The sequence below is a fragment of the Saimiri boliviensis genome, chromosome 4 (assembly GCF_048565385.1).
Source record: "Saimiri boliviensis isolate mSaiBol1 chromosome 4, mSaiBol1.pri, whole genome shotgun sequence".
Lineage (NCBI taxonomy): Eukaryota > Metazoa > Chordata > Mammalia > Primates > Cebidae > Saimiri > Saimiri boliviensis.
In genome coordinates this window covers 64,612,389-64,756,567 of record NC_133452.1, presented here as the reverse complement: position 1 = coordinate 64,756,567, position 144,179 = coordinate 64,612,389, and the positions used below count along the sequence as shown (strand labels likewise).

The window sequence follows — 144,179 nt, the reverse complement described above, 5'->3', positions numbered from 1 at the left end:
AGATATTCTACTAGCACATGGAAGCTGAGCATTAGCATTGTACATTAGTGGGGTTAGCATCTCTACAGCAGTGTACGTGAGTATGAATAAAGGGTTAACATCAGGCCTCAGCTGAGGCAGGCCTGCCTGAGAATGACCTCAGCTCCCAGGGCCCTGTTTCCTTGGAAACAGTAGAGTTGAGATAAATGAGGGTCTCTCCCTTTTTATTGTGTTAACAAAAAGAAAAAAGAAAATGGGTTGGGGGATCTGCGAGCTGGCATGCAGACCTCGGGCTTGATGAAAACCATACGCAACATTGGTGGGGCAAGGGAACTGGCCTCACTGTGACAGGGTTACCCCACACACCTTGGCTGTCACACCTTGGCCATGTGAGGGAGAAAAGGCAGAAAAAAAAACTGTCGCTGGTGGAGCTGGCGGGCCTCCCCACGATGACGATCCTGAATCTCTTTGCTGTGTCTCCTGCCTTGTTTCCTTCCAGAAAGCTGAATAAAAGTGGTGTTAGATTAAAGCCTATGTGTCTCCTGGGCCTGATTTGCCATCTCAAACTCATAACCACTGCTGAGCTGTCACAGTTGGTAATCTTCGTACCTGGTTCTCTTGCTCCCAAGTGTCACTCAGCACAGAGAAGAGGGAGTTAAAAAAGAAAAGTAAAAGAGAAAGTAAAAATCTTCAATACTGCATTCCCAAGGATGGAAAACGAAATGTTTGTAAATATTTTGTGTTACTGTGAACCTCAGGCAAAACCCAGACTGGTTCCCAAGAGGGTGGTGCCCTTGATGGTCAGGTCCCAGCCAAGTCAGAATGGGGGATTAAGTTAATCCAGGCATCCATGTCTGAAGTAGGCACCGCACAGTTCAAACCGCACCGCCAAAGAAAAGCCATTTGGGAAAGGAAGTGCAAAAGAGAAAAAGCAGGATGAGGGTAATTGCATGACTAGGAAAAGGTCAAAGGGGCATATTCGCCGAGGGTCCCTCTGGATCAGTGAAACAAGAGGAAAGGAAAGCACATGCAGGTTCGTTGAAATTAAAAACGTTTTTACGTCGTCCTCTGCTAAATTCTAAGGCTTAGAAATGGTTTCAAATTCCTGGAAGCAACTCCTTCCCCTCTGAGTGAATGTTTAGCCACTTTAATGTGCTTTACCTGGGAATTTGTTATGTGCTTGCAAGCCAGGAAAATCGTTTTAACAGGGCCTAATGTTCCCTGCAGGCTTAAGTGTTGTTTCAAGCACCAAAGTGGACAAGCTAATGAAGCCTAAAGAGGCCACACAGCTGACATTAGACAGATCAGCACCCTAAGAATCTGGCCGGGAGTCCTTAGAACTCATGTCCCTCAGGCTCGTCATTTTCACTATTATTCAGTCATACCATTCCTGTTTTCCATGGATTGAGAGCTCACAATGAGCAAATCAAATGGACCCTCCATTTCGCTTAGTTCAGTTATTCCACATGTTTGCTTCTAAGGAGAAATTCACTACAGCTTAGTTATCATTCTCCATATATTAAAAAGAATGTAAACAGCCTTCAATGGATCCATTCCGATAACTGCTAATGGTCTCAGTCACATCAACATAAAATTAAAGTAGATGTCTGTGAAATTATGCATCTTCCCCTAAGAAATTCCTAAATGCAATATATTTAAAGTAGTTTATACATACTAATAATATTTTAGGTCACACTGTTTATATTCCTATAGCCTAATGTCTAAATATTTTGCAGAAATCATTTCATTTGATATTCTCAATAACGGTGTGATGTGGTAAGACAGGTATTATTATTACCCTTCAACTCTCCTGGAAATAGAAAGTGGTTTAAAAATAACAACACAGAAAGTCATTAAGTGACCTAGTACTACAATTCAGATATTCTGACTTCTGGCAAAATACTCCATTACAGAACTTAACAAAATTAATGAAAAATATTCTCGGTTCATTTCTACACAATTTCAGAGTCAGTAAAAACAAGCAGAAGTTGTTAAACATGTCGTTTTCCTTCAGTAATAAGGTAACTAAGCTATTAGTTTAAAATTTCAAGCTTTTGAAGAAAGCATGGCCATTATCGTGAAGCCCCTGGGTGAGGACTCATTCTATTTCTTTTTTATTTTCCAGACAAATATAAAGTTAAAAATTCACATAGCTCAAGAGCAAGTTTACAAATTTAATTCCAGCAATATAAATGCTTTAATTTCCCAGGAATCAAGCTCAAAATTTGGACCCACTTCCTTTAGCACTTATTTCTAACAGTTCACTAAGCTCCAAATTTTGTTTCAGAACATATAGAGTGAGCGTTTCAATCTATTAAGGTAATCTTCAGATTTACTTGAGGTTCTTCTGGAAGATTCATACTTTTACAGTTGGGAAAGGAAATTAATGAGTTCTGTCAAGGACAGAAAAAAAATATTTATAATGGGACTTAGGGGCCGGAGCTTTGCAATTAAAAATACCATTTAAACATTTTACCTAAATCCAACCAAACTGGAGTGTCAGCGCAATTTCTATTCGTTAATTTTGACGTGATTTACTGAGTGTAATCCCCTTAAGTCCGCGGCTGACCTCCACAGCATTCAAGCTTCCTGTGGGATCAAAAGGAATAATAAGAAACATGTTACTACTGTAAAATAAGCAAGGCTGGTGTTGTGTGCAGGTTTGTTCCGATGTTGTCAAATAGACAAGCGTGCAGCAAATACTCAGCAATAACAAAATAGATGTCCAGAGACCTTTTTCCAACCGACAAGCAGACAACTCAGCAACTTCAAACAGATTTTTTTTTCTTTGGGAGCCAATTTACTTGCAGTGTAGGCTGATAAAGCAGTATTAATCTCCTGCTTTAAATCAAGTTTCTGTCACTGGGCTCCATTAATCTCCCCCCTGTTATCAAGTGTCTCCATGGCAGGAAATTATATTTCTAAATTGAATTTTGTTCTGTTTCGACGTAGTAAGAAATATTTTCCAGACTACTAATAGGACGCATAAAGATTGTGACTCTGACAATACCGTTAGATAAATAAAAGCTATAAATTAAAACCACCTTCATTCACTAGCTAGCATAATAGCAAAATAGAAAGCATTGATTACCTAGAAAGAGTAATCAAATAAAAGATTTTAAATGAAAAGTGAGGTAGCAGATGGTTAACTTTTTAATTTACCTTTTTATAGCAATTGCCCATAAAGGCAAAAAGAAAAAAAAAAAATCAATCCAATGAGTCTCTTGGTGCTATTAAAACACATATTGATTCTTAGTGTATATGCTTACTCTACAAAATGCTCAAACTTGGTTCTACCATACCACAGGTTACGGAAGCAGATTCTGTTTACGAGCACCTCAGTGGAGGCAAATTTACAGTAAAGAAATGTCTTTGGGCTAGATTTATTATGAAAGAACAAAAACGTATAACCACAAGCAAGGAAAAGATTTCATTTTAGGGGCAGAGATTCACTCACAGCGAGGCCAGAGCAATTCAGCCAAATGGCAGCTCAGTCTCTAGAAGAAGACTTCAAAATGACAGTCTACTTTTTTGTTGGTGCATAATACAGTGATTTCAATAAAGTTCAGATTCCTTTTTCGTTGATATAAATTGCTTTGTCTTCTCTTTTTTCACATAGGATTCTCTTTGACAATAGCCATTTGGGGAAAGTCTCTTCAAAGTGTAATTGAAGGCATGGTCCCCAGTGTCCATTTGAAACTTCCTACATTTAAAGAAACATTGCATGAAAGAGGCTTTTCATTGTGCACCAACGTAAGGAGTTGTAGAACACACGATGAATGCTTCCAGTGCACCAACATGCTTGAAGGACAAGTAGGATTTGACAAATGTACAAAGGAATAGGATCAGAAGTTTTCCAGACAGAAGACAGGTGAACAAAACACCTCTCCCCTTTTCCCACTCTAACCTCTAAGTTACAGACCTTGGTCTGAAGAGGTGAGCTGTATGGATCAAATCATCACATTCTACTTCACTTCACATTCAGAACATCTCGAAGTTAGAATTCATGGTAAACAAGCCGTGCTAACTTCATCAATTTAAGTATTTTGATGCTCCAGTAAATTAAACACTTACAATTGATATTTATAATGGGCCGGGGGCAGTGGCTCATGCCTGTAGTCCCAGCAATTTGGGAGGCCGACTCGGGTAGATTCCTTGTTGCCAGGAGTTCAAGATCAGCCTGGCCAACATGGTGAAACTCCAACTCTACTAAAAATACAAAATTAGTTGGGCATGGTGGTAGGCACCTGTAATCCCAGCTACTCGGGAGGCTGAGGCACAACAATCATTTGAACCAGGGAGGCAGAGATTGCAGTGAGACGAGATTGTGCCACTGCATTCCAGGCTGGGCGACAGAGCAAGACTGTCTCAAAAAAAAAAACAAAAGAAAAAAAATTTTTATAATGGGTAAGTGAATAATAATTTGAAGTCACAGATCTTAACGTTCACAAAAAATAAACTAAGACTTCGAAATAATAAATATTAACCAGAACTGGAAAGCAAAATCAAGTGGAGTTAGTGACTTTCAGAAAAGGAGGAAATACAATGTGCTCTTTGATGTAAATACAAACAGATAGTAAAAGAAAGTCAGCATTTGAAAAACACACATCCTCCTCCTTTACCCTTTGAGCAGATCTTACCTATATGCGTGAGAAAGAAGAAAGCTGCCGCATCCCAAAGCAGAGGTCATAAGTCACATTCCTTAAGAGCAACCCACTGAGAAAGATAAGTTTGGAAAACTGTAAAGCGTAGTTTTTATTTTTACTGTTTAACATAATTTCAACAAGAGAGCAGACAAAAACACACTCCTGGGAGGAATGTCAGCAAAAGAGAATGACAATTATTATTTTTCTATATGCTACAATGTGACAATGTATTTTGCATAAACAACCACACCAGATGTCTAGCCTCTGGACTTGCTTTTTATTAGGATGGCCAGCCATCTCATCAAGTGCAATGTACACATCGAGGATTTACACCATGCTCTGTTTAATGCCTAAAGGTTTGGTGGGGTTCCACATGGAATTAACTTGATTCTGAAATTGGGACTGTTCACGGCAGCCCCGATTTTAAGCTGAGTCCATCTGCCAAAATGTTGCTTCAGACATGAAATGTACTTGCTAGTGGCTAATTTTCAAAAGCATCTGATAGATCTGATAGTCACTTACTGGTATGTAAAATGTACAGCCTAATTGCTATTCATTAAGAGGGGAAAAAATCAACATTGCCTAAACGGATTAAAAACAGAAGTCACAAACAAGGGTGTAAAAGCACTTTGATTTTTCAATAAAGAGATTCTTATACTACATTTATTGGAGTTCTCCAGCATCAGTTAAGATTTTCATTTTCACCGTGAAATGGTCCCTGTTTAAATGGATTTCCTTACTTGGCAAAACATATTTACACATCCAGTTGTGCTGGCTCAAAGGCTTCTAGTTCTAAACGTCTATAGGAAAAAAAAGAGAAGTATTAAGAGGTGACTTCACCTTGCCTTTCCCTGAGATCTGAAAAAAGCTTCTCAACCACACATAAGAACAGCAGGATGTGGTCAGAAGCTTCATTCCTCCCCTGTGAGACAGCTTCCTCAGGAAGGAAATCTTAAGAAAGGTATCAGGAAACTATGGACTATGCCATTCAGCTGTAAAGAGCTCAAAACTCTTAAAAGAGCAAAATGTGGAACCATGCTCTTTTTCCGAATAGAGAAATCAAATCCCAAGATCAGCCAGTGAGAAAAAGAAAAAGATCAAAAGAGAGATTCTATCTCTATCTCCAAAACAAATAACACTCATTTTCAATTTTTAAAATGTGAGTGTCTTTAGTCACTTTCCAGGATGACTTTTAGACATGTTGACAGCTTTGCTTTGAAAAATGGTGCTGGACTCAAAGCCATTTTCTTTGAATGTCAGATTGCCCAGGATGCTACTTTATGGGCACCTCATTTCCAGAAGACACCAATCCTTAAAACTTGAGCTGAATAGGAGAACATATGCTTGACTTTAAAGTATCACTTCAATTTCTAGCTGAGCTGAAGGGACAACTCCCAGGGCTAATAAAAAGTGTCTTTGAAGATCCAACTGTGTAAATGACTGGTTAATCAAGTATAAAAGTTTAAGGAGGGAAGAAAGTTCACTCACATAGCTTCTTAATACCCATCTGCTCCCAAATAGCCTATATTTATATTAGAAGGCTAAAGCTAATAACTGTTTCCTGTTTATGCCAGTCTTAAGACATAGCAAAACATATAATCTCCTAGAATCCCTTCAACTAAACTCTTCAGAAATATCACCAATCCACTGCATGCTGAGGACAAAGCAGGATACAAATAAACTAAAAGAACAGGGTCCTTGATGTTAACAGAGTTTTAAAAGTTTTCAATTCACTGCTTTCATTTAAAAATTTGAAGCTTTCCCATGAATATCCAGATTTATGTTTGTTTGTTTATTTTAGTGGGAAGATCCAGCCACAGTTCTCATTCCCATCTGGTAACAACTGATTGGTACTGAGTGGCTATTACCTAATCCTGGATAATCTCCAAAATTCTTCCAGAAACAAGATCCTGAGTGTCTAAATACGATTGCAGCAAGTTTGTTGTTGAACTATGAATTCAAATGGCATTAACAAAATAGACTTCCCAAGAATGAAACTTAGAATACTTCTATGAAGTAAAGTGAATTTCTAAATTGTGGTAATTTAAAAGAATAAGGCTGCAGTCAGTAGTGTTACACAAGATTGGGCAAAGACACTGAAGAAACACATACATACACTGAAATGTACTTCATTGGACCCCTTGATTTGATTCGATGTTGGAATGTGAGATCAAAATTGTGTACTGAAGGACAAAGAAGGGGATGGGCATAACTGAGGGATAAAAGGAAGGAGTAAGCAATCCTTATAAGCATGTAGAGAAAAAGGGGGAAGGTTACATCCTGGGAAGACCAATAAATGAGAAGAAATGCCTTCAGGAATTTCTGTTTGATTTCTGAATTAAAGCAAACTCTACACATAAAAGCCTTATAGGCCGGGCGCGGTGGCTCAAGCCTGTAATCCCAGCACTTTGGGAGGCCGAGGCGGGTGGATCATGAGGTCAAGAGATCGAGACCAGCCTGGTCAACATGGTGAAACCCCGTCTCTACTAAAAATACAAAAAATTAGCTGGGCATGGTGGCGTGTGCCTGTAATCCCAGCTACTCAGGAGGCTGAGGCAGGAGAATTGCCTGAACCCAGGAGGCGGAGGTTGCGGTGAGCCGAGATCGTGCCATTGCACTCCAGCCTGGGTTAACAAGAGCGAAACTCCGTCTAAAAAAAAAAAAAAAAAAAAAAAAAAAAAAAAAAAAAAGCCCTATAGATAAATTATTATTGTAACCTTTGTGTAGACTGATAAAGAAAACAAAGACTCAAACTACTAAAAACAGGGGGAAAAAGATCGCTATCAACCTTACAGAAATAAAAAGGATTACGAAGGAATACTATGAAAAGCCATATACCAATAAATTAGATGACTTAGATGAAATGAAAAAAGTCCTTAAAAATACAAACACAAAACAAGACTCAAGAAGAAATAGAAAATCTGAATAAACGTATGACAGGTAAAAAGCCTAAGTTACTAATTTTAAATTCTCCATGAAGAAAATCTCGGGACTAGATAGCTTCTCTGAGTGAATTCTATCATTAATTTAAACAATGCCAATTCTTTTCAGTTTTCTAAAAAGAACAAGAGGGAACACTTCCCAATTCATTCTGAGATCAGTATCATTATGATACCAGAATCAGGCAAAAGTGTCACAAAAAAGAAAACTATAACTAAGATTTCTTGTAAATATAAGTTAGAAAACCTACAAAATACTAGCATACTTATCCAGCAACATATAAGAAGGATTATATACGATAACCAAGTGGGATTTATCCAAGGAATGCAAGTTAACAGAGTTTGTTTGCAAACAAAAATCAGTGTAATAAACCGTTTGAACAGAATAAAGGACAAAGACCTCATGATCATTTCAATAAACACAGTAAAACTATTGCATCTAACACCACTTCTGGATAAAACCACTTACCAAACTGGGAATAGAAGGTGTCTTAGTCCATGTGTGCTGTTATAATAAAATACCACAGACTGGGTAATTTACAAACAATAAAAAATTATTTTTCACAGTTCTGGAGGTTGGGACGTCCAAGGAGTCTCAGAGTTCTGGAGGTTGGGAAGTCTGCATTCAGTGTCTGCTGAAGGCCTCCTTGCTGCATCCTAACATGGCAGAAGAGGTGAATACTGTATCCTCAAATAGTAGAAGGTAGAAGGGCAAAAAGACCTGAGCGAGATGCCCCCCAGCCCTTTTATAAGGCACTAATCCATTCATGAGGGCAAGGTCCTCATGAATCAACCACTTTCCAAAAGGTCTCATCTCTTAATACTATTACAATGGAAATTAAGTTTCAACATGAATTTGGGAGGACACATTCAACCTATGGCAGAAGGTATCTCCCTCAACTTGAAAAACAGCATCTATGAAAACCTAAAGTTAACGTCATATTTAATGATGAAAGACTGAATGTTTTCCCTGTAAGAGCAAGAAGGGATGAGGGTGTCCATCCAAGAAGAGGACATCCACTCTCACCACTTCTATTCAGCATCATAATGGAGGTTCTAGCCAGGGTAATTAGGCAAGAAAATAAATAAGACATTCACATTGGAAGGGAAAGAGTAAACTATCTCTCTTCACAGATAATATGATCTTGTATATATGAAATCCTAAGGAATTCACAAAAAGCTATTAGAAATGACAAATGAATTCAACAAATTTGCAAAGACTTGAGATCAATATACAAAAATTTGTTGTATTTATTTCTATATACTAGCAGTAAGCATTCTGAAAGTAAAATTAAGGGAAAATTCCATTTACAATAGCACCAAAAGACTAAAGTACTTAAGAATAAACTTAACAAATGAAATGTAACACTCGTATACTGAAAACTACAAAATATTGTTAAAGACGAAATGGAAAGACATCCCATATTTGTGGTCTCTAGAAGATTTGTTATTGTTAAGATGGCAATATTCCTCAAATTTATCTATAAATTCAGTGCAATTCCTGTCAAATCTCAATGAGATTTTTGGCAAAAATTGACACGATAATTCTAAAATTCATATGAAAATGCAAGGGACCTAGAATAGACAAAACAAACTTCACGAAGAAAAGCAAGTTTTGATGGACTAACACATGCTGATTTCAAAATTTTCCACAAAGCTACAGTAATTAAGACAAGACAAGACTGGAATAGGATAAGAATATAGATCAATAGAATCAAATCGAGAGTCCAGAAATAAAATCATACATCTATGGCCAATTGAATTTTCAACAAAGGTGTCAAGATGATTCTATGGGCAAAGAATAAATAGTCTGTTCAACAAATGGTCCTGGGATAAGTGAATTTCCACAAGGAAAGGGAAATAAGTTGTATTCCTTCCTTAAAACACACCCAAAAATTAATTCAAAGTTAATTAATGGCCCAAATGTAAGAGCTAAAACTATAAAATTCAGAAGAACACTTAGATATAAATCTCTGTCCTTGATTGACAATGGTTTCTTAGATATAATGGGTATAATGCCAAAAGCATAAGCAATAGAAGAAAATATAGGTAAATTGGACTACACCAAATTTTAAAATTTTTGTAATGAAACCAATATCTTCAAGATAGTGAAAAGATAATCACAGAATGATAGAAAATACTTGCAAATCATGTATCTGATAAGAGGGCTCATATTGAAGATATATAAAGAACTCTTTCAACTCAATAAAAACAACTCGGCTTTAAAATAAGCAAAGGATTTGAGTAACAATTTCTCCAAAAACAAAGATATAAAATGGCCACTGAGTACATGAAGCACTGTTCAAACAATGATACAGTTTGGATGTTTGCTCCTCCAAATCTCATGTTGAAATGTGACCCCCAGTGTTGGCAGTGGGGCCTGATGGGAGGTATTGGGTCATAATGGTGGATTTGTCATGAATGGCTTGGTACCCTCCCTGCAGTAATGAGTGGTGATGAGTTCACATGAGATCTGCTTGCTTCCCACCCACCCACAACCCCGTGCTTATTCCATTTCTTGCCATGTGACACACTGGCTCTCCTTTGCCTTCTGCCATGATTGTAAGCTTCCTGAGGCTCTCACCAGAAGTAGATGCTGCCGCTATGCTTCATGTACAGCCTGCAGAACCATGAGCCAAATAAACTGTCTTTTCTTTATAAATTATCCAGTCTCAGGTATCCCTTGATAGCAATACAAACAGACTAACACAACCAACCTCATCAGCAACAAAAAAAATACAAATCAAAACCACTATGAGATAACATTTCATTCCCACTAGGATGGCTATAATCAAAAAGACAAATACTAATAAGTGTTGACAAAAATGTGAACAAATTGGAATCCTCATGCATGTAAAATGCCCTACGCCTTTGGAAAACAGTTGGCCATTGCTCAAAAAAGTTAAATACAGAGTTACTATTAATATATGGCCAGCAGTTACATTCTCAGGTATATGCCCAAGAGAAATGAAAACGAACTTCTACACAAAAACATGTACAGGAGTGTTTGTTGCACCATTATTCATAATAGCCAAAAGTAAAACTAATATAAATTTATATTAGCTGATAAATAGGTAAATAAAATGTTCTCTCATACAATTAATATATAATTATTCAGCAACAGAAGTGAGGCACTGTTACATGCTAAACATGAGTGAGTTATAAGAATATTATGCTAAGTTAAAGAAAGTTGTATCAAAAGCACATCTTATATTATTCCACTCATGAAATGTACACAATAAGCAAATCTATGGAGGCAGAAAGCAGACTAGTGGTTGCCTAGGACTGGGGGACTGGGGATGGGGGTGACTACTAATGCATACCTGGGTTTCTTCTGGATGATGAAAATGTTCTAAACTTAGGTCACTGTGATGATTGCATAATTCCATGAATATACTAACAGACAGAAACAGTAACAATGCTCTTGGTTGTGAGGGTAATGGACACCAAATTCACTACAATAAAATTCTGTATAACTAATGTTTTCTGTAGCCTTGGTCCATGTAAGGATTACACTCTTGGGGGATCTTATACTCAGAGGAGAGGAAACCAACAAACTTGCTTATCTTCTCCACTTTGAACATCCCAGTTAGCCTCCAGACCCAAAGAGATAAAGAAACATAAACATAAACGAAGGCTGTGATGAAAGTGAGGCTATGTATGAAATCTTGCTCATACTAGTTTCAAAACTCTATTTATTTGATGATCCACTGCAGATAAGTTGGATGTCAGCTTAATGTCATCTCAGCTTCCATTTCATCTACAGCTCATGCAGGCCAGAAATGTAATTTCAGGAATTAGGCTTACATTTCACTGAAATCAGATGTTCCACTCAGCTTTTTAAAACAGGGATTGGATTTTAGCATACTGCTGTTTCATTCCCCTTGATGCTATTGTTTCTTCTATTAAATTTGTGAGTCCATTCAGAAAGAGGAAAGAGGGAGATGTTTAGATTCCAAAATATCTTTAATTGTTCATCCCAGAAGACAAATATTTTCTATCCAGATTCTACCGGTGGTCAATGTTACATGAACATAGAGCAGAGTGGTACCTCAAACACTGTTATTGACTTAGCAGTACGTTGGACACAGATCAAGTTGCTATTAAAAGCAATGTACTCCTGCCTCCTTCACATATGCCTGGGGTCACTTGTGTTTGGCATTTACGCTTCCTCATGTTATTATAAAACCATGCCCTGGAGTCTTGCTAACTCAGTTTTTTTCTTCACTACATTCGATGTAATTTTCACATCAAGGTGTTTCTATAGACTAGACAGAGTTAGAGATCAAATTCTTCCACCCAAAGTGTTTAAATTTGACTAGACAGCAGCAATTGCTTTTTAATCTAAGCAAACTGATCTGTCAAAGACAATCAACTCAGGGAAGTTATTCCAGGAGGATCCTAATAATCCCGATGAATCATGCTGCCCTATGTGAAACTCAGCCACTGAACTCTTGACATACCGTGTCACAAGTACTTAGTGGAATAAGTACATACAGCTGAACTCTGTGTTGACACACACACTCTAGCCTCCCATGCATAAGTTAATGATCACTGCATTTAGTCTGGTGGAGGGTAAAAGTCTTGTGTGGTAATGTCAATTCACGTTTAATGATGTTAAGGCAACTAGACTTCATGTTTCATAACCCACTGTCCTCACAAGCAATGATCAATAGTATGCTTGATTCCTCTAGATGAAAATAAACTGTGTAGTTGTTTTTAATGATCTCCTAGCTTTTATTTATTTATGTATTCATTTCGAGGCGGTGTCGCACTCTGTCACCCAGGCTGGTGTGCTGTGGTGCAAGCAGAGTTTACTGCAGCCTCGAACTCCTGGACTCAAGCAATCTGCCTCAGCTTCTTGCGTAGGTAAGATAACTGGCATGGGCCACCACCCCCACTAATTTACTTATTTTTTGTAGAGATTGGGGTCTTGCTATGTTGCTGGGGCTGGTCTCCAATTCCTGGCCTCAAGTGATCCTGCTGCCTCATCCTCCTGAAATGCTGAGATTACTGTTGAACTCATGCCCAGCTGAACTACCATGCCCAGCCTCACCTCCTATCTTTTAAACAGGGTCACCAACCTCTTAATAAAACCTGTATCGATGTAGGGCTTTATAATTACCAAGAACTTTAAGAACTTTACCTTGTTTAATTATCACAACATTGAGAGGTGTGTAGATGGTTACATCATTTACATCATTAGTAAATGACGGAACTAAGACTCAAACTTTGATCTGACAGTTTCAGGTTTTAAGGTCTTTCTGATGCCTTAAATCATATTATTAAAGTTTTTTGTTCTATTGTTAGGGTTACTGGGTACTATGGTTTGAAGCTTGTCCTCTTCAAAACACATGTTGGAAACTTAATCACCAATGCAACAGTGTTGGGGATTGGAGGTCTAATGGGTGGTGTTTAAGTCATGAGGGTGCCTCCGTAAGTGAATTAATGCTGCAATAAAAGGGCTTTTGAGGGTGATTTCATTCCCTTCTGGTCTTCTGCCATGTAACGAATAGCATTTTCCCACTTGTGGAGGACACAGCCTTCAAGGTGTCACCTTGGAAGCTGAGACCAAGACCTTACTGGACATCAAACCTGCCAGCACCTTGATTTTGGGTTCCCTGCCCCCATAACTGTGAGAAATAAATTTCTATTCTTTATAAATTATCCAGACTCAGGTATTCTGTTACAGCAGCACAAAACAGGATAGGACAAGGAGGTAGGAAACAGGTAAGGGGATAGGGTGGGCTAAGAGTGTCGAGAGTCCCGTCCCCAAGTGGGGACCCTCTGCTCCCACAGACAACCCAATCAAATGTTAGATTAGGTAATGAAGAGAGTGAATGGGGAGACAGCTTGCTGAGTGGGTTCTGGTTGGGGGCAGAGTTGAAAATTCTCCCTAAGAGTTGGGCTAGGTGTTGAGAATGACCTCTTCTTATTAACACTTGGAGGATTGTTTTAAGAGAAATGATGTATACTTAGTTCAGTCAAAGGGTGATGGAAGAGTAGACTGGTTCAAAGGTAACCTTGAAAGAATAATAATAATTATACTAGCTAATTCACATGGAGCACTTAAGATTTTCCATCAGTGTGGGTGCTTTATACATATTAATTTATTAAATGCTCATCACAAACCTATGAAGTAGGTACTATTTCTCTGCTGAGAAAACTAAGACAATGGGAGGTTGATTAACTTACCTGTGACCACACAACTAGTAATATTAGAGTCAAGTTTTCAACCTAGGCAAACCGATTAGCCAACTTGTGCTCTGCTGATGGTATGATGCTTATAACAAATTTGAGACGGCTTTCTGAATTATGAGAAATTTCATTAGTTTTCTGACAATACAATAATGAATATTTTCATTTCAGGCAGTATTACAACCTAGATAGTCTGATTAACCCTTCCACTAAAAGCACCCAAAATTAAGGCACAAAATTAAAAGAAAAAACTTTTTAAAATGTGCTGATAAGCTGGCAAGAAGGTAACGAACACTGAGATGCCTAAAATTACATGAAAATGCGGACCCGGAGAGGCATGCTGAACACTGAAGTCAGTTTTCACTCTAATGATGTGCACTGATCCATGAGAACCCTGGCTCTTGTTTCTCATGAGGTCATAGGATATGGGGACACAAGGCAAAGCCAGGAGTCTAATAAAAGACCTCAATGTAAATAATTCATAACAACAAAATAGACCTTCATTTGGGTTTCTAATGCAAATTCCCCCCAAAATTACAGATTAAGAATGTGGTTTAAAATGGTTCTTTGTTGGAAATGCACTCAGATATGTGAAAGTTGTCAACATCAAGATGGAATCACTTGTGTCAAACCCAAATAAAATAGGAGGTTAAGAAAAGAGAGCCTTGGGTGGGAGCGGTGGCTAACGCCTTAATCACAGCACTTTAGGAGGCCAAGGCAGGTGGATCACGAGATCAGGAGATCTAGACCATCCTGGCCAATATGGTGAAACCTCGTCTCTACTAAGAATACCAAAAAAAAAAAAAAAAAAAATTAGCCAGGTATGGTTGCATGCGCCTGTAGTCCCAGCTACTGAGGAGGCTGAGGCAGGAGAATTGCTCGAACCAGGGAGGCAGAGGTTGCAGTGAGCCGAGATTGCACCACTGCACTCCAGCCCAGGCAACAGAGTAAGAAAAAGAAAAAGAAAAGAGCACCTCATATACACAAGCCTATGGTAAGACTGAGGGCTCTCATGCACATATACCTGTAACAAAAATTTTTACCAAAGACTTTCAAAATTGCAGCTTGCTGCATGTGTCATAGGACAGATAGCAGGATGCAAAAGAACACTTACCTGACACACCATCTCCACTCATGAACTGACTTTGACTCCTAAAATACGCCCCAGTAACCCATGTTCTCTTTGTTTCAAAACAAAAACAAATTATGGGTACTCTCTCATTTACCTTTAAAACCTTCCCCTTGCCTTAACCACTTTGGATATAACTCTGGTCCCCACAGTCCACAGATCCCAAATTTGCAAATCCCCTGCATATTCCCAAACAAACTCATTGTCTTTGGAGAATCTCTTTCTATTATTAGGTTGACAGACACCTGGCAGAATCAAAAAGCAAATCCACTGTAAAGGAGTCATCAAACAATTCCCACAGATACACCACCAAAGAATAAAAGCTTAGAAAAGAATAAGCTCTAATAAAACACACAAATAAACAAAGCACCATGTGTAGAGCCTATAGAAATGATAATATAAGAATCAAACCCCAATTCAATTATATAATAGAGAATGAGAGGCATAACCTGACAGTGCTTTGCACTTATTTCTTGCTCTGACCCTGCACTTCTCTGACAGCAGTTAGAAGCCTTCAGAAATAATTAGGCATTCATATATGTATTATCTGGAAGTATGGGGACATCGTCATCCCTGGGGAACCTTTGACTGATGGGCTACGAAAGTTAATAGATAAGTTCCATCTTTCACTCTTGGTAGACAGTTCTGAGATGTCAGCTCTTGGAAAGGTCCTGATGAAATTAAGCCCCACCTGCCCATAGCGGACCATACCTAAGGCAGACTCATGTTGGCTTTCTCTTCTTGTTTCACTTTCTCCAGTTCCCTACTCCTGTTCCCTGGGATTACTTCAAGAAACCATCTGCTTGAGAATTTAAAATATGAATAAGGAACAGGAGACTATAAAACATGAACAGAAGTATCTGGAAAAAAGAACCAAATAGAACTTATAGAAATGAAAAATCATTTTCATTTAAAATTCAAAGGGTGGTTAAACAAAAGAATAGATACAGTATAAGAAAGAATTAATGAACTGGAAGGTAAATAAAAATACTTTGCATAATGCAGAACAGAGACATAGGCGTATGTGGAACATGAAAAAAGTGGTAGAGTGCAAATATCTACAAAAGGCAGTTTCTGTCCTTCAGGAATCCCATCACCCAGGTGCTAAGCCTAGTACCCAATAGTTATTTTTTTCTAATTCTCTCTAAAATAAGTCTATATTTTCATCCTTCTAATTTCAACCATTTGTTATTCTTATGTCACAGGCTTCTTTTTAAAATACTTCACTGGTGGATTTAAAATTTTTTGTTCAATCTGATAATTTTAACTTTTAAATAGGTTTATTTTCTCATTTGCATTTATTTATTAGGCATTTATATTTATTTCTACATCGTAATTTATTTCTACATCTTAATTTATGTTTTTTACTTGCTCAGCTTTTCTATGTTTTTTCTTTAGTAATTTAGGATTTGTCAATCTGATGATTTGAGTCATTCAATCTGGAAGATTCATCCATTACTTCTTTGAACATTGTTTCCTCAAAATTTCCCTATTCTGTCCTTCTGGAATTCCAGCTGATATTACTATATTAATATCAGACAAAATAGACTTTAAGGCAAAAGGCAATGAAACTAAATAATGAAAAAATAAATTCACCAGCCAGATATAAAAATTCCAAACTAAGTTTCAAATAATATAACTTTAAGCTATATAAGCAAAACTTAAAATAATTACAAGCAAAAATATGTACATACCAGTAATGCCGAAGATTTTAACACACCTCAATGGTAGATAGCTCACTCAATCAAGCAGAAAAATATCAAAAGGATATGGAAGATTTGAATAATACAGTTAAGAAGTTTTACCTGTTGACATATATAGAACATTTTTTTCAAAGAGTGGAGAAGCATTTTAAGCTGAAACAGTAATTTATAAAAATCGAATCCATTTGGCCGGGTGTGGTGGCTCACGCCTATAATCCCAGCACTTTGGGAGGCCGAGGCAGGTGGATCACGAGATCAGGAGTTTGAGGCCAGTCTGGCCAACATGGCGAAAACTGGTCTCTACTACAAATACAAAGTTAGCAAGTCATGGTGGCAGACATCTGTAATCCCAGCTACACAGGAGGTTGAGGCAGAAAAATTGCTTGAACCAGGAACCGGAGATTGCAGTGAGCTGAGATCATGCTACTGAATTCCAGCCTAGGTGACAGAGCAAGAATCCATCTAGAGGGAAAAAAAATATTGAACACATTCTGGGTCACAAAACAAAATTCAACTGATTTTAAAGGTTTGATATCATACAGATTATATTCTTTGGCACAAAGCACTTCATAGAATGAAGCACAAATGGCCAGTTAATTATAAAAATGCTGTTTAACTTTTTAGTAATTGGGAAAATTAAAATTAAAATATACAGAGATACCAACTGTATTGGCAAGATTTTGTAAATCTGAGAGCCTTAAGTGCTGACAAGAATTTAGCAAAACCACATCTCTTAGACACTGCTAGAGAGTATCACCACTTTGGAAAATAATTGGGATAATCTATTAAAGTTAGTTGGTGATGTACATTAACTACGACCCAGCAATTCCACCAGAAAAACTCTGGCACATATATAGATGTATAAGGATATGCACATCAATATTGTTTTTTTTTCTTTTTTCCTTTTTTTTTTTTTTTTTTAGATGGAGTCTCACTCTGTTGCCCAGGCTGGACTGAAGTGGCATGATCTCAGCTCACTGCAACCTCTACCTCCCAGGTTCAAGCGATTCTCCAGCCTCAGCCTCCCAAATAGCTGGGACTATAGGCGAGTGCCACCACACCTGCCTAATTTTTATATTTTTAGTAGAGACGGGGCTTCACCATATTGGCCAGGCTGGTCTCGAACTACTGACCTCGTGATCCACCCGCCTCAGACTCCCAAAGTGCTGGGATTAGAGGCATGAGCCACCCCACCTGGTCGCAATATTGTTTTAATAGTAAAAACAGGAGGCAATCTAAATGTCTACCATAAATAAGGCCTCAATATACAAATAATAGTGTCCCTATGAACATGTGTAAAATTTCTCTGGGAAATATAAAGCATGAGATGCTGGATCATAGGTACATACATATTTAATTTCACTAAACTTTTTCAGAATTATTTTTAGAATGTCCCTACCAGTAAACACTCTAAACAGCCTGGCTCAAGACTTCTCACTGTGCTATCTCCTCACTAAAATGTGGTATTTTCTATTTTCTAATACCGTATTTGCTATTCTGATATGGAATCTAATTTTTATTTTAAACCTCTTTTTTGATTTGCATTTTTTCATATACTTGTTGGCCAGTCAGATTTATCCTGCTATAAAATGCCTAGCCATATCCTTTGTCCATTTGCCCATTGAGTTTCCTTTCTTGTTGCTATGCAAGATTTGTTTATATATTCTGTATGTTAACCCCTCATTGGACTTAGACATTATAGATATCTTTCCCGATCTGCCATCTTCTGTTAACTTTGTGATATCCTTCAAGTGAGAAAAACAACTCATAATTTTGCAGTCAACAATTTTCACCCTAGGGTTTATGCTTTTAAAGTCTTATTTATGGTTTTCCCCATTCTCAGGCCATAATTTTTTTACGTAGTTTCAAGGTTTTATCTGCAGATTTTCTTCCCATTCTTTGAGAGGTTATTTCTTACTTTACAGCTTTAGCCCCTATTGTAGGTAGTATCTAATTTCCAATTACATTTTCTGCTTGGTTACTGCTGATAAAGATGAATGCTATCATTCTTATCTCCCAACAGTTCTAACAGTCTGCTCATTCCACATATTTCTTATATATATAAAATCATAACATCTCAAAGAATTTCAATTTCATCTCTTCGTTCCCAGTCCTGATAACGCTTAATTCTTCTTCTTACATCATAGCATTGGTCAAACCTTCAGTATTATGTAAATTAGTAACAATCTAAATGAGAAGGGCAGTTGCCCCATAAACACGATATTTGCTGAAGAATTTGTGATATACTGTCTTTATAAAATCAAGGAAATACCTTTACATTTTGAATCTTATTTGAATTTTATTATAGTTTTATTAAGAGGGGTTGAAGTTTTATCAAGTGTTTATTTCTACAGCAACTGATGTAATCTATATGATTTTTCTCCCATATTCCAAAAATGTATTAATAACAGACTATACTGATTTTCCAATGCTGAACCATTATATACTTCTGAAGTCAAACCTAATTTATCATTGTTGGATTCAATTAGCCAATATTTCACTAGAATTTTCATAAGCATATCCATAAGTATAATAAGCATGTAGTCTTTTAAAATTATCCTCATTGGAATTTGAATCAGAATTGGCCTAGCCTCATAAAATGAGTCAGCACTTTTCTACATCCCCTCTTTTATGGAATGACTTGAATTGGCTGTTGGTTAAATGTTTTGTAAGTCTCACTGCAAAACAGGATTGTTTGTGAAATTTTGCAAGCTGACTCTAAAATTTCTATGGAAACACAAAAAGTCAAGAAGATCCCAAGAAAAAGAAGACAAGAGTATTTGCACTACTAGATGTCTAGACTTACGTGGCTCTAGTAACTAAGACACTGTACAAGGCCAGTTAACCTATGCAGCACAATAGGAACAGACCCACGCACAGATGGACACTGAATAAGATGACAGATTGGTCAATCAATAGGCAGGAAACATGCTCCTACCTCACAAAAGATATAAATACCGATTCCAGGTGGATTATAGATCTAAATGAGAAAACCAAAACAATAAAGGTTTTAGGAGATAATATTAGAAAACATCTTCATGACTAAATGTTTTTTTAAAAAGATTTCTGACAGGACAAAAAAAGCACTAACCACAGGGTGAGGGGTACGTGGAAGTCATGGTCAAAAGGTACAAAGTTTCAGTTATGCAAGATAAAGAAGTTCTGGAGACCTACCAGACAGTGCAGTGTCTATAGCTAACAGTATCCCGCGTATACTTATATCTGGTAAGAGGGTAGAGCTTAGGATAAGTGTTCTTACAATAATAATAATAATATAATAATAATAATAATAATAATAATAAAGAGACTGCAGAAAACTTTGGGAGGTAACGAGCATGTTTAAAATCAATTGATTATATGTGGGTAGGTCTCATTTCTTAACAATTTTGTTAACAAGGTGTTAACATTTTATGCACAGAAATCCTGTCAGACAGATGTTACAAACTTCCTTTTCTAGCTTATGGCTCACATTTTCCCCCTGTATACCTCTGAAACTTGCAGGCTTTTTCTGTTAATTGAGTAGATAGAGTTTTCTATTTTTTTTTTTTTTTTTTTGCTTGAAGTATAATTTATAGAAATAAACTTTACCTTTTATAGTTTAGTTTGATGTCGTTTTACAAATGCACACAGCCATGTGACCAGTACTTCAATCAAGATATGGAACATTTTCATCATTCCAAAAAGTCCCGTGTCCTTTTGTAGTTAAAGTACTTACTCCCCTCATTTTGAGGCCCTGATGACAACTGATCTGGTTTTTGTTCCAGTGATTTTGCCTTTTCTATATATACCTGTTTTGTTTGTTTGTTTGTTTGTTTGTTTTCTTTTTTTTTTTTTTTTTTGAGACAAAGTTTCGCTCTTGTCACCCAGGCTGGAGTGCAATGGCGCGATCTCAGCTCACCGCAACCTCCGCCTCCTGGGTTCAGGCAATTCTCCTGCCTCAGCCTCCTGAGTAGCTGGGATTACAGGCACGCGCCAACATGCCCAGCTAAATTTTTGTGTTTTTAGTAGAGATCGGGGTTTCATCATGTTGACCAGGATGGTCTCGATCTCTCGACCTCATGATCCACCTGCCTCAGCCTCCCAAAGTGCTGGGATTACAGGCTTGAGCCACCGCGCCCGGCCTGCCTTTTCTAAAATGTCATCTTTTGTGCCTTGCTTTTGAGGTTCTTTTATGCTGTTGTCTGTATCTTTTTATTGCTGGATAGTATTCTACTACACTCAGTATCTGTGAGGAATTGGTTCCAGGACCCTCAAGGATACCAAAATCTGTGAATATTCAAGTTCTGCAGTGGGCCCTGTGGAACCTGCGGTTATAGACTTGGTGCACTGCAAATGCACTCCAGTCTTTGGAGGGAGCTGATGTCGAACTCAGAAATTCCTTCCATAAGAGGAGCCACGCTCTTATACACATATATTTGCATTCCTATCCCAGGCACCTTCATTCCTAAGTCTCTTTATCTGCGACCTTGGGCAAAGAGCTTCTTCAGGTGCTTCTGTAAAAGCCTCCTTATGGGGGATAAGAAGGGGAAACCTCGGGCCGGGCGCGGTGGCTCATGCCTGTAATCCCAGCACTTTGGGAGGCCGAGGTGGCAGATCACCTGAGGTCAGAAGTTTGAGACCAACCTGGCCAACATGGTGAAACCGCATCTTTACTAAAAATAAAAAAATTAGCTGGGTGTGGTGGCACGTGCCTGTAATCCCAGCTACTCAAGAGGCTCATGCAGGAGAAACACTTGCACCCAGGAGGCGGAGGTTGCAGTGAGCCGAGATGGCGCCACTGCACTCCAGCCTGGGCAACAGCGCAAGACTCCATCTCAAAAAAAATGGGAGGGGGGATCTGGAAAACATGTTTCCCACTTTGACTCAGTCCCCAGTAGTTTTCAACTCCCAGCTCTCCCCCTTCACCCTCCTGCCCAACTTCTCACTCACTATCCCCAACCCCAGAGTCCATAAAACTGCAGGGGCTCCTTCAGCAATGAGACGACCCTAAGTCTGTACTCATCTACCTAATCCTCAAGCAGTGCACAGTTCCTAGGGGGAAATGGAACAGGAAGTCGGTGTCTTCTCCAGTTTTAGCCTCTTGCTTATACCGTCACAGTGATTTAAGACTTTAACTCTTACATTTGTGGCCTAATTGGCGGCTCTAACACCTGACAGCTCCTCTCTCTTGCAGCTCAGCTAAGCCCTTGACTACAGCTAATAGAGTCAAAGCCAGAGTTCAAATCCAGGTAGCCTAGCCCCTCCATTCTGTGCTTTTAGCCATGGTGCTCTACTGCCCTCTTTTGTGTTAGACTGTTGCAGTCTGAGGAACTGAAGGTGGGTGGCTTGGACAAGGGCAATAAAGGTCGACTAATTTAAAATATATACTGGACAGGTAAGTTCAACAAGACTTGGTGATGGGTTGGGCATATTAGATGAGAGAAAGAGATGTCGTCTCAGTTTTGGGCCAGAGCAATTAAGTGGTACCCATTTGCTGAGACAGGAAAGATTGGGATGGGGTGACAGATGGCAGCCGATCACAGGGAAACAAAAGTTCCTCTCTGGACATATTTAAAGTCTAAGATTCCTAAAAACACATCCAAGTGAAGAAGTAAACTAGGTCACTGTATATATAACATTGGAATTTGAATACCAATTTATTTTTTTCTCTATTCCTAGATATTAGGAAAAGAGAAGTATTATATAAAGGAATACTGTACACACACCACTTTAAATACTCCTCCCCACTCCTGCAATAAGCTCCTTTCAAAAAATAAGATTTTACCAATTTTCTAAGAAAAACGTACAGCCAGCTCCAAATATGATTGCAATATGAACACAAAAGTCTCCAAATCATGAAAACTACCAGGATATTGAATTCTCGAGGAATGACCAGAATCTAGAACTCAGAAAGCTAATAATTCACCATTGAAAAATTTGAGAACAATTTAAAGAATGGCTGCCACACATATTAGCCTTATTTTACTATGGTTATCATTTTTTATCCTTTTCAGTTATTTGTTCCATCAACAGGCTGATCAACTTATTTGTCTTTAAATTTGAGAATAATGTGGTAATTCATTTATGCCAGATGTCTGAAGCTGCACTGGACAGTTTACATCAAGCCCCTCTTTCCCCGCACCAATGTTTCTGTAGCTGGTTTTTACATTTAAACATTTGCTATACTGTACAGTTTTAAAAACTGTTTCAAATATAGTTTTCATCTACCCAGGTGAATTTTATTTCCTTTAAGGGTAGAGACTGGGTCACAGTCCCTAAACTAGGGTTAAGTATGTGGGAGGCACTAAATGGAATTTGCTAATTTGAAAGTTTCCTGCACTAACTATGTATCCAGCACGCCACTCAGGACCACACTCCTCCATTTCAGTCAACTAGACCCAATTCACTCACACAAGTACTACATATAGTAATAGTCATTAGATTCTCTGTTTATAGTTTAATGGTTTTGCAACATCAGATGCACATTATATTTTGAAGCACCAACTATATTTGAAATTGAACATTTTTATAAAGATAATAAAAGTTAATGACTACCCATGATCTACGATCTGACAATACATCTGTTCTTTCTCATTTTGAGATGATAAAATACCCACCCTAGCTTCTTGTGGCACAATAAGAGAGAAGAAATACAGTCTATTAATCACTCTTAAGTATCAGCTTATTAAGTTATAGTTTCTCAGCAGGCTTGTCATACATGACTATTAATAGGCTGCAGGTGTTTCTCTAAAGTCTTTTTATAATGTAGTTATGTCATAAAAAGACAGCATGGAATAACAGAAAACCTAGTGGACTAAGAATCAGAAAATCTAAGTTTTAAATTCTGTTTGGATAACAAATATCCCAGAAACCTTGCACAAGTCACCACCTCTGAGTCTCCAGTTTTCTCATCTGTAAAATGAAAGGACTAATTATAAATTGAAGAAATATGTGCCAATTAACACCAGACCAGTAGGCAGGTTACAATAACTCAGTATCTAAGACTTTCACCAGAGACATTCTAACAGAAATCTGCTCACATTAAAATAGCTTAAACCAAACCGTAAAATGGGGATTTCTGTTGCTATTGTTAACCTTAAAAGTGAATTTTGTTGCCCAAGAACTGTGGAAGTGCAGGAGACCAGAGAAACATGTTTCACATGAAAAAACCTTGACTACTCACACACACTGATATACCTTAAATTGTGGAGAAAATAACCACATTTGTATTGTTTTTTAAAAATAGAGACAGGGGTCTCATTATGTTGCCCAGGCTGGTCTTGAACTCCTGGCCTTCAGTAATCCTCCTGCCTTGGTCTGCCAAAATGTCAGGATTACGGGCGTGAGCCCCACTGTGCCTGGCCTCAAAATTTCATTATTAGCTAAGCACCTATTGACAAAGACAGCTATTACTCTCCAATTGACAAAAGTGTTGTACCCCAAAAGCTTGTAAATCTGATTTTTGGAAAAATTATAAATGAAGGCTGAGTTCCTAGTTCAACTCACAAAAGCATAAATGATCCTTGACATAGCTAACTATACAATATATTATAACAGCAAATGCTCAAGTACTGAGTCTTGTGAATGGGGCTTGTGTCATACAGAAGATGAGTTTCTTTCCCTGTTCTTGGATAAGAGACTAAAGGTTGGCAATAATTAAAATAACTGACTCTCATCCCGCAGCTTTGGCTCCCTTTCTAACCTAAACCCTGGTAGGCCTAACAGTGCTGCTGTCCTACCTAACAAAGGATTCCTCCTTCCAACACCCCTTTTTTGAGCCTTTAAGCAGTAATTCTATGATCACAGAGCGATGGACATTTCAACAAATAACCCAGGCAACATAATAACTCGTGTTATTTATAAAAGCAACAATATTAGAAATCTAAATGTTAATTTTAGGGACATAGTCAAATAAATTATAATGCATCCATACAACAGAATATTTTACTACCATTCCACAAAATGTTTACAAACAAGCCAGGCACAGTAGCATTCAGCCTCAGTCCCAGTCATGAGGATGGCTGATGTGGAGGGATCACTTGCACCCAGGAGTCTGAATACAGCCTGGGCAACATATAGAGAGACCTCCATCTCTAGAAAAAGCATTTTTTTAATTAAAAAAGTTTTAATGACTTAAAATGTTTAAAACAAAATGCTAAGAAAATAAGATACTAAGTGCTATGTTCTTTATGAACTCAACTGTGTAAAAAATGCATTGCTATAGAAGCAAATATAACACAATTGTGGTGTTAGAATTATAATTTATTGCTTTTTACCAGTTAGTACACTAATCTATGTTTTCCAGATGTTCTCATATCAGTTAAGTAGCCCTTTCGTTATTTAAAAAGTTAAGAGAGAGAAGTGTTCATAAATCTTTAATTGGTAGAATTATAGACAGCTAAAAACAGTGCTCATTATCAGGCATGTGGAATTGACCTTGTGGCCAAGAGAGCATTCCTTTTTTTTAACTGTTTACAGAGTTTAATTAAACTTGTTTTAAACCTAAAATGGTAAGTTTTATGATTATAAAAATACTGTTTATCACTGTTACTATTATAGCACTTTATAGATTCAAAAAAACTTATTGATACTTTCTTTTTCGATTAAAGATAGATGTTTATACACACACACACACACACACATATATAAAATACAGAAAATAGCAGGCATATAATTTAGAGAAACAGGGAAAAAATTTATGAAGTGACAAAGTCCATCCCATGACAAACTCATTCCCAGATATAGCAATAGTCTTATTCACCTTCCCAGAAATTTTCCTTGCACATAATCCCATATATATTGTATTTCACATTAGTCATTCTGTTATATACTTTATTTCATTTATACCTGAGAAACATTTATATATCGGTATGTATTAATCCATTGCATCCTTTGTACATACCTATTAGTATTCTGTTCTATGGTTGTAACACATTATTAGTCAGCTCCCTACTGATATTAGACACTGAAGTTATTCTCAGTTTTTCTCTATGATGAACAAGGCTTCAGTGAATATTACTGTACAAATATCCTTATGTACATGAACAAGTGGATCCCTAAGATATAAATTCTTAGGATTTTGGGGTCAGAGATTATGTGTACATTTTAAAAATCTGTGGTGCTACCAAATTGTCTTCCAAAGAATCTGTACCAATTTACACTCCAAGGGAACATTTCTGATCAACATAGATTCTTTAAAGCAGACTCCAGTGCTTTCAAGGGCCAGGAAGATAACATAAATTAGAGAAGCACACTGGGCTAAGAAAATGGCAAACTGGTTGGGCGTGGTGGTGTAATCTCAGCACTTTGGGAGGCTGAGGTGGGGGGAATCACTTGCGATCCCTAGGGGTTCAAAACCAGCCTGACCAACAAGATGAAACCCCATCTCTCCTAAAAACACAAAATTTAGTCGGGGTGGTGGCATACTCCTATAATCCCAGCTACTCAGGAGGCTGAGGAGCAAGAATCACTGAATCCAGGAGGTGGAGGTTGCAGTGAGCCAATATGCCACTACACTCCAGCCTGGGTGACAGAGTGAGACTCTGTCTCAGAAAAAAAACAAGAAAGGAAATGGCAAACTGGAGAGCACATTCAGTTATTCAAAGTAGGAGCGTTTACTCAATTCCAGAATACTAACAATGCTTTGCAGGAATATGCACCCATGTGCCCAATATTCTCACATTGCTCCAAAGAACCCAAAACTACTGACTTCTGTATGAAATCTTCAGGTTTTGTAAAATGTTGATAACTCATTCAAAATTTTAGAATTAGTAGGAGAAACAAAACCTGAGTAGGAATCATCTCCTGGGCCTCCAACTTGTGACCTATCTTTTAAAGCCCGCATTTCCCCCATATCCAAAAGACTGCCTCAATAGCAGAGGCTGCGTTCAGCAGATTATTTGCAAGCTGGGATTTCCTTCTATTACATTTTGCTTTTGAGTTAACTAGAAAATGAATTTTATTAACTATATGGTCACTATCCCTTCAAACTATTGAGATAACTTCATCTACTCTGTCCAGATATTTTCATTAATCAGTTTCCTGCAATACATTCCCTTGCTTTATATTTTTATTCCTTTCGAGTATTTTATTTGTCTTCTTCTTTATAGGAAACTACATGTTAAGAAATGAGTCATTTTCCTATCAACATAATCTTTTACCCAAAGGAAAAAAAATCTAATCATTTTTTAATACTTCTTTGCATTCAACATATCCATCTACATATAGAAGAAATTGTGGGAATGGAGTAAATTAAAAAGATGCTGCCTCTAAATAGTATTTTTAATCTTTGTAAAATCTCTTTATATTAACTGTACTCTTATTTTTAAAATGTGAAAATATAAATCCTGAAATAACTAGATCTGTATTTAAAAATATTCTAATTCGTGGTTAAAATATCAGATTTAATTTTTTTTTCTTTTTGAGACAAAGTCTCACAGGTTGGAGTGCAGTTGCACAATGATGGCTCATTACAGCCTCGACCTCCTGGGCTCAAGCGATCTCACAACTAGCCTTCCCACCAGAGGCACATGCCGCCATGCCCAGCTTATTTTTACGTTTTGTAGACATGGGATCTTCCTAGGTTGTCTAGGCTGGTCTTGAACTTCTGGGCTTAAGCAATTCTCCCAACTCAGCCTCTCGAAATGCTGAGATTGAACAGACAGAAGCCATCACACTCAGCTATTTAATATTTTATTATCTATCTCTTTTATGCAACTACTTGTAAAATAACTAATATGAAAAAGCCAATGTATTGTATGGTTAGAAACAGATACCTGTAAACTTTAGTATTATTAGCAATGTAATATTAAAGGTGGTTATCTATTTGAAAACTAACATGGCAGTGACTTACAATTAAATTTACAATTAAATTTTTAAAAATCAAAACTTTATACATTATTGGCTTCAGTTACTATAAATAAAGCATCTGAGTCGTAATTTTAGAGCTAATGGTAATTTTTAAATAATTCCTAAATTTCACATAATCTGATATATTTTGTTAACATTTAGAAAACACAAGAGGAACAAGATAACCAAAACCAATGTATTAATGAAGCTTTATAATTTAGCAAAACTTTCAACTTAAATGTCTTTCAAACATTACTGACAAACATAATGACTACTTATGAGAAAGTCTGTGTATGTCATTCTACAAACAATAATGTCATTGAATATTCTATTTTTAGTTTACAAGGGAAGATCCTGAACATTACAAATCCTTCTGATGGCATTTCTTCATGTGTGCATGTTCCTACTTCCTGTTCAAACATATGCTGTAACTATTCAAGTAAGTCTTTTCAAAAGAAAACTGATTAAACCATCCAAAAATTAAAAAACCCAACACTCAGTATTAGGCACACATCACTTGAACTTGATTGACATTTTAATGACAAAAGCAAATTTAAGAAGTAAAAAAAATTAACATATTTAAATTGTAATCTGCACATCAGATTACTTCTTCAGATGTGTCAGAGCTCACAGATAAAAGTAATGAAAATAAATGTGGTAAAATACATTTTAATTTTACTTTCATTATAAATTAAAATGAGGCATAAGGAAAACATTGAGACCACAATATATACATATGGAAAACTGGCCACTGAAAGATGCAAATAATTCATACAATATACTGTAAGCTTTAATATATAAACTAGATGTCATTTCATCAGCTGTTAGTACCATCAGTCTAAATTTTACAATATATATTAAAATATTAAAATGCTAAAAAAATCATTGTAATAATAGAATACACTGTGGGAAAATACATATTTGTGGCTTTATACACAATCTAAATTAATCCATTCTATACAACAGCTTTCTAAAATATAAATGGCACTTTACATGCAAAAGAACATACGAGTTGGATGAATTCATCTATCAGAAAATTAGGAGAAAACACCCTTTTAACCAGACAGTTACAGAGCAGAAGTAGAATGTAGAATAAGATTTTGTCTTAATACAATCTTGGATAAAATTAATTATGAAAAAGAACAGTCTCTACTACTTTCAATTAGCATTTTAAAAAATAAAGTCTACTGTGATTGCGTATTTTCTAATTGTATCACAAACAGAGAAAACATAAAAGGGAAAAGAGAGAGAGAGAAACAGAAAACCTGATGATCCTTTATAAATCTGAAGCATCAGCCCTGCCTATGGGTTGCATTTAGGCTGCTTTTCTGTTGACATTTTCCCAAATTACTTCTGCCATTCTGAATTGTGCATCAGCAGTCAGATGAGTTTTCCAGATTTCATTAAGCCATTGTATAACCATAGCTACCACAATGTAGTGCCACAAGAAGTCTGTCCTTGAGGATTTCTTTACTTGGGTATTCAGGTAACTTGAGCATGTTGATGCTTTAAAAGAAAAATACACCATTAAACAGGAAATCTATAAAATTTCTCATTGTTTTGTCTAGCAGTGAAAACACTACTCATAATTAACATAAAACCATCCTCTCAAATTTGCATTCAAATTGAAAAACCCTACAGTAGTATTTAAAAAGAAGAAAAAATCTGCTGCATTGCAGTTTCTTTCAGCATGCAAATGCAGTGGAAAAGTCAGTTCCTTTCAGCTTAAAATAAATAAGCAATAGGGCAATTTCATGTGAAATGCTGGTGTATAACTGAGTGCTACTTATGAGAGTGTAACTTTAGTGATACTTGAACTACAGTCAATTAAATTGTATAGGATGTTAGGGTTTCCACAACCATTTTCCCTACCAAAAACAGGGGCCCAAAAAGCTACATAATTATTTATCGGTGATGCCAAAATCCTGGAGAGAGATCACAGCTGAGGTTTTCCTCTCAATACAGCAATAGTTAGACCTTTGATTATTCAAAATTAATCAAAACATTTGTAATGCATTTAAATAAACAAATTTAACATACCATGTGCTTGAAGTTGGTAAAAGATTTGGAGTATATGGTACAGCAGCGATTGTAAAGTTCTGTAATCCACTTCCACCCATGATATTAGCAAACCCTCCGTGTGGGACCCTGGAACTAAGAGTTTATATCTTAATACATTGTAATCATGAAAGAAAGATATCTGGGACAGATAAATTTCAAGTTTTAAGTTAGGGTAGGAATATATCCAACTCTAGGACAATGATAGCATGACATTTTTCAGTCTACAAAACTCCAACTCATTACTTTAAGTTCCTTTGTGATCAGTCAGTAGGCTTTCATGGAAACACCCTTTTGCATTTCCATAAGCTATACTATGCTTGCAGCTGGACACAGCACATACATCAATACTGCACTTAGCATGCTACATTCACAACTGTTTCCTTTCATGTATCTCTCTATTGAAATGGGGCTGATTTGAGGGCCCAAACATGTCATATTTACATCTATATCCCTGGGGCTAGCAAAATACCTGTAGTAGATATTCATTAAGTGTTTGCTGAATAGATTAATATTTGATTGATTAATTTGAGTAATAAATGCTCTGATATGTAATCCAAATGATTTCCTTGTTTGTGAAAAATATCTAGGCCCTAAGGGTTTTTTGTTTTATTTTGTTTTTCATAGTGAAAAAACTGAAAATTCTTTATGTTCCTCTTTGACATCCAGAATATCAAATATATTTTTCAAACATCAACTAACATAATGAGGCCACAGGAAGGCTAACATATAATGCCTAACACATCAGTAGAAAATTAATCTTGGGTATATGGCTGTAGAGGACGTAATGACAACTTCTCAAGTTCTATATACATCAAAAACAAAATTAATATTTCTTCTAAAGTTAGCTTGTGTATGTATCATGATTAAACTGATACTAAAAAATTCTACTGCTTTTTAAATGAGGTGCTGTAGTGCTTTTTGGACAAATTAGAATAATGACAAAAGAACATTTAGTGTATAGACTACTAAAAACATACTTGCAAATATCTGAAGACTTAAAGTATTTTCTAAAAAATATATGATTTATAACATAAGGCATAGTTTAGTTCACTTAAAAAAAAAGGTGAACCTCAAATAGCCTAAACAGTCTTGAAAAAAAAGGACAAAGGTGGTAGATTTGCATATCCTGATTTCAAAACTTATTACAAAGCTGTGGTAATCAAAACAATGTGATATTGCCAAGAAAAGAGACATACCAACCAATAGAACAGAGGCGAGAAATAACCCCTCACATACATAGGAAATGGTTTTCAACTAGACTGCCAACAACATTCAAAGGGGAAAAGATAGTCTTTTCAATGAAGTGTGTTGGGAAAACTGGACATTCACAACAAAAATGAAGTTGGACCCTTACTTTGTACTAAGTTACTTAAAAACTAACTCAAAATGGATTGAAGACCTAAGTGTAAGAGATAATGCTATAAAATTCTTAGAAGAAAATATAAGGGAAAAGCTTCTTAACACCAGATTTTGCAATGATTTATTGAATATGACACCAAATTGATACCAGAATATATAAAGAATTTCCACAGCAAAAACAACAACAACAACAACAAAACAGCCTGATTAAAAATGGGCAAAGAATTGAAATAGACATTTCTTTTAAAAAACGATGCACAAATGCCCAATAAGCACATGAACAGATGCTCACATCACTATTTACTAGGGAAATGAAAATCAAAACCACTTCACACTCATTAAGATGACTATTGGCAAAATTTTTTTTTAAAAAGACAAAAGACAGAAAATCACAAGCATTGGCAAGGATGTAAAGAAATTGCTGCTGGGAATGTAAAAATGAAATTTCCACAGAGGCTTTTCAGCCTCTGTGAAAAGTATGCCAGTTCCTCAATAAAATTAACAAAATTACAATACAGAATTACCATATGATCAGGCAATTCCACTTCTGGGTATATATCCAAAGGAACTGAAAGCACGGACTCAAAGAAGTATCTGCGCATCCATGTTCACAGCAGCATTATTCACAATAGCCATATGGTAGAAGCAACCCAGGTGTCCGTAAATAGAAGACTGAATAAGCAAAGTGTGGTGTATATATACAAGGGAGTATTATTTAGCCTTAAAAAGGAAGAAAATTTTGACCTGTGCTACAAAATGGATGAACCTTGAAGAACTTATGCTAAGTGAAATAAAGCAATCACAAAAGGGCAAATATTGTATGATTCTACTTATATGAAGTTCTTAAGAGTAGTCAACTTCGTAGAGACATAAAGTAGAAAGGTGGTTGTCAGAGACAGTTGGGTGGAAAGGAGGATGGGGAGTTGGTGTTTAATGAGTACAGAGTTTCAGTTTGGAAAGATGAAAAATGCAGGAGATGGATGGTGGTGGTAGTCACACATTAATGCAAATATACTTAATGCCACAAAAGTGTACACTTAATTTTTGTTTAAACACGTTATGATATGCATTTTCATAAACATAAACCCCCCCACACACACACACATACACACACACCCACCAACAGTTGAAAAAAATGCACCAAGATTGTCTATTTGAAATCATTGATGATATGTATACATCCACAGGGGAAAAAAACATTTAACAATCCCATATAAAGCATCCCTAAATGAGTCGTCTGGTTTGGTTTGCTGATGAAATTCCTGAACTTACCTTAGTAAACCAAGCCAATATTAAAAGTATGCCTGAATTTTGCTTATAAGACACTAATGCATAAACAATTCCTACTTGCAGCAAGAGAATATATAAAGAAGACCTGGCTATATCTCTTTGCAAGTTTAAATAAAATTTAACATTAGTTCATTTATATATTTAACTTTTGCCTAAAAAAATTAACAAGGTGACCAAACATGAAAAGGGATAAAAATCAAGCTGTTCTGAATTTCCTAAGATACAGAATTTCAAATTAAATTTAACTATTTTATCAAGATGATAAAATAAATGTTGACATTGATTTTATACAAATTCTAGCACAGTATTTCAATATCAGTATGATCAATCTAATGTCCCTCACACAAGTAAATTTTGAAAGGTAAGTTAAAAATTCAAAAGATCCTCTAGTTTTAACATCTTAACTAAAATTATTCTGTAAGCTGATATTCATGACCCATTCCTGAAACCTTACTCCTCTTTTCCTGCACTATGAATAAATATGGCTGGCCCGATACTTATATAATCAGATCTTATCATGTTAAGATCATAATTTATCAGGCATAAGTATGTGTGAGAAAAATTAATAAAACAGTCTTTGGTTGAATATTATGACACTTAGATTATACAGTATAAAATTACAGTCAACAAAAATGGCATACTTCTATTGTATTTAAAAGAAATGGAGTGAGTGTGGTGGCTCATGCCTGTAATCCCAGCACTTTGGGAGGCTGAGGCTGGTGGATCACTTGAGATCAGTAAGTATATAGAGACCAGCCCGGCCAACATGGCAAAACCCTGTCTCTACTAAAAATATGAAAATTAGACAGGCATAATGGTATGCGCACCTGTAATCCCAGCTACTTGGGAGGCTGAAGCAGGAGAATCATTTGAATCTGGGAGGTGGAGGTTGCAGTGAGCCGAGATCAAGCCACTGCACTCCAGCCTGAGCAACAGAGCAACTTCATCCCAAAAGAAAATAAAAAAGAAATAAGCCAGGCACAGTGGTTCACGCCTGTAATCCTAGAACTTTGGGAGGCCGAGGCAGGTGGATCATTTGAGATCAGGAGTTTGAGACTAGCTTGGCCAACATGGTGAAACTCCACCTCTATTTAATATATACAATTAGCTGGGCATAGTGGTAGGTGCCTGTAATCCCAGCTACTCGAGAGGGTTGAGGCAGGAAAATCGCTTGAACCTGGCGGGCAGAGGTTGCAGTGAGCCGAGATTATGCCACAGCACTTCAACCTGGGTGACAGAGCAAGACTCTTTCTCAAAAAAAAAAGAAAAAGAAAAAAGAAATAATCAAGTCTGATTCCTAAGGGATAATAAAACAGTAAAACATTTAAGACGGTCTTATAGAGCAACAAAATATTAATGTCAATACTAATAAAAATATTTGAAAATCACTTTTGTATTAATTGTTGGTTCAACAATTGGAAAACATTTGATTTTTCAGTAAGATTGTACTAAATAATACTACAGACCTGTAGAAAGATACTTCAGTATCTAAAATATAAACAAATACAAAATCAGAATTTTCCAAAAATTAAAAAAGAAAAAAATTTACACTTTTGGTTTTGAACAACAAGTATTGTATCTATACTAATGACTGGGGAGTTCAAGGTAAAAGTTAAGATTTTAAAAAGCTTAAAACTTTCTCAGTCTGAACTCAAAATACAGGATTCTAATTAGACTCAATGTTGAAGAGTGGATTCTTCATGCTGAGGGTGGAGCTAGCTCTGTGGTTTCCCGCAGCTTCCTTGGCTTCTACTCTTCACCCACATCTTTCACCTCTATTCAAGTGGATCTGCCACACTTGATGACCTCAGCATTGCTAATAATGACTGTTCTAGTTAAAGTGGAGAAGCCTTGTGCATTACTGTAAATTCTAGTGTTTTTTTTTGTTTTTTTTTTTTACACTATAGGAGCAGCCACCTAAGAGACAACTTAGTACTAAAAATTTTGAATAAGTGATTTCTGCATCTTAAAGACTCATACTGACCAAATCACATGGAAAATATAATAATTCACTAGGTGGAATTGAAGTATAAACCATTTAGGAAAAAATACTTAACAAAATAAACCAAAATAAACTCCAGATGGCTTAAAAATTGGTATGTAAAACAGAAATTATGAAAACTTACATTAAGAAATTTATATAAACATATATATAAAATCTTAGGAGTAGGGAAGGATTTACAAAAACCACAAAGGAAAATAACAATAATCAGCTTGACAATATGGTAATTTAAAACTTTCAAATTATAAATTTAAACACATGGAAATGTGTATATCTAACTTTGATAAACGAAGAAAACTATTTGCAGAGTTAATACCCCTAATATATAAAGAACACCTAAAACTGAATTTTTTAAAATAATTGTAAATTACCAAAGAATAAAGGTAATTTATACCACACACAAAAAAATTATATACAAGAAATTATATGAAAATAAAAATGACTATACCCTGTGCTGATAAAGGAATAAGTTCTCTCATTCTCTATTGATATCAATACCCTTCTTCTAGAAGATATATGAATATGTATCAAGATTATAACAATTTACATATTCTCATATACAAAAATTTCCCTTCTAAGAATTTATCCTCTATAATCAGACTGCCCTTCAAGGATAGAAGCACAAGAATTCCTTATTTGTACAGCATTATTCATAAATAGGAAAATTTAACAATAAAGGATCAATTAAAGGAAGCCCCTAAAAAGAAAACTAGACAGCCATTAAAAATTACATAGATCTATAAATGGGATAATTTTAATAACATATTGCTAAATTCAACAAGTCATAATGGTTTTTAAAGTAAAAATTATATATGTGGTAAAAATTCCAGAAGAATAACAAAAATGTTATCAGTGATTATTATTATTTTTTTAATTGCATTTTAGGTTTTGGGGTACATGTGAAGAACATGCAAGACTGTTGCACAGGTACACACATGGCAGTGTGATTTGCTGCCTTCCTCCCCTTCACCTATATCTGGCATTTCTCCCCATGCTGTCTCTCCCCAACTCCCCACCTCACACTGTCCCTCCCCTATTTCTTCCCAACAGACCACATCGTGTGATGCTCCCCTCCCTGTGTCCATGTGCTCTCATTGTTCAACACCCGCCTATGAGTGAAAATATGCAGTGTTTGATTTTCTGTTCTTGTGTCAGTTTGCTGAGAATGATGATTATTTTTAGGAACACAGATTGGAGGTGATTTTTTTCTCTCCTATGTGAACTGTCAAATTGTCAACCTTCTTACATGGAAAATATAATTATTTTTTCATCCTTTTTATTAAGTTATTAAGGCTCTGAGTATTTCTTGGCATTCAGAGGCAAAAAACAAAATAACAAGTTTTTCTTTCATATATTTAGCCCATAACCTATTAATAGTTGTTTTATTGATTGATTGATTGATTGATTGATTGTTTGAGATGGGGTCTCACTCTGTCACCCAAGCTGGAGTGCCGTGGCACAATCTCGGCTCACTGCAACTTCCACCTCCCAGGCTCAAGTGATCCTCCCACCTCAGCCTCCCGAGTCACTGGGACCACAGGCATGCACCACCATGCCTGGCTAATTTTTGTATTTTTTGCAGAGATGGGGTTTCACCATGTCACCCAGGCTGGTCCCAAACTCCTGAACCTAATTGATCTGCCCACCTCAGCCTCTCAAAATGCTAGGATTACAGGCACGAGCCACCATGCCCAGCCTATTTATTTATTCTTTAAAAAATAGATCTTTAGTGTGACTCCAACTACTTTTCTAATTATACAGTAAAAAGTCTTTTTTAAAAATGCAAGATATTAATTGTAGTTATCTCTGAACAGTGGGATCACTTAACAGGATTTTTATTTTCTTCTATTTTCTCAATTTTCCAAATTTTGTACAATGCTTAAACACTACTTTTAAAATTTAAAAATATGGTTTTAGAAATTATATATGTATGTATTTTAGATAAATATACAGCCACAACTATGGTTTTAAATATGCAGAAAAAATACAGACATAAACACATCAAATTGTTTATAGTGGTTATTACTGATGGGCTGTGGTTTTTCTTATTCTAATTTTCTGTTTTCTAACTTTCTTAGAAGAAATATGTACATTTATAACGAAAAAAGTGAACTTGTTTTCACAAACAGAAGACAAAATTCTGTTATCAAAAGTGAAAATCAGACTTTTTTTTTACATCTTTCAGAAATATAAGCTAAAAGATGGTTAAATCATCTAGTTTTCAAATCATCTAGTTTTCTAATATCTATTATATTTAACTGCTTCTAAACGTGGACTTTCCAAAGAAGTGTGGTACCACAAATTATTTTTTAGGCCATGAATCCTGACACTTTAAAGTTTACTATAAATTACAGAAAAATTACTGTGTATGGGTAATATAGAGTATATGTATAAGTTATCCAGGATAAACTGACTTGTCTTACTGTTAAACCAAACCAGTAATACACAGATGTTAAAAATTTGGCTACTATCATTGATCTACATGCACAGCAAAAAGATTTCCAAATTAGGAAGTACAATATTTTGATAGTCCTGATTGGAGATGCTTTTTAAATAAACATAATGATCACTACTATAAATGTCTTAACTTTAATACTAAAATAAATCTTTAATACCTAAAACAGTGGGAAGAGTGGTAAGTTACTGACAATTCAGAATAATAATTCCTCATTTTAGTCATTTCTAAGCCATTAAAAAAAGAATACATTAAATTATTTCCATATTATCATAAAAATACTTCTTACCTGCCAGTAACAAACTGCAAGAGAAGAACTCTCTCCTCTTGAGTAATGTCTTCCACAACTTCCCAGAACCACTAACAACAAAAATAACAACAAAAAACCCTTAGCTCATATTTCAGAGCATTGTAGATTTCTCAATACCAGATAAATATGCAATATTCATAAAGCATTTTATCTATGAAACTTGTTAATCAAAAATGATTTCATGCAAAGTTTTCATATGCACTATTCCCACAAGAATAATTTAAAGAAACACTTTACTTTGTTAATTAATGTTAAGTTTTCATCCAACGGTGCTGAAAAGCTTACAAAATTAAATGGCAAAACTTAACTTCATTCTAAACTCTAGAGAAATTTTACCTGAATAACTGGATCTTCTCTTTCATAGCCACTTGTGTATTCTGTATTTTTTATCCAATCACTCACATCAATTTCTGGCATACCAGAAAGCAGTAGCTCCTTGGGGGAAGAAAAAATATTTCAATAATCTTCTTTGGGGAAAAAAGTTATTACATTTTAATGGTAAATTTCCCTTAATTAGAAACTAATCCCACATAAAACTGATATATTTTTGTGACAGTTCCTGCGTGTCATCAATAACAAGCATTACATGAGAGAGAATCCTTGATGCTAATAATCTCAAATTTTATAAGATGTGATGTTTCCACCTTGATATAATTTCATTAAAACATGTATATATGCAAACATATACAACAGTTTATATGTGCAAAAGTTTTATGAACATTATCTTTGGTTTACTTTATATTTTTACAATTCTTAGCAAATTTGTTAACTTCTGTAAGGAGACAGTATTATCAACATGAAAGTGACAACAAAGACCTGAATACATACTTGACTAAACAAGAGGAAAATCATCAAGAAATCCTTATCATGAGGAAAAAGAAGGTAATACAAAAATAGTTACCATTTGTAAATATATTTAGGCCTTTTAGGAATTCTACTCTGGAATAATTTGGATACTTTAAAGTCAATTTTCTCCAGTCAAAAAAAAAAAAAAAAGCAATTTTCCTAATGACTTGATAGGTTTTTTTCTAGGAAGATCATCAAACAAAGGCACAAAATCTCAATCATGTAAGGAAAAATAAAACTAAGAATGACAATGTATTTACCTGTTTGTTTTCCAAGGGAAAAGAGGACATGAAAAGAGCTTGTCCACTTCTCTGAATCAGTCCATATTTCACAGTTAGATATGTTTACATAGTCAGGGGAGGCAATGATTCAACTACATTTACACTGATAAGCCAGAACATCAGGATTTGTTATTTCAGGGACGTAGCTACCCCAGGACTCAAAATCATGTCTTCTATAGTAACTACTCCTAACATATACTTGACCGTGTACCTTGAATAAGATTAATATAAGGCAACAACTGAGAACTCTTGAGGGTTTCTGAGATCTATTCAGTGGGTCCATGAGGTTCTCCCTTTTCCAGCTTATCTGTATGAGGTTGGATTTTCTTCATATCTTCCAACCAAACAACATATCACAATAGATTGTACACAAAAGCAGTTATGAGGGCCCATTTGTCTTCTATTAAGCTAGACATTAAAGAAATTTGCAAAAATGTAAAACAGTACCAGTCTTCCCACTATTTTTGTTTTGTTCTGGAAAATGCAATTTTAGTTTTTCAAATGTTATCTATGTTCATATATAATGGATTACTTCATGTGAATAAAATGTTACATTTCTGTTTTAATTTCAAGTACAGTAAATATCCACTGACATAACCCACATAAACAAAAACTTTTAGTTGTAAGGGGTCTGAAGACCAAAAACTTTTAGAACTGCTAGTATAGGGTGTGTTTTAGTCCTCCTAGTCAGAGTACTAAAAGCACAGAATCCTCTTCCTAGATGGTCATTAGTCTCCATTGACCACCTCAAATACATTCTCTACCTTCCTTTGCACTTTCGGGTTGGGTTTGGAGCCTGGGAAACACAGGCAGTTAGGCAGTTAGTCTGGAGGTGAGGGTATTCTATGCTCCCTCACTGCTTCAGTACCTCTTTGCAGTAGCTACGGCTCCTCAAGTATGGCTACTGCCAGGTGGCCCCTCCTTGGTGGGTGAAGCTCCCACAGAGCTCTTCACAGGAATTCCTCTACCTGTCTCTTCAGTCCTAGGGATGATAAAGGCTTTCCCTGTTGCCAGTCTGTGGATGTCTCACTAGACCCTGCTTATTCATAACACTGCCCATATCTCTATAATAGTCTCTTTGTTAAAGTTTCAATATTTGAACCATCCGGGGAAATTCTGTTCTCTGGCAGGACTCTGATACAGATCTGCTAAAAGGAGTGGGATAGGCTTTATGCATGTCTTATAATTCATGAGTTTAATCCTTTTCCCTTCTAGGCTGAAGATAAGCTTTTAATAATACTAAGTATGCTTTCATTATTCATAATTATGAATAAAAATGACTAACATTATATTCTCTTAAGAAATTTGAAGCCCTTCATGAATATCACATTGTTATGATTTTTTGAGGAAGAAGAAGAAGAAAGGATCTTTATTGTCCCATCTAACTACTGAGCAAAAAAGTTATTAAACTGACCAAAAACAAATAGATAAAATGAGAATTCCAGAATAAAAAGTACATAAAGCAAGTAAGTCCCAATAAATTTTTTTAACACAAAAAAAATGGAATTCTTCTGTTGGAACTGCGTGTAAGGTATATAACTCATACTAATAGTTAGGTAAGTATTCATAGCCTTCAACTTACCTGGTATTGCACGACTCAATGTTTTTATCTTCTGGTTCTATCATGGATAAATTCACAAGCAGCACAGTATGGAAGAACAGTCTATTATGGATGACTACACGTCCAGTTCAGTACAGTGGAGCTACTCGATACCTCCTACTCACCAAAACTCTAGAATTTAACCTGAATCCTTTAACTCAGATGTACATCTAGCTTAGATGTTTACACCAAATTTTTTAAAAGGTTCCTTTCTCAGTGTAGCCTAGCCCTCCCCTATGGAAGACACAAAGTCACACAAAAAGTTCAAAAGCCAAGTCCCTCTGATTTCTCATGCCACCAAGAAGCAGACTGGCAACACTGATGGGATCTGGGGTCAGGGAACATGGGTTTGCAGCCTAGCACTACTATACTAGGATATACCATGAGTGATAAATTAAAAATACTGATACATATGTAAAATTAAAAGGATCTATTGGTATCTGTATCCATTTACTAAAATGAAAGGCATAGGGTAAAACTAATTTTCTGACAGAATAAAAACCAAAGAAAACATTTCCACAGGTCTGGAACTTACTATTCCAAATTATAATTTTTTAGATAAGAAAGCAGCTATATTCTATTTAAGATACTGGGCTTTATTAAGATTTAGATAAAGAGTTTCAAAATAATTCTCCAAATTACCAAAAGGAAAAAAGAAAAAGAAAATGGAGAATAATGCAGACATAAATCACACAAAATTAGAAATCCTGTTGGATCATAGTATAAGAAAGGCAAATTAAAGTAGCAAAACCAAACATTCATTAGGGACTAGAGGACGGCAAAGATGATGAACTCTATAGGTTCGAAATGAAGAACTATAAAATTATATATATGGCAATATAAGGAACTGAAGAAGAGAATACTATACAATAAGAAAAAGCTTCTTAATTCTTTTTAGAAGTTTGAAGATGTTAGTATCAGCATCCTTTACAACATGTGGTCAAATAAAGAATTCAGAAATAATGTAGAATACTGCATATAGGAAGCTTTCAACATCTCCCATACAGAAGAAATGAAATATATTTCATTTTGGTTCATCACCACCTCAATCACTTCACATTAAGGAGTTGTTAATCTGGTTATTAAGCTTAAGAGAAGCACATCCATAAATCTTATATCAAATCTCTAAAAATGAGCATTCAACCATTTTGTCTTATTTATACATTTTTTCATTCATTATAGTACTCCACAATTATATCTGAATTATATCAACCAGATATAATTTTTTTGTGTTGCCGTGTAATGACATAAGAACTGATGTTTCTCCTTACCAATTCATATTCATCAAAAAGCTGTATGAGGGAAGGTGGAATGAACATATGAAAGCCCTGTAAAAAAGCATTGATCTGAGGCTGAATGGCTCTTGTCATTCGAAGTTCAGTAACAAGCTGGACGTACTCCGCCTATTGAAAAAGAAGTTTTCATAATGACTTTTAAAAAACATCTTACATACTTAAGATGTTAATATAATGTTAATATAATTATTTCTTATTTAAGGCGTAAAGGTTTAAAACAAAATTGACACCAACACTCATACATCTCAGCAAACCACAAGCCACCATTCACTAAGCTGTTTAGGCAAAAATTCTAGGGAATCAAATCATCCATGATTTCTCTCACACTTTATTTCAGCTGATGCTTGCTATCAGATCTACCTTTAAAAAAATATTCTCAATCTGACCTGGTCTCACTACCTCCATTTCAGCATCCTGGTTCAAGCCATCATCATCACTTCCCATCTGGATTACTGCAACATCTGGTATCCCTGTTTCCATTTTTGTCCCTGTACTGCTGCTACACCTTAGAGTCATTTTAAAAAATATATATGTATATATAGACATAGAAATATATGTGTGTGTATGTATATGTAAATAATTCAGATCAGGCAACTCTCTTGCTCAAAACCCTATAATGACTTCTCATGACACCTGGAGTAAAATCCAAATTCCTTTCCTAGTCTCTAAGGTCCTCAATGATCTGGTCTCTGCCTTGCTCTCTGATCTCATTTCTTTCCATTCTCTACCTAGCTCATTCATTCACTCAATTCTAGTTTCACTAGCTTTCTGGCTATTCCTGAAATACAAGCTTGTCCGGGCCCCAGTATGTTTATACTTCTAGGTCATTCTCACTGAAATGTCTCATTAGAATGTAATCTCTCTGTAGAGAGGGGCTTTGTTTTACCAGTATATATACCGAAACTCCTAAAAAGTGAATGCCACTTTGTAAGTATTCAAAAAGTATGTGATGAATGAATGCATACAATCATCAAGCTCACTTAACACATACTTAGAACTTGATAAAATCACTGCTTGTAGCATACATAGCCAATCCAATTCTAAGTTAAGCTATATTCACACATTGTTTTTTAAAATGCATCATAATCATAGAAAATATTGTTACTTAAAATTTAACAGGTAATAAGCAGGGCATGGTGGCCATGCCTGTACTCCTAGTTACTAGGGGAGGCTGAGGTGCAAGCATTGCTTGACCCCAGGAGTTTGAGTCTGCAGTGAATTATAACCGTGCCACCATACTCCAGCCTGAGCAACAGGGCAAGACTCTTGTCTCTTAAAGAAAAAAAAAAAAAAGAACTGGTAATTTTAAAAATGTATTTTGGCTTAGAACAAAATGAATTATATACAGAGAGAGAGAAAAAGTATCTGTGTGTATACATATATAAACTATCAGATGTTATCATTTATATATTTTTTAATTACTTGTAAGTGAAACTTTGTGAGTTAAAAGCAATATGCTATAGCAGGTATATAGTTCCCACCTACTAGGAATTAATACTCTTAACAGGGAAGAAGTCTGTTTTAGGCCTCTTCCTTTGTTCTTTTTTGGCACTAATCTGATGCTCTGTTCAAAAACAAAAACAAACAACAACAAAAACAAACAAAAAACAGGGAAAAAAAAACAAAAAAAGGCACTGAGCCAGCAAGTTCTACATGACTGCCAGCTATGAATTCTCCATAGCTCTCAGAGCTACAGACCTGTCACAGTAGATTCCTCACATTCTCCTTAAACCCTGTGTGGCTCCCTGTACAATTTAATGCAAGGAAAGCTACCGTCTCTGCTATCAATCTACTCTCACCCCAAATTCTACTTCCCACCAACCAAAGGTATAAGATTTTCTCTACTATATAGGAATTAATCAGTTACAAGTTTCATACAGGTAGTTATTACAGAGAGGGAGACAGAAATGTGTGCCCAACAGTCAAACAGAAACATACACTAAATTTCCAGAGTCCAGCCCAAGAAATAACATACAAAAAACATTTTATAGTGATTACAGAAGTATCTGCATTAGCACATGATTATAATTTAGTTTACATCTACTCTCACTAAAACTGTTGACTGGATGCACTAAAAATTTTCTGCCCCATTCCTATAATTATACACCTATATTTTTTAAGATGCCAGAAAAGACCCTATGCTTCCCTAAAACTGACTTTTTTCCAAGAGGTTCTGGCTTTATAATCTTAAAGTGTGACTCAATAATCTCTGTTGAAGACTTCAACAAATCATGAAGCATGAAAATAAAAGATTTGTGAATTGCTCATGTAAATATTACCTATTTTAATTGCATTCCATATCTATCAGAATAGTATACATTCTTTTCACTAATTAATCACTTATTTCCTCCTTTCTATTTTTAAATTAATTTTTACAAATACACTTTCATCTTCCTTTTTCTATTTCTTTTAATATTTATTATTTCCACATGTATTGCAGTAACTCAGTTTATAGTTATTGATACCAATTTGTGAAAATCAGCTCCTTCACATCCCAGTCTTCATGCTAATTAAGTAATTTAAATGTGGATGGCAGTTAAACTAAATTATTTTTCTTTGCTTTTTTCAATATAATTAAATAGTTTATTGATTACACATGATAATGGATGATACACAAGCTTCATTCCCATCTATAATTTTATCTGGTACCACTATTCAATTTAGATATATTGCATAGGATGTGCCAACAATCATTTTTATAACCAATAATTCCACGATTTTGCTTACACCCTTTTAACGGTGACCTTCAGGTCACAACAGTAACTATCAGTTTAACTACATCAAGGTTTCTGAAGACAATGGCTTCTCTATGCAAGCAGGTTGTATATAAATTCCAAATAGAACCTGGCATCACCCTGAAGGAATTCTAACTTCACACTGTTGGGGAAATTTACCAAGATGGCTTCAGAGTAGACTAACTTTACACAGCACGTTAAAAAATAAAAAAAAAATAAAAAAAGACATTTATTCAGTGTCACGATCAGACTATTACATTTAGCAATCAACAGCATGGGTGCAAAAAAAAAAAAAATCTACATTAAAACCCTTTGTTGGAATGCTTTATACTTTCCACAGAACAGAAACTAAAATAACCTGTTATACAATTAGTCACAAATACAGTCCTCGAGTTTTTTCCCATACACATGAGTATTTGTTAAAATCATGTCTTCTTTGTAGCAGCTAGGCATCCGTTGTAACCTGTAGCTTCCCTGTCACTTCTCTGGCTCTCCTCTCCTGCTAAGCTTTGCTTCCTAATTAAAATCTTCTGCCACTGCCATAGCTACTGCTGTTACTGAAACCGCCACAGTGACCTTGGTTTCATGGTTTGGCAAAGTATTGGCCATCACCACCATAGGGGCCATAGTTTCTGCCTCCAAAGCTTCCTCCTTTCATGGGTCCAAACTTTGAAGACTGATTGTTGTAACTGCCAAAATCACTGTAGCTTGCACCACTTCCAAAGTTGCTTCCATCATTGCCAAATTCATTATAGCTACCCCCACTGCCACCATATCCACCACCACCACAGCTGCCACTAAAGCCACCACAACCACTGAAGTTTCTTCCATGACCAAAGTTGTCATTCCCACCAAAACCACCTCCACGACCACCACCAAAGTTTCCAGAACCACTTCAGCCTCTTTGGCTGGATGAAGCACTAGCAATCTCCTGCTTTGATAGGACTTTCCTAACTTCACAGTTGTGGCCATTCACAGTGTGGTATTTCTGAATGACAATCTTATCCACGGAGGCATGGTCATCAAGGTTACAATGGCAAAGCCCTTTTCTTGCCACTGCCAAGGTCAGTCATGATTTCAATCATTTCAATTTTTCCATACTGCTCAAAATAATCTTTTAGGTGATGTTCTTCCATGTCTTCTTTAATGCCACCAACAAATATTTTTTTCACAGTTAAAGGGGCACTTGGTCTTTGGGAATCTTCTCTTGAGACAGCTCTCTTTGGTTCCACAACTCTTTCATCCATGTTGTGTGGCCTTGCATTCATGGCTGCATCCACCTCCTCCACAGTGGCATACGTGAGGAACCCAAAGCCCCTGGAGTGCTTGGTGTTTGGATCTTTCATTACCACACAGTCTGGGAGCCTTCCCTGTTGCTCAAAATGGCTCCTCAGACTCTCATCAGTTGTTTCAAAGCTCAACCCTCCAATAAACAGCTTTCTCAGCTGTTCGGGCTCTTCAGGAGACTCTGACTTACACGTGATTACGGGGAGAAGAGAGACTTTAACAATGCTTCATCAGCGGCATCCACGGGCAGAAAGGTATTTTTCAATAAAATAATGAAATCTAGCTATCATAAACCCTTCTTAACTTTTCTGTAATAAAAAGTTTTTCAAACAGTTAAAAGATAGCTGTGTTTAACAGATAAATCTAAGTCAAACTCTGTTTCCTTGCCTCACTAAACAGTACACCTTCAAACAGAATAAAACAAATTAATATTATCATGACAATACAAATTTTACTAAGCACACTCAGTACTTTTACCCAGTAACACTTAAAGCATTCATGTTGTGTAGAAATACACTGACTAATGGTTCTAAGAACAGAGCTTTGCTACCCTCACTGGGACCGAGCTCCAAGGGTGAGGGGTGACTGCCTTATCAGCAGTTCTCCAGCCTGCTCCAGCCTGCTCCAGCCTGCTGGCTTTGGAGAATACAGGCGGTCCAGCAAGGAAGGGTCCCCCTCAATGCAGCACACGTGCTCTACTAAAAAGCAGCCAGACTGCTTCTTTTGGCAGGTGACTGGTTGAGATCTCCCAACAAGGAGTCTCCAGCCACCTCTTACAGGTTCGTGCAGGTCAACAATAGGTAAGCACCCCCTAGGACAGAGCTTCTAGAGGAAGGACCTGCCTGCCATCTTTGCTGTTTCATGGCGTTCACTGCTGATACCTCCAGGTATGGGAGAAAGCAAGGCAACTGGGGTCTGGAGAGAACCCCTGGCAAACCACACCAGCCTACAGTAGAGTGGTCGGACTACTAAAAGAAAAACAAACGAACAAAAAACAACAATATCAACAAAAAGACCTCACAAAAACCTCAGAGGTCAGCAACTTCAAAGATCAAAGGTAGACAAGCCCAAAAAGATGGGAAAGAATCAACACAAAAATGCTGAAAACTCAAAAAGCCTCTTCTCCAAATGACTGCAACACCTCTCCGGCAAAAGCACGTAACTGGTCTGATGCTGAGATGGCTGAACTGACAGAAATAGGCTTTGAAAGGTAGGTAATAATAATAAACTTCACCGAGCTAAAGGAGCATGTTGTAACCCAATGCAAAGAAGCTAAGAATCATGATAAAACAATACAAGAGCTGATAGCCACAACAGTCAGCTTAGAGAGGAACATAATAGACCTGATAGAAGTGAAAAACAAAACAGGAGACCTTCACAACACAATCACAAGAATCAATAGCAGAATAGACCAAGCAGAGGGTAAAACCTCAGAGATTGAAGACTATCTTTCCAAAAAAAGACAGGCAGACAATAACAGATAAAAAAGAACAAAAAGGAATGAATAAAATCTCCAAGAAATATGGAATCATGTAAAGAAACCAAACCTATGACTGATCGGGGTACCTGAAAGAGATGGGGAGAATGGAATCAAGTTGGAAAACATACTTTAGCATATCATATGGGAGAGAGAACTCCCCAAAATTATCAGGACAGGTCAAGATTCAAATTCAGGAAATGCAGAGAACCCCAGTAAGATACTCCACAAAAAGATCAACTATAATCAGATGTGTCTTCACATCAGGTTCCCCAAGGTCCAAACGAAAGAAATGCCTTATCAGCTGTTGTCAGTGTGTTTCTGAGGCAACAGCAACAAAACAGTGATATTTTAACAGCAATACAGACTTGTTCTGGCATCAGATTTTCGTCAGCAATGACCTTGGCAAATTCATCAATGAATTTCACCAGTTTTGTGATGAGCAGATGCTCTATGGCCACAAATCTTTAAAAATTTAACATCTTTTCTTATATTACTGCAACTAGACTACTGAAAAGTCACAATTCCTTTCCATTTTCACTTCATTATGAGGGAATCCTGGTGTGTGAAAAAAACATATACATGCAGCAGAAGGGGGCTGGGAGGGTTTTTTTTCCTTTGGGGATACTGAATCAACTATATGTTGTATGCTTGTGTTCTGAGTGCCCACTGGTCATATGAGATCAGAAATTTACCACTTACGGTTTCATGTCAGTACTCAAAACGTTTCAGACTCTGGGGCACTCTGAATTATGGATGCTCAAACTCTATACTTTTTTCTTTTTTTTTTTTTGAGACAGTCTTGCTTTGTCACCAGACTGGAATGCAATGGCACAATCTCCACTCACTGCAACCTCTGCCTCCTGGGTTCAAGCAATTCTCCTGCATCAGCCGCCCAAGCAGCTGGGACTACAGGCACACGGCACCATGTCTAGCTAATTTTTGTATTTTCAGTAGAGATGTGCACGGCACCATGCCTAGCTAATTTTCGTATTTTCAGTAGTGACAGGGTTTCACCATGTTGGTTGGCCAGGATGGTCTCAATCTCTTGACCTCACGATCCACCTGCCTCGGCCTTCCAAAGTGCTGGGATTACAGACATGAGCCACTGCACCCAGCCCCTGTATACTTTTGTAAAGATGCATATAAAGAATCCACTTTAAGTAAATAATCTATGGATAAAAGCCTGTGTTTTGTGCTTGCATGTGCATTAAATGTGTATGTTAAATAAGTCAAGCAAAACTAGCCATAAAAACTTAACCATATAAAAGTAGCAATAAAACCATATTAAAATGAAATTGATAAAACATACCAAATTTGTATTTGCTACTTTGTTGATACTCACTGCCTTAGTAAACAAGAAGCCTAGCAGTTACACTGTCTTACAGATGTCCATTTAAAATAAAACATCAGTTATAAGTTTTGTGTCCCTGGGCAGTTATTCAACTTCTAAAGAAATGTAGTGTTGTAGTTACAAGCAGACTTGAGTGTTCACCTTGGCAGCACAGACATACTAAAACCGGATGGATACAGAGATTAGGATGGCCCCTGCACAAGCAGTCTTGAAATGTACAGACTGCACTGAGAGAGCTATTTAGCTCCTATATGCTTCCATTTCCTCACCTGTAGGAAGAGGTATCCCCACCTCACAGAGTTAAGCACAATACCCATAAGTCATGTCAAACAGTGCCTAGCACATTATAAAAACCTAGTATCAAAATTTTTTAACATTAAGGCTATTTCCACACTGAATAAAGAGAAACAACTATCTCAAGAGGCTGTTACAAGAAATGAGAAACATAAAGAACATAGTTCAGATACATGAAACACACAAAGTACTCAATAAGTAGTAATTACTATCACTAGAAAACAGAACTAATGATAATGAGGTTGATGAAGAGTAAGAGGGCAACACTTTCAGTCATTAGATCGCCCAATCCACAAAAGTGGCAGTCATCCTTGAGTTCTTCCTCTTTCACATCTTCCCAATTGATTATCAAATTCTAAAAATTATTCTCATAAGCTTAAAAGCTATACCATTTTCTCCATCGTCACTGCCACTGCCTTAATTCCTCATGCATGCTTCCCCAAACCAAAATGCCACAGCTTCCTCTCAGTTGCCCTGACTCCAGTACTGCCCCATTTCAACCCATTCTTCACACTCCAAGCTGATTCGGTTGTTTCTTGGGGTTTTTTTTTTTTTTTAAACTGAAATTTGATCACGTCACTTCTCTCTTTAACATCTGCAATCTGTACCCCAAAACCTAAAATGCAATTTAAAAAAAAATCTGCAATCATCCCTACAGACTTCAGAATCATTTTCAAATTACTAATTGTGGATGCAAAGTCTTTCAGAATTTGGCCACTTTCTCCCTTCCCCATATCATCTTTTTCTACTTGCTTACTCTGTAACCTAAGCTAAGCTCCACAACTCTGATCTACTTGTGGTTTCCCAAACACATCAGGCTCTGTGTCATCTCGGTGCCTTCCTGTAAGCCCAGAACATTTCCTTCTTCCCATCCTTACTCCTACCTGACCACTTAATGCTTCACCTCTATAATTTAACTTCCATACCACTTCATTCCCTGATATCCTGCCCCACTCTACTATCTTCTTTTTTTTTCTCCCAGCCTGGATGAACTTTATGACTAGTATTATAAAAGTGATGCTAACATCTAAACCCCTATAGCTTCAATTCTAAAAACTAAAACTGAAGATATGAGCAAAAGAGGCTACATCTAATTTAAGAGCATTATATTTCAAATGTGGAACTAATATATATACATTTGCCTATATTAATTGCATTTATTTATATAAAATACTGCTTTTTAAATTTAAGGTATTTTCATCTATTTGGTTTCACTTTATAATCACCAAAGCCTTTTAATAAAATTTGGGAATAAGTGACTCCCCCACATGGAGACTGGTTTACATAGGCCCTCTAACAAGTTTAGCAAGAAATTTAAGTTTCACCAGCTTAAAATTATAAATTAAGTTTATATTTCTAATCAGATTTCTCAAAATGCTTATGCCTAATTTATACTATCAGCTGAAATGCTCTAGACTTTTTAGAACCACCTCAGCATAACTAGCACAATTAACAAAATAATCCTTTCTAAATCAAAATTTAATATTTGATGGGTTTGTTAACTTAAATGTTTTATCTGTTATGAAACTACAACAGTAAAGGCTTTTCTACAAATGCCAGAAGAACTTAGAGTAACTAGCAAACTATCAGGGCCAAGTTACAAACAATGGTTAAGGTAAAAACTGAAGTACTTACTTTGTTATTCTGTGTCACAAGAATACTTCCACCTCCAGGTTTCAAAGGCACCTCTTCCATTGCTCCAAACACATCAGTCTCAACAGAAAAAGTTAGTTCTAGACCCAGATCACTTATATCATTATCTAAAATCCATTGCAAATTTTTGGCATATTCTGGATCAATGGATGCCACATCTTGGTAATTTACAGGAATACCTACAAAATGCAAACATACAGTAGTTATAGTCTGTTTCTGCCTCCCTTCTCTATTTAATGGTAAAATACTGCCCTCTACAGATATTTTGAAAAACTGCAAAATATAATATAATCCTATTCACAGCATGTTTTAAATGGATTCCTGAATTTGAAAGTCTGTTAAATTAAGCCTGTGTTTCTTTCACATTGTTACAATGTAATCTTTCTTTGAAATAGCTATTCAGGAAGTTATTACAAACTTACAAAGCACCAATTATCTTAAGTATACTCATATTGGAATATATTCTTAGCATAAACATACACACACTAAAATTTAAAAAAAAAAAAAATTAGCTAAAAGTGTTTCGAAAAAAAAAAGGTAGGTCATTTCTTTCTCCCTCAAACCCGAATGCTTATATATACAGATGGCCTCCAATCAAAATAAAAATTATCTCATCCAAAATGCCACTGCTTATCTAGTTTTCCTCAAACTGAAAGAAAAACAATATAAATAAATGTCTGCATAAATAATACTAGAGCCATACCAAGAATGTGCTTGTAGAAGGATCGCGTGAAGTAAATATTGACCAGCTGCCTGTGGTTCAAAGCTAATCCCAAGATCTGACCAGCAAAACGAAAATAGTTCAAGTGATCAGGATTTACATAAGAGTTGCTATTAGGCTGAAAAGTTGTTCCTATTGAAATAAATACAAAATATTACTAAGAATCTATATGCAGAAGAAAGATAATTTCAATGAAGATAAACTAATTCACACACAACTTCAGCAAAGCTAAGGTTTCATTACGTATAAACTTCCAGAAAACGTTCTTTGTGGAATATATAACAGGTGGTAAGCAGAATTCTAAGTACAGACGATAATCATTAATTCACACGTATTTATCACAGTAAGTCTATGGCAGAGAGAAAATTTTAGAGTACTTCTGACTGAAATTTTTAGTTGGAAGATCATCAGAGACACCCTGGAAATAATACAGCAAAAGATCATATGCACACGTGCGCAGGTACACATACACACACACGCGCATATATACACAATTTCCTAGGCAGTATGGCAATAGGCTGTTCACTAGGACAGACATTATTCCATTCATCTGTATATGCCAGTGCAGTATTTGCTAGTTTCTGCTTTTTTAGGAGTAGAACACTATGAGAATAACTAAAAATTTTAAATGTATAACTATTCTTAAGTGACAGACCTAGTCAATGAACTTGATGCCTGTTAATAATGATTAGAAAATCACCCCAGTCCACAAGGTAACCAGGTCTTCGTAACGGGAAACAATTAAGTTTAAACAATTACCTCTGAGGTGAAAGTAAAAATGGCAAGGACAATAGTTACCAATTATTGAAAATCTAGTGCAATGGAATATGAATCCACTTTTATAAATATCTAGAATAGGGAAATTTATAGATATATAAAGTAGATTAGTAGTTACCTAAGGCTGAAGAAAGGGGAAATGGGAGCTATTGCTTAATGGGTATGGAAGTTCTGCCTAGGGTGATGAAAAAGCTCTGAAAATAGATAGCGGCCAATGGTTACACAACATATTAATCTTCTTAAATGCCACTGACTGTATACTTTCAAATAATATAAATGGTAAATTTTAATGTGGATTTTACCACAGTAAAAAAAAAAATTCTCAAAACCAAAAAACTACTATTAATTAAATGTTAAAACCTAATGCCCAAACCTCAACTTTAAATAACTTTCTGTTCCTATTTTTCCTACTTTTCTGTGATGGCCACTAATTAATACTACAAATTCATTCAACAAACATATCATGAGCTTATCTACATACTACTATTGTAAACGCTTGGGCTAAAAGAAAGAATAACTGATAAACCTAACGAAATAGCATCAAAGAAAAATAAAAGGTAGAAATGTATTGGAAAGTGAAATGTTTAGTCATTTAGCATATATATTTTGACAATAATTTACTCTGTGTTTCATCGGTCTTTGATTTCTCAGTGTTAACACAAGGTTAAACTGCTGACTAGTTTATTTAGATATAAGGTACAAATTTGGAAATCTATGGGAATAACTTCAGTAAGTCATGTGAGTCTCATCATTCACCGTTAAGGACCTCTGGAGAATAATTCCCTGTCATGAAGCAAGACCCGATATTAAAATCCAAAGCAAAGCTTTGTGAGATAAAGGCAGACTTCAAAGACAAATATAATCATCATCCCAAAAATATAATATTCTGAGAATAATCACAAATATTTTTTACCTGAAAAATAATGAATGATTAGGGCTATGTACCAACAAAGATTTCTGATGACTCTATTTTCCTCCCCTGGCTCTGTTTAATTTCTTCTCTAATTACTTTCTTAAAAATCTAGATTCTTAAAAGTATAGATAAGAAGAATTTAAAAAGAAAAGGAAATGGGGAGAAAAATCTTCAGAAAAGGAGCAACAGTTTTTAGCTTGAAAATTAGTTTAAGTAGAATTAAAAGTTTATGTCAAATTTTAAATTCAAAAAAATGCATAGCTCTGACCCTCCCAATTATTTTCATGGTCTCAGAAAAATACACACACACACACACACAGAAATTACAAAATACAAAAACTAACTGGGCGCCGTGGCAGCTCTCCCAGCTCAAGTGATCCTCCCACCTCAGCCATCCCAGCTACTCAGGAGACTGAGGTGGGAGAGTCACTTGAGCCCGGGAGGTCAAGGCTGCAGTGAGCCAAGATCATGCCACTGCCTTCCACCCTGGGTGACAGAGCAAGAATCTGTTTCAAACAAACAAATCTTTATGGGTCTATGTACTTCAACATTTGCTCTGCTGTAAATCTGTTACATTAAGGAAGTACCTCAACTAATGATTCCACACCAAATCTGTTTTTGAGATACTGAACTAAATCGACTTAGAATAAAGGATATAAAGAGAAGTAAGTCTAAAATATAATGCTAGATCTAGCTTCAAAGATTAGGACTAAATAATTAAACTCAGGTTTCACTGAACTTGTCATTCACAAAGACACCAAATTCACCTCAGAGCAAAGAATCAAAAGTTACCAAGTTAAAGCAGGCAGTTCCATGTTCCTAGGTGATTTCAAATACTCAAGGTGTATCCAAGAAGCCCATCACAGGGATGAATGCCTGCAGCTGCCTAGCTCTATTGCAGCCCACTCCCACTTGCCTCCCCTAAAATCATCCTTCTTATCAAATGGGGATTTACTGCTAATTTGGCTGGAAGCAATCAGAAGCTACAATTAATGAAGTATTCTCTCCTGATAAAAGAATGTAAACATTGGGGAAAGAAAAGATTTTTAGGAAAAACAAGCAACTGTACAGAGCATTTGAAAACTGAAATCCCACCTTACTTGGAATACATCTTTATTAAGTTAGAGAGTTCTCAAATATGCCTCACATAAATGCGGTGATAACTAATGCCATTTAGTTTACAATATTAAATTACAACTCTATAGGTCACAAGCACCATTTCAACAGAGAGTTAATTATCTGCATGATATAGTTAAATAAGAGCTTTGTAGTAGACAGGTCTTGATCTCTTTAAATGACTGAAAATAGTTAGTATACATAAATAGATTAAGAGTTGAAATTTTACACCATGATTTCTCAGCTTTGGTTTTCCCAAAACCAATATATTTTAAAACTTGAAAACTCAAACAGGGTTAGCAAATTTTTATTTTTCCAAACAGGGACCTTTACTTGTTTAAGTCAATCTACAAGCACCAAGAATCTATGAAAAACAATTTTTACCTCAAAAAAGTAGACTAAAGAACAATACTTAAATTGAACAAATTTAGTTTTATTTTACAAAGGACTGGTAAGAAACCTCCTTGGGGCCAAGAGTCAAGTTCCACTTAGGATTCTACCACTTATTAACCCTGCGAATGCAGATAAAAACTCCGAATTTCAGTTTTCTCATCTATAAAATAAAGAGCATCCCGCCTAGCTCACAGGTCTACTGCGCAAATCAAAGATAAAGTGTACTGGAATAGTATGAAAAATGCGACAAGTTGCAGAAAAAGTCATCTAGACCGTACAACTTACCATCAGCTGACTGGGTAAACAATGCATAATCAGGATTCACTATCTCATTGGACAGAATATCGAACCACTCACGCACAACACCTTGACCCTAAATTCAAGAAAATAAAATTCAGCATCAACAGAAATATGTTATACCAGGAATTTTTTTCTAAATAACAAAATTTAAATATAAAGTTTTCTTCCTTTATCAACTAAATATCAAACTTTATTCAAAAGGCATTTCAATCTTTCTTCATATACAGTGATTTCTACATCATCTTCCTTGGTACCCACCATGCCTTCTTCTCCATGGAACCGTACAGCAATCCCTTGCTTTAGCTTTGCACAGTTTGCTTTTGACACAACTTCACAGCTACTCCTAAAAATAGAATCTAAATATGTAGCATTGGTTAATTTTACATATTAAAATTTACAATAACAAGCACTCTGTGCTTCACACATATATCAGTTCTTTTGTTAAACATACCTCTATGAATCAGCAGAATATCATTTTCATTCACTGGCCTGTGCACCATGTCTGAATCTGGTTGGCCTGAATGCAAATGTTCATAAAACCATTCACAGCGATCTTTAAAAGGCTAGCTCAAAAAATAAGAGTAAAATATGTTAGCAGTATATCAGTTATCTAATTACCAGATTTTGCTAGCATGCTAAATGCCTTTTCTACAAATAATCATTCTTAGATCTTTATGTATAATAAGGAATTACTAGATAAATGTTTTAACATTTCAATAACTATTCACAAAAAGGCAGATCATAGCTGAAATAGTTTGACTACCTAGAGACTGTGTTTTTTTTAATTCCTTCATTTTCAATACAAAAGAAGATAAATTTGGTTATGTCTAAGAACTTAATATCAGATACATAGTTGAACACATTTATTCTCAATTTCTTTTAAATCTAAGCCTATTACAATGAATTTTCACACCCAGAAAATCACATTGCATGTTCCATTTAATTTTTCATGAAAATAATCTCTTACACCTAATTTTATTCTTTTTTCAGTTTGTTGTTGTTGTTGTTTTGAGATGAAGTCTCATTCTGTTGCCCAGGCTAGAGTGCAGTGGCATGATCTCCACTCACTGCAACTTCTGCCTCCTGAGTTCAAGTGATTCTCCTGCCTCAGCCTCCTAAGTAGCTGGGATCACAGGCACGCACCACCACACCCAGCTAATTTTTGTGTTTTTAGTAGAGATGAGGTTTCACCATGTTGGCCAGGCTGGTTTCAAACTCCTGACCTCAGGTGATCCACCCACCTTAGCCTTCCAAAGTGCTGAGATTACAGGCGTGAGCCACCACGCCCAGCCCATTACTCCTAACTTTATTCTTATTTCTCTCCTTTAGAATATATGCAGAAACTGGAATGGAATTTGTTATCTCTTTTCATTCTCTACCCTAAAAATTAAAGAATAAGATCTCTTGAATAGCAAAGGAAGTCTCTCCTTTTGTTCTTCTACCAGGTAAGTAAATTGTAATTGATCGATAATTTTTGATTAATCAGGAAGTATTGACTACCTAGTATGTACCAACACTGCATGTAACATACGAGCAGTAAAAATCTCCATGAACTTGCTAAAAGTGTTTAATACAGTTAAACAGATGAGACTAACATAGAATAACGCAATATGTATATAATATCAAGTTCTAAACAGTGAAGCATGAGCTACAGAAGTCCTGGTCACGGCAGCAATGAAGAGGAACAATGAAGTCAATCTGAGAGATACTACTCCTTTGAATAAGCATTAAAAGTAAGAGAAGAGGCCAGGTATGGTGGCTCATATGCCTGTAATCCCAACACTTTGCGAGGCCGAGGCAGGAGGACTGCTTGAGCCCAGGAGTTTGAGACCAGCCTGGGCAACAGTGACACCCTGTCTCTACCAAAAAAAAAAAAAAAATTTTTTTTAATTAGCCAGGCATGGTGGTATGCACCTGTATTCCTAGTTACTTCGGAGGCTGAGGTGAGAAGACCCTTGAACCCAGGAGTTCAAGGCTGCAGTGAGCTATAATTGTAGCGCACTCGCTTTGTCACTCCAGCCTGAGTGACAAAGTGAGACCCTATCTCTACAAAAAAAAAAAAAAAAAAAAAAGGAAGGAAGGATCTCTGCAGATAGAACTTATTAACACAAATAACTTAAAGGGGAAAATCCCTTTCCCCACAACCTATCCCCACACTCCTAGAAGGTACTGGTGGAGATACAGTGAGTAAGATTTTATGTATCGTGAGTTTTAAGATATTGTGGGATGTAACTATTAGGGATTTTAGAAAGAGATACTGAACAGTGCTGCAGCTGAGACACTGGAAGTAAAGCCATGAACAAAGGTAAAGTTGGAGACAGGATAAGGTTTAAGAAATGAAAGATGCAGAGAACACCAAGAACAAAGGAGTTTATGATCACAAGCCATGACTGAGAATTTGCTTACAAACGTTACAGACAAGAAAAGTCAAAGGAGAACTAAGGTGGTGCAATACCATCACAAAAGCTAAGAGTTTCAGGAAATAAATATGATGAATACCATTTAACACCACAAAAAATTTGTCTTCCAGGTAGCTTTTAGGACATCAATAAACTTCTTCATCTGAGCTAAACTAAATAGTTCTACTTTAAAAGATTCAAATATCACTTATTATTAATTCTTAATAAAAATAATATGATTGAGAGATGAACTTCTGCCTTTTAATATTTGCTCTTTCAGTTAGAAAAGAATAAATGCTACCTTTTAAAAGTTAAATGTGTAATTTTGTCCATACTTTTAGCAGTCTTCCACATTTTTAATAAAGCACTTGTTACATGTTATATGCACTACTGTGCATATAAATTAAATATTTCATTTTTATTTAACAGACTGGAATATAAACTACTTGAAATTCTAATGCTAATTATTTCTAAAGGTTTGGTATAAAAGGAGAGAAAAAACATTACACAGAAGCATATGGGCTTTGAAGTCAGATAAACATGGTTTGAAATATTCTGTCACTTACTAGACTTATCTTAAGGAAATTACTAATCCTCACAGAATTTTAGTTTTCTCATCTGTAAAACAGAAGAGAATACCTACTTCAAGAGCTAACTGTTAGAATTAAATAATGCAAATAAAGAACATCATTACAATAATTATAATAATCATAATTGTAATCATAAATTAGCAAACATTTATTAAGCACCTATAAGCCAGGTACTTTTCGAAGCACTTCACAATGCATTACCACATACAACCCTCACAACACTATGAGAAAAAGGGACTTTTGTCCCCATTTTACCAAAGAGAAAAATACACTAAAAGCATTTATACTAATGCTCTAATACTCAATATCTAGAACACTCAATAAATAGATATTGTTCTGTCATTCACAACAATGTTAAAATTATTGTCAATAACTATTTAAAAGAAAACTTATTGCCCACTATAAGATATTAAACTATGTCCTTTATCTGTGAAATGTGAACCAAAGAATAAAAACAAATGTAAATCTTTTCAAGCAATTAAGTTGACCATTAAAAGGTACAAACTGCTACCGTCAAAAGCTAACACAGTATCTCTGACAACACACACACACACACATACACACACACACACACGTGTGTATATATACATATATATATATATATATATGTATATATACACAGAAGCCTACATAGCCAAATGACACATTTTTGTATGTAAACTTTCTAGAGTACCTGCATTTCCATAAATAATTCACAAAATAGGACTGATTATATAGAGCTCCTCTTAATAGCATTTGTACAGCAAAACAAAACATTTCTCCCTCTAACCACTGGCCACCTGAAAACCACTAACAGAAGTCAATCCCTTAGCAGAGGTAGTTGTTCTTTTTAACTTTCTAAAGAAGGACAATCTCCAAGTTCCAGAAAACTTCCAAGTACAGTAGAATACAAAGTACTTCTTTTTCCTCTCATGTGAGAGTAAGTTGCCAATATAATGTCCAGTCCCCCATAAACATTCAGGTGTTTATTTCCTACAAACAAGGGAATTCTCCTCCATAACCAGATATCAAAACAAGAAATTAACTCTGATAACGTTACTACATGTAATCCTTAGACCGCATTTCGAGTCTTGCCAATTTTCCAATAATGTCCTTTTATTGCAAAATGATTCATGAACTGACTTTGTTTTGTCCTGTCTCCTTCACTCTGGAACATTGCTTCAATGTTTTCTTAATTTTAATGACCTTGATAGTTTTAAAGACTGCAGGTCAGTTAATTTTGTGCAAAGTCCCTCAACTGTATTTAGTCTGGTGACTCCTCATGATTAGATTTAAGGTGTGCATACTTGGCAGGAATATCACAGAAGTGACGCCATGGCATCCTCAGAGCATCCTATCAGCTGGCACATTGCTATGTCTGCTTTCATCGCTGCCAAGCTTCTCTACTGGAAGACCCCTTTTTTCTTTGTAATTATTCTGTTGCGAGATAACTTGAGACTGTGTAAACAACCCATCCTTCATCAAACTTTCCATTTATTAATCAATTTTTTTCTGTACAGATTCATAGGTTCCTATTTATAACTATGTTGCCATCATTATTTATTTTCATGTTCAAATTCTTCCAAATTTGGTAGTGGGAGTCCATTCAAGCTGTCCTCTGAGTCACGTTAACATAAACCTATCATTTGTTGAACGCTTTCTTACTTTCTCACACAATGTTTCAGGCTTATTTTATACCTTCCCTGATCTAGTCCTGGAATTGGCCATTTCTCCAAGGAGCCCTGGTTCATTGAGAATGGCACTGAGAGATGAAGAGCTAGGTGCCAGGTTTGCTATATGTATCTATGTAGATTTAAAACTAAATTCAAACTGATAACTCCAATTCAAATACAACAGCACAAGGTTCCTTTCTAGTTTCCTCCATTTTGTAACTCCTTTCGCCAACAACAAGAAATCAGAATCTTACACTTGCTTATTTGATCGACCTGCAATCCCAAATGAAGTTAGACTCTCATACTTGCTTATTTGATCTACAAACCCACTCCTTTGATATGTAACCAATCTCCAGTCGCTGACATGGCTCCTCTACTGTATAGATGCCCTCCACCCCACTGGGGCTCCATCAGACAGCACTGATCAGCTGCCACCACCCCCAACATGGACATCCTTATGCCACTCCAGCCCACGTAAGTCACACTGGGAACCTCTTCTACTCGGACACCCTTCTTACCACACCCAAACTCCAAAACCCCACATTAGGCCACCAGTACACATGCAGACACCCTCCTCATCCTGGTCAGGAAACAAAATCCACCTCTCTGGGTCAATAAGGTGGATACCTAATACAGATGCTTTTTGACTAAATTGTTCAGGAAGGGGAAAGGAATAGAAAGTAAAAAGTACAGACAGTATTAGGTTGGTGCAAAACTAATTGCAGGTTTTGCCATTTTAATTAATTTGACAATTTTAATTTGGCAATCAAAAGTAATTGTCAAAAACCACAATTACTTTTACACCAACCTAAAACAGCAGACTATCTCTCAAAAACTAAAATCTTCTTTCACCTATTCTCTCATTTACCCAGAACAGTATCACATACCATAGGTTAACAAACTGAAGTTGGCCAGGTGTGAATTTGGCTCACGCCCATAATTCCAACACTTTGAGAGGCTAAGGCGGGTGGATCGCTTGAGCTCAGGAGTTCAAGGCCAGCCTGGGCAATATGGCAAAATACCGTCTCTACAAAAATTAGCCAGGTGTGGTGGTGTGCACCTGTAGTCCCAGCTACTTTCAAAGCTGATCTGGGAGGACTGCTTCAGCCAGGAGGCAAAGGTTACAATTAGTTGAGATCATACCACTGCACTCCAGCCTGAGTGACAGGTGAGAGAGACCCTGTCTCAAAAAAAAAAAAAAAAAAAAAAAAAAAAAAAAAGGCCAGGTGCAGTGGCTCACACCTGTAATCTCACTACTTTGGGAGGCCAAGGAGTTCAAGACCAGCCTGGCCAACATGGTGAAACCCTGTCTCTGCTAAAAATACAAAAATTAGCTGGGAGTGGTGGTGCACGCCTGTAGTCCCAGCTGCTCAGGAGGCTGAGGCAGGAGAATCACTTGAACCTTGAAGATGGAGGTTGCAGTGAGCCAAGATAGCACCACTGCACTCCAGCTTGGGCAACAGAGCAAGACCCTATCTCAAAAAAAAAAAAAAAAAAAAAAAGAGAGAGAGAGAGAAAGAAATTGAACTTGAGAACCCAGACAGTCTTTTAAATTCTGGTTCTCCCATTTAGTGGCTGAATGGCTTAAGTTACTCAACCACTTCAGCTTAGATAAAAAGAATAGCCATCTTCCATGACAGTTAAGAAAATAATTCATGGAAGCAAATATATAGTGCCTGACCTAAAATTAGCATTCAGTTGAGTTATTACTACTGCCTTCTCTTGTACATTATCTTTATTAAAGATGTCAAAAGAGCCCTCTGCATAGTTATGTATGATTTTATCAAAATTAGTTCACAGCTTAACTTCTGAAAAGATAAATGTCCCTAAGGACATTAAAAACCACGTATATATTTATTATGACTACTAACCAAACCTTTGCCTATAGTCTATCCTACATATCTGGTAAATTATTTTCTAAAATTTTGCCAGAATTATGCCATTCTCCTAAAGCAAGTGTATCAGTGGCTCCTAACAGCCTAGCAAACAAGGAAAATTCTTCAATCTGGAAATCAAGGCTCACCATCGGGTATATGACCCCAGTCTACCCTTCCAGAACTCTATATTGCTCCTATCTACACAAAATTTCTGCTGCAACTACTGCAGTTTTATATACTTTCTGTTTACATGCCCCAGCCCACATGTTGGCTAGAATGTTCTCCCTCTTTGTTTATTCCCATCAAAATGCTGCATATTTTTTCAAGCTTTCTCAAGGTAACTTAAAATCTGCCTTCTCTGAAATTTCCCAACTACAGATGCCAGAGCCAGTTCTTCCTCCCTTAAACTCCTAAAGAACCAGGTAATATTGTAGTTACTATTTTATAGATATGTTTATTATATCTACAGCTAGACTGAATTAGAACCCTCTTGGAGAAAGGGAGTAAGTTTTCTATCTCTAAAACAACTACCATTTATTGAGCATATATCACAGTCATTCTTGACAATAGTTCTATGAGGCTGCTGTCATTATCTCTATTTTGTAGATGAAGCAAACAAGGCTTCAAGGATGTTAGGAAATGTGCCCAAAGTTCACAGCTGGTAAGGAGCAAACCAAGCTTTCCTCCAGCTACCTTCACATAACATGAGATATACGGAATGAACAGGTACAAATCTGGAAGGAGAAAGGTGGTCAGGTCAAATAATTTTGGAGGATTAACAAAGCTAAATCACTCTTTTTACTAAAGGGCTTCTCAAAGCCTTTTAACATGCTGCCAATGTGATGTACAAATTTCCAAAGCGTATATGTTATGTAATTTCCCAAATCTATTTGGGACTAAAATCATTTTTCAAGAAAACAATCAGCCTTATAGGACTAAGGAATTTCATTAAACTCCTTTCAGGAAATGTGGCAATGTGTTCTGCCGTTTTTGTAGAGACCTCTGCACATAGTAGGCACTCAATACATATTTCTTGAAGAAAACTTACTCCTCATAGTAAAGTAACATGCAATCATTCCTCTTATAACAGAATTTCTGAAGTGTAATAATTATTCCACTAAACAATATTAGAATTTTATAAATTAATTTTATTAGATAGAAAAGAAAAGATGAAGAAAAATTTCTACCTGCGCTTTTATGATATGCATGAATCTTGACATCAACTCAGGACATTCAAGGAGAAAGTGAAAGTGGTCAAATATAATTTTGGGGTTTCTAAAAGAAAAATGTATTTTGTTTAAATGGACAGAGGAATAAGTAACATTAAGTGAAATGCAAATTCAGATACACTGATACTGAAACAAAAGAAAAACACATAATAATCCACATTTATTAAAGTTTCATTTGTAATGGAGTATATTTTGAATAGTAAGAGAAATAACATTTTTTCTGTTTAGAAGAAACTGTAGGTAAAGAGAGGAAAGACTACCAGGGTAGTCCACAAACCCCAGAAAGCTTACCTATTAACAAAGCATTTTAAAACTTCATCATGTTTGCAGACAAATTCAATGAAACGAGGTGAAGTCATTCTGTCGGGGGTAAAAATCCATCAGAATACACAGGCTAAAGTTCGTGATATAATATAGCAAATTTGATAAATATATATTGAATTGGACTGGCTTCTAAACCAAAGAGAATCTGGGTTTGGATCTTTTTTCTAAGTTTAGAAAACTGAGGCATGCCTAGCCAATTTGTAAAATGATTCTAACTTCTCATCAGTAGACGATAGCAAAAAGTGACTTTTAAAATCTTGAAATTTGGTACATTTCTGCTCTACACATTTTGAATACACAGTTAAGAGATTCTATACAAGATGACATTCATAATTCTTATGATATAAATCAATAATATATATGACTTGTTTAAAATTTAAATATTCCCTACTAGATCTAGATTAGTATATCTTAAAATGAGAAGAAAATAGAACTTTAAGTCAACAAATTATTATTTGTTGTTTCTGAAATTACAAAAATCTCACTGCTTTTCATCATCTATCAGAGGAAAAAAAAAAAAAAAAAAAGGCAAAACTTTCTTACCCTGGAGGCATCTGACAAGAACAGCACATGTAAAAAGCTTGAATGACAGCACTTAGCCGGTTAGCTGTCATAGAAATAACATCCTGACAATCTGCACTGGCTTCCTGTTTCCCTGCAAGAGCATCTGGTTTAGATTCCCTTGTGCCAGTAGACAGATTTTCATAGCTCCCAGGTCCTGGAGGTTCAAATGGAGGAATAGAAGCAGCATCTTGATCTTGGCCTTTTTGTTTCAGTAAAATAGAAGTGATCTCTGTTGAGTCTCTTTTGTTTTTCATCAATTCTGTAGCTATTAAAACGAGCCATTCATCTAATGAGTGCCAAAGCAATTCCAGCGGCTGAAACAAAAGTGTTTTTTAAACATCATTCTTAAACTACAGGATAAAACACACACACACACACACACACACACACACACCCTCCTATCTAGACAAATATTATAAAAGACAAAATTTACTCTAGTTATTTCTATCTTCCCAAGTTAATGTGATGGTAATGCCTAAAGGTAAGTAACAATATTACATGAATGCTATATAAATACCATAGATAAATGACAATTTCTTCATTTATGGCAATAATTTAGTTTGTATGTATGTGTTCCTTGGAATAAAAAGAAAAAACTAAATCCAACAAAAAATTCACAAGCAATCTTTCTTCTTTTAATTTTCACGTTTTGTTTTAAAAGCACACATTACCATTATACATAATCATTCTTAACATTTACTGTATTAATATGATCAATCTTAACAACTTTCAATTAAACAAAACTTTTTTCAATTAAAAACTGAGAATCCCTAAATATATATAATCACTCTTAATATTTTCTGTATTCATATAATCAGTGTCAAAAAACTTTCAATTAAACAAATATTTTTTTTCAGTTAAAAAATGAGAATCCTGGCCAGGTGCGGTGGCTCACACCTGTAATCCCAGCACTTTGAGAGGCTGAAGCAGGCAGATCATGAGGTCAGAAGGTTAAGACCATCCTGGCCAACATGATGAAACCCTGTCTCCACTAAAATAAAAAAAATAAGAAATAAATTAGCCAGGCATGGTGGTGTGGGCCTGTAGTTCCAGCTAATCAGGAGGCTAAGGCAGGGAAATCGCTTGAACCCACAAGGCGAAGGTTACGGTGAGCAGAGACTGTGCCACTGCACTCTAGCCTGGAGACAACGTGAGACTCCGTCTCAAAGAAAAAAAAAAAAAGAAAGAGAATCCCTAAAGAAACTAATGAACAGGTTAGTTTACTGTACTCCTTTCTTTACATATAACTCCTAGAATCTTGATAACGTTTGACAAGAAATTATAAAATGTGGCAAATTTGTGTATATATACACACATATATACATACATTTACACACACAATCCATCTCTAATAACTACTGTTTTTTAAAAACAAGAAATATAATTACCAAAATTCTATTAAAATACTGACTAGTAGGTTGGGGGTAGTGGTTCATGCCTGTAATCCCAGCAGTTGGGAGGCTGAGGTGGGTAGATCACTTGGGGTCAGGAGTTTGAGACCAGGCTGGCCAACATGATGAAATCCCATTTCTACTAAAAATACAAAAAATTAGCCAGGTGTGGTGGCACACATCTATAACTCCAGCTATTCAGGAGGCTGAGGCAGGTGGATCACTTGAACCTGGGAGGCGGAGGCTACAGTGGGCCAAGATCACACCACTGCACTCCAGCCTTGGTGACAGGGTGAGACTCCATTTCCAAAAAAAAAAATTCTGAGTAGCAAATTCTTAATTCCAAGTAAAGATTAACAGCTTTAAAAGAAAAAGAGATAGAATAAGCTATTTCCTATTATTATTATTCTAGCTGGGTACAGTGGCATGCACTTGTAGTCCCAGTTACTTGGGAGGTTGAAGTGGGAGGACTGCTTGAACCTCAGGGGTCAAGGCTACAGTGAGCCGTGATCTTGCCACTGAACTTCAGCCTGGGCCAAAGAGTATGACACTGTCTACACTGCCCCCAACCACCCCTCACCCACCAAAATAAAAGACCTGCTAGGATATTTTTAATACCAAATAAAGATTAATAGTTTACGAGTGGTATAGTGGTTAAACAATCCCTTCATCCTATACTATTTTAAATATTCTTATTGAGATGATGAGATATCTTTCTGCAAATAAATACAAAAGTTAATCTCACTTTTTGAATCTTATATGATTATAGAATGCTACAAACTAGACCATGTGCGACAGAAAGACTCACCTTTAAAATATTTCAAGGAAAGAAATAATCTTTCTTTTAAAGACCACTATGGAAGGAGATTATAAAACCCTATTTGGAACCTTAGAAAATGTTTGAATAACCATTATCTAACAAATACCTTCACTGTCATTTTTAGCCTTTCTTCAGATTTCTGTAACATTCCCTTTTTGAAAATATATTACTTACTAAATTTGCAAATAATTAAATCACCCAGGCCTTCATTTACACATTAAACCAAAAGACAGAAAACACAGCAAAACAAACAAAACCACCACTACTATAATCAACAAAAACATAGTTCACTCACTCAACCAGTAGTATGCACTAGGCAGGCAGGTAAGTACAATGTTTCCTTTTTTAAAAGAAACTATACCCTCCTTTGAAGTTTGAAGTAAGCATCTCTCTCAGCCACAATAATGGTACTTCCAAACTCACAAGGGCTGACAGATTTGGGGTCGCTGAACTGCTTTAAGAAGGGGAAGAAGTACCAGCTGCCATAAATTCTGACAGATACCTTCACTGCAAATTCTAATCATGATCCATGAAACTATAATTTCTCTTTATGAGCAAAACACTGAACCTGCTGTAGAAGATGAAAAGAACTTATGTCAGCAAAACTATTTAGCTTTATATCAGAAAATGAACTTCTGAAATGGAAAGAACAGGTGGTGATATAAAACTGCTTGAAACAAAAAGAAAAAAGAGTAATTGGCCTCTAAATAGAGAAAAGATAAAACCTAGAAAATCAACACACTGAAAGGAGGTAAGGCCTAAGGCAAGAAATGACACAGCTGATCATGCAGATGAGCACTGAGTCTCAACCAACAGCAATCCTATTTTCAAATACTGACAATGTGTAAAAAATCAAAGGCAAATTTTGAGTGGTGCAGAAATAACACCAAGGAAAAAAAACATGGTATGTGTAAAAATGACATTAAAAGTATCAAAAAGCCAGAGTTTTTAATAAAGAAACACAGCAAAGAATTAGAAGAATGAGAAAAAAAAAATAAGTAGTAAAACCACATTGGGCCTTTTTTCAGTTTTCTCTCTTTTCTCACCTTTTATTTCTTCAATCATACATGCACTAAAACTAAATCCCAACCTTGCGGTGAGTTTACCTAGGGTTTTTCTATTTGAAGATCTGCTCAGAAAATTCATTCTTCAATCACGAAGAAAGAATCCTATGAAAATAGCTTTAATTTCTAACTGTGGTAGCAGCCACCAACAAAAAGGATTCAAATACATTTTAAAATTAAAAATAAACCACTGCATACTATATCTATAATGCTTTCTATATTCATAATCAAATACATTAAATAAGAAATACCATACATACCAATTATTACTGAACAATGAGTCCATTACTATTGAAAATATTAGCAGGTTTCTTGGTACTGAGAAAATACTGCTTCATTCATTATTATTGAGTGATCCTTACCAAAGAATTATATTGTACAATGATATGACAATCATAAATGATTTATAAGCATTCTAAGTCATATTTTGAAACAATAATATACAATCTCAAACTTACTGAAATATTTTTAAAATTTCAAGCTGCTGAAATGAGGAATAAATCTGGCAGAAAAGTTTTACTACCTTATGTTCATTAACAGTACCTTGATAGCCTGTTAGTCTGGCTATTCTTAACTTATGATAATGTCAAATGCCACAACCCACAAGATAAGGTCTTAAAGTTAAAAGTTTCACAGTATTTCTTGGTTACCAAATTTTCCAAATTGTAAGTCTATGTAACCATTAATAGTCACAGCCTACTATTCACAATAAAAGAACACAGCAAGACTCAGGAAGCCTAAATTGTCTTCCCCATGTTCACTGTGCTTCGAAAATAAAAATGACCTTCTCCTTCAAATGCTCCAAAGTTCCCAAGGCACTAGATAAAAATCTCTTAATGCTCAAAGAATGGCTATGTGTTAAGACTAACTTAAAGAACTTCTAAAATAAATCAGAAAACTAATAACAGGATGTTAAACAATTTCACCTACTAAAAACATATGGCCTATAAACCCAACTCATTCTTAATGGAAAACCCATTAGTTAATTTGAACAATAAAGTAGCATTAGAGTACCTTGTTAATGAAATGGAAATTAGGGATCAATTGCTACCTCAGACAAAATCTGGTAAGAATTAAAAGGGTATTTCCAGTCTAACATCACAGCAACTCAGTAAATAGCAAAGATTTTTACAACTTGAGTCACCCCACAATGAACAGGAGACCTGACTCGCATGGATGACAATGTATAGTTTCTATTTTTATCCTTGTAAATGGAAGGGCAGATCATTTTGCCAATCCCCAAAGATTCCATGTTTAATTCATAAAACTGGATGAAAAGAGACTAGTAAATTCTTTAAGAGTTAAAACTTATTAATGTGTTTAAAAACTAGCTGAGTTTTGCAATTAGTGTTTTACCAAAATGAAAGTTCAAAATTTAAGAGAAAATAAGTGATGAGAAGAAATTGTAGTTGTGAATGCTGTAGAAAGTACTACCTTAAAAAAATGAAACAAAGATACTAAAAGTATTTAGATATTACATATATCATAGATGTATGACAAAACATAAAGTCTGGATTCTATTTTTTAAGCATAAGCTAAAAAGGAGAAACAGAGATAACCTCTTCTCCTCTGTTATGTCTGTACTGACTGTGTAGGTAGAAAACTAACATTCAAACCTAAACACCTATAGAGAAGCTACTTAACATATACTTTCTGATATTTGCTAATAGCAGATTCAAATTTTAACCAAAAATATCAGACAAACTGAATATAATCTAACTCAATTTGAATAATGGTGACCACTTCTATGCCTGATTTGATTTTATATTCATCATTACAGGTCAGTAGAAAGGATGAGTCAAAGTCAAATCATGGGTAGATTCCCTCCCAATCAGAGTGAGCCATGCCAGAACACATTAAAAACAACTTTGTGTGATACGAATGTTTGAGCAGTAAAGCTCGCTTAAAACAGTACTGACAAAAAAAAGTAGGTCAATAACATAGATCAAAATTTTACAAAGACAGTTAAGTTGTCACTCCTAAGTTCAAGGAAGTGGTATGTGAAAAGCCACAGGAATTACAATAATGCCTAACTTCATTCTTCCAGGAGGTGGCACAATAAGAAAAAAAGAAAAAAAAAAATGCACACACACAGGCATACATATATGGCTGAAAACTTTCCTTCCTAGACTGATTTTTTTTTAAAGAGAATAAAACAGATGGACAGACATTTATACATACTTTTCTAAAAGACTACCGTAAAGTATTAATCTATAGGGTCAAAGTTCTTGCAAACTGTGCATTTTGACCTTTCTGCAAAAATTCTCCATGTAAGAAATGAATCATTTAGTATAGAACATTAATTTAGCTTTGAATTTTACAGACAGCAAAGCTGTCAATCCTAACTAGTTTTCAAGGAAGTAGCACATAAAAACATTTATATCACTTTTTTGATAAATAACCTGTATTTTATACTCAAATCATTGTTTAAAGAAATATAATAAGTTGGTTGGGTGCAGTAGCTTACGCCTGTAATCCCAGCACTTTGGGAGGCAGAGGCAGGCAGACTGTTTGAGCCCAGGAGTTCGAGACCAGCCTGAGAAACACGGCAAAACCCGATCTCTACCAAAAAATATAAAAATTAGCCAGATATGGTGGCATGCACCTCTAGTCCCAGCTACTCAGGAGGTTGAGGTGAAAGCATCACCTGAGCCCTGGGAGGTTGAAGCTGCAGTGAACCATGATTATGCCACTGCACTCCAGCCTAAGCAACAGAGTGAGGCTCTGTTTCAAAAATAAATACATGAATAAATAAAAAACATGAAGTTATTAAATTACACATTTTTCTAAAATCTGTTATTTTAAAATGTCATCCAGAAAACAGTAACAAAAGCAATTATAGTCATATTCTTTGTTTACTTCATAAAATTATAATTTAGTATGAGTAGCAATACTCCCTTGGGTTTTACATGAACTCATTCTTCCAAGGACTTAATCCATATGTGCTTATACAGAAAGGCAGCTGAAGCAATACAAAATATTTTAAGAAAATAACTCAACAATTCTTCCTTGCAGTGATCTCAGAAACTGTTAGTAAATCCAGTAAATGAAAGTAACCTTACTTTAAAAACACATACACAGACACATACCTAACACACATATCATATTAAAATCTAAATTAAAACTTCATTGATTTCCTTCCTGATAAGAAATACATTTCTTTCAAAAGCATGCTGGCTGTATATTATATTAAAAACCTATAACTTAATAAAATTAAGTTTAAACATTAACTATCTCTACCCTTAGAATAAAACATTAATGAAATAAAAAAGTTTATCTGTAAGAAAAATACAGAAAGCTCACCAACTTGCTGTTAGACAGAGAAGAGAAAGGTATGCCTAATTTTAAAGGTGGTATGGCTATAAAACAAACTTACATCCTGATTGATGAATGCATGCTTTGACAAATTCATCTCTTTTACGTCTGTCTTCCTAAGAATGTCATCTACGTTTCTCACCTTGAACACCTGGCTTCTTGGGGTTTTATTCCCATTGTAGCCCATATCAATTCCATTACTGGGGGAGGATGGACCAATTCGAAAGACGTGACAAAATATTCTCACAATCCTTAACAGGCTCTTCATTTGAGCATCATAATTGCTAGATAGGCTGAAAATAAAAATTAAAATATGAGATTAGATGGAGTAAAACAAATTACATCTTAAAACGCTTATTTTAAAACATTTTCATCCCACTGACCATCTGTTTCATATTATAATATAGTTGGAGTAAAATTCCTTTCCTATCATGATAGGAGACAGAATGGTTTAACAAGAAGTTACATTATTTGAATTGCATATAAATGAATTACTATTTTTTAAGCACCCAAAATATAACCAACGATCAAAACTTAAAATATGAAGAAAATCACTCCTTTAGAATAGTTGGTTTCCTGTGGCAACAACTTCAAGGCAACCCCTAAACTTTTACTTTCGAAAGTGTATCTGTAAATTAAATTTATTCTTTAGAACTCTGATTATATTTCAGAGAAGCAAAGGTATAAATCATCATATTATTAGGCCAACCCACAACTGTTTTAACAAAGAGGCTTAAACTAAACTGTCTGCCACTATATCCCTAATCCCATATCCCCTTCCCACCTCAGAATAGTAACCAATTGTTCACATATAGAACATTCACAAATTGAATAATTTTAAACTTGCTGTCTACTTTAGGTTTGTTCTCTATATAATGAATGGGCTGTCTTAAGGCTCTACATACAGGTAGGAAATATACCCCTACCATGAAAAAAGAAAAGACTAAAATTAATTAACACTAAATCATATTAAATGTAACAAACTCACTTTTTAATCAGAAAGCCCTAAGAATCCCACAGTACCTTGGGATTGGTCATCATCATGAATACCAATCATTATCCTTCCACGGAACAACTGTAGGAGCTAGGCTAAATTTGTATTGAATTTTATTTTTGTTGGTTGATGGTGGTTTTATTTTGATATCTCTAACATCAGTTATCTTATATAACAAATGTTGGAGCAAAGTAAAGAGTTGCATAAACTTCTGGGCAGAATGGCAGAAGCTTCTGCCCTTTTTTAAAATTTAATTATCAAAAGCTACTGTCCCTTCTCTTATATATTTTACTCAGTTCACTGAAATCTTCCTTTATGATATTTATAGGTATTAATATTTTAAAAAATAGTAAGATGATAATGACAAATGTCTACTTTAAAGTATTTGTTTAATAAATGTCAAATGAGAGGGTATTTTCAATCCGGGTGACATGAATCAAAATTTCTTGACATTTTCACTTTAATATTCATGCTATTTTATCATTGTGAGACTCATAAAATTGTTTTAAAAGTCAATAAAAATTAGCTGTCAGCTACCAGTGTTCACAAATTATCAATAGCTATTGCTGTCCATACAGCTATAAGACATTAGCAAAGCCTTTTTTGCTTCAGGAATTTTGAATCAAATGTGTACAGAGTGATTAATTTAGCTTGCACTGATTTTTACACATCTGTCTTTATGAAATAGTGATTCTAATTGTATATCATATGGAACTAACAAAATTAAAACGTAGTTTGTAACCATCTCCTTCTTTTACAGTGTTGCAGCTTTTGGAAAAGTTAAATACGATGACTCTCAAATTCTGTAAGAGAGGTGTGAATTTGATTTTCTTCTGCAAAATTACCACATATACAAATATTTGTTTTAAATATCTGATCTAGGAAATACATCAGGAGTTATCTTACTTTAAGGTAAAAAGTATTTTCTTAAACCATGGAATCTAATATTATTAATTATAAATATAGTCTAACAATTTTATATTACTTTACTCAATTGAAACTTCTTCCAAGCTGAATCACTGCTGTAAAAAATATCATTTCCTCAACTTTTCAACCAGTGAAGTGTCTCTTTCGTATTATATAAAAAGACTGTAAAATCTAAACCTCATACACCCTTCTCCAGTTGATCATAAAATAATCATTTGTTCCAACGTTAACATGTTTTAACAGAAAAGTTTAAAAATTAATTTCCTAACTCAAACCCCTATCACTATAAAATCCTCACCTTTGGTTTATTTGGGTATCTTCTTAGTGTCTTACTTAGCATATTGCTATGATTTTTGTGTTCATTTCCACATCATTAACTACCTTTACTTTCAATCATAAATATACAGAAAGGAAGATAAATCTTTCAATATAAATATAACATTATGTGCAAAAGTCTCAGTAATGTTTATTATCTTTAGCAAATATCCCTGAAATCAGTTAGATAACAGGCTACCAATTTTTCAAGAAGTATGCTGGATAACACCTTAGTTGTCACTAATTACATATATTTGAATCAGTTACTTTCTTAATGAAAATTTCTGTTAAAACAAAGGTCAAAATTACTTCACATAGTGGGTTAATAAACATAAAATGATTCACAAATAAATGAACAAAACTGAGATACTCTAAAAAATATCATTAAACATAAATTAGCAAGGGGAAACAATCTGCATTTGAAATCATCTTAAGACATAACCTTTTTGGGGAATGCTGGGAAGATGGCCGCCTAAGAACAGCGCAGGACTTCAGCTCCCAGTGAAAGTGCAGAGGGTGAGTGGACGCCGCATTTCCAGACGAACTCTTATTGCCCACAGACCAGGAGATACCCAGGCAGAGGGGACGCCAGCGTCGCAGTCCCAGCCGGTGCGGCTGTTTTGGCCCCCGCGGGGCTGATTCCGCCCGCACAGCTGCTGTGACCACGCCCTGTTGCTGCGGTTCTCCGTACAAAAGCCACTGGTCTGGGAGCCCTCTTAGCTGGCGAGCAGAGCCCTGAGACGGCAGAGTTGCCCATTCATCTGAAATAGCGAGTCAGGCCAGGAGATTCCTAGGCAAAAAATCCGCCAGGAGCCGGCGCCGCAGTTCGAGCCGACTCAGTGAGTCGCAGCACGGGAGATCCCCGCGCCTTTATAACAAGCGACTGGAACGCGGGGTCGTTCAACTTAAAAGAAAAGACTCTGAGTCAGGGAGCCAGGTGATCAGGCTCAGTTGGTCCCACCCCCCGACCCCCAACAACAACGAAAACAAAAACAGTAATTGGAAACACTCTGGGTTGAGCCCTTCAAACCAAGCACAGCTGAACCGGGACGGTCCGGCTCGGTGGGGGAGGGGCTTCCGCCATTACTGAGACTCTCCACCGCTAAGGAGGCAACCCGCCGTTGCCGAGGCAACCTGCCACAACAGAGAGAGTCCGCCATAACAGAGGCGGGGCCACCGTTGCCGAGACAGTTCTAACTATGCCCATATAAACAGGACTGCAGGGAAGAGCTCAGGGCAGCTGGGCGGAGCCCACAGCAGCTCAGCAAAGCCCCTGCGGGGAGGCAGTGGCTAGGCGTGCTGCTAGCTGGGCGGGTCCGACCTGAAAGAAAAATCAAAAAAGGCAGTAGTGCAACGGAAACGCATAAAGCTCCAACTCCCTGGGACAGAGCACCTGGGAACAAAAAGTGCTTTATGAGTTCAGCTGCAGCAGACCTAAACATACCTGCCCAGCAGCTCTGAACGAACAACGGAGCTCACAACTCAGGACTTAAGCCCCAATAAAAGATAGACTGTCTCCTCAAGTAGCTCCCTGACTCCCATAGATCCAAAGACTCACCTCATAAAGGAGAGAACGGACTGACAGTAGGCGAGCATCCTTCTGGGACAAAGATAGCAGAAGAGGAAACTGGCAGCAACCCTTACTGTTCTGCAGCTGCTGCAGGTGATCCACAGGCAAGCAGGGCCTGGAGAGGACCTCAGCAGTCCTACAGCAGAGGGGCCAGACTGTTAGAAGGAAAGCTTAAAAAAAAAAAAAAAGTAACTTCAGCATCCACGAACTAGAAGCTCACTCAGAGACCCAATCTGAAAGACAGTAATTACAAAGACAACAGGTGGATAAACCCACAAAAATGGGAAGAAACCAGCGCAAAAAGGATGAAAACTCCCGAAACCAGAACACCTCTCCTCCTAAAAGGGATCAAAACTCCTCACCAGCAAGGGAACCAGACCGGATGGAGAAGGAGGGTGATGAAATGACAGAATCAGACTTCCGAAGGTGGGTAGTAAGAAACTACAGTGAGTTAAAAGAACATGTTCTAACCCAATGCAAAGAAAATAGGAACCTTGAAAAAAGATTGGACGAAATGCTAACGAGAATGGACAGCATAGAGAGGAATATAAGTGAATTGATGGAGCTGAAAAACACAACACAAGAACTTCGTGAAGCATGCATGCACAAGCTTCAACAGCTGAATTGACCAAGCAGAAGAAAGGATATCAGAGGTCGAAGATCAACTCAATGAAATAAAAAGAGAAGGCAAGAACAGAGAAAAAAGCGCAAAAAGGAATGAACAAAATCTTCAAGAAATGTGGGACTATGTGAAAAGACCTAATCTACGTCTGATAGGTGTACCTGAATGTGATAAAGAGAATGAATCCAAGCTGGAAAATACTCTTCAGGATATTATCCAGGAAAACTTCCCCAACCTAGCAAGGCAGACCAATATTCAAATCCAGGAAATACAGAGACCACCACAAAGATATTCCTCAAGAAGAGCAACCCCAAGGCACATAATCCTCAGATTCACCAGGGTTGAAATGAAAGAGAAAATGCTAAGGGCAGCCAGAGAGAAAGGTCAGGTTACCCACAAAGGGAAGCCCATTAGACTCACAGCAGATCTCTCAGCAGAAACCCTACAAGTCAGAAGAGATTGGGGGCCAATATTCAACATCGTTAAAGAAAAGAACTTTCAACCCAGAATCTCCTATCCAGCCAAACTCAGCTTCATAAGTGAAGGAAAAATAAAATCCTTTGTGAACAAGCAAGCACTCAGAGATTTCATCACCACCAAACCTGCTCTACAAGAACTCCTGAAAAAGGTTCTACACATATAAAGGAACAACCAGTACCAGCCACACCAAAAACGCACCAAATGGTAAAAGAGCATCAACACAATCAAGAAGCTGCATCAACTAACCAACAAAACAGCCAGGTAGCATCAAAATGACAGTATCAAATTCACACATAACAGTACTATCCCTAAATGTCAATGGACTAAATGCCCCAATAAAAAGACACAGACTGGCAAATTGGATAAAAAGCCAAAACCCATCAGTGTGCTGTATCCAGGAAACCCATCTTACATGCAAGCATACACAAAGGTTCAAAATAAACGGATGGAGGAAGATCTACCAAGCAAATGGAGAGCAAAAAAAAGCAGGAGTTGCAATTCTCATCTCTGATAAAATAGACTTTAAAGCAACAAAGATCAAAAGAGACAAAGAAGGACATTACATAATGGTAAAAGGACCACTGCAACAAGAAGAGCTAACGATCCTAAATATATACGCACCCAATACAGGAGCACCCAGATACATAAGGGAAGTTCTTAATGACTTACAAAGAGACTTAGACTCCCACACAATAATAGTGGGAGACTTTAACACCCCATTGTCAATATTAGACAGATCAACCAGACAGAAAATCAACAAGGATATCCAGGACCTGAACTCAGACCTGGAACAAGCAAACCTAATAGACATTTACAGAACTCTCCACCCCAAATCCACAGAATATACATTCTTCTCAGCACCACATCACACCTACTCTAAAACTGACCACATAATTGGCAATAAATCACTCCTCAGCAAATGCAAAAGAACAGAAATCATAACAGTCTCTCAGACCACAGTGCAATCGAGTTAGAACTCAGAATGCAGAAACTAACTCAGAACTGCACAGCTTCATGGAAACTGAACAACTTGCTCTTGAATGTTGACTGGATAAACAATGAAATGAAGGCAGAAATAAAGATGTTCTTCGAAACCAATGAGAACGAAGACACAACATACCAGAATCTCTGGGACACATTTAAAGCAGTCTCTAGAGGAAAATATATAGCAATGAGTGCCCACATGAGAAGAAAGGAGAGATCTAAAATTGACACCCTATCATCAAAATTGAAAGAGCTAGAGAAGCAAGATCAAAAAAACTGAAAACCTAGCAGAAGACAGGAAATAACTAAGATCAGAGCAGAACTGAAGGAAATAGAGACACAAAAAACTCTTCAAAAAATCAATAAATCCAGGAGCTGGTTTTTTGAAAAGATCAACAAAATAGACAGACCACTAGCCAGATTAATTAAAAAAAAAAAAAAGAGAGAATATCCAAATTGATCCAATAAAAAATGATAAAGGGGATATCACCACAGATTCCGCAGAAATCCAAACCATCTTCAGAGATTACTACAAGCAACTCTATGCACATAAACTAGTAAACCTGGAAGAAATGGATAAATTCCTGGACACCTGCATCCTCCCAAGCCTAAACCTGGAAGAAGCCGAAACCCTGAATAGACCAATAGCATGGTCTGAAGTCGAGGCAGCAATAAAGAGCCTACCACCCAAAAAAAGCCCAGGTGCAGATGGGTTCACAGCCGAATTCTACCAGACATACAAAGAGGAGCTGATACCATTCCTTCTGAAACTATTCCAGACAATCCAAAATGAGGGAATCCTTCCCAAATCATTTTACGAGACAAATGTCATCCTGATACCAAAACCCGGCAGAGACTCAACAAGAAAAGAAAATTTCAGGCCAATATCCATGATGAACACAGATGTAAAAATCTTCAATAAAATACTAGCAAACCGATTGCAACAGCATATCAAAAAGCTCATCCACCATGATCAAGTAGGATTCATCCCGGGGATGCAAGGCTGGTTCAAAATACGCAAGGTCCATAAACGTAATTCACCACATAAACAGAACCAAAGACAAAAACCACATGATTATCTCGATTGATGCAGAGAAGGCTTTTCACAAAATTCAACAACCCTTTATGCTAAAAACCCTCAATAAACTAGGTATTGACGGAACGTATCTCAAAACAATAAAAGCTATTTACGACAAACCAACAGCCAATATCATACTGAATGGGCAAAAACTGGAAGCATTCCCTTTGAAATCTGGTACTAGACAAGGATGCCCTCTCTCACCACTCCTATTCAATATAGTACTGGAAGTTCTAGCCAGAGCAATCAGGCAAGGAAAAGAAATAAAGGGTATCCAAATTGGAAAGGAGAAAATCAAATTGTCTCTATTTGCAGATGACATGACTGTATATCTGGAAGACCCTATCATCTCAACCCAAAATCTCCTGAAACTGATAAACAACTTCAGCAAAGTCTCAGGATACAAAATCAACGTGCAAAAATCACAAGCATTCCTATACACCAGTAATAGACTTAAAGAGAGCCAAATCAAGAACGAACTGCCATTCACAATTGCTACAAAGAGAATAAAATACCTAGGAATACAACTAACAAGGAACGTAAAGGACCTCTTCAAGGAGAACTACAAGCCATTGCTCAACGAAATAAGAAAGGATACAAACAGATGGAGAAACATTCCATGTTCATGGCTAGGAAGAATCAACATCATGAAAATGGCCATACTGCCCAAAGTAATTTACAGATTCAACGCTATTCCCATCAAGCTACCAATGACCTTCTTCACAGAACTGGAAAAAAACACCTTAAACTTCATATGGAACCAAAAGAGAGCCCGCATAGCCAAGTCAATTCTAAGCAGAAAGAACAAAGCAGGAGGCATCACACTACCGGACTTCAAACTATACTACAAGGCTACAGTAATCAAAACAGCATGGTACTGGTACCAAAACAGAGATATAGACCAATGGAACAGAACAGAGGCCTCACAGGAAATACAACATACCCACAACCATCTGATCTTCGACAAACCTGACAAAAACAAGCAATGGGGAAAGGACTCCCTGTTTAATAAATGGTGTTGGGAAAACTGGCTAGCCATGTGCAGAAAGCAGAAACAGGACCCCTTCCTGACACCTTACACCAAAATTAACTCCAGATGGATTAAAGACTTAAACATCAGACCTAATACCATAAAAACCCTAGAAGAAAATCTAGGCAAAACCATTCAGGACATAGGTGTAGGCAAGGACTTCATGATCAAAACGCCAAAAGCAATGGCAACAAAAGCCAAAATAGACAAATGGGACCTAATCAAACTCCACAGCTTCTGCACGGCGGCAAAAGAAACAGTCAGTAGAGTGAATCGGCAACCAACAGAATGGGAAAAAATTTTTGCAGTCTACCCATCTGACAAAGGGCTGATATCCAGAATTTACAAAGAACTAAAGCAGATCTACAAGAAAAAAACAAACAAGCCCATTCAAAAATGGGCAAAGGATATGAACAGATACTTTACAAAAGAAGACATACAGGAGGCCAACAAACGTATGAAAAAATGCTCATCATCACTGGTCATCAGAGAAATGCAAATCAAGACCACATTGAGATACCATCTCACACCAGTTAGAATGGCGATCATTAAAATATCTGGAAACAACAGATGCTGGAGAGGATGTGGAGAAATAGGAACACTTTTACACTGTTGGTGGGAATGTAAATTAATTCAACCACTGTGGAAGACAGTGTGGCGATTCCTCAAGGACCTAAAAATAGAAATCCCATTGGACCCAGCAATCCCATTACTGGGTATATATCCAAAGGATTATAAATCATTCTACTACAAGGACACGTGCACACGAATGTTCATTGCAGCACTGTTTACAATAGCAAAGACCTCGAACTAACCCAAATGCCCAATGATGATAGACTGGATAGGGAAAATGTGGTACACATACACCATGGAATATTACGCAGCCATCAAAAACGATGAATTCACGTCCTTTGTAGGGACATGGATGAACCTGGAAACCATTATTCTCAGCAAACTGACACAAGAGCAGAAAATCAAACACTGTATATTCTCACTCATAGGCGGGTGTTGAACAATGAGAACACATGGACACAGGGAGGGGAGCACTACACACTGGGGTCCAGTGGGGGGAAATGGGGGAGGGACGGGGGGGTGGGGAGGTGGGAAGAGATAGCATGGGGAGAAATGACAGATACAGGTGAGGGGACGGAAGGCAGCAAACCACACTGCCATGTGTGTACCTATGCAACAATCTTGCATGTTCTTCACATGTACCCCAAAACCTAAAATGCAATTAAAAAAAAAAAAAGACATAACCTTTTTAACAGTACAATAAATTCTAACTGATAACCAATACTCACTACCAATCCCAACAATGAGATATTTACAGGCCAAAAATGGCCAAATAGCAGATTCTATAAAGCATTTGGAACATAGCATTGTAAGTGGTGAGACAGTACAGTTAAGCAGAGTAATTTTTTTTTGTTTGTTTTTTGAGATGGAGTCTCACTCTGCAGTGGCCCAATCTCGGCCCACTGCAACCTCCAACTCCCTGGTTCAAGTGATTCTCCTGCCTCAGCCTCTTGAGTAGCTGGGATTACAGGCATGTGCCATCACGACCAGCTAATTTTTGTACTGTTAGTTGAGATGGGGTTTCACCATGTTGGCCAGGATGGTCTCAATCTCCTCATCTCATGATCCTCCCTCCTCAGCCTCCCAAAGTGCTGGGACTACAGGCGTGAGCCACCATGCCTAGTCAGCAATTTTTAAAAAACTCCTATTGTTGGCCAGGCACAGTGGCTCATGCCTATAATCCCAGCACTTTGGGAGGCCGAGGCGAGTGGATCATGAAGTCAGGAAATCAAGACCATCCTGGCCAACATGGTGAAACCTCGTCTCAAATAAAACTACAAAAAAAATTAGCTGGGCATGGTGGCACATGCCTGTAGTCCCAGCTACTCGGAAGGCTGAGGCAGGAAACTGCTTGAACCTGGGAGGCAGAGATCACAGTGAGCCAAGATCACGCCAATGCACTACAGCCTAGGCGACAGTGTGAGAGACTGTCTCCAAAAAAAAAAAAAAGCTACTACTGTTTTGGCCTCAGATTCCTTTCTCCTACCCTGTTTCTTCTGTCCCACTAACCACCCCGCAGCCCCCATCATTTTTAGAAGCTATATTAGAACCTAGAATCTGAATCTGCTATTTACTACTGATGATACAAATCCAGGTTTATTACTAGCTTGGCAAATCATTTAACTTCAATTTTTTAATACATGAAATGGAGATCACATCTACATTATAAAGTTACTGTAAGGTTTAAGTGAAATATTATATTTGAATGTTCCTTAGCTTAGTACCTGCTTAATAAGTGATGAAAGTAAATTTTCATAGATACAATAAAAACATAAATGCTTTCTGATTACTGTGGAAGTATAAACAACATGACAAATATTTAAGAACAAAAAATTAGTTTTCTAATGTAGGAAAGCAGGCTAAATGGTATTACAGGGGAACTTAAAATAATAACCATCATCACCTCTAATATATACTGGACCTCCCAAGCTTTGCATTTTACACAGCATTATCTTATTTCATTCTCACAACTCATTAAGATATTTATTACCAGTTTCCAACAAAAGGGAATAAAATCAAAATAAAATCCTGACTAGAATGTAATTTCAACACAGAGAAGTTGTCTGTTTTATTTATGATCACCTCACAGATGGTCTAATGGATGGTAGGCCCTCAAAAATATGCATTTGGCTGGGCGCAGTGGCTCACGCCTGTAATCCTAACACTTGAGGCTGAGGTGGGTGGACTGCCTGAATTCAAGAGCTCGAGACCAGCCTGGGTAACATGGCGAACCATCATCTCTATTACAAATAAAACAATTAGCCAGGCATGGTGGTGGTCTATGCCTGTAATCCCAGCTACTTGGGAGGCTGAGGCAGGAGAATCACTTGAACATGGGAGGTGGAGGTTGCAGTGAGCCAAGATTGCATTACTGCACTCCAGCCTGGCCAACGGAGTGAAACTCTCTCTCAAAAAAAAGTATTAGATGGATGGGTGGATGTTGAAGGAAAACTCCAGAAAGTTAGTTGATAAAGTCACATAGTAAATGACAATATCTGGATTTAAGCCTGAGTCTGGCTGACTCCAAAGCCCATGCTTTTAATGAGCGTATCTGAATCTTACAAGGGTTCCATGAAATACATAAATTACTGGGAATAACTAAGTGGGAGCATTATGGAAAGCTGGAATTCAATGACTGTTATAGACAAAGTCTATTAAGTACAGCAGTCTCAAAGGTAGAAATAGAATAATTTTTTTAAATGAACAAATGGCATATTGGGTAGAACTGCTGAAAAAGACTAAATGGTTAAAAGAACAGAAGAAGATGATCTTGAAATCATGAAGTCTAAGGAACCTAGCAAAGGTTCTTTTAAGTAAATAGTATATAACGGGATTCCAATCTGAAATACATGAAACATCCCAAAGAAGACAGAAACAAATGGCTAAAATAATAAATTTAATAATATAGCTGATTTAAAGAAGTAGCATGGTGTTGGGAGAAAAAAATTTCAGTTGCAACTACAGAGGTGGGATAAGATCATGACATGTCAATCCATTAAGAGTCGAAGTAATTAATAAAATAAATAATATGAAGGGGAAAGCATCCAAATCAGAAGGGGGTCAAATTTGCAGGCTAAGAAATAATAAGACAATAATCATTTCTCAATGGCTGCTTATTCCTAATTGGGGTAGCCAGCCACATAGAAGGGTAGCTGCAGGAAAACACTTTATATATAAAGTCAAGTCATATAAGGCATTAAAACTCCATGAACTTAGTGATGAGCCATTAAAATCACAGGATCTTTTGAAAAGAAGAAAAAACTTAAATGAGGGAAACAGTTCAGAGATAAAAATTTATAAGGAGTCATGAGGGTACACTGAAAGGTTAAACAGTAGTTTATACCTAATTTTATTTTATTTTTATTTTTTTGGGGGGGATTACAGGCATGTGCCACCATGCTTAGCTAATTTTTTGTATTTTTAGTAGAGACGGGGTTTCACCATGTTGACCAGGATGGTCTCGATCTCTTGACATCGTGATCCACCCGCCTCGTCCTCCCAAAGTGCTGGTGATTATAGGCATGAACCACCGCGCCCGGCCCTGGTTAATCTTATTAGTTAGTTAGTTTGTTTTTTAAAAAAAAAAAAAAAAAAAAAAACAAGAAAGAGAGAAAGAAAATAAAGAATAAAAAAAAAAATGGAGAGAAAGAAAGAGGAATAGGAAACGGGAGAGAGAACGGGGGTGTTGCTTTATTGCCCGGGCTGGTATGCAGTCTAAAAATGGGTATGCCTATAATTGTGCTTAATAATAGACATGGAAAAAAAAATGAGGGAAGAAAATAACAAACAAGCAGTCAACCAATATTTCATATAAACCTGTAAATAGGTGTGATGTGGTACTGGTAAGAGTGTATATTTTGTGTATTTAAAGTGGAGAGTTCTATAAATGTTGATTAAGTTTACTTGTTCCGGATCTGAGTTCAAATCCTGGATATCATTGTTAATTTTCTGTCTCAGTGATCTGTCTAACAATGACGTTAAAGTCTCCCACTATTATTGTGTGGGAGTCTAAGTCTCTTTATAAGTCATATATATCTGGGTATTCCTATATTGGGTGTGTATATATTTAGGATCTTTAGCTCTTCTTGTTGCATTGATCCTTTTATCATTATGTAATATCCTTCTTTGCTTCTTATGATCTTTGTTGCTTTGAAGTCTATTTTATCAGAGGCAAAAATTGCAACTTCTGCTTTTTATTTATTTATTTTTATTCTCCATTTAGTGGGTAAATCTGTCTCCATCCCTTTGTTTTGAGTCTTTGTGTATCCTTGCATGTGAGATGGGTCTGGATGCAGCATACTGATGGGTTTTGGCTTTTTTTGCCTGTGTCTTTGGATTGCAGGATTTAGTTGATTTAAATTTAGAATTAATAATAATATATGTGAGTTTAATACTGCCATTTAATGTTAGCTGGCTGTTTTGCCCATTAGTTGATAGAAATTCTTGATTATGTTGATAATCTTTATTTTTTGGTATTTTTTAGAAAGGCTGATACTGGTTGTTCCTTTCTGTGTGTAGTGGTTCTTTCGGAAGCTCTTGTAAAGCAGGCCTGATGGTGATGAAATCTCTGAGTGCTTGCTTGTTCACAAAAGATTTTATTTTTCCTTTGTTTATGAAGCTTAGTTTGGCTGTATGTAAAATTCTGGGTTGAAAGTTCTTTTCTTTAAGAATGTTGAATATTGGCCCCTACTCTCTTCTGGCTTGTAGGGTTTCTCCCAAGAGATCTGCTGTGAGTTTGATAGGCTTCCCTTTATGGGTAACCTGACCGTTCTCTCTGGCTGCCCTCAGTATTTTCTCCTTCATTTCAGCCCTGGTGAATCTGGCAATTATGTGCCTTCAGGTTGGTCTTTTTGAGGAATATCTTTGTGGTGTTCTCTGTATTACCTGGAGTTGAATATTGTCCTGCCTTGCTAGGTTGGGAAAGTTTTCCTGAATAATATCCTGAAGCGTATTTTCCAACTTGGATTGATTCTCTTTGTCACATTCAGGTACACCTATCAAACGTAAATTAGGTCTTTTCACATAGTCCCATATTTCTTGGAGACTTTGCTCATTCCTTTTTATCCTTTTTTCTCTAATCTTGTCTTCTAGTTTTACTTCATTAAGCTGTTCTTAGACCTCTGATATCTTTTCTTCTGCTTGATCAATTCGGCCGTTAAAACTTGTGCATACTTTGCGAAGTTCTCGTGTTATGTTTTTCAGCTCCATTAATTCACTTATATTCCTCTCTAAATTGTGTATTCTTGTTAACATTTCGTCAAACCTTTTTTCAAAGTTCTTAGTTTCTTTGCATTGGGTTAGAACAAGTTCTTTTAATTCACAGAAGTTTCTTATCATCCACCTTTTGAAGCCTGGTTCTGTTAATGGAACACACTCGTTCTCCATCAAGCCTTGTTCCGTTGCTGATGAGGAACTGTGATCCCCTGTAGAGGGAGAGGCATTCTGATTTTGGGTATTTTCAGCCTTTTTAGGCTGGTTTCTTCCCTTAGTTGTAGATTTATCCATCTGTGGTCTTTATAATTACCGTCTTTATAATTGGATTTCTGAATGGACGTCCCATTTGTTGATTCCCAGCGCCAAAATCTAAGCAACCCACTGCGCCGGCCAAAACAGCAGCGTTAAGATTGATGGTGCTTTTCTGACTCTGCACCGAGAACTGCCGCACCAAGGCAGCAGCAAAACCGTCTTGCCTGCCACAAGAGTCACGCTGGTGACCTGTGGGGCTCCTCTGCTGGGAATCTCCTGGTGCGTGAGCAACAAAAATTCATCTGAAAGTGTGGCATCCTCTCGTTCTCTGTGCTTTCACTGGGAGCTACAACCCCGAGCTGCTAGTGATCAGCCATCCTGGATCTCTGTCCTATTTTTATTTTATTAATTAGCAGTCAAGATTTCTCAACTTTCTTGATTATTCTTCATATACATTTACTTACATGTCTAGTTATCATTTCACAAAATTCTGGACACATATGCTCAAATTCATTGACGTATGCTCTATTTTTAGTCTCTTTAGAGACACCAAAATCTCTTTAGCAATAGTTGATTACCCTGGCCCTTTCAAACAAAACAAACCAGAAGTCAGCAAATTTTTATAACATGGTATCACTGACAAAAGGCATCCCACAGAATAAGCTACTAGGAGGTGAAGCCAATAGACACTGCTACCTATTGATTTCCTCCTATTCAGAAACACTTACCTAAGCAGTTTATGACCATTTGTTGTAGCAACTTCAGCAAGGCTTGTTAGAATCTTTAGGTACTGGCTTTCACTTTGCTGGGACAAATGCTCCAGAACTTGCCGTAACTACATTTTTTATAAATAAAAAACTGTGATTGCATAGTAATCCATTAAATCTTATCAAACAATTAAGTACCTATTAATTCAGTAAGTATCTTAAAGCCAATTAGTCAAAATCAAGTCCTTTAGTTATTCTGCCTTGCATAAATTTAAAAGCTAATACAGAGATAAAATGATATATAATAAAATCTTTGTTGAAAAGCACCCAGTTACAAAACAATAATAAATATAGATAAAATTTAAAAATCATCAAGTATAGTTTTGGAAATTTAATTCTAAACTTCTAAAATAAAAGAGAAGTTTAAACTCTGCAATTTTTCCTAAGACTAAAACTATCACAAATACATAGCTCAGTAAACTAGTGACTACCAATCCTAACGATATTCCTCCACAAATTACTTTCCTCTTGCCATGGGAATACTCTTTTTTTAAAAGACAGAGAGCATCATTGCGTAGCCCAGGCTGGAGTGTAGAGGGCAGTAGCATGATCTTGGCTCACTGCAGGTTCAGCCTCTGGGCTCAATCCCTCCTCCCAGCTCACCCTCCCAAGTAGCTCGGACTTCAGACATGTACCACTACACTTGGCTAATTTTTTTTTTTTTTTTTGGTAGCAAATGGGTCTTTGTTGCCCAAGCTGGTCTCAAACTCCTGGGCTCAAGCAATCCACCCACCTTGGCCTCCCAAAGTGCTGGAATTACAGGCCTGAGATACCATGCCCAGCCTATTCTAGTTATCTTAAGGAGAGACCAAAGACCCAGAGGGCAGAAGATTTATAGGACCAAATATTAGCAAAAACCATATTAATTATTATCTAATATACCTTTATGCTATAATGCAGATAATTTAATTATTAGAACATTTGTGACAATAAGGAAAATTACTAAGCTAAGCACGTTTGTAAAATGTCATATATGCTAAGCATGAATAAAGCTTCTTCATCTACAAGCTACTAGCACAAACACATTACCATGTTTTCTCGGAGGTCTTCATTCTGTGTCATTTGAATAATAGTCTGAAAAAGCCTAGGGTGATATTGAATTAATACTTCACAAGTCTCTCCATATCCACCCTAAAAACAAGACTTAAAGTTATTCAGGTTTAAAAACAGTCCCTTTTAAAGTTCATACTTTTCACACAATAAAAAAACTTTGCACCTACCCTTTCATTGAAAAAAATAATAATTTTACCACTCTCAATTTCTATTAAAGAGATAAGGGGCTCAGAATATAAATTAAAAGCATACCTGTACACATAAATCCAGAGGAGTTACTCCATTTTTATCTGGCAGATATTTGGCTCCTCGTAACAATAGAATCTGTGCTGTATCTCTCTGACCATGACTGTGTAGAAATAGAAACAAGTTAAAAATACAATCCTTTTAAAGTCTTTCTCTATAAATTGTGGATAGTTAATATGAGTCAATGGAAGAGTTAACAATTTTAAAAATTAAGACAGGAGGATGTGAAATACAGAAAAATACTTTTCTCAGTGTTAAGCACCATGCTTTCACTATGTAGACTAAAAAGTGACCTATTACATTTTAGAACTGAATTTGTGTCACATTTCCTAAAATAAGTCATAATATTTCGGGGGTAAGTAACTACTACTCAGGCTTCTGCTTTATGTGTTTCTTACACTCACTTCCTAATCCCTCTCCAACTTAGCTTGACCATTTGCAACTCTAGGCTGACCTTCTTCCTACCACACACATCCAAGTCTCTACGCTTCTTAATCCAAAAGAACCTCAAGAGTTAAAACAAGAGTACATTTTATGGCATATGTTGGGGAAAAAAAAAATTAAAAGGAAGGAAGGAGAAAAGTAAAACTTTTAAGATTTGGGGGAAAGGGGAATATGAGGCAGGGTTACTACTCAAAAATACTATCTAACCTTCCACCTTCATTTTACCAACCCACTCAGTTTGGCTTCTGGAGGTAGGTATTCAATCTGTCCTAGAATGAACTCTCCTATTCATATGCCTCATTCCCTGATTGCTCTCTTTCTTATAGAAGCAGAATTGGTAACTATCACTATGAGATAAGACCAAGCTACTTAGGGGGTAGGAGCCACTGACTTCTACCAGTCTCTTATTCAATGAGCTCATCTGATCCTAGATAAAGGCAATTAAAAATAAAGCTTAGAATCCAGGGAGACTAATGTTAAAGACTGATTATTTGGAAAGGCCCATGATCGGGCGCCATGGCTCATGCTCATAATCCCAGCACTTTGGGAGGTCAAGGTGGGTGGATCACCTGAAGTCAGGAGTTTCTCCCAAATTCTTTGGGAGGCTGAGGTGGGTGGATCACGAGGTCAAAAGATCGAGACTATCCTGATCAACATGGTGAAACCCCGTCTCTACTAAAAATACAAAAAAATTAGCTGGGCATGGTGGCGCATGCCTGTAATCCCAGCTACTCAGGAGGCTGAGGCAGGAGAATTGCCTGAACCCAGGAGGCGGAGGTTGCGGTGAGCCGAAACTGTGCCATTGCACTCCAGCCTGGGTAACAAGAGTGAAACACCATCTCAAAAAAAAAAAATTTTATATATATATATATATATATATGTAAATTAGCTGGGCATGGTGGCAGGCACCTGTAATCCCAGTTACCTGCAAGGCTAAGGCAGGAGAATCACTTGAACCTGGGAGGCGGACGTTGCAGTGAGCCAAGATGGCGCCACTGCATTCCAGCCTGGATAACAAGAGCAAAACCCCAAGAAAGGAAAGGAAAGGGGAAAGGAAAGGAAAACGGGAAGGGAAGAGGAAGGGGAAGGAAAGGAGAAAAGAAAGAAAAAGAAGAGTAAGAAAAGAAGGGCTGGGTGCGGTGGCTCACGCCTGTAATCCCAGCACTTTGGGAGGTAGAGGTGGGCAGATCACGAGGTCAAGAGATTGAGACCATCCTGGCCAACATGGTGAAACCCCGTCTCTACTAAAAATACAAAAAAAAAAAAAAAAAGAAAAGAAAGAAGAAAGAAAGGGAGGGAAGGAGAAGAAAAGCAAGAAAAGGAAAGAAAGGAAAAGGAAAAGAAAACAAAAGCCAGGCCTAAATAAATTGTACAGTTTGAAAGAGCATGAATCCAAAAAGTACTTTGTAGGTGAGAAAAGCAAGTAATCAAAGCACAGGTGAAACTACAACTCAGGCACCTGGGCTTCTAAACCAATACACTTTCCACAATGACACTACCTAAAGAGGCGTGTTATTTCACAAAGAAAAAGACTGCATATATTTCTCAGACATTTACCATGCCTAAGAAAAAACAAAACACCATTCATTCTCTTTCACAAAATGGCACAATATGAAGAATAATTTATAGCCAATTGGAATTAAAGTTTTTTTTAAAAAAAGGAAACTTAATTAGTATCCTACTATGAATCTAGTGCCAGAAAGCCATGCAACAGTTATTATAGATATATCACTCTCTTGATACTTTATTATTATACTGATTATCTTCCTTAATACCAATAAGACAGAACTTAAGAATAATACCTAATTTATTTTAGAAAAATCAAAATTGTAAGTAAATCAGCAATCCCTCTGAAAGCAACAATAGACAGCTTTACTAGTATCAAGCAAGAAGTCCTCATCAAGCATCACTTGTCATTATAACATCTTGACCAACACTTTTCAGTGTTGGTCCAAATGTTATAAACTATAGCTAATGGTTATTATTTTTAAATTTACACTGTTCCGTTCTTTAACATGCCTAACAATAAAGGCCAACTAACTTGAGCTTAATTTATTTAGGGATATAGTGATACTTCTGCTAGTAGCCAAGGTTCTGAGGAATCCATTTTATAAAACTGCTGTGTTCAATTTTAATGATATCTCTTTTACAGTTCTTTAATATCCGTGTGTCCAATGTTTTCCAATTAAATTATAAACTCCTTGACAGTAGATTTGTTCCATAGCACCAAGCATGGCAGTTGTCTTATAACATGTATTCAATACATTCAATGAATTACATTACAGGCTTTAACTTACACCATTCATTTGACAAATAAGTACTAAAGACAACACTGCACTATAGAAAATAACGAGAGACCTGAAACACAATTTATTTAGGATATACTAGGTAACAAGCATTATGCTCAGTCCTCTGTCCAAAGTCTGACTTAATACTGACATTGTTAATAGCATAGTTAAATTAAGCAAACAGGAGGCCGTTAGCCTGAGACTGTCACTATGCTTTTGAGTTCCTCTGCAACAAACTGCAACCTAACTTGGAAGTATATATTTTGCAACAAAGAGTAGGTTTCAGCCAATCAGACAGCCAATGTGTCACATCACAACCAAATTAGGCAAATGCCTCATCACATCATGCCCAAATAAGGCAAATATATACATAAGCGTAGCCATTCACGTGATTTCTCTACTTTGCTTCCATATTCAGCTTATAAAAGTTCATTATTTATACACTGCTGGGAAGAGCTCTTTCAACCCCTTCTGATTCTGAGATTCATGAATAGTTTATCATTTAAATAAGCTTTAAATTTAGCTTTTCTAAGGTTTTTCTTTTAAGAGTATTCACTCAATTTTTCAGTTGAGAAAACCATGGCTCAAGAGTATAACGAAGTTGCTCAAGATGAACAGTTACACGGCAGAGGAGAATTTAAATCTGCACCTGTTAGAAGTAACACTTGGAGTCATAAGGAAAATGAGCACTCAGACAAAGGATTTTTTAGCAAAGTAAATTTTCTTTTGTGCAGATGGGTGTCTCTTGCATGGCTGGTTGTCATGAGAGTACTTTGAACAAAGGAGAGTAGAAGTTTTTATTTTTAATGTGACTTTTGTCTCTGTGTCTTTTTCTTACTGGCTAGGGTTGGACTATATAATTTAAACCAGACTTGATTGGCTAAACATTTAAACTTTTTTAGATAAGGACATGTGATGAGAGGGAGGGGAGAGAAGGAAGGGTCGTCTGTGCCGAACTAGAGAGCTAGTTTTTTGTTTTGTTTTGTTTTGTTTTTAAATAATAAAAGGAATGTGCGCTGGCGTTGATAACACCACTGGTGTTGTGGCATGTATGGGCATGTAGTAAAGTCAGAAAGAAGAAAAGGAGAAGAAAAAGTGGGGGTACTGGAAATTAAAGAAAAAAAGGTTAAGCAGGCTCTTTGAAGAGAAACTTTGCTATATCTCATAGCACCAGTTTGACTCCAAAATCTTTCATCTGTATCATGCTGCTCTAGCAAGATAAATTAACATAGAGATTGCCCTCTATGTTTTATGCCCTCTAAAAGTAAACAATCTAGTACTCAAAAAACTACAGTATCAGACACAGGAGAATATGTGCTATGAGAACAATGCAGTGGGGATCAGACAGGAGGAACTGACAAGATCACCATGAATAAGCAGGACAGTGTTAAATACACAAGGTAAATAAAAAAGCCTCAAAATAACTCTGTACCATACATAGCAAAAAAGGATAATCAGCATGAAGAAAAAGAAATACTAATATAACATTTTTAGAAAGCCAAAGTCATTTCTAAAACTACGCAGAAATCTCATTTATGATCGGTTGACATTTCATTTCAAAAACAGATTAAGAGCCAGGTGCCATGGCTCATATCTCTAATCCCAGCACTTTGGGAGGCTGAGGCAGGAGGATCACTTGAGGCCAGGAGTTCAACAGCCACTTGGACAACATACCTTGACTTTATTAAACATAAAAATTTTTAAATTAGCTGAGTGTGGTGGTGCATATCTATACTCCCAGCTACTTGGGAGGCTGAAATGAGAGAACTGCTTGACCCCAGGAGTTGGAGGTTGCAGTGAGTTATGAACACGCCACTGCACTCCAGCCTGGGTGGCAGAACAAGACCCTGTCTCTAAAACGTAACAATTTAAACATAAGAATACGTTTTAAAATAGATTTTAAAACAATAAACAATAGCTAATAATATACAAAATCTGCATAACATGGTTAAGGACTCAAGTGCCTCATCTGTAATTCAATTAGAACAATCCTCTTTCAGACTGCTCAGAGTGTCGCATAAAAGAGTTTTCAGTTTAAATAACTGTAAAAAATTACTCAACAGATAATCATTCTTTATAAATAAAGTTAATATTTTTTAAGACAGTCTCAATTTTTTAATATTGATTAAGATAATACTGTCTTCAAGAAAATGCCTATGTATTTCATGAAAACTAAGAAGTTGACAAAAATTTAATAAGAAACCTGTGGTGGCTTCTAAAGCACTTAGAACTAGTTCCTCAAAAACTTTCAGCCTCCTAACTTTAGACTCTTTCATTATTATAAATTTGAGAATTTGGCCAAAGTGTAAATAGTACAGGCAGTTCAAATATTTATTATTGGGAATGCCTTACGAAACAGAGATCACATTTTATAAAGGTCCCTTCCTATGCTAAAAGTTTACAATTTTAAGTCTAAGAACTCTTTTACATGGCTACTTTGATTTGGAATACTCTAACTGAAAGGAGTTGCTTCGCAGTAGCTACAAATCCACATTCTGAATCTTAGCCCTTTCTGACTCTATTAGAGACCTATAAAACTCCACTAATGTCTCACTAATTTTCTGTATCTATACAATTCCAACTAACCTTGCTTTTCCTAATAAAATAAAAGTTATCTACAGGTACAGAAAATACCTGAAAACCTTTATACATCCCAACCTTCATTTGAAGAACCCAGTTGATGGAATTGGGAACATCAGGATTGAATATAAAACCAATCCAGTAATTTCAGGATTTGAAATATTGGTAGCAATCACGTAAAAGACCTGAAAACAAAGGTGTGTAAAGATGGCAGAGGGAAAAAAAATCAATGTGTGCCTATATTTTTCATAATAGAAAGCATGAGGTATATAGTTTACATGAGTTATAATGTCCTGCCTGGAGTATTCAGATAAGAAAAGTGGCTGGAAAACCCTTTCTATCATAACTTTAGGTCAAAATCCATCTGAAAACGACTCACAGAAGCACTACATTATAAAGCAATGCTTAGGGCCAGGTGTGGTGGCTCACACCTGTAATCCCAGCACTTTGGGAGGCCAAGGCAGGCAGATCACCTAAGGTCAGGAGTTCGAGACCAGCCTGGCCAACATGGCAAAACCAAGTCTCTACTAAAATACAAAAATTAGCTGGGTGTGGCAGTGCACTGCACACCTGTACTCCCAGCTACTCAGGAGGCTGAGGCAGAAGAATTGCTTGAACCCGGGAGGCGGAGGTTGCAATGAGCTGAGATTGAGCCAGAAGAAGAATCATTTCTTAGAAAGAAAACCCTATAGAACAACTAAATTAAATGAAGACAATATGATTTTACGACTGAAAGAAGTGTGTCAGAGCTTAGTGAGCACTTATCAACTATTAAATGTTGAATAATCTGCAGCATGCTTTACAGAAGCCATCACATTTAATCACCACAATAATCTCACAAGGCAGATATCAGCACTTCTGTTTCACAAACAAAGCTTCAGGAGTCAAGAATTGTGACTAATGTATAGCTTTAAGGCAGGGATTTGAATCTGCCTCCACAACCTAGGTTCTTTCCCTTGTATTTTAACACCATTCTTAATTTAATTGCAAAATTCAAATACAAAGAAAACAGTTTCTGACACTTAAATATGACATAACATATTATATCTAATAATACTTCTCAACAAATAAAAAGCATATATTCCATTTAACCTTTATCTTAGAGCCCTGTAATTTGTCTTGGGGGTTAACTTGTTCTGTTTTCTATATTCCTTTCCCTTTAATTTATCAGAAACAACATATTGGGAATAATTTATATTTTTAATTTATACCTATATCAAGGTATCACAAGTAAAATTAAAAGTGTTCCTGCAGAAGAACCACGTTTCATATCTATTATTCTTCTATAATAATGAATTTAGTTTTTGGTTTCACATTTCATCACAGACTTGCTTACCTATTTTTATTCAAAAAGATCTAATATTTGCTAAACTGAAACTAAGTGATGGGAATGTTAGGAGAAAGTATTTCTTAAAAATCCTTTTGCATATCCCTAAGCTCAGACTATTATAGGAATATCCCAGTTCTGCACAACACTAATATACCTCTATTCTTTCAACTATTATAAATGGCATTTTTATAAGATATTTTTCACAGTGATTCATTCATTCAAAAACATCTACTAAGCATCTAATTGCAAAACACTGTACCACACTTTGACATAAAGCAGTAAACCAAATAAATACAGTTCCTGCTTTCATCGAGTTTCCAGTCATGTAGGGAAGACAGACTATAAACAAGTAAATAAACAACTACAAAACAGGAAGTGCTATGAAAGAAATGACTGTGATACTGCAATCACAAATTTGGGGAATGGAGTACCTAGATTGTTCACTAAAAAGTAACTTAACTTAGCAATAACATGAATAAGAAGCAGTCAGCCCCGTAAAAAGCTTAGGGAAGAAGATTTTAGGCAAAACAAACACCCAGCAGAAAAGCCTGCTAAGTTGGCTGCATTTAAGGAACTCAAAAGAGAATCAATGTGGTTAAAATACAGTGAGCTAAACAAGAGTGAAATCATGGAAGTCTCACAGGCTGAGGTAGAACCTGAATATATTTGAAATGCAACAAAGAGTCAATGAAAAGTTTTACTTACAGGGCTCATATACAAAGCGACAAGAGCCGGTTCTTTTTTTTTTTTTTTTTTCTTTTCAGATCACTTTGACTGCTGAGGAAAGAGGTTAGAGGGAAACAACATAGGAATCAGGGAGTTCAGTGAAGAGATTATTGCAGTACTCCAGGCAAAAGGTAACAACTTTAAGGTGGTTTAGGTTGAGTTAGAAGTTGAGATTCTGAACATATTTTGAAGGTGTAATTTACAGAACTTTACTAATAAATTCCAAGTTGACTGAAAAATTTAAAAATAATAACCTAATCATTTCTAATTTAAACAACTGAGAAGATAAGGGTTCTACTGATTAAGATGAGAAAAAACTGGAGGAAAGATTTGACGAGGAATATCTGAAGCTCTATTTTGACATGTTAATATCTGAGATTCTGTGGTATTTCTAAGTGATGATATAAATCAGACAGATGGACATTCAAATCTGGAGCTTCAAAGAAAGGTCTGATCTAAATAATCCTTCAAGACAGAGTATGATTTAAGGGAATCAAATGATGATATTATTCATAAATTCAGGACACTATGGAAGGAACAGGTTTTCTGGCCAAGCAACCAAATCATAAATATAACGTAAGAAAATCGCTGGTATTGGATAAGATCTGGAAGTCTAGAAATCCAAAAGCCCCTGAATTCTAATACAACGTTGTTAAATAGATGATCTGAATCGGTCTCATCAAAGGAACATCAGAGACTCCAACAAGAAACTAAACAATAAAAAAGCAGATCTTTCAACCTAAAACCAACCTCCAATAACAAAATATAAAACAGGAAAAAAGAAGAAGAGAGGAGCTTTCTGGAGAGCTCTTTATCTGAATATAAAAGCCTAAATAAATATTACAATTCATATAATTTAAATCAAAAAGAGAAATCACTATACTGTTCTGTGAACTGCTCCTAATTGCAAACTACATTTACATAATATATAATATATATGGTGTGTACATATTTTTATATATGTGTGTGGGTGTTGGTGTGTGACTGTATGTGTATAATTATACTGTTAGCTCCTTAGGGACTAGAGTTTATTACTGTATTATAACACCTACAACAATGCATGACACAGTAAGTGCTAATTAAACATCTGCTGATTACATGAATGAATAAGCGAACGAAATGTACACGTCAAGAAAATGAACCAATATGGAAATACAAAAATAACTTCATGTATAACAATATCTAACAAGATGGACTCAAGTTTTTTTTTTTTTTTTTTTTTTTTTGGTTACAGATACAGAGAAAGAAAAGACATGGCTCTGGAAGAATATATATTCCAACAGCTTATCCCACTGGAAATGACCTGGTTACACAACACAGTAAACTATAGGAATTACTAGATTACTGATTCGTCTTTTGTTAATAAGTACTTAGTCTAAAATTGAAGTAATCAAGCAAATCAAAAGCTCCCACATATAACATAAAAGCAATGGCAATTAAACGTTAACAGAAAATACTTTTCCTCATGCAGTTAAATAATAGAACCATAGCATCTCACTTTAAAAGAGAGAGTATACTTCATCTTTAAAAGAGAACACAGTATTTGTGGGACAACAAGAGAGTTTTAGAAAATACAAAAAAGTGTGTGTGTCTGGAAATAGAGTATATATACAACATTCTTTAATAGGAGCATCTGGAAATATAAAATATCATACCTGCAAGCAAAGTACAATGGAGTGGCTCCTGATACATTTGGCCTGTTAATATCAGCACCACTGTCTAGCAAGCATTGCACTGTCTGAGGGGAAAAAAATAATTAAAAGTAAAGCCAGAAGAGTCAAACAAAAGATACAGTTACCACAATTTTAGTCCTTATAAAGTTCTTCCCACAACTTGAAGCTCTACATAGGAACTGAGTGGGCACGTGACAATTATTATAGCTGGGCAAATTCAACTTTCTGTAAGCTCTCTAAGTTTCTCAGGCACAACACAATATACGTGGAATTATCAATGTAATAGAAACTGTGTTAATCTGGAAGTCTTTAGATCAGCACTGTATCATAAGTAGTCAGTAGTCACATGTGGCTACCAAGTACTTGAAATGTGGCTACGTACAGCTAAGAAACTAAATTTTTAATTGTATTTAATTATAGCTAATCTGAATCTAAACAGCCACATGTGTCTAGTGAATTAGACCCAATTATTGCTTTAGATACCTGAATTTAAATTGCTTTAAATACCAGAATTTTTCACCTCCAAAACAAAAAAATAAGCACCAGAGTAATAACTTTCCCAAAGTCAAAAGCATAATTATTAAAGTACAACATTTTAAAAAGCTAAGACGCCCTTCTGCCATTAACAGTAGCATACACGGGCTCAATTTCACTGATCGCCATTAATATACACTTAGTCCCCTAAGCTGTACTCCTCCAATCATTTCACTCATACTAAAAGACAGTGCACTAACACGAAATCTTAAAAATACATATCTGATGATTAACGATCAGTTGAAAACCTTTTAAAAACACTTTTATGGTTTTATTCCTAAAACCCTCATTGAGTTTTTTCTGCTAAAAGGAAGAAAATGTAAAAACATAAAACCTGAGAAGGCAATACGTGGCTTGAGAACAGTAGTTTGAGACCAGTTTAGTCTATATAGTGAGACCCCATTTCTATAAAAACATAGAAAAAATTAGCTATCATGGTAGCACATCATTGTATTAGGCCTAGCTATTCAGGAGGCAGAGGCAGGAGGATCATTTGAGCCCAGGAGTTTAAGGCTACTATGCACTATATTACACCACTGCACCCTAGCCTGGGCAACAGAGCAAGACCCTGCATCTAAAATTAAAATAAAATACTTTGAAATTAGACTGATTGTTACTTCTGGATCGAACACATCTCTTCATCTTTATTGCTGCTTTTAAACAAAGTACAATATCCGTAAAATAAGACTAAATACCCAAAGGAAGAAGAACAGGAAAGAAAACAACAGCATACTAGGTAAGTTAGTAAGTTTTGGAAAGACGGCAAGTAAATGGAGAAATAGTAACTGACTCAGCAGATCAAAGAAAGCTGAAGTCTAACTGCCTACAAATGGAATTTCAACAATAAGCAACTAAATTCTTACTACAAAACACACACATTAAGGGGAAAAAAAAGGAACAGTGGAATTGGAAGTACCAGGTATCTTGGAAAATACAAATAGTTATGTAGAGCTAAAAACAGAAGGAATAGTTGAAAGCCAATAAAACAAACAGACCCTCTCCTAGGACCTTTCTTCCCATCCCATCCAGTTAGTTATTATCCCTCTTTATACTGTCTTGGAAGATGGGAAGTTTATTCTCTGCACCAAGTGAACAGGAGGCTCTAGACTGGTAGACAAGAAACACAGGTAGAACAAAAGATGAAAAGCCATGGTAAAAACAACTAATTAAGTGAAAACCTTCAGCCTCCATGTTCTACTAGGCTCCCAGAAATCCAGCAGGCAGGCTTAAAAATCTCAAGTAGAAGGAATCAAAAGCTTCCTCTGGAGACTAGCATAAGAAAAGAATCTTAAAGATACTGGCATTAGAAAGTCCCCAGTGGAACAGCTCAGTTTGGCCAGGCATAGTGGCTCATGCCTATAATTCTAAGACTTTGGAAAACCACGGTGGAAAGATCATTTGAGGCCAGTTCAAGACCAGCCTAGGCAATTTAAAGAAATTCCATTTCTACAACAAAAGCTTAAAATTAGCCAGGCATGGTGGTGCATACAAGACCCTATCTGTAAAGCAAGACCCTATCTCAAAAAAGAAATAAAAATAAAGAATAAAGAAATAGACCAAATCAGGACAATGGGTCTAGGGTAGTAGTCCCCAATGAAGGCTAAATTTTCCCCCTGAGGACATGAGGCAATTTTATTTTTATGACTGGGGAAGGGAGAATGCTATTGGCAGCTAGTGGGTAGAGGTCAGAGACGCAGCTAAACATGCTAAAATGCAGCTGACAGCCCCGCAACAAAGAATTATCAGATCCAGAATATCAACAGTGTTGAGACAGAGAAACCTTGGTGTACAATTAAACCAAGTAGTCAACAAACAAACTCAACCCATGTACATAAGGCTTCCAGTCAGCATTTGAGTGCCTCACAATTACACAAGAATGAACAGACAATATTTAAAATACAACTGAAGCAAGCCTCTAATCTGAAAAACAAAAATTACAACAAACAGAAAAATGAAACTCAGAATAACAAAGACAATAAAGGGAACTAAAGAAAACAACGAAAATTAGAGAAGTAACTGTTAACCTCAAACAGAAAAGAAATTATATTATGGAATGAGAAAAGGATGTTGGGCAGAAAATATTCAGAGAATGAGAAATCAAAAATATAATGGAATAAATAAAAATTCAACAGAAGTTTAAAAAGAAAATGTTTAGGAATTCTACTTTGTAGAATAAAAATACAAAAAGTAGAAAATAGAAAAGATGAAAAAATTTGTTAATCAAGGGACATATACTGCAGAAATTGAGAATATAGAAAAGGAAGTGGGTGAGGGGCCAAAGGGGAATAACCAAGAAATAATACCAAAAAAGTTCCCAGAACTGAAGGACATGAGGTGCCAGGTTTAAAAGCCTCAACGAGTATACCATCTATTAAATTAAAAGATCTTCAACAAGGTAAGTCAAAGTGAAATTTCATAACATCAGGGATAAAAGATTCCAGAGATAAAAAGAAATCTGGTGGCCACTAAACTTTTCAACAGCAACACAGAAATCTAAAATGTGAAAAGCCTTCAAAATTGTAAGATAAGTTACTCTATATGCAGAATTCTATAGCCAACTACACTATTATTCAAATATATGTTATAAATAAAAAACATGTTTAACTATTTTATAAGATGTTAAAAATTACCTTCAATGCACCTTTTCTCAAGAAGCTACTGAAGTATATCCTCCTACCAAGCAGAGAATAAACCAAAATAGAAGACGTGGAATCTAGAATATGGAGATTCAAACATGGGAGAGACACTAAGATTATTTCTAGATTTAGAGGGTGATATGGTTCGGATTTGTGTCCCTGCCCAAACATCCTTTTGAACTGGAGAAGGAACCTGGTGGTAGGTGACTGGATCAAGGGGGCAGATTTCCCCTTTGCTGCTGTCATGAGAACTGATGGTTTAAAAGCGTGTAGCACTTCCCCCTCACACACACTCTCTCTGTCTCCTGCTGACAAGTGAAGAAGCTGCTTCCTTCCCCTTCACCTTCCACCACGATTGTAAGTTTCCTGAGGCCTCCCAGTCATGCTTCCTGTTAAGCCTGCGCAACTGCGAGTCAGTTAAAACTCTTTTCTTCTTAAATTATCCAGCTTCAGGTAGTTCTTTTATAGCAGTGAGAAAACAAATTAATACAGAGGAGAAAAAAAGATGGAACTAACAAACTAACAAATCTGTCTTTGTAGAAGAGAGGATATAGGAGCATATAGATGAAGAATTGCTGATTCGTATAAAGAAAACTGAGCAAAGCCAGTTATTAACTTCAAGAAAAATAGTTGAAGAATATTACAGTTCACTACTTGACTGAGCAGTAAATAATACTTTAACTATATATATAAACAATGTCTAATAAAAACTTATAAATCATCATTTACGATAATAAATGATTAAGTAACATTTAAAAGTCATAAACTGAGAAAAGAGCCATGGAAGCTTATCATTTGGAAATACATATCAAAGGAAAAGTTTAAAAAGTTGAAAGTTGCCTCAGGTGATTATGACTTAACAAAGAGGATGGTTGGTTTAAGGGACTGGCAATCTTATTAGAAGATTTTAACACCAATAAAATATTTTTTTAAAAACAGTATTCACATGTCTACCTAAATTTACTTCTATCCCAACATGAATTCTATAATCTATGTAATAAAAGCAGTGTTATATAAAACTATATTATTAGCTATATAATTCCTTTAAACTGAAAACAAGTAGTCAAGTATAGCTTTCAAATATAAGAAAAACAAGTATTTAGGTCACTATTTTATAAGAGAAGGTCCATGTGGGCCTTCTAATTATGGCTTTCCTCTGATTATTGACCTAAAAGCTGTGTCTGTAAGGTCCCAAAATAGAAGTGAGATGGAGAGTAGCAACAGTGTTCACTACTGTTATAGAAATTATAAAAAATAAGTCTGCCAACCAAAAAAAGTCAAGGACCAGATGAATTCACAGCTGAATTCCACCAGATGTACAATGAAAAGCTGCTATCAGTCCCATTTGAAGTATTCTTAAAAATTGGGAAGGAGGAACTATCCCCTAACTCATTCTATGAGGCCAGCATTGTCCTGATACCAAACCCTGGCACAAATACAGTAAAAAAAGAAAATGTCAGACCAATATCCTTGATGAAGTTGTTGCAAAAATCCCTAACAAAATACTGGCAAGCAGAATCCAGCAGCACATCAAAAAGCTTATATACCACAATCAAGTAGGCTTCAACCCCAGGATGCAAGGTTGGTTCAACATACACAAACCAATAAATGTGATTCAGCACATAAGCAGAACTAAAGACAAAAGCCACAATTATCTCAACAGATGGAGAAAAGGCTTTTGATAAAAATTCAACATCCATTTGTGTTTTAAAAAAAAAAAACCTCTTAATAAACTAGGTATTGAAGGAACATATCTCAAAGTAGTAAGAACCATCTATAACAAACCCACAGCCAATATCATACTGAATGGGCAAAAAACTGGAAGCATTACCCTTGAAAACCAGCATAAGACAAGGATGCTTTCTCTCACCACCCATATTCAATGTATTCATTGGAAGTTCCGGCCAAGGCAATCGGGCAAGAGAAAGAAACAAAAGGACAAACAAATAGGAAGAAAAGAAATCAAACTATCCCTGTTTGCAGATGACGTAACACTATATTTAGAAAATCCCCAGAGTCTCAGCCCAAAAGCTTCTTAAGCCGATAAACAACCTCAATAAAGTCTTAGGAAACAAAATCAACATGCCAAAATCATTAGCATTCCTATACACCAAGAGTCAAGCCAAGAGACAAGTCAGGAATGAACTCCCATTCACAACTGCTACAAAAGGAATAGAATACCTAGGTATACGACTAACTAGGGAGGTAAAAGGTCTCTACAAGGAGTACTACAAAACCACTGATCAAAAATATCAGAGATGACACAGACAAATGGAAAAACATCCCATGCTCATGGACAGGAAGAATAAATATCAATAAAATGGCTATACTGCCCAAAGCATTTATATAGATTCAATGCTATTCCTATTAAACTACAATTGACATTCTTCACAGAATGAGAGAAAACTATTTCAAAACTCATATGGAACCAAAAAAAGAGCCGAAATTGACAAGGCAATCCCAAGCAGAAAGAAAAGCTGGAGGCATCATGCTACCCAACTTAAAACTATACTACAGGGATATAGTGAGCAAAACAGCATGGTACTGTCATAAAAACAGACACATAGACCAATGAAACAGAAGAGAAAACCCACAAATAAGATCACACCCTGAAAATTATCTGATCTTCCATAAACCTGACGAAAAAAAGCAATGGGGAAAGGATTCCTTATTCTTGGAATAACTGGCTAGCTGTAGGCAAACAACTGAAACTGAACCCTTTCCTTACACCATATACAAAAATTAACTCAAGATAGATTAAAGACTTAAATGTAGGCCGGGCGCAGTGGCTCACACCTGTAATTAGAGCACTTTCGGAGGCCAAGGCATGTGGATCATGAGGTCAGGAGATCAAGACCATCCTGGCCATCTCTATTTTTAGTAGAGATGGTGAAACCCATCTCTACTAAAAATAAAAAAATTAGCTGGGTGTGGTGGCACGTGCCTGTAATCCCAGCTATTCAGGAGGCTGAGGCAGGAGAATCCTTTGAACCAGGTGGTTGGAGGTTTCAGTGAGCCGAGATCGCACCACTGCACTCCAGCCTGGCGACAGAGGGAGGCTTCATCTCAAAGACACAATGTAGGTAATACCATTCAGAGGTTCTGCCTGCTTCCGGACGAGCTATAAGACTTGTGCTTCGGTTCTCGGACTTCCCCAGCAGCATGGCCCCCAAACGCCAATCTCCACTCCCGCCTCAAAAGAAGAAACCAAGACCACCTCCTGCTCAGGGACTGGAGGAGACATCGGCCTCTGCAGGCTTGCCGAAGAAGGGAGAAAAAGAACAGCAAGAAGCAATTGAACACATTGATGAAGTACAAAATGAAATAGACAGACTTAATGAACAAGCCAGTGAGATTTTGAAAGTAGAATAGAAATATAACAAACTCCGCCAACCGTTTTTTCAGAAGAGGTCAGAATTGATCGCCAAAATCCCAAATTTTTGGGTAACAACATTTGTCAACCATCCACAAGTGTCTGCACTGCGTGGGGAGGAGGACGAAGAGGCACTGCATTATTTGACCAGAGTTGAAGTGACAGAATTTGAAGATATTAAATCAGGTTACAGAATAGATTTTTATTTTGATGAAAATCCTTACTTTGAAAATAAAATTCTCTCCAAAGAATTTCATCTGAATGAGAGTGGTGATCCATCTTCAAAGTCTACCGAAATCAAATGGAAATCTGGAAAGGATTTAACGAAACGTTCAAGTCAAACGCAGAATAAAGCCAGCAGGAAGAGGCAGCATGAGGAACCAGAGAGCTTCTTTACCTGGTTTACTGACCATTCTGATGCAGGTGCTGATGAATTAGGAGAGATCATCAAAGATGATATTTGGCCAAACCCATTACAATACTACTTGGTTCCTGATATGGATGATGAAGAAGGAGAAGGAGAAGAAGATGATGATGATGATGATGAAGAGGAGGAAGGATTAGAAGATATTGATGAAGAAGGGGATGAGGATGAAGGTGAAGAAGATGAAGATGATGATGAAGGGGAGGAAGGAGAGGAGGATGAAGGAGAAGATGACTAATAGAACACGGATTCCAACCTTCCTTTTTTAAAATTTTCTCCAGTCCCTGGGAGCAAGTTGCAGTCTTTTTTTTTTTTTTTTTTTTTTTTTCCTTCCCTCTTGTGCTCAGTCACCCTGTTTTTGAGGTCTCTTTTCTCTACACCACGGTTCTCAACTTATTTTGGGGAAAATATCTTGAGCAGGATACAATGGGAAAAGAGTCTCTACCCCTTTCTGTTTGAAATTCATTTTATCCCTTCCTGCCTTAACAAAAACTGTATGGAATCAACACCACCGAGCTCTGTGGGAAAAAAGAAAAACCTGCTCCCTTCGCTCTGCTGGAAGCTGGAGGGTGCGAGGCCCCTGTGTAGTAGTGTATAGAATTCTAGCTTTTTTCCTCCTTTCTCTGTATATTGGGCTCAGAGAGTACACTGTGTCTCTATGTGAATATGGACAGTTAGCATTTACCAACATGTATCTGTCTACTTTCTCTTGTTTGAAAAAAGGAAAAAAAAAACTTAAAAAAATGGGGTTATAGAAGGTCAGCAAAGGGTGGGTTTGAGATGTTTGGGTGGGGTAAGTGGGCATTTTGACAACATGGCTTCTCCTTTGGCATGTTTAATTGTGACATTTGACAGACATCCTTGCAGTTTAAGATGACACTTTTAAAATAAATTCTCTCCTAATGATGACTTGAGCCCTGCCACTCAATGAGAGAATCAGCAGAACCTGTAGGATCTTATTTGGAATTGACATTCTCTATTGTAATTTTGTTCCTGTTTATTTTTAAATTTTCTTTTTGTTTCACTGGAAAGGAAAGATGATGCTCAGTTTTAAACGTTAAAAGTGTACAAGTTGCTTTGTTACAATAAAACTAAATGTGTACACAAAGGATTTGATGCTTTTCTCTCAGCATAGGTATGACCTTCCAAGTTTGACTTGTATAACATCACTGTCAAACTTTGTCACCCTAACTTCGTATTTTTTGATACGCACTTTGCAGGATGACCTCAGGGCTATGTGGATTGAGTAATGGGATCTGAATCAATGTATTGATATCTCCATAGCTGGGAAATGTGGGTACAATGTGCCATTGGTTTCTGAAAGTATTCACATCATTTGGGATACCAGATAGCTCAATACTTTCTGAGTATATTGTGCCCTTGAGTTTTATCTCCAAGTGGCAGTTTTTAAAATTGGCCGTTTACCTGGATATAAAATAATAGTGCCTGCCACCACCATCCAACAGACCTGGTGCTCTAATGCCAAGTTATACATGGGACAGTTGCTGGCATGTCTTCATTGGCTATATAAAATGTGGCCAAGGGGAAAGGCTCTCGGAGTAAGGAGTCTGTGATGGTTGGCAGTAACTGTCCCTGCTCTCTGGTATAAAGCTCTCAAATGTGACTATGTGAATCTGGGTGGGATAATGAACCCAACTCTGTCTGCTCAATGCCATTGTGCAGAGAAGCACCCTAATGCATAAGCTTTTTAATGCTGTAAAATATAGTAGCTGAAATTAAATGCCACTTTTTCAGAGGTGAATTAATGGACAGTCTGGTGAAATTCAAAAGCTTTTTGATGTATAAAACTTGATAAATGGAACTATTCCATCAATAGGCAAAAGTGTAACAACCTATCTAGATGGATAGTATGTAATTTCTGCACAGGTCTCTGTTTAGTAAATACATCACTGTATACCGATCAGGAATCTTGCTCCAATAAAGGAATGTAAAGATTTTTTTTAAAAAAAAATACCATTCAGAACTTAGGCATGGGCAAAGATTTCCTGACAAAGACACCAAAAGCAATTGCAACAAAAGCAAAAAAAAAAAAAAAAAAAAAACTATCATCAGAATAAACAGGAAACCTACTGAACAAGAGAAAATTTTTGCAAACTATGCATCTGACAAAAGTCTAATATCCAGCATGTATAAGAAACTTTAAACAAATTTACAAAAAACAACAAGCCCATTAAAGTGGGCAAAGGACATAAACAGGTACTTTTTACTACTCACCACTTTGCAGTCTGCTAATTGTTGAGGTGAGTACATCTTAGATTCCTTCTGTGTTTGAATTATCTTTACTTGCTGTCCTCAGAGAAATGGCTGGACAGTTTTTTTAAAACTGTGATTAAGGCTGTCTGTGACTAAATTATACTGTTAAAATTATACGATGATATAATAACATAAATAACACTAATATATAACCAAACAGTGTGCTAATAAGCATTTATCATTTCATTTAATGCACCTTGTGAGGAAGGTGATATTCTCTTCACTTTTATAAGCAGGAAACTGAGTGTCAAAGAGATCATGCAATTTGTACCCCCACACGTAAATAAACAGTGAAGCAGGGATTAAAGCCTAAGTCCAGCCAGGCGCAGTGGTTCATGCCTGTATTCCCAGCTTTGAGGGGCCAAGGCAGGTGGATTACAAGGTCAAGAGACTGAGACCATCCTTCCCATCATGGCAAAACCCCGTTGCTACTAAAAATACAAAAATTAGCTGGGCATGGTAGAACGTGCCTGTAATCCCAGTTACTTGGGAGGCTGAGGCAGGAGAATCACTTGAACTGAGGAGGTGGAGGCTGCAGTGAGCCGAGATCATGCCACTGCACTCTAGTCTGGGCAACAGAGTGAGACTCTGTCTCAATAAAAAAAAAAACAAAAAAAAAACCTGTAATCCCAGCACTTTGGGAGGCCGAGGCAGGTGGATCACGAGGTCAAGAGATCAAGACCATCCTGGTCAACATGGTGAAACCCCGTCTCTACTAAAAATACAAAATATTAGCTGGGCACGGTGGTGCGTGCCTATAATCCCAGCTACTCAGGAGGCTGAAGCAGGAGAATCGCCTGAACCCAGGAGGCGGAGGTTGTGGTGAGCCGAGATCGCGCCATTGCACTCCAGCCTGGGTAACAAGAGCGAAACTCCGTCTCAAAAACAAACAAAAAACAAACAAACAAAAAAAAAACCCCTAAGTCCATGTTCATTAACCACTATTCCATTTATGAAAAAATAAGCATTATAATTCCTCTGAATTCAAATTACTATAGTATTATGGATAATCTGGCCTATCTTCATAAACTACATTAATCACAGATAATCCAGTAACTCCCTACTAAATAACTATTACAGAGTCAAGCTTAAGTGCCTAGACAGCTATTTGTGTAGAGTTTTAAAGTAATGCTATTTTTATGCCTGTAATCCCAGGGCTTTGGGAGGCCAAAGTAGGAGGACTGCTCGAGGCCAGGAGGGAGTTTAAGATCAGTCTGGTCAACACAGTAAGGCTACTATCTCTACAAAAGAAAGTTATAAATTTGTTAAAAATTAGCCAGGCATGACAGTGTGTTCTTATAGTCTTAGCTACTTGGGAGGCTGAGGCAGAAAGATCACTTGAGCCAAGGAGTTCAAGGTTACAGTGAGCTATGATCACACTACTACACTCTGGCCTGGTGAACAGAGTGAAACCCTGTCTCCAAAAAAAATAAACAATAAAAAAAAAGTGGGTCAAGTGCAGTGACTCACACCTGTAATCACAGCACTTTGTGAGGCCAAGGTGGGCAGATAACTTGAGGTCACAAGTTCAACACCAGCCTGGCCAACACGGTAAAACCCTGTCTCTACTAAAAATACAAAAATTAGCCCGGCGTGATGGTGCATGTCTGTAATTCCAGCTACTCAGGAGGCTGAGGAGGGAGAATCACTTGAATCCCGGAGGCACAGGTTGTAGTGAGCTGTGATTGCGCTACTGCACTCCAGCCTGGGAGACAGAGTAAGACTCTGTCTCCAAAAAAATAGTAATGGTATTTTTTAACCATATATGTTTTATAGTGTTTCTGTATTTCTATTTACACTGCAGAGCTTACAATATAAAAACAATTTAGCCATTAGACTAACATATTCCTCTACTGTTCTCAACAAAGTGATGAGACAAACTTCAAACAAATCATGGGGAAAAAAGTATTATTTACAATATAAACTGTCATAGCCTATATTGTGAAACAGTAATTGTGGTTTTTGCCATCATTTTGAATATATCCTATAAAGAAATTAATTTTTTTTAAGAGAGAAAACACTTCATTAAAAAAATCAAAGACCAGATGCGGTAGCTCACAACTGTAATACCAGCACTTTGAGAGGACAAGGTGCGTGGATCACCTGAGGTCAAGAGTTCCAGATCAGCTTGGCCAACATGGTGAAACCCCATCTCTACTAAAAATACAAAAATTAGCTGGGCGTGGTGGTGGGCGCCTGTAATCTCAGCTACTCAGGAGGCTGCGGCAGGAGAATCGCTTGAATTTGGGAGGCAGAGGTTGCAGTGAGCCAAGATTGCACCACTGCACTCCAGCCTGGGCAAGAGAGTGAGACTGTGTCTCCAAAAAAAAAAAAAAAAAAAAAAAAAAAAAGGAAATTACTTGTTCCAGCATTTTATTTTCCATTCATAAATCTTTCTACTTTTCTATTTTAACAGACAGAATTAGCCCAATTGAGATCCTCAAAATATGTACTTATTAAAATAAACGTATTTTTTAAAGTTTTCAATAATGTACTTGTAGATTAAATGTTGCTCCCATCCCCCTAATAAAAAAACAAAAACCAAAAAAACAGAAAAAAACCTACTTCCCTTAGAATAAGGATAAAAATGTATAAAGGAATTTGAAAGAATAAAAAATTGCCTTGAAGCACTGAAAGGAGTGCAGTCATCTATCTCTGTGACTTAAAAAAAAAAAGATGTAGGCCGGGTGCGGTGGCTCAAGCCTGTAATCCCAGCACTTTGGGAGGCCGAGGCGGGTGGATCACCAAGTCAAGAGATCAAGACCGTCCTGGTCAATATGGTGAAACCCCGTCTCTACTAAAAATACAAAAAAAAGTAGCTGGGCATGGCGGCACATGCCTGTAATCCGAGCTACTCAGGAGGCTGAGGCAGGAGAATTGCCTGAACCCAGGAGGCGGAGGTTGCGGTGAGCCAAGATCGCGCCATTGCACTCCAGCCTGGGTAACAAGAGCGAAACTCCGTCTCAAAAAAAAAAAAAAAAAAAAAAAAAAAAAGATGTTTGCTTGCCGTTTTCTTTTTGTAAAAGCTCTAAAACAGGAAGGGAAAGGACAATGCAGAATTCAGCCAATATTGATTAAATGACATAATAAGAAAAGCTGCTAAAAAGTCACAGACAACCTTAATTACAGTTTAAAAAAAAAAACAAAAAAACTCTCCAGTCATTTCTCTGAGGACAGCAAGTAAAGATAATTCAAGTACAGAAGGAACCTAAGATGTACTCACCTCAACAATTAGCAGACTGCACAGTGGTGAGTAGTAAAAAGAGTAAGGAAGATCTACTTGGTGTTAGGCTGGGGGAAAGAAGCTGTAACACTTACCCAACCAACCCTATTACTATTCTGGCTATTTCTACTGAGCCATGTTCAGAAAGTGAGCCCTCCTGAGTTCCTTATTACTGTTTAATTGGACATAAACTAGTATGCAAAATGGATTCTTGTTCTCAGATAATCCAGAGTAACAATATTTCAATGGTAAAAGCAAAAGGTCTAACCACAATAACAAATTATATTCTCGCTGACAATACACACATACAATATTGATATATCGTGAATGATAAATAGCTATATAAAACTGGAATAAAGTATTTACTGCCTGGTCTTAACAACTGGAATTTAACAACAGAGTTTCAAGACTCCACATATACTCTTCTGAAGTGCTACAAAATAATAAAAGTTTTCCACTATGTGAAACTGCACGTGTGTCTAAAGGTTAAAACTTAGGTAGAAGAAAATGTACCCTGAGCATTTATTAAGTTAAAATAAATACATAAAAGCTCTTGAATAAACAACTCTACCTGAGAGTTTTAAATTGTATCAAAACATAAGGCACAACATAATTCAAGAGAACAAATTCTGGATTAAACTTTTAAAATCCCTAAGGATTCTCAAAAGGAGGGATTTTCATCAGTAGATACAAACAAATCAGATACAAGCTTTTTCAAGAATCAGCACTATCAATATACACTCCACTTAAAGATATAAAAGGAAAAAAGTGGCAAAAAATTCAGAAACGCAAAGAAAATGGCAGAAAATATTGATCAAAATGATATTGCATTTGAGTGGTTTTGAGGCAGGAGAAAGGGTCTAGAGGCAGGAAACCGAAGGCCTGAAATTTCACGCTGACTTCCTAGAAATAAATTGAAAGGAAAACCCTAACTTGCCACGCCTAAGTAGCAAAAGGACCTATGCAAACCCCCACCTCTTTTTCAAGGCAGATGGGAAATCGAAAGTACCACTGATTGGTTGCAAAAGGCAACCCATAGGTATTTACTGCCTGGTCTTAACAACTGGAATTTACAATCAGAGGTTTGTAACAGAAGTGTAATCTTGTAATTTCATTTCAGCCCTGATTGGTTGCAGATATCAACAATACAGAATATAGACTGACTGAGGGTCAAGTCTTAGATTGCACAGAAGTACAACTTTGTAACTTCACTTTAGCCTCTGATTGGTTGCTTCCCATAACCAATCAGATGTTTGCACAAGGGTGTGATCTTTGTAACTTTCTTTCAGCATCTGATTGATTGCAGGGCCACCACTTTATTTACATGAGGTGAACCCCTAGTGGCCAAGGGGAAACCTGTAGGGGGTATCTGGACCCCAGAAGATTCTGTATCCAGACCCTTGAGCAGCTGCTCAGGCCCGCTCCCACACTGGAATGTACTTTCATTTTCAATAAATCTCTGCTCTTGTTGCTTCAATCTTTATGTGTTTTGTCCAGTTCTTTGTTCAAAATGCCAAGAATCTGGACACCCTCCACCAGTTTCTCCCATCTTTCAACAAAAATCTATATCTATTATGTGCTATGCCCACCTCTAGATAATGTGTTATGCACTACTTTAAATCAGGGTCCCCAACCCAGGGGCTGTTAGGAACTGGATCACACAGCAGGAGGTGAGTGGCAAGCAAATGAGCATCACTGTCTGAGCTCTGCCTCCTGTTAGATAAGCAGCAACATTTGATTCTCATAGGAACATGAACTCTATTGTGAGCTGCAAGTGAAAGGGATCTAGGCTGCAAGTTCCTTGTGAGAATCTAACTAATGCCTGATGATCTGGGGTGGAACAGTTTCATCCCGAAACTATCCCCACAACTTCCCACTGTGGAAAAATTGTCTTCCATGAAACCAGTCCCTAGTGCCAAAAATGTCAGGGACCACTGCTCTGAATTATGTGCTATGAACTACTCTAGGTATTTGAGTTACAACAATGAAAAAAACAGACAAAAATCCCTGCCTTCATGAAATTTATAGTAGAAAAGGAAGATAAAGTGACCAGATGTAAATAAACAAAATTTGTAATGTACTAGATGGTGATCAGTGATATCCAGAAAAACAAACCAGAATTTTCTAGGATTTGGATTCCATTTATTTTAGCAAATTTCTTGCCCCTAAAATCCCACACACAAATAATTTTGTGAAAACTGTGCACTGATCTGTAAGCCATAAAGTCCATAAAAAGCATAACTTGCAATTTAAAATGATGGTCATAACTTCTACTTTTAAAATTTTATGGCTTCTCATTTACTTGCTAAAAGTTAGCACAGTTAGCTTACAATTTACTAAATGTAAACATGTAACGCATGCCAATATAAATATGTGACTGACAGCTGATTACCTATGTATTTTTCGAATTAATATAATTTTAAGAGCTACACTGAACTGAAATAATTTTATATGCCTAAAACTGGATCAACAAAAGACACTTTTTAAAAAATTTAAGAATTGCAAATTCCCTGCCCAACCCTGCCCTTCCCCTCCCTACAAAAAAAAAAAAAACTGTTCTCCTAGTCATTGATTATGGGATTTCTCCCTCCTCCTTACAAAATAAGAAACTGTTGCAGAGGAACTGAAAAAGAAAAACAGAGTATTTTCATATGGCCCTCAAGACATTCTCAAGAAGAAACAACATATTTCAACAGACTTCATAACCTTTCAAGTGATAAAACAATATCCTGAGTGGAAAATGAACGTACAAACCTAATGTGTAGGTCAATCGCAAGTCATTTAATTGAAAGCAGTGACTAACCAAGACCACCTGTGTCCAATACACTGATAAATTACAAAGCAAGAAATCCAAGGCAGCCCTACTTTATCAATGTCAACTCTCAAAACACTGATCAAAGTAAAAGGCAATAGATATTCAACAATAAAACTCTAAGTAAAAATCAAAGTAAAAATCAAAGTTGTGGTATTATCACTAGCTAAAAGGAGAATAAACAACAAAAAAAGTGTCCTTAATTGTTATTAAAAATAATTCTGAAGACATGAGTTATGGCAATGCACACATAACTTATACACTAACAAAAATTCCCAACTCATTAATCAGTGACTGGTTTACACAGGTCTCTAGAAACCTGTCCACCTTCACCTATTGAGAACTTTGAACTATTACACAGTATCCATCAAAAATCATTTTTGTCTGGTTGTGTTATAAAAGTCAGTATTACCACTTTACTTTAAAAAAGAGAACTTTCTACTATTTGTTTCAACTTCTTAGAAGTGATTAAAGGAGAATTCTAGCATTAGAATAAATAAAATTACTCCGAACCTAGAAATATACTCTGAAATGTTAGTTTACCTACCTTTGTGGCTCAAGGCTGAATCTAATTAATGTCTGGAAAATGTTTTCAATTAAGTTTGCATGGCTGTCCAGTAACTGGATGAAAAACTTGGAAGCTGGCTAAAGACACCAAGAGAGGTGACTGAACGTAGCTGAGCACTGTTCCTTAATAAGCCTATGATGTTAGTAAAAAAATGCAGTCAGTTCTAAGATAGTCTAATACTAAGAGTTCAACTATCATTTTATATTGTTTGTGAAGCTTTGTATTTAGTTACATAAACTTAAGAAAATAAGGTTTATTCTGATAAAAATGAAATTTATTTTTAAATAAATTACAGATTAGTCCCTAACTAATCCTGCCATGTAATCTAACTTACAGAAATTTGGACTGAACCATTTGACAGTTCTCTAGGGTTTCTAAATCCATGTTATTCCAAGAAGACTGTAATCAATCATTTCTGGCAATTCAACACATTCATAAATCTTATAGAAAAAGTTACCAAAAACTAGGTTTAATTTATGGTCCAAAAAGTGTTAGTAAGTTATACCTACAGAAAACATTAGGTTTTACTCAACTTTCTAAAAATGAAATTAAAAATCAAACACCACATTGGGCCCAGCTTCTTGTATGAGCATAAATGAATAAAAAGTCTAGATAGTAATCTGTGTACTTTTACAGAATCACATCATGCATATTAATAACAATCATAATAGCAGCCAGTAGTTATTATTGCTGATAAATGCCTTCCAAAGGATTCACAACATTTTCTTAATAATATCACCAGTAAAATTACATCATCTCCAGTTGAATAACCAAACTCTGAAATGATTTTTTGAAATTAGTATCCGAAGACACAACAGTACTGATATTAAACAGCTAAGAATGAAGTTAAACAGTTGATCTAAGAAAAGTTAAATAAAAATAAAATTATTAAGAAGTTGCGATTTCTTTCATCCCATCATTATTAAATAAAGATAGAAGTAGTTTAAAATAATGGTGCTACTATGCTACAACGACAAAAAATAGAGTTCACTCTTCAACTGCCCAAACCACTTCTTTCCAACAAGAGGAAAATGGATCTTTATTATCTTTACCTCTAACGCAACAGTTGCATCTATATGAAATCATAATTAAGATTACTCAATTTCTTAATTATGACAAAAAATGAATCTTTCTTCCAAATATTTTATCCTTAAAAAATGTAATATAAATTTGAAAAAGCACTTCTTGTCACTGAAGCAAGAATACAGTATTTCATTATATATTCTACAAAGCTTCAGGGCGCTTAGCTAGTTGCTCAAAATGTTTTCATGCACTCCTCAGATTTACTCTAAAACGAGATTAGAAGGCAAACTTCAAAGGATTTATCATCCATGCCTCTTTGAAAAGAACTGATGTGGTTTATTTTTTAATGGAGTTTCTTTCCCATTTAAAGTTTTCTATCGTATTCCATAAAATATATATAATCAGAATTATGTAAACTCCTAAGCTTAAAAATAAAATCTTGAAACTTACATGCATTGGTATATATCTACATGGACGTGAGTTCTGAAGACTTTTTGATGAATTTATGCAAGAAGTGGCTACTCTGAGACAACAGAAAGGCCATTCTGACTTGCCACTGAGTCATTAAGATACCTGACAAAGCATTACACACTCCGTGTTCAACATATGGAAAGATATACAAGGGTTTCTAAAAAATCAGTAATCCTTATCCTATAATAACATCTATTTCATAGCCCAGTAAATCATATGCAATTCAAGATAAAACAATACGCTTATACACTGAGATGTGAATGTGTCCTAGAAATCTATGAGCAATTCTGAAACAGGCAGTATTAGCACAACTATGAACACAGATTTTGAGAACTGTAATTCAGCCAGGAGGCAAAAAAACAGACTAATTTTTCAAGATTTCCTCTTGTCCTAATTGAAAAAGGAATAAATACATATAACGATTCAGAAAATAATCAGCACTAAGCATTCCCTTTACCTTTATATGATCATTATAGATAACAAGGATTCAGAAAATAATCAGTGCTAAGCATTCCCTTTACCTTTTTATGATCATTATAGATAACAAGGATTCAGAAAATAATCAGTGCTAAGCATTCCCCTTATCTTTTTATGATCATTACAGATAACAAGGATTCAGAAAATAATCAGTGCTAAGCATTCCCTTTACCTGCATATGATCATTATAGATAACAAGGATTCAGAAAATAGTCAGTGCTAACAATTCCTTTACCTGCATATGATCATTGCAGATAACTATAACTGACCAACTATGACAGAATGAATCCCATTGGTAATTATAATCGACCACAAATCAACATGACTTTTCGTACCCTTCCTCCTGTACTCTGCCAGCAAAACCTCATTCTGTGAAACTCATCACCACAATGAAGTCAGGCTCCCTATAAATCTGAGAATACAATTGTTCAAAGGCATCTGACTATGAGGAATTCTCCATTACTTTACCACACTTGCTTTAGGTTGTAAACCATATGGAGTATATTATACCACCTAATTTTCAATAACTTCAGAAGGCAATTCTAAAGTTTTAAGGCAGCCTGTAATGCACATGTTTTGAACAAGGTTTTCTTAGTAATTCTTGCTTCTATACTAGTTCAAAGCAGCTAAAATTAGCTTTTATAGATCTTTTTCTAATCTGAATCCCACTATTTTTCCTATCCAAGTTCCTGGGAACCAGATAGGCTGTGCAAGTTTTAACTTAAATGACACTCTGCTCATCTGTTACAGCGGAGGGTGTTTATGTTAAAGTAGGTGCTCTTCTGCCCTCTGAGCGCTATCAGCTAGACTCATGGTCTAATATGCAATAGTGCCTTAAAAACCTGAAGCACTCAAGATTAGGACATTTCACATCTTTTTTTTCTCACATAAAATACTTTTTAAATTTAATAATGTTGACTCTAAGTAGTAAAAATTAATGAGAAGAATATACTTGAAAATACTGGGTTAGTTTTCAGATGATAAAAGACAAAAAGTGCACATGAACACTGGTATTCAGAAAAAATTCCACGAAACGGAAAAAGGATCATATATCCCTCCATTTTTCCAACAACCTATTAAACATAAGACAGTGTCAACTTGTCTTGAAGAAGTCCAATATTCTGTGAATTGTGATTATACACCCTGAAACAAGGTTAAGGAAAAAGTGTTTGAAGAGATAAAAATCCAGATTCCACTAGAAATTCTCCTAACAAGAGATAAGACTCAGAAAGTCTTTAACAAAAACAAATAAACAAACTTTGTATCCTTGTAGTTAATGGTACTGACTTTGTTTTCAGTTGGTTTTGTCATCATTATGGTCAGCAAGAAAATAAATAACATTCTCTTTTTTTTTTTTTTAAGAGATGAGGTACAGTGGCAATTCACTGGCATGAACCCACAAACTGATCAGCATGAGGTTCTTGATGTGCTCTGTTTCTGACCTGGTCTGGTTCACCTCTCCTCAGGCAACCTAGCAGTCCCTTCTCCTGAGAGGTCACCATATTCACACGAATAGAACCTTAAAAAGTACTCTTACAAAATTTATCTTGGAGATCGGTGAGGGTTGGACAAATTCCTTCCTTTAGCCCTTCTTAGAGTCAGATACACCCCTTACGAGGCGGGGTTCTCTCCTTTTGAAATCATGTATGGGAGGGCTCCCCCTATCTTGCCTAAGCTAAAAAAATACCCATCGAGCAGAAATAGCCCAAGCTAACTTGCTACAGTACCTACCGTCTCTCCCAACAGGTTCAAGACATCATCCAATCACTCGTCCAGGGAGCACACCCTAATCCAGTTCCTGACCAAAGCAGGCCCTGCAACATTTTCCATCCCAGTGACCTGGTGTATGTCAAAAGTTTCCCAAAGAAGGACTCACTCCTGCTTGGAAAGGACACTCTCCCCGTTCCCTTACACTAGGGGATGTGGCAGGAAACGCCACCTGCCTAATTAGCAATGAGTATAAACCTTCTGCTTCTCCATTTCAGGCTACATGTAAACGAGTCTCTACGTACTTCCCTAAACCCCTCAGTCTCCTACCAGGCACCCAACAGTATTTGGCTGACCTGCACCTCAGGCCTCACCTGCTGCATCAGTGGGACTGAACCTGGACCTGTCCTGTGCATGTTGGTTCACATGCTTCCCAAGGTCTACGTGTACAGCAGTCCAGAAGGACAACTAGTCATCGCTCCCCCTGAACTGCATTCCAGGACCTGCCGAGCTCTCCCACCCCTTGTGCCCCTTCTGGCGGGCCTTAGCGTAGCTGGGTCAGCAGCTATCGGCACTGCTGCTCTTGTCCAGGAAAAACTGGACTAATGTCCCTATCTCAACAAGTAGACGCTGATTTAAGAAATCTCCAGTCAGCCATAAATATGTTACATACCCAGGTAAAATCCCTAGCTGAAGTTGCTCTGATGAGGCTTAGATTTACTGTTCCTCTCTCAAGGAGGTTTATGTGCTGCTTTGGGAAAGAGCTGTTGTTATGCTAACCAATCTGGAGTCATAAAAAATACTCTTAAAAGAGTTCAAGAAAATTTAGATAAACGCCAACAGGAGTGGGAGAAGAACACCCCATGGTACCGAAGGATGTTTAACTGGAGCCCATGGCACCGAAGGATGTTTAACTGGAGCCCATGGCACCGAAGGATGTTTAACTGGAGCCTATGGCTAACTACTTTAATAACTGGGCTATTAAAGTTATTAAACTTTATTAAACTTTAATAGCCCAGTTATTAAAGTAGTTAGCCATGGGCTCCAGTTCATCATCTCCTCTTACGAGGCTTAATCTTTGGGCCCTGTATACTAAACTGGCTCCTTGCTTTCATAAGGCAGTGTATAAATTCTGTCAAACTTAGGTATCTCAAAAGCCACTATAACCCCCTTGTTGTAACTGAAGAGTCAATGCTTTGACTCTCCAAAAACACAGGTGGGGAATGTAATAACCTAGGCTGTGTTAGCCTAACTGACTCCATCTTGGCGGTAGGCTCCCACTTGGCTTCTCCATCCCTGCCTTGGCCCCCTCAGGTACATTACTGGGTCGCGCTGCACTCAAAGCTCTGAACTGTTAAGAGTGGTTCACTGGCCGGGCGCGGTGGCTCAAGCCTGTAATCCCAGCACTTTGGGAGGCCGAGGCGGGTGGATCACGAGGTCGAGAGATCAAGACCATCCTGGTCAACATGGTGAAACCCCATCTCTACTAAAAATACAAAAAATTAGCTGGGCATGGTGGCTCGTGCCTGTAATCCCAGCTACTCAAGAGGCTGAGGCAGGAGAATTGCCTGAACCCAGGAGGCGGAGGTTGCGGTGAGCCGAGATCGCGCCATTGCACTCCAGCCTGGGTAACAAGAGCGAAACTCCGTCTCAAAAAAAAAAAAAAAAAAAAAGAGTGGTTCACACTGTTCACAGTACCTGTAACCACTGTAACCACATTCTGCTTGGCAAGTCTACCTGCTATTGTGAACACCTTCCTTGGTGATTGACTGTATGAAAAGTTCTCCCTGCAACCCCACCTTGATGATTGTATGGAAATACCCTTAGCAACCAACAATCCTAGGAATCTCCTGCCCCCTGGTTACCAGCTTCCTTATCTAACTTGCTTGTTCCCTTCCGTAAAATTCTGCTTCAGCTAAGCTCCCCCTCCCCTACCTAAATCAAGGTATAAAGGAAATCAAGCCCCTTCCTCCGGCCAAGAGAATTCTGAGCGTTGGCCAACTCTCATCTCTCAGTCACCAGCTAATTAATAAAGGACTCTTCATTTGGAACTCATTAGAGTGTGGCGCTTTCCTTCTAACTCGCTTGGATACAACAATGCCAAACTTAGTATGGACATCCAACCAGCATAGCATACCCACAACTCCTGGGCTAAAGCGATCCTCTCCACCTCAGCCTCCCAAGTAGCTGAGACTACTGGCACACACCTGTATATTCTATTACCAATAATGTTAAATGTTAAAAAAAAAAAAAAAACTGAAAAATATAAACTGGGTAGAAAATTATAGCAAAGCAGAAATTCAATCTGAAATCTTAAACTCTCAATCTTTATATAAGGCAGTAAAGTCTCCTAATGAGAGAGAAATAGCAATTTCAAAAGCCAAATGTCTGGACACACGAATAACAGGAAAGCATTGTCATAAAACAAATGCATGATTGTAGAAATCTAGAGTAAGAAAGAAAATAGCCAAGCACAGTAGCTCACACCTGCAATCCCAGCATTTTAGGACACCGAGGCAGGCAGACTGCTTGAAGCCAGGAGTTCAAGACCAGCCTGGCCAACATGGCAAAACTCCGTCTCTACTAAAAATACAAAAATTAGCTGGTGTGGTGGCACACACCTGTAATCCCAGCTACTTAGGAGGCTGAGGCACGAGAATCACTTGAACCCAGGAGGCAGAGATTGTGGTAAGCTGAGATCGTGCCACTGCACTCTAGCCTGGGTGACAGAGCAATATTCCATCTCAAAAAAAAAAAAAAAAAAAAAAAAAAGAAGTAAAGCAAAGAAAGGAAAAAGACAGAAAAGGAAGGAAAGAACCGTTACTTGTACCATATACAATGAAAGGAGAAAAATAGGATAATCTGACTCATACTATTCAAACAGTGTCACTGCTCACTATCCTCACTATCTAAACCCCAAAATTGAGGCTTAAGGGCAAAATATAAAATATGAAGTTTTATTTGCCAAAACTGAGAACAGAACATTATAAATGTTAAAATTAAATGTGAATATACTACATTTAAAGTTTTAGTATAATCAGCTATTAAAACATATGAATCAAAAATAAAATCAAAATGCAAATTATAAGTATTTTGAACAGATATAAAAGCACTATTTTCCTTTTTTTTTTTTTTGAGACAGGATCTCACTCTGTCACCCAGACTGGAGTATACTGGCACAATCTCAGCTCACTGCAACCACTGACTCCTGAGCTCAAACAATTCTCCCACTTCAGCCTCTGGAATAGCTGGGACTACTGGCACACGCCACCATATCCACCTAAATTTTTTGTATTTTTAGTAGATGGGATTTTGCCATGTTGCGCAAGCTGAACTCCTGAGCTCAAGCAATTCACCTGCCTCAGCCTCCCAAAGTGCTGGGATTACAGGTGTGAACCACTGCTCCCACCCCAAAAGCACTGTTTTCTATTTCCTCTACCCATTATCAGAAGTATGGAAGATATTATTAATAGAATATATTAATCACACGTCCTTATGGGCCAGGTGCAGTGGTTCACGCATGTAATCCCAGCCACTTGGGAGGCTGAGGTGGGAGGACTGCTTGAGCCCAGGGGTTTAAGGCTGCAGTGAGCTAGGATCCCACTGCTGCACTCCAGGGCAATAAAGTGAGACACTGTCTCAAAAAAGAAAAAGTCCATATAATGCAGAAAATAAGATTTTGCTATAATGGTACATGTTCCCAAATATGCACAGTAAAAAGCTTTTCATGAATTCAATTTCTAAATATTAACACATGCAGCTTAAAGTCCTCATGGCTGAACTTACCGTCTTGTGACCGTTCTGGCAGGCAACATGCAGTGCTGTCTGCCCCATGGCATCCTCAACATCAACATCACTGACATGCTGCACAAGGTCATGGAGTAGTTCTGTCCGCCCATTCACAGCCAGCCAGTGTATCTGTGAAGCCATTTCATTACTTAACATTTGTGTAAGAGTGTTTTATATAAAAACAGCAGATAAATAATGTTATTTCTCAGCTGAGCATGATTTGCTCATGCAAATCTAAAGGTATTTTAAGTCCATGTAATTGTTTAAAACTAAAGATATTTTAAGTCCATGTAATTTTTTCCCTTTTTAAAATTTTTTAAAAATTTATGGGTTTGGGTTTTTTTTAGAGTTGGGGTCTTACTATGTTGTTTAGGTTGCACTCAAATTCCTGGGCTCCAGTGATCCTCCTGCCTCAGTCTCTTAAGTAGCTGAAACTAGGTTTTACATGAGGAAAATTTCTGTATCAAGATGCAGATTACACTACTACATATTTCAAAATCAAGAACTCAATGGGGCTGGAAGTGGTGACTGATGTTTCTAATCCCAGCACTTTAGGAAGTTGAGGGAGGAGAATTGCTTGAAGCAAAGAGTTCAAGATCAGCCTGGTCAATGTAGCAAGACCTGTCTCTACAAAAAAAATTTAAAAATTAGCTGGGCATGGTAGCATACACCTATGGTCCTAGCTTCTCGGGAGGCTAAGGTGGGAGGATCCCTTGAGCTCACAAGTTTGAGGCTGTAATGAGCTACAATTATGCCACTGCACTCCTACCTGGGTGACAGAGTGAGACCCTGCCTCAAAAAAAGAAAAACTGTTTTAAAATAACTCACAATGGTTCAAAATAATAAGTATGCCCAGCTCACAATCATCAAATACTCTGCTTCTTAGATAATCCTGGACTCTATGCCTAGCTTATCTCTGGAGAAAAGGTGTTAGATATTTTTCCTTTCTCAGAATCAAACATAAGTTAAAAAGTAGTTAACATAGCAATGCTATATTCCTTACTTCCTGTATTTTACAAGTAACACATATATCTTACATAAATAAAAAAAAAAAGAGGATAAAAATATGCATAAAACACCTATAAGTCTACCACTCAAAGATAATCAATGTTAAAACTTTGGACTATGCTATCTATGAGTTTTTCACAAGATTTTTTTTTTCTTTAAAACGAAAATCATGAAATCCCTGTTTTAAAATGGCAAGTTTAATATATGCATCAGCTTCTTCTTCCCTAAACCCCAATGAAATAACAGGAAAGAGTATTTCCTTAAAGAATCCATAAAGATACAGAGAAGAAAACAGCAAGTTTTGGAAGCAGAGAGTAGATGATGTTTTTATCTTGTCAGATTACACTTGTTGACTTGTCAGAATGCTACCCCAGTATTAGACAAACCCCTCAAAAATGTGATTCAGATCATAGGACTCCCAAAAGGATCAAGAATCAATAGTAAGTACCATGTACCCCTTGAAAAGAGGTTGAAAGTTTAATAAGATTTAGAGCCTCATATCTCTATCCCTCCCCAACTGTGCAAGGCCACTAACAGCCCCTCCTCAATCAGATAGAATGCAAGAGGCCTGAAAACAGTCTCTAGGTAAGAGACACCAGGCACACTGAACCAAGAATACCACACTAAAAAGGGGAGATTAGTGCAAGTTTAAACACTGAATACTGATTTTACAAAGCAGTCTTCTCTAACCAGCACCCAGACTGTTAACATCTTCCAGGTAGTTGGAAGAGTCTTCTCTGAGACATCTGACCAGCTCAAGAGTAAATGCCTAAAGAAATCAACACTGGAAAAGTCCAAGAGGCAAATGCCCAAGGAGATCACCCTACACTGAAGCCCCTAATGAACAAACCTCACTCGTGCTGACAGCCTTCAAATAGCTTTTACCATTCCCATCAAACATTTGATAAATCCATCTAATTTGAAAGACAAAATACAATTTGTTTTTAAAGCAAAAGGTAGGGGGGAAAAAAGAATCATGAATATTCAAGAAAAAACTATATTTAATACTGTCAGAGAGAGAACATACTGACTGCATCCCTGAAATGAGAACAGGATACTATTTTTTGAAAGAGACAAGGGAAAAAAAAACTCTTGGAAATTAATACTATGATAGAGACATGCAAACTCATAAGAAGATTTAGAAGATAATACTGAGGAAGTCTCCCTCAAAGTACAAAGAAAATTGAAGAAATGAGAAAAAGTAGGAATAGTAAAGGGCTAGTGTGAATAGGTCTAATATTCAAATAATAGAGGTTAGGGGAAAAAATAAAACAGAGAAAGTCAGAAAAGGAAATCATGAAAGTAATAATTTTATGAATATTTCTCGTAAGTTCCTATTACAGGAAATTCCAGGTTTATACGGTCTCAATACTATTATCCAGTCAAATGGATAAAATAAATCCAAACCAAGACATAATAATCATAGGATTTTAGAACACTAAGGACAAAGTAGATTCTATAAGTTTCTAGAGAGAAAAATCAAAACAGGTTTCATATAAAGAATCAATAATCAAAATAGTACTAAACTTCAAAACAAAGCTAGATGACAACAAAGCAGAACTTTCAAAATTCTAAGGAAAAATGATGTCTCATCTAGATTGTCAGCTAAACTGTCAATTGCATAATCAGACAGATTCAAAGATTCAAGTCATATTCAAACATACAAGGTGGCAACACATACCCCATTCACCCATTTTCTCAGGAAACTGTCCAGGTTGCGCTCCATCAAAGTGGCAGAACAGTTATCAGAAAAGACAGATATGAGACCCACATAACAGAGAACCCAAAGCAAGAAAAAAGCAAAGGAATCCCCAGGATGATGAGGAGGAGACGTTCCAAACAACTGTGTGGCCAGACCTCGGTCCAACCAATCCAGCCAAGAGAGCATAAAAGTCTCCTTAAGAGACTCCTCCAAGACATAATCAAGGACATGAAAGGTACTGACTACATATTAAGAGGATATTTACAAAGCTGAAAGAGATTTTGGTAATGAATTACTAAGTTACAAGAAAACTTTAATAGAGCTGCAGTAAGGCAAGAAACAGATATAGACGACATACAAACTGGAAAATAATAATAATAATAAAAGCCTGGCACGGTGGCTCATGCCTATAATCCCAGCACTTTGGGAAGCCAACGTGGGTGGATGACCTGAGGTCAGGACTTCAGGACCAGCCTGGCCAACATGGTGTAACACCATCTCTATTAAAAATACAAAAATCAGCTTGGCATGGTGGTATACACCTGTAATCGCAGCTACTCAGGTGGCTGAAGCAGGAGAATCACTTGAACCCAGGAGACGCAAGTTGCAGTGAGCCTAGATGGCACCACTGCACTCCAGCCTGGGTGACAGAGTGAGACTCTGTGTCAAAATAATAAATAAAAGAATAAACAAATAAAACTGTCTCCACGTGCAGAAAACCTGTCTATGAAGCAAATCCCAAGCAATTTCCCAAAAATCCCCTAGAACTAATGAGTGAGTTCAGCAAGATTGCAAGACACATAATTAACACACAAAAACCAAATGTGTTTCTATCTGAATATGCGTAAACTCAAATTAAAAACACGTCATTTACAATTATGCCAAAGAAAATGAAATAGTTATATGCTTACCAAAAACATGCACAAAAGCCCTATACTGTGCTGTATAAAATTCTAATCAAAGAAATCAAAGACCTAAGTAAGTATGGAGATAATACTGTGTTTATGGATTGGAAGACTCAATCAACACGGTAAAGATAACAATTCTGCCCAAATTGATCTATCAGTTTAAAGCAACTCCAATCAAAATCCCAGCAAGGTTCTTTTGTAGACATAGACAAGTTTATTCCAAAATGTATACGGAAAGGCAAAGGAACCAGAATAGCTAACATAATCTTGACAAAGAAAAATAAAGTGAGAGGAATTATTTATTCTACTTGGTATTAGGACTTACAGCTACAGTAATCGAGACAGTGTGGTATTAGCAGAGAGATCAGCAGAGACATACAGATCAGCGGAACGAATATAAAGTCCAGAAGTGTGTCCACACAAATATGCCCAACTGATTTTTGAGACAGATGGAAAACCAAATTCATGCAGGAAGGACAACCTTTTCAATAAGCAGGGCTAGTACTGGACATTCACAGACAAAAAAAAAAAAAAAAAGTAAACCTTGACCTAAGCCTCATATCTTATGCAAATATTAACTCAAAAGAGATCATAGACTTAAAGGTAAAACACAAAACTATGAAACTGTTAGAAAAAATGGTAAGAGAATCTACAGGATCGAGGACTAGATAAAGAGTTCCTGATACCAAAAGCATGATCCATAATGCAAAAAACTGATCAATTTGGCTTCAAAATTAAATTTTGCTCTTCAAAAGACCCTGTTAACTCCATTATTAAATACTGGAAGTCCTAGAGCAATCAGACAAAAGAAAGAAAAATGGACATTCAAATTAGAAAGATGTCAAATTATTCTTGTCTACAGATGATAAGATCTTGTATTTGGAAAAACCTACACTCCACCAAGAAACTATTAGAACTGGTAAATAGGTAGGTCGCAAGATATGAAATCAACATACAAAAATCAGTGGCATTCCTATGTCAGCAGCAAACAATCTGAAAAAGAAGACAGTAATCCCACGTATGACAGCTACAAATTAAATTCCTAAGAATCAACTTAATTAAAGAAGTGAAAGATCTCTACAAAGAAAACTATAAACACTGATGCAACCAAAGAAGTACATACACACAAAATAAAAAGGTGAATAGTCACAAATGGTGGTACATCCACTACTGGATGGAATACTACTCAGCATTACAAAGGAACAAACTATTGATAAGTATAACCTAGATAAGTCTCTAGGGAATATGACGAATAAATAAAGCCAATCCCCAAAGGTTCCATACAATAAAATTCCATCTCTGTAACATTCTTGAAATGACTAATGGAGAACAAATTAATGGCTGCCATGAGTTAGCCATGTGATGCGAAGGACAAAGGGAAAGGTATGGTTGCAAAAGGGCAACAACACGTATCTTTTGTGGTGTTAGAAATGTTCAAAATATTGACTATGGTGGCAAAAACCTACCATGTACACAGGTTAATAAAACTAGATAAGTAACCTACACAGGTAATAAAACTGAATAGAACTTAATATACATAAACATACACACACACACAATTAAAACTGAGGAAGGCCAGGCGCAGTGGCTCACACCTGTAATCCCAGCATTTTGGGAGGCCAAGGCAGGTAGATCACCAGGGGTCAGGAGCTCAAGACCAGCCTGGCCAACATGGTGAAACCTCATCTCTACTAAAAATACAAAAATCAGCCGAGCATGGTGGTGCATGTCTGTGGTCCAAGCTACTCAGAAGGCTGAGGCAGAAGAATAACTTGAATCCAGGAGGTGGAAGTTGCAGTGAGCCGAGATATTGCCATTGCACTCCAGCCTGGGCAACAGAGCGAGACTCTGTCTCAAAAAAATAAAATACAACTGAGGAAATCTCAGGAAGATGGATTATACCAATGTCCATGTCCTTATTGTAATATTATAATACAGTTCTGCAAAATTGTACAGAGGAAACTAGGCAAAAAGTGCAGGAGATCTCTCTGTATTATTTCTTAGGACTGCATGTGAATTTACAACTATCTCAATTTTTTTTAAAAAAGGCAATCATTAACTACAGGGAAAATAAAATGTTATACAAGAAAAGAAAGCAACTATAACCAACTATTTGGCTTAACTATGAATAGTTCTCATGTACTCAAAAAAATAAAAACACACACCAAAAATGACCTAACTAAAATTACAGTGATTTTATTTAAAGGATTCAAGGGAAATGTGTGTATACACAACAGGATGGGAGGAGGTGTTGAAAAAGAGAACAATAATCTCATCTTCCAGAAAGTGAATAGGTAACGCCTACAACCAAAAAACCAAGAAGTAACATTTAGCATGCTATTTAGATATACAGAGATAACATTTTTAAATTCATTAAAATAGCTGAGAGAAGTTGTTTAGGGAGCAGGAAGTTGTGAGGCTGGGGAGGAAGGCCAAGAGACTGTTTTCTACAAGCCATGTAGAGTATTTGATTCTTTAAATACATACATGAATAATTTTGTTAAATAAAAATTTTATTTTTACAAATTTTCTATTCCACCTCCCTTAAAGTACAGGAGGGAAGGGAAGAAATTAACAGATTAAAAACGTACGCAATTAAAGCAGATTATATTAACACTGAACACCTTACCATGCCAAAACTGGTTAGTGTCCCAAGGAAAGATCGATGTCATTTCTAGGGTTTCATAAGCCTCTGTTGCACCTACCATGTCACTATGCATCCTATGGATATTCAGAATACAGACTTTCCTTACAGAATAGATGGTATTATATTACTAATATATAACAAAATCTGAATTTTTACAGGAATTGTAGATGCCATATAATCATTATGATGAGTTTATTCTATAATAAGCCATTCAAAATCTTAGGAAAGTTGTTTTCCTATGCCTCACCCCCAAATTTTTTATCATAAAGGCCTTGAAAACCAGCATGGTAAGTAAATATTCAATATTATTCTTTATTCACAAATTAAAATATTCAAAATATAAATAGTATTCAAAGGAATGTATAATTTAATAAATAAAACTTAACATCTTCTGCCATGATTTCAAAATAACTGCTCAATAGTCACATCATTCTATGTTATCTCTACTTCTAAACTCTATTAAATAATGACAATTCGGTTAAAACTCTGGGATTTCAACAATCTCTTCAGGAGTGTCCCATACCACCTCCATGTGAATAAAAAATATATAAACTTATTTTCGCAAAGAAAGTGATATGGCAAAATGGCAAACACTACTTTATATAAAATGTAAGTCTAATAATAGGATAAAATGTTAACAATGATTATATCTTTGGAAGGCAGAAGCAAAAGGATTGCTTGAGGCCAAGAGTTCAAGACTAGCCTGGGCGTCAAAGCAAGACCCCACCTCTACCAAAAAACATAAAATATACTAACCAGGTGTAGTGACACACCCCTATAGTCCCAGCTACTTGGAAGGACGATGCCAAATAATTTTTTGTGCCCAAGAGTTTGAGGTTGCAGTGAGCTATGAACATGCCACTGCACTGCAGGCTGGGTGACTGTGGGACCCTGTCTCTAAAAAAAGGTTTTTTGGGCCAGACGCAGTGGCTCATGCCTGTAATCCCAGCACTCTGGGGAGGCCAGCAAGTGGATCACCAGAGGTCAGGAGTTCCAAGACCAGCCTGGTCAACATGGTGAAATCCCATCTCTACTAAAAATACAAAGTTGTTTTTTTTTTTAACTGTGATTATCTCAGAGTGCAAGGCATACAGGGAGAGTTCATTCCCTTTGTTATCTTTTTTCTTCCTTTCTGACTAGCCATCTAATTCTACAATGAACATATTAAAAGTACTTAAAAGAACATAATGAAAAACAGCTCTCCAATAATGAACACCTAACACACCTCAGCAGAGTGCTCCTAAGAAATCCTTGAAAGTCAGTGACAAAGGCTAGGGGAATAAATTTCAAAATAAATGAAAGTCATAAACTTAAAAAGGAGAAAAGGGAAATATGGTAAGCCATAACTTGTCTTAATGTAGCTAAAACACGTTTTTTAAATACAGCTAAAAACTTTATCTCAAATCATTCTGCACCTTCTTAATCACTAAACCTGCAGGCCAGAGGTGGTGGCTCATATATAATCCCAGCACTTTGGGAGGGTGAGACAGGTGATCTCTTGAGGCCAGAAGTTAGAAACCAGCCTGGCCAACATGGTGAAACCCCATCTCTACTAAAAATATAAAAATTATGTGGGCATGGTGGCACACACCTGTAATCCCAGCTACTTGGATGGCTGAGGCACAAGAATTGCTTGAACCAGAAGTCAGAGACTGAAGTGAGCTGAGATCACACCACCACACTCCAGTCTGAGCAACAGAGCGAGACTGTCTCAAAAAAAAAGTAACTTGCAGAAACACTTGTACTACTACACTTTGCCTTACTGTCACATTCAATATCATTTTCTAAAATGTACTTTTAAAATATCAAATAACATTGATAGCACTTACTGCTGTAAGGCCTTCGTTATTACAAATGTTGACATCAGCGCTATATTCTAATAATTTACTCATACATTTCTTCTGCCTGAAAAGAAAAGAGAGTCATGGATAACTGGTACTAAAAAAATATGCAAATGACAATTAATTTACTGAAATAGTAAGTATAATCAATAACAGCTGATGACATCAAAACATATCTTTATCTGCAATATCGCACCATATCTGCAATATTTAAACAAATACTATTTGATATAAAATACAAAACTGCTTCTATGACTCAAAGATAACAGGATGAAACAATGGCACAATCAGGTTTTCATATCATTGGGACAAATCAACATTCGAACTGCAGAGAAATTTCTAGTATTGGCTAAGTTTATAAAATAGTAATATTCATTAGAAATTTAACAAAATATAAGACTAATGGAAGGGAAATGGATAGAGAAAAATGATGTCTCAACATTGTATCCTACATTGTTGACAGCGAAATATTTAAAAGATAACACAAAAATTTTACAAAAACATAATCAGAATATCAATAAAATGCATGTCTAGGCATCCCTCTTCTCACTGGGGGTGAGAAGGGGGAGGCATAGGCTCATTATTTTTTCCATTATTTGTACTGTGGTAAAACACATATAAAATTTGCCATCATAACCACTTTTAAGTGTACAGTTCACTGGCAAATAGACCAGTGAGTAAGCAGTAATATATACAATATAGTATGTATATAATACATGTGTATTGTATACATATTATAAGATATAATAAATGCAGTAGTAATATAATAAGAGGTTGATGCAAAAGTAATGGCAGTTTTTGCCGTTACTTTCAATGGCAAAAACCGCCATTACTTTTGCACTAATCTAAATCGTATGCTATACATAGCATATGGTATATATAGAGCATATTTTATATATACATATTACTATTTATTCAACTGGATCATAAACATTTTCATGCCATGGATTATATATTTTTTTAATCAACTCAGTACTAAGCATAGACAGGCTCATAGCTCTCAATAAAACTTTTGATTGTTAATATTCAATATTTTAAGTCAATAGGTAAAATTCTCATTGATTGAATATAACTTTTAAGAAAAAAGAACTGGCAAGTTACTTTTCTTGCTTTGATTTTTGTACTTGTAATGAAGTTGTATGTCATTTAAAATCAGCATTATAATCAAAGAAATGGAGGAAAATAAAGCTCGGGTAAACTTTCAAAATCAAACATTTACAAAGTTCCTTTGTCTAACACATTGTTAGGAAAATCTTAAGAAATATATATTCAATAATCATGAGACAACAGAGACAGTCCCATTAAAATAAATGCACTGTTTAAATGTGTGTTCATGTGTCTATACCACTATGGGTGGATTTCTAAAACCTTTCATATGCCTATCATGGACCACTGGCCTAACGCCAATAATGACAAAATAAATTGTTACTTAGGAATGGGCCAGGGAAATAGACCCAAAAAAGTGTTTAGGGTAGGGGTTGTGGAAGAAAAGCAGTAATCTATAATGCTTCCCCTCCCAAAAATGAATTGCAAAAGGTACAGGGCAATATCAGAGAGAAATACATCCTATCGAACAACCATTATTACTACTTTCCAGATCTGAGTAAGTCAAATCAACCCAATAAATGAGCGGCTATTTTGCTAACAGGAACTAAAATACTACGTAACACACGGGCCCTACCCTTTATGAGCTCACAATCACCTAAAAAAATAAAAAAAAAATTCTTCTTTCAAATCTGAATCAAAATGCAAGTAAGAATGCACAATAATTTCAAAGCCTCTCCTTTTAACATTCTCACATGAGCATGAGCAATGCTGAATCACCCTGTACAAGGAAGCAACTACATTCCTGCTCAGATATTGCACCAATTATAGGGAAATTATGGTAACCCAAATGACACAGGGACCAGTCACCCAAGTGCTCTGTGGAAGCTTAAGGGGGCTTCTTTTGGAAAGGAGGACAATCCAGTACAGGACTAATGGCAAAGAGAAAAATGCTAAATTTAGCAGGCCAAGAGAAATACAGTAGCCATCTGATGACAGCTGAGGGAACAAAACAAAAAGCTGGTCCCAAAACACAGACAGACCAGCAAAATGGGCAGGACTCTACTATGACTTCTACTTCAGTAAGAATAAATGTGAACTCATAAAGAAATTATAGTAAAAAGCTATTTCTGAAAACATCAGCCACTACAGGAAGTACTCAAGTCACTTAGCAAACACTGAGCACCTCTAAGTTGTACAAGGCTTCCACTAAATAAATAATAAAAACCAAAATATTTAGGTATTAAATGTCAAGAGTAATCTTTATAGAAATAGAAAAGCATGCAAAGTAAAGAGAGGGTCAAGAATTCTTTTTATTCCTTTTCTTCTTGCTGAATGGCTATGTGAATCTGCTATATTTCTTCACCTTTAAAATATAATGGTCTTCAATTACTGTTGACAGAAATACTGATCAAAACAATTTATTTTCTCTGTGCCACTTTATTTATTTCTGAAAAACAGTACATGAAAATTCTTTTTAGCAGATCAAGAACATCCTGTCTTTCAAGTCTCACACTGAAGTCTTATGAGTAAATTGCCTACTGAAATGACAGCAGAGTTTTTAATCCCTGCTCTGCGCTAATCTCTTTTCATTAACAGTTGTTGAAACAGAGTACTAATATTTTCCTACATGTAACCTTTTCAAGACCTTTGTTACTACCCTATCAACACTTGGGATAATGTACCTAGACCTGAGATCAATTCAGTAAGGGAATGACTGATTTACTCTATGACCTTGGGTGTAACACACTACAAGATACCTAACATGGCTAATTATAAAAACAACTATTTATTTAGCACATTGTTACGTATGAGAACAGTGAACAATAAAACTAGCTCACGTGCTAAATCAGGAAATAGGGCAGATCAGATAGGGTCAAAGAACTATGCCCTTCCCCTCTCCAACCTAGGCACTATTATACTTGTCTTTTTTGTTGTTGTTGTTCTATTTTAATCTTTATATGTAAAAATTTGGCCTCAGATTGATGTAACGGACAATTTTAGCTCCATATCCATCTTATTAGGCAGCTAATACAAATATCTAGAAGCATAGTTCTGAATAGGAAACAAAAACATCTTCAAGAGTAATAGAAAAAAAGACACAGTGCACTTGTACAATGTATCCATAGAGAAGTTTTTTCTGGTTTTTGTTGTTTTTGTTTTGAGACAAGAGTTTCTTCTATCATCCAGGCTGGAATGCAATGGCACAATTTCCACTCACTGCAACCTCGGTCTCCTGGACACTCAAGCAATTCTCATGCCTCAGCCTCCTGGGCTCAAACAATTTTCACACCTCAGCCTCCCAGGCTCAAACAATTTTCACGCCTCAGCCTCCCGAGTAGCTAGGCTTACAGGCAAGCACCACAATGCCTGGATAATTTTTGTGTGTTTAGTAGAGACAGGGTTTTGCCATGTTGGTCAGGCTGGTCTTAAACTCCTGACCTCAGGTGATCCACCCGCCTTGGCCTCCCAAAATGCTGGGATTACAGGCCTGGACTCCATAGAGAAGTATCTGTTTGAAAGGTTTATAAAACATCAGTTCTTCAAGTCCTGAATCAAAAACTACTTGTTTTCCTTTTAAATGTAATTCCAATCATTTCAGTCTGATTTGTCAGACCAAATAAAAACTAATGTTAGCACTAAAAGGAGTAAGCTACCCTACTATCTAGGAAGATTACTCTGGTACAGTTCATCCACAAATAATTACAAATAAACTGTGTACAATATATTAAGTATGTGTATAATTCCATTAATAAAATTATCTGAATAAGCAATTTGCAAAGTGAGCCATGGAGTTAGAAGTGACAAAAGATTAGAAAAAAGCACACTAAAAAAAGAGATGAAAATTATGCTTTTCAGAAAATATAGTGTCACTGTAATACAAGTAATAATGAACTTCCACATACTCATTTTCAAGAAGAAATTAGAGAGCAATCTAATGAATTACTAAATATGATAGCTATTTTTAAATTCAATATAATGACTCAAGATTCACTATAAAGAAGAACAATCTCATCAATATCTTTGAGACAAAAAAACTATAGAAAATAAAATGTGCACATCATTATTGTAGTTTTTCCCAAGGTAAATATTGGGGGTGTAGGAGGAATCATCAAACCAAGGCAAACTGCGTTGAATAACTGATAATACAACTTAAGCCACTTAAGAAAACTAAATAGTTACCCATTTCTTGCTGCCAAATGAAGGGGTGTACAGCCTGAAATATCTTGATAGTTCGGATTTGCTCCTTTCTTTAACAGCAAAACCAAGCATTCCACCGATCCACAACTACAACAATATTAAAAGACAGTTCAGATAATTCAATGTACAGCCATATTTGATATAGTTTAATTAAAAAACAAAATATTCTATTAAATACATTTTTTTGTTGTTGTTTTTGAGACAGGGTCTCACTCTGCTGCCCACTCTGGAGTACACTGACACCATCATGGTTCACTGCAGCCTTGACCTAGTGGGCTCAAGCAATCCTCCAACCTCAGCCTCCCAAGTCGCTGGGACTATAGGCATAAACCATCACACTTGGGTATTTTTTTTTATATATATAGAGAAGAGGCCTCATTATGTTGCCCAGGCTGATCTCAAACTCCTGAACTCAAGTGATCCTCCCACCTCAGCCTCCCAAAGTGCTGAGATTACAGGTGCGAGCTGCCATGCCTAGACTTTTTTCTTTTTCTTTTTTTTTAAGATGGAGTCTTGCTCTGTCACCCAGTCTAGAGTGCAGTGGCATGATCTTGGCTCACTGCAATCTCTGCCTCCCGAGTTCAAGCAATTCTCCTGCCTCAGCCTCCCAAATAGCTGGGATTACAGGTGCATGCCACAACACCCGATTAACTTTTGTATTTTTAGTAGAGATGAGGTTTCACCATGTCGGCCAGGCTGGTCTCAAACTTCTGACCTCTAGTTATCTGCCCACTTTGTCCCCCAAAAGTGTTGAAATTACAGGTGTGAACCCCTGTACATGGCCTTAAACACACTTTTTAAGGTCCTTTTTTACCTATAATTTGATTTAACTTCTGACACACATAGTAAACATTCCCAACTTTCAAGATGGTTCATTTTACTATGAAAATTATAAAGTATTTGAGAAGCTCAAATACTTCAAAGAAACCATATGGTACTTTCAACTTCCTGGCCTTTCAAAGCCAAATTATTCATGGACAACTGATTTCTACACACCTACCTAAATTCTGAAGAGGATAGGTACCAATTAGTTAACTGATTGATCACACACTAGGAGACTGTAAATAAAAATCATTCTCCCACCTATGTAAAAGATATAAGGTCAGTGACTTCATCTGCAGACAGCAGACAGCATATAAAAATCTCATATTGGTGGGAAGAAAATAAAATTTTGGGCCGGGCTGGTGGTTCACGCCTGTAATCCCAGCACTTCGGAAGGCAGAGGCGGGCAGATCACGAGGTCAGGAAATTGAGACCAGCCTGGCTAACACAGTAAGCTCCATCTCTACTAAAAATACAAAATATTAGCTGGGCATGGTGGCACATGCCTGTAGTCCCAGCTACTTGGGAGGCTGAGGCAGGAGAGTTGCTTGAACCCAGGAGACATAGGCTGTAGTAATCTGAGATCACGCCACTGCACTCCAGCCTCAGCGACAGAGAAAAAAAAAAAAAGAAAATCTTGGTGAACTGCATCATTGAGTACATCTAGGAAAGACAATCTCCATGCCTAACCTACTCTGATCCAATATAAAACATGCTAAGACAAGAGGGACATGAGACTTACATATAATCTCAAAGTTAGCAGTTTATCTAGAGAACAAAGAGCACACCACACCCTAAAACGGTATAAGGAACTACTCGGCTGTCTGTGCCCATCTCTCCCCATAAATATTGTGTGACAATGCTGATTCAAAGCTTACTGATCCTTGCTCTAGACTAGAGTTTAACTCAAAATATCTTTCATCTTACTTTGCTGCAATGTGAAGCAAGCTTCTTTTCACACGTCCAAATGCATAATTGACGTCAAATTTTGAATTTGATAGTAGTTCAGAAACAGACCTATGCCAAAATAAAAAAAGGAATCACTGTGTAAAAAAAGCTTTCAAAAACATAATACATCAAGTTAACAGCTCTTTAGTTACTCTTATTGATTCTTCAGATTTTGGCCCACACCCACCACAAAATACTGCACTATTCTCAGTATGTTAGCCAGCACATTATCATACAAAAACCAAACCCCTTGACCAACAAGGGCACTGAAGGTTTCCTCATCTGCCAGTGGATCATCCTATGTTACCTGCTCAGATTACACAACAGAGTAAGTTAGCTTTAGCTCTCCTTAGATTGAGAAACAAAGGGTGTAGGCCTGGCTGTTCCCCTTGCCAAAAGCTGAGCCTAGCTATATTAATTTTGGCCAAATAAAATCAGACAAAAACATTTTTTAATTATACCAGATAGGAAATTTAAAAGAAACAAAATTTTAACTTGTTTCAAAATAGTTTCTTTTCACATTCTTCTTCTTATATCAAACTATCCAATGGCTAGCCACAGCAGAGCTGACTGGTGTAAGCGTAAAGACCACCTCAAGAAGCCAAATAATTGTACTTCATATATGCCCTGTAAAAGAGTGTCAACACTACAACAATAAAAGAAACATCAAAGTAAGTAGCACATAAGGGAAATAAGCTGTCCCTATGCACTCATCTTTTGCTATAAGATCAGCAGTGACCTCTGAAAGAAATCATCACAATATATTTTTCTGTCAGTGACCAACCAAATATCTGAATATTCATTAAAAAAATCTCTCACCGCCGGGCGCGGTGGCTCAAGCCTGTAATCCCAGCACTTTGGGAGGCCAAGGCGGGTGGATCTCGAGGTCAAGAGATCAAGACTAGCCTGGTCAACATGGTGAAACCCCATCTCAACTAAAAATACAAAAAATTAGCTGGGTATGGTGGCGCGTGCCTGTAATCCCAGCTACTCAGGAGGCTGAGGCAGGAGAATTGCCTGAACCCAGGAGGCGGAGGTTGCGGTGAGCCGAGATCGCACCATTGCACTCCAGCCTGGGTAACAAGAGCGAAACTCCGTCTCAAAAAAAAAGAAAAATCTCTCACCATAAAATTTTACAGCTCATATGGATCTTGGAAAATCTTATTCCCTATTTCACACACACAAAATTATAACATAAAAATTAAATAACTTGCCCCAGGACAAAACAACATCTATGTCCAAACTCTGTGTGTGTGTGTATGTGTGCGTGTGTGCATGCACGCACGTGCACATGCATACATGCAGGTACACATTTAAAAAGCATAAATTTATGAAATAAGCACTCACCTGTGTTGATCAGCCATAACCATTGGCATTAATGTATAAACAGCAGTTTCATTATCTGAGTTAAAAAAAAAAAAAAAAAGAAAGAGTTCATTTATCCCCTACTTTGTCCAAGGGATGATACTTAAGATTAGTTTAGAATTTTCCTAACTCTATACAAAAAGTGAAAAGGAGAGGAAGGAGGAGGAAAGAATAATGGAGAATACCAAAGATAATTCAAAATTTATGATAGTGCAGAATCTTTCATCCACTCTACTGCTTATCCCTTTACATTATCACAGAAGAGCTTAGCTTCTGGATATAAAAGGAAAATTAAAGACTGATTCTTCAGAAGGTTTTGTCCCATTAGCCATCAAAAAACAATTCTCAAAGTGTAGTATGGTAGCCTGCACATCATCCAAAAACTTTCCTGTAGCTTTAACAACTGAAACTTCTTTTACTTCCAAAGAGGTGTTTACAGGCATCATGTTTTATCATACTTACATGTAGTTTGGGGGAACTGGAAATATACATAGATATTATATATATGCTAAAATAATTTTAAAACCTTAAATATACATAATACTGGCTTCTTATCAATATTACAAAATAAATTAGTTTAGAAGCTTTTATGAAAGAGCACCAAAGTCTTCATTGTACTTATCACTTTACTCACGACATTTTTATTCATATGTGCTAAGGTTTGAATGTGTCGCCAAAAGTTTGTGTGTTGGGAATTTGGTTGCCATTATGACGGTGTGAAGTGAGGCTTTGGGGAGGTAACAGAGACATGAAGGCTCCTCTTTCATTAATGGATTAATGCTGTTAATGCAAGTGTGGCTTAGTTATAATGGAAGTTCAATCTCCTTTCCTTTAGCCCTTCCTCTCTCAGTCTTCCTTTCTCACCCTTCTGCCTTTTACCATGAGATGACCCTTACTCAATGCTGGTGTCATGCTCTTGGACTTCTTAGCCTCCAGAACTGTGAGAAATAAATGTGTTTTCTTTACAAATTATCCAGTCTGTAGTATTGTTATATCAGCAGAAAACAGACTAAGGGAGACAAATTCACAAAAACATGACCCAAAAGAAAAGGTTAAAAATCAACATCCATCATGTCATATTACACTTATGTACATTTCAGCTAGTGTTTTGAATTCATTTTTATATATTACTAAGGGTCATTTATTAATTCAATGTATTTTGGAGGTTTCTGTTTTTTAATAAATTACAGAGACAAAACCCTGATAGCCCCCATTCAGCCCTTTAAACGTTAATGCTGATGCTCAGTTTAACCTAAAGTTTGAGGAGAAACAGGATATTTACATAGTATCAAGTACCTCTCAAAAATATTGACTAATACAAAGGAAAAAGAAAATTTATAGTAAAGAACCCAGCAGACACTATCTTAATCAACTGACAAAGGGTAATAGCACCAGAAATAATATATGTCTTGTTTTGTTTTGTTTTGGTTTGAGACAGAATTTCGCTCTTCTTACCCAGGTTGGAGTGCAATGGCGCAATCTCAGCTCATCGCAACCTCCGCCTCCTGGTTTCAAGCAATCAAGCAACTCTCCTGCCTCAGCCTCCCGAGTAGCTGGAACTACAGGCACACAACCACCATGCCCAGCTAATTTTTGTATTTTTAGTAGAGACAGGGTTTCACCTTGTTGACCAGGATGGTCTCGATCTCTTGACCTCGTGATCCACTCGCCTCGGCCTCCCAAAGTGCTAGGATTACAGGCGTGAGCCACTGCACCCAGCCTAATATATGTCAATATCATATAGCTCCTGGTATGATCCACTGAGAAGGGCATATCACTTTTGTAGTACAGCAGTCCCCCCTTATCTGCAGGCGATACATTCCAAGACCTTGAATCAATGCCTAAAACTGTGGATAGTACCAAACCCTATGTATACTATTCTTTTCCCTATATGATAAAGTTTAATTTGTAAATTGGGCACAGTAGGACCAGGCGCGGTGGCTCACGCCTATAATCCCAGCACTTTGGGAGGCCGAGGCGGGTGGATCACAAGGTCAAGAGATCAAGACCATCTTGGTCAACATTGTAAAACCCTGTCTCTACTAAAAATACAAAAATTAGCTGGGCATGGTAGCACGCGCCTGTAGTCCCAGGTACTCGGGAGGCCGAGACAGGAGAATTGCTTGAACCCAGGAGGCGGAGGTTGCAGTGAGCCAAGATGGTGCGACTGCACTCCAGCCTGGGTAACAAGAGTGAAACTCCGTCTCAAATAAATAAATAAATAAAACATTAGGTACAGTAAGAGATTAACAACAATAATCAATAATAAAATAGGACAATTATGGAAATATACTCTAATAAAAGTTATGTGTTTGTGGTCTCTCTCCCTCTCCCTCAAAGTACTGTGCTGTGTCTCCAGCAACTGATAACTCAGAAAGCAAAGCTGCAGATAAGGGTTAGACTACTATTCTTGCCAAAAATGTATAACTTCAATCCAATCATGAGAAAATATCAGAGAAGCTCAAATTAAGGGTAATTCCACAAAACACCTGACAGGTCCTCTTTAAAAGTTCTCAGGACCATTAAACACAGAGAAAGACTGAGGAACAGCAGGGCACGGTGGCTTATGCCTGTAATCCCAGCACTTTGGGAGGCAGAGGTGGGTGGATCACCTGAGATCAGGAGTTCGAGACCAGCCTGACCAACATGCCGAAACCGCATGTCTACTAAAAATACAAAAACCAGCCAGGTGTGGTGGCACATGTCTATAATCCCAGCCACTTGGGAGACTGAGGCAGGAGAACTTCCTGAACCCAGGAGGTGGAGGTTGCAGTGAGCCAAGATTTGCACCATTGTACTCCAGCCTGGGCAACAAGAGCAAAACTCTGCCTCAAAAAAAAAAAAAAAAAAAAAAAGGGAAAAAAAAGACTGAAGAACTATCACAGTTTGGGGGAGACTAAAAAAACATAACTAAAGGCAATATGGTATCTTGAGTTGGATCCTAAAACGGACATTAGTGGGAAAACCAGTAAAATTTTAACAAACCCTGTAGTATAGTTAATAGCATATGCAAATGTTAACTTCTTATTTTTGACAACTGTACTATGGTTGTACAAGACGCTAACGTTAGGAAAAGGTGGATGAAGGGCACAAGGGCAGAACTCTGTGCTATTCATGCAAGTTTTCTGTAAGTTTAAAATTACTTTTAGAAATTTTTTTTAAAAGGAGGAGAAACTGTCATAGAATAAGAGTCTTGAGACAAATCAACCATATGTAATATGTAGCCCTTGTGTGGATAGTGATTTTAAAAAAAAAAAAAAAAAGTAAAGGGAAATTTTTGAGATGAAGACCAACTGTATACAGACTCAGTATTTTATTTCAGGATAATACAAAATTACTGTTAATTGTATTGGCTCTAGTAATGGTATGATAATTGTGTTTGAAAAACATAATTCATGTGTTTAGAAATACAAACTGAGCTGTTTATAGGGGCAATGGAGAAAAGTTATTACCATTCCTTCACATATTTTACTATTTGTGGATGTAGACATGAAAAGCAATTTAGTCCTTGTCAAAATTCGCAAGTTCAGTATGCAGATGCAACAACTTATTCACTATAAAAGTAAAATAGCAGGAAATCCTATTAAAATTGACCTTTAAGAACCATTATCTTAAAGGCACTTTTCTAAACATGGTGCGTATATCATTGCTTTTCTCCTCACAGCCACCTTAAGAAGTAGATACTACTAACCTCATTTAACAAATGAGGAAACAGAAGTACTACTTAAGTAACAAGCTGTGTGTAATGGTGGCATTAAGTGGCTGATTCCACAGCCTCCATAAATAATATATCCTACAGTGCACCCAGTATATACCATATAACTAGAAGGTCCACAATATAATAACATTCTTAATATGTAAAACGGACTCTCTTTTATCCTCTTATTTTCTTTTTTTAAATGCGGACTGCAACTCACTAATTGCTCTCAGAAACTACCAATATGTCACCATCAGGTGTTGAAAATACTACACCAAGACTCCCTTGAAATGCCAACATTCTTTATCGTGCATATAATAATACATGTCTCAATAAATACTGAACTTCGAAACCATGAGAATTTCCATTAAGTCACTCTATAATGAAGTCATAAAAAACAGTTACTTGTGGGTTTACACTTATATCAAGATAAACTTTAAATCAAGATAGTGCATAACTTTAAGTGAGCATTAGACAGCATAATAAGGTTCACATTGGTTTTATTTGTAAGGTTTTTATTTTTTAGATAAAATTTAATTTACATCTTATTTAAGTCACATCTAACCTAAAAAAAAAAAAAAAAAAAAAAAAAAGTAGGTCACATACATCAACAGGTAAGAATGAAGAAATAAATCTAACCCCAACTGTGGTGGAAGAAGACTATCCAAGAAAGACTATACTAAGAAAGGACAGAATAAAATTTGTTGCCAGATACTTCCTTCTCTACTCTTGAAGACACCTTCAAGATTAGGTATATAACTAAAGTCTCCAGGGTGACAAGAAAAGTTTAATGTCTCACTTTATTAGACATGTTGGCCCATTTTCACCACTACAGTTTCAAAACCAAACTATTCCAAAAAAAAGAAAAAGTGCTCAGACTATTTAATTATACGCAATTTCTCTTCAAACCATCAGATGGGAGTAACTTTTTTAAACACAATTATCCTGATCACATATGCTAAAATGGGCTCAAATTTCATTATTTTATTAAACAAATTGCATTCACTATATAGTAGTTTAAACTTTTCTCCACATATACTAACAACACACATCAACTTTTTATTTTTATTATTTATTTATTTATTTTGAGACTTAGTTTCGCTCTTATGTCCAGGCTGGAGGGCAGCGGCGTGATGGCTCACTGCAACCTCCATCTCCCAGCTTCAGGCAATTCTCCTGCCTTAGGCTCCTGAGTAGCTGGGATTACAGGCACCGGCCACCACGCCCAGCTAATTTTTGGTATTTTTAGTAGAGCTGGGGTTTCACCATGTTGGCCAGGCTGGTCTCAAATTACTGACCTCAGGTGATCCACCCACCTCGGCCTCCCAAAGTGCTGGGATTACAGGTGTGAGCCACTGAGCCCAGCCTCAACCTTATAAACTCTACTAATAATCCATATCCCTAATGTAATTTCTTACTCTTCACCTCTTTCTTTCCTCAAGAATATTCCTGTGTTAGGCCAGCCTAGGATGACTCAACTACCTGCACTCCATTACTTAGGGTAATCCATTACTTAGGGTAATACTCAGGTTTTCATTATCTCAAGGAAACATAGCATCCAACTCAGTTTAACCAAACATCCATGGTTTTAACCTTTGCAACAAAGTTAATTTTAAAGTACAAGCTGACTAAGACGTTTACAACTTAGTAGTCTGTTGTAATTAGATGCTTACTGATTATCGAATTCTAACAAAGCAAAAAAAAATCTGATTATTTTCTAAACTTAAGAGAGATTTCGCGTTTCCGTTCAGCCCTTAAAATGTAAGCACAAAATGTGAGTTTGTAACAGTAGGAACTCTATATATATATTCATTTATATATATATATATATATATATATATATATATATATATATGATATACTCGAAAGAACCAAGCTCAGAGAATTCAAAAAGACTCATTAGAACTTACAAAGGTAAAGTAAAATCAAGAAACAAAATGAACAAATTCATTATAATCAAAGAAAAGAAAATGCAAACAAGATGCCATCTTTGCCTAGATGCAGAAAAGTTTTGCTTTTACTTATAATACTCTGGTTTCTGCGCACTCTCAGACTGCTGGTGGAACTTCCTAAGTGTAAGTTGAGAAACTGATATGTAGAGCCTTAGCAATGTATTGCAGATATTGTTCTTCTAAGAATTAACCCTAAGGAAATATTTAGGGGCAAACGACGTCTTAAATACCAAGCTGATTCTCATAATATCAGTTTAAAAACAGTATTTAGATTCAACATTTGTTACATGCATCCTATGAAATCCTGTACTCATTAAGCCTGTTGAAGCACATAAAACATTTGGGATGTTTTCTAAACACAAAATAAAAGACTATATGCAATATGATCTTAACTTGTTAGGGAGAGAAAGAGAAAGAAGTAACAATAATAACATTGTTTATACCTGGGTGGTGGAATGACAGATTTCTTTTTCTATTTTTATTTTCTAAATTTTCTACAGTGAAAGTATATTACTTTTAAAGCCAAGTAACATTATCAAAGTCTTCTAAATCACATTTATATAAAAAATGTGGGGATTCAAACTAGACAATATAAATTATACATGCAGTCTTCATCAACCTATGCCAATAATGTGACTATAGAAAATAAGAGCAGCACTTAAGAAATGGATTCAAAGGCAGAAGTTGGAAAGAAAATAAGAAAAAGTTGAAGCTGTAATCTAGTTACTAAAATCTGAATTCTAGACAGGGCCTAGAGAACATTTTTTCAAGATTATCCCCAGGCCAGGCGCAGTGGCTCATGTCTGCAATCCCAACACTTTGAGGGGAGCGGGGTGCAGATCGCTTGAGCCCAGGAGTTCAAGACCATCCTGGGGAACATAGTGAGACCTCATCTCTATAAAAGAAAGGAAAGTATCGCCAAAATACCCATTCCCACATTTCTTTCATGACTGTGTGTCAAAGTCTCCTTCCCTATCCTACAAACCACCCAGCAGCAATTCAAAGACATTTTTTAGAAAATAAGATAAACTACTACAATTAAGAAAAATGCTATTCACCAGCCATAACCTCCTCCCAACCCTTCTCTCACTTGGGCATAAAGAGCCAAAAGCTTCTTAGAAGCAGCACTGCCATCTCCCATCACCAATAAAACGTCTGAATTCACGACACTGCAAACAAAACTGCTTATTTTCTCTCCTCTGTTATTAGCAGAGTTTTGCCTGTCCTGAAGGAACCCTGGTACGCTGAACTAAAAGTCCTGAACCTCAGGGACCATGCCTTATTCCTCTTTGCAGATGCGTCCTAGTTCCCAGCTAGCTTGCTCAATACCAATCTGACGAATAAATGAAGAATGAAGGCAGGCATGCGTATCAAAGAAAAATGTATTGTGTTTGCACACACAGAACTTTAAGAGTACCTGTTTGATGTGTGACAACCCTTTGTCTGCCTGTTATCAAAACAAGGCAGTGCCGCATATTTTAAAAAATAACTAAAACTCGCCTGGACCCCTAATGCAGCTTAAAGTAAACACTATCTTTGGGGCATCTCTATCCCCAGCGACTGTGAAACGGCCCGCAACTATCATGTTTTCTGACTCCGGGTCTCGGGCCTCAGGCTGGTGTTCCTGCTCCTTTGCCAAGACCCTCCCTAATCGACAGACGTGAGAGATCTTTGTCTCGCTCCTCCCAGCAGCGGAACCCCCACCAACCCAGTTTCCTCCCGCAAACTCCCACCTGCGGGGGTGGGGCCAGGGCAGTCCGGGGCTCGGGGCCGCCCCTCAGCTCTGGAAAGTAAAAGTGGGCGTTTTCTCAGCTTTGGGTTAGTTTTTCCACCCGACCTAGACGCGGCCGGAGCTCCTGCCCCACTGGCCGCCCTCCCCCAGCTCCGCGACCAGCCTGGCCCCGCGAACCAGCTCACCCTCGGGCAACTCCACAGTGCGCGCGCGGCGCAGCGAGCGCGTGAGACGGTTGAGTTGCTCCATCGCTCTCTCCATCCTCGGTGCGCCCTCTGCGATCCCCCCGCCGCACCGGCGGCCTCCGCGCCCAGCGCCCTACATCTCGCCTGGGCCCGTCCGGCGGGCAGAGGCGCGGGCTTCCCCTGGCCAGAGCACTGAGCTGCGAGGGCTGCGTGGGCCACGTCCTGCGTCCGGGGGCCTGGCTGCTGCCGGACCGACCACCGAGTGGACACCCGCTGCCGCCTCCACTCGCGCCTTTCCTGCCTACACTCCGCCGCGTCCCTCCCGGGCTCGCGCGGCCTTCTGGGAACTGTAGTTTCCAGTTAGCGGAACCGAGCGCCCTGGGCGGAGTCACGCTAGGGGCGCTCCGCCACGCCGACGCGGGCGGGGGCTGAGTGCGCGGGAAGCCACGCGGCGACTGGGCGTATTTCTAAGTCCCTGGAAAGATGTTTTCAGGCCCTGCTCCTCCTCCCCTCCAAAGTTGTACTGGAGCAGCTTCCTCCAATTCTCTAACTGTCCTATAAAGCAGATTGGAATTGTCGCTATTGTTCTTAAATCCGTCACGACGTTAATAGTACTGTTCAGTGCGTCTGTTCCAGGAACATGAACTTTTTAAGTATGGTATTTTCGTATGTCAAATTTAAAGAGTAATAAAATCAAACAGATGCAAAAGCAGCATATGCTTTTGTCTTCATCGTAAATAACTTAACAATAGCTTAATTAGTTGTCTTTCCTGCTGGGCGACTTTGAGGTCAGGGACACCATTTAATGTTGCACTGTATTGTATCCCCGTACTTAACAAGGCACCTGGCACAAAGTTAAAACTTTGGGGAAGATATGAATGATGACACCCTGAAAATTTTTTTCATTTATTTGCTACAATGCTAAAGTGTCAATGTGATGACAGGGCCTAGTGGGAAATCCAAAGGATTTGACTTCGCAAGTTACAAAAAACTTGGATACCTACAGTGTAGAAGAAATGAAAGGAACTCAGTGGTGAAAATCATATTCGTAAGCTCTGAACAGAAGTTAAACACTTGAAACAACAGAAGTTGAAACTTGAAAAAATTAACTCAATCAAAGGGGTAAATAGGAGCCTGGCTAACACCACTGACTATGAATATCTTGGCTATATTACCAGTGCCAAGATGATGCTGGAATGAAAGAGAAGCAAAAGGTTTGTTTTTTTTTTTCAGCTTCTCTTCCCTCAAAGAGGCAAAGCTGTTTCTGTACTGAATGGGCATATGTACCTTGATGATGTATGTTGGCCAGCCAAGATAAAGAGAGTCTCACCTACCCATGCAGGATATGAAGGGGCAGATGGTGGTTGGCATGTGTGTTCCCTGCCAATGCCATCCTAAATAAGTTCCATCTAGTGACCATTTGTGCCAGTGGTGCCACAGGCTTAGGAAAGACCTCTGTAATCTTACCTAATCAGATAATACCTAAACCAGTCTGGCAACAAGGTAGTAGAGGTCAAAGCTTCAAAAGAATACCAGAGGCTAGGTGCTGTGGCTTATGCCTGTAATCTCAGCACTTTGTGAGCCCGAGGCAGGCAGATCACTTGAGGTCAGGAGTTCGACACCAGCCTGGCCAACATGGTGAAACCTCACCTCTACTAAAAAAAAAAAAAAAAAAAAATTCAAAAATTAGCCAGGCATGATGGTGTGCCTCCATAATCCCAGCTACTCAGGAGGCTTAAGAGAGTCACTTGAACCCAAGAGGTGGAGGCTACAGTGAGCCAAGATCCTGCCATTGCACTCCAGCCTGGGTGACAGAACAAGACCCTGTCCAAAACAAAAAAAGAGAGAGAGACAGAAAGAAAGAAAGAGAAAGAGAGAGGGAGGGAGGGAGGGAGGAATACCAGACGTTATGGACCAGTCTAGGCCAGGCCCAACCCTTTGCAACCTGGCTTCAACTAAAAATGCTCCAGTCTTGTTTGGCCTCTCTATAGTTTTCAGAAAGTCAGGATATCCACTGCTGTACAGAAGTTGGCCTCTCAGCTGCTGTTACCACCATTGCTCTCTTGGCTGTTGCTCTATATAAATTACCTCCAATGTCCTGTGAGGACCAAGCCTGGAGTTTGTGGACAGAGGCAGGAGCCCCAGCAGCCTCCAGAGTGGGCATTGCACCTCATGCTGGTCACTGTTTACCACAAGAGCAGAAGATACTGGAAGAACATCATGGAATGCTGATGTAGATTGTCAGTTCTAAATTCTGCAATATGGTGCAGTCTCCCAAATAGCTCTGCTTCAAAAGTACAAAGCTACAGTACTTCTATCAGCTTATCACCTCCCGTCCAATAGAACATTCTACAATAGTAGAAATGTTCTATAATGTGCAATGTCCAAAATAGCATCCACTAAGCAAATGGAGTTATTGGGTGCTTGAAATGTGGCTGGTGGAACTCAATTTTAAATTTGCATTAAAGTGTAATTAATGTAATTAACTAAGTTAAATAGCTATATGTGCCTTGTGGTTTCCAGGAGAACACCAAAACAGCTAAATAGCTTCTTATAGATTATTATTAGCTAAAGAATAGAAGATATTCTCACCTGTCACCAACACCAGAAACATCAAATGGAAGTTTTAAAAGGTTACTTTGTATTGTAAGTTTCATTTAAAAAAAAGCATAGAGTTTTTCACTTATAATAACCCAGATTCTTCTGTGGCCTTAACTTTCTTTTTTCTATAACTGGTATTTCTTTCGTCCTGTAAACTGGTTTTATTGAAGATTCCCAAGCTTTAAGTTTCTCCATTTGAAAAGAGAAGAGGAAAACAATCTGTTCAACAAAAGGCAGGAAGTGGGTGGGAAGCAAAGAAAAATACCCATAAAAACAGAACATAAAATAACGGTAAAAATAAATCTAAATATATCCATGATCACAGAAAATATAAACAGAGTAAACTCAATGTTTACTCTAAAAAACAGAGATCTTAGTGTGTTAAAGAAAAATGAAAATGGAAGCCACAGTTTAGATATACCCAAGTCCAACTTCACATAACCACAAACCAAAATTCATCCTGATTTCCCCAAAACACCATCTGTAATAATAAACACAAAACATAAGGTTTATATCCTTGTCAGCATAACTCGGTGAAACTAAGCCAGTCAGCTATAGACAAATCAGCTTAAAGAGTTGCCCTAAAAAAATTAATGTATAACAGCCAATCAAGAAAAAGGTCAAAATACTTCGCCTTTATGCTCTATAAACTGTACTGGAACTGCAGTAAGGCAAACTTCTCACCACTGATTCAAAATCTCCTGGATCCTAATTTGTATTTGATATGATTTATTTCTTACATATGAAAAGATCAAACAAAACAGCTATTTGCTGTTTCTAAAGGACCACCATCTCTAAGAGTAAATGGAAAAAAGAGATACCATCGAAAATATTAGCCAAATAAATGTGTTATAACAATATATTTAGTAGGGTTCTCTAGAGAAATAGAATCAATAGAATGTGT

At 36.8% G+C, this 144,179-nt stretch overlaps 1 protein-coding gene and 2 pseudogenes across 6 annotated transcripts; 1 reads left to right on the top strand and 2 right to left on the bottom strand.

Moving 5' to 3' along the window:
* Nucleotides 1-25,219: 25,219 nt before the first annotated feature.
* On the bottom strand, nucleotides 25,220-141,019 carry HACE1 (HECT domain and ankyrin repeat containing E3 ubiquitin protein ligase 1). 6 transcript variants are annotated; one of them, XM_003935920.4, is made up of 24 exons: nucleotides 140,675-141,017; nucleotides 133,091-133,145; nucleotides 131,723-131,812; nucleotides 129,956-130,060; nucleotides 125,717-125,792; nucleotides 117,620-117,751; nucleotides 94,294-94,376; nucleotides 85,277-85,373; nucleotides 85,001-85,102; nucleotides 83,933-84,039; nucleotides 69,308-69,458; nucleotides 62,555-62,889; nucleotides 61,979-62,047; nucleotides 61,646-61,733; nucleotides 54,392-54,503; nucleotides 54,199-54,296; nucleotides 53,926-54,013; nucleotides 50,424-50,573; nucleotides 49,703-49,899; nucleotides 40,897-41,028; nucleotides 37,235-37,333; nucleotides 36,878-36,948; nucleotides 29,462-29,575; nucleotides 25,220-28,927 (listed from the first exon to the last, which is right to left on the bottom strand). In XM_003935920.4, the coding sequence occupies exons 1-24, from the start codon at nucleotides 140,748-140,750 to the stop codon at nucleotides 28,825-28,827; spliced, it is 2,730 nt and encodes a 909-aa protein (XP_003935969.1). In that variant the 5' UTR covers nucleotides 140,751-141,017; the 3' UTR covers nucleotides 25,220-28,824. The 6 variants fall into 6 exon arrangements, with proteins under 6 accessions (XP_003935969.1, XP_039323387.1, XP_074253765.1 ...); XM_039467453.2 differs by lacking the exon at nucleotides 94,294-94,376 and having other exon boundaries at nucleotides 140,675-141,019; XM_074397664.1 differs by lacking the exon at nucleotides 125,717-125,792 and having other exon boundaries at nucleotides 140,675-141,019.
* Nucleotides 41,035-45,169, bottom strand: LOC141584102 (heterogeneous nuclear ribonucleoprotein A1-like; annotated as a pseudogene).
* On the top strand, nucleotides 100,611-102,389 carry LOC120363203 (protein SET pseudogene; annotated as a pseudogene).
* Nucleotides 141,020-144,179: the final 3,160 nt, after the last annotated feature.

Bases quoted from the DNA above. Each gene is read 5' to 3' on its own strand.
- HACE1 (XM_003935920.4), bottom strand. From the start codon at position 140,750: ATGGAGAGAGCGATGGAGCAACTCAACCGTCTCACGCGCTCGCTGCGC. The intron at 133,146-140,674 runs GTGAGCTGGTTC...TTTTTAACTCAG, and splicing joins CACTGTGGAGTTGCCCGAGG to ATAATGAAACTGCTGTTTAT. The intron at 85,103-85,276 runs GTATGCTTTTAA...TCTTGTTTTTAG, and splicing joins CTCTGGATTTATGTGTACAG to GGTGGATATGGAGAGACTTG.